This window comes from Capricornis sumatraensis, chromosome 8, assembly GCF_032405125.1.
Source record: "Capricornis sumatraensis isolate serow.1 chromosome 8, serow.2, whole genome shotgun sequence".
Classification (NCBI taxonomy): domain Eukaryota; kingdom Metazoa; phylum Chordata; class Mammalia; order Artiodactyla; family Bovidae; genus Capricornis; species Capricornis sumatraensis.
In genome coordinates this window covers 53,054,559-53,198,737 of record NC_091076.1, presented here as the reverse complement: position 1 = coordinate 53,198,737, position 144,179 = coordinate 53,054,559, and positions in this window count along the sequence as shown.

Sequence of the window (144,179 nt, the reverse complement as noted above, 5' to 3'; positions counted from 1 at the left end):
AATTTTACTGTTTCAAAAAATGTTTGAATCTTCAGATTGTTTGATGACATTTTTATCCTTAAGTTTCATAATTATGTCATATTTTGAAAGGAAATGAAAAGATAGATGGATAAGCTGATGAAGATAAATGTAATGCGAAAGAAAATAAAGAGCAATAGAGAGAAGAAATTATTTTTCTTCATATTCTAATATTAGCCCTTTTGGTTTATTTTAGAACTCATCTAGATCACTATTAAGAGCTTGAATTTGGTCACTTCTTGCAGTTCAGTCCTGACTGTTCCCATGAGAGTAAACTGAATTTCAGTTAACTTGAATTTCTCTTCAAACTGTGATTACAGTTCATTTTTAAAATATCTCTGAACTGGAATCCCATTTCTATGGTGATTAGATTGGAACGTGTAACCAGGAGTAATAAGCAAAAATGCTAAAGTCCTTTTTTTTTTTTTATTTCAAGGATTATTATAAGGCATTTTCTTCTACTTGCTATGAAGTGGTATTTCAGGAAGTTTCAAGTTTATTGTGTTAAGCCTAATACTTTGAGAAAAAATACTTTAAAAATAGTTTATTTGATTCCCTGTCTTCATTAATTCCTCAGTAATTAAAAACTGATATCATTTTTTCTCCTTGAGGGTTTTTTTTTTATTTTGTCCCTTTAAAAATGTATCACTTTTTCTATATTAATGAAATATTTTGGGAATTACTAGTTAATGATTTGTGCAAATCCAGGCAAAAAGCCAAATGAGAATATGAGAAATAGTCCAGAACAATTGTTAACAATACTTTTTTTTTTTTTTTTTCCCAAGCACCACCAACCAAGTTTTATTGGCACCACTGCTGCAGTAGGGTGGAGTGAGAACAAAGAACAGGATTCCTTGCTTACTGGCTTCCTGAGTGGGGACAAGTTTGCTCCTTATATGAGGTGTCTTGGGGGATGCCTGGGGGTTGGGACAAAGGGGTGGCTTAACTGTTTTGCCCACCTGTTAGGTGGTCCCTTGTGTAGGGGAACACATTGTAGCTTGCCTTTGCTCTTGAACCCCTGGTTTTACTACAGTTTCTTCAAAACTGGCACTTGAGAATTTTGTCTGTTTGTATCTTTTTGTCTAGAATTTTTCTCAAATGTGCACACATGCAGCTATTTTTAGTCCCATCTAGCTTCTTTGCATTTTGTTATCTAAAAGAAGCAGTCCTGGTGCAAGTGTTGCAGCACTGCAGGAAAAGGTCCCAGGTCCCAGCCTGTCTCATTCCTCACTGGGAGAATACACCCTTGTTCTTTTTTTTTTTTTTTTTTTTTTCCTTTTTTTTTTTATTAAATTTTAAAATCTTTAATTCTTACATGTGTTCCCAAACATGAAACCCCCTCCCACCTCCCTCCCCATAACATCTCTGTGGGTGATCCCCATGCACCAGCCCCAAGCATGCTGTATCCTGCGTCAGACATAGACTGGCGATTCAATTCTTACATGATAGTATACATGATAGAATGCCATTCTCCCAAATCATCCCGCCCTCTCCCTCTCTCTCTGAGTCCAAAAGTCCGTTATACACAGCTGTGTCTTTTTTCCTGTCTTGCATACAGGGTCGTCATTGCCATCTTTCTAAATTCCATATATATGTGTTAGTATACTGTATTGGTGTTTTTCTTTCTGGCTTACTTCACTCTGTATAATCGGCTCCAGTTTCATCCATCTCATCAGAACTGATTCAAATGAATTCTTTTTAACGGCTGAGTAATACTCCATTGTGTACATGTACCAAAGCTTTCTTATCCATTCATCTGCTGATGGACATCTAGGTTGTTTCCATGTCCTGGCTATTATAAACAGTGCTGCGATGAACATTGGGGTACATGTGTCTCTTTCAATTCTGGTTTCCTCGGTGTGTATACCCAGCAGTGGGATTGCTGGGTCATAAGGTAGTTCTATTTGCAATTTTTTAAGGAATCTCCACACTGTTCTCCATAGTGGCTGTACTAGTTTGCATTCCCACCAACAGTGTAGGAGGGTTCCCTTTTCTCCACACCCTCTCCAGCATTTATTGCTTGCAGATTTTTGGATCGCAGCCATTCTGACTGGTGTGAAGTGGTACCTCATTGTGGTTTTGATTTGCATTTCTCTGATAATGAGTGATGTTGAGCATCTTTTCATGTGTTTGTTAGCCATCCGTATGTCTTCTTTGGAGAAATGTCTATTTAGTTCTTTGGCCCATTTTTTGATTGGGTCGTTTATTTTTCTGGAATTGAGCTGCATAAGTTGCTTGTATATTTTTGAGATTAGTTGTTTGTCAGTTGCTTCATTTGCTATTATTTTCTCCCATTCAGAAGGCTGTCTTTTCACCTTGCATATATTTTCCTTTGTTGTGCAGAAGCTTTTAATTTTAATTAGATCCCATTTGTTTATTTTTGCTTTTATTTCCAGAATTCTGGGAGGTGGATCATAGAGGATCCTGCTGTGATTTATGTCTGAGAGTGTTTTGCCTATATTCTCCTCTAGGAGTTTTATAGTTTCTGGTCTTACATTTAGATCTTTAATCCATTTTGAGTTTATTTTTGTGTGTGGTGTTAGAAAGTGATCTAGTTTCATTCTTTTACAAGTGGTTGACCAGTTTTCCCAGCACCACTTGTTAAAGAGATTGTCTTTACTCCATTGTATATTCTTGCCTCCTTTGTCAAAGATAAGGTGTCCATATGTGTGTGGATTTATCTCTGGGCTTTCTATTTTGTTCCATTGATCTATATGTCTGTCTTTGTGCCAGTACCATACTGTTTTGATGACTGTGGCTTTGTAGTAGAGCCTGAAGTCAGGCAAGTTGATTCCTCCAGTTCCATTCTTATTTCTCAAGATTGCTTTGGCTATTCGAGGTTTTTTGTATTTCCATACAAATCTTGAAATTATTTGTTCTAGTTCTGTGAAAAATATGGCTGGTAGCTTGATAGGGATTGTGTTGAATTTGTAAATTGCTTTGGGTAGTATACTCATTTTCACTATATTGATTCTTCCAACCCATGAACATGGTATATTTCTCCATCTATTAGTGTCCTCTTTGATTTCTTTCATCAGTGTTTTATAGTTTTCTATATATAGGTCTTTAGTTTCTTTGGGTAGATATATTCCTAAGTATTTTATTCTTTTTGTTGCAATGGTGAATGGAATTGTTTCCTTAATTTCTTTTTCTACTTTCTCATTATTAGTGTATAGGAATGCAAGGGATTTCTGTGTGTTGATTTTATATCCTGCAACTTTACTATATTCATTGATGAGCTCTAGTAACCCTTGTTCTTAAGAGGTAAGGGGCTGAAGGTCTCTTGCTCTGAAACTTCTTACTGCTCAACAGGGGAAACAGATGCTAACCTATCTTAGAGGTGTAGAAGTCCTTCACTGACAGGTCCAAGGAACTGTAGGGACCTGGGATCACTATCTGCAGAAATGGGTTGAATTCCTTGAGCTATCATGAGCCTTGAATCACACTGTTGGAGTCTAAAAGACACAAACTTTACCAAAAGGTTAAACAAATACAGTTTAAAATGGAGAACAACAATAGACATTAAAAGGTCTAGTAAGGGAAGGAAATAGAGTTAACTTTGGCTTTCCTTAGTAGTCATGTATGGATGTGAGAGTTGGACTGTGAAGAAGGCTGAGCGATGAAGAATTGATGCATTTCAACTGTGGTGTTGGAGAAGACTCTTGAGAGTCCCTTGGACTGCAAGGAGATCCAACCAGTCCATTCTTAAGGAGATCAGCCCTGGGATTTCTTTGGAAGGAATGATGCTAAAGCTGAAACTCCAGTACTTTGGCCACCTCATGTGAATAGTTGATTCATTGGAAAAGACTCTGATGCAGGGAGGGATTGGGGGCAGGAGGAGAAGGGGGCAACTGAGGGTGAGATGGCTGATGGCATTACTGACTTGATGGACGTGAGTCTGAGTGAACTCTGGGAGCTGGTGATGAACAGGGAGGCTTGGCGTGCTGCTATTCATGGGATCACAAAGAGTCAGACACGACTGAGCGACTGAACTGAACTGAACTGAACTGAATGGTTGACCAGACAGGGAGGCAATATCACTTCTGTCAAATGTGTGAAATCACTGTAGCTTGTTCTGGCAGGAGACAATCAAGAGCCAGACAATTTTCAAGAACCATATCAGCCAAGAAAACAAGAGAGGTCCCAAGTCCTCTTAAGGTTTCATATTTGAGCCAACCTACTATATCATTTTATTTACCTGTTTATGGTGTTTTGAATAAATATGTCAGATCTTCTACTGGCTTACAGATGTATTTTTCTTCTGTTGTGATCTGCACCTTACCTGCCTCCTAAGAAATCTGAATGCACGTCAAGAAACAACAGTTAGAACTGGACATCCAACAACAGACTGGTTCCAAATTGGGAAAGGAGTATGTCAAGGTTGTATATTGTCACCCTGCTTATTTAACTTATATACAGAGTACATCATGAGAAATGTCAGGCTGGATGAAGCACAAGGTGGAATCAAGATTGCTGGGAGAAATAACAAGATCCTCAGACATGTAGATGACATCACCCTTATGGCAGAAAGTAAAGAAGAACTAAAGAGCCTCTTGATGAAAGTGAAAGAGGGGAGAGAAAAAGCTGGCTTAAAACTCAACATTCAGAAACCTAAGGTCATGGCATCCAGTCCCATCACTTCATGGTAAATAAATTGGGAAACAATAGAAACAGTGAAAGACTATTTTTCTGGGCCTCAAAATCACTTCAGATGGTGATTGCAGCCATGAAATTAAAGATGCTTGCTCCTTGGAAGAAAACCTATGAGCATATTAAACAGCATATTAAAAAGCAAAGACATTACTTTGCAAACAAATGTTCATCTTGTCAAAGCTATGGTTTTCCCAGTAGTCATGTTATGAATGTGAGAGTTGGACTACAAATAAAGCTAAGCACTGAAGAATTGGAGCTTTTGAACTGTGGTGTTGAAGACTCTTGTTAGTCCCTTGGACTACAAGGAGATCAAACCAGTCAATCCTAAGGGAAATCAGTCCTGAATATTCATTGGAAAGACTGATGCTGAAGCTGAAACTCCAATACTTTGGCCACCTGATACGAATAACTGATTTATTGGAAAATATCCTGATACTGGGCAAGATTGAATGCAGGAGGAGAAGGAGATGACAGAGGATGGATGGATGGATGGCATCACAGACTTGGGCATGAGGTTAAGCAATCTCTGGGAGTTCATGATGGACAGGGAAGCATGGTGTGCTGCAGTCCATGTGGTCACCAAGAGTCGGACATGACTCAGTGACAGAGAAGATTTGCCATGAAATGATGGGACTGGATGCCATGATCTTCATTTTTTGAATGTTGCATTTTAAGGCAGCTATTTCACTCTCCCCTTCACCCTAATCAAGAGACTCTTTAGTTCCTCTTCACTTTCTGTCATTAAAGTGGTATAATTTGATATTTGAGGTTGTTGATATTTCTCCAGCAATCTTGATTCCAGCTTGTGATTCATCCAGCTTATATTTTGAACAATGTACTCTGCATATAATTTAATTAAGCAGAGTGACAATACACAGCCTTGAAGTAGTCCTTCCCAATTTTGAACCAATTCATTTTCTGTTACTTCTTGACCTGCATACAGGCTTCTTAGGAGACAAGTAAAGTGGTCTGGTACTCCCATTTCTTTAAGAAATATTCACAATTTTTAATTCACACAGTCAAATGCTTTAGCACAGACATTGAAGCAGAAGTAGTTTTGTTTGTTTGTTTCTGTTTTCTGGAATGACCTTATTTAAACTCTGATCTAACAGATATTGGCAATATGACATCTCAATCCCTACCTTTTCTAAATCCAGCTGGTGAATCTAGAATTTCCCAGTTCATATATGGCTGAAACCTAGTTTATAATCTCTCTTTGGAACAAATGGCCCTTAAAGCACCTCAAAATTAAGTGGAAATTAAGAGAATTTTAATTAGAATTTGATATTTCTAAACTCTGTCACTTAAAAAAAAAATACCCAGTCAGATAAAATCATACTTTTCTCTAAACAATACTCATTCCTTGAGCTAAGATTGGGATCAAAATCAAAAGTAAACATAAATTATTTAAAGCCACAGGAACTCACACAATCTTTTATCAAACGAAGCATTCCAAGACAACTTTGTTTTCTTATGAGAAAGAGAAACCAAATCTTGCCTTACTACAGCCTATCCTTAATAAAAATCCATTTACCTAATTAAATTTATCCACACTTAGAAAACTGTGGCCACATATGAAATGCTTTTCTCAATGTTCTCCTTCTGCAAACTTTCTACAAATTTTCTGGCTATACGTTCTCTCTTATTCTTTCTATTCAGAAATAACCAGCATTAGGACAAAATTACCCTTTTTCCTTTAGCAAAATATATTTCTATCCTTTATAACTTCTTTCCAGAAAACACATGTCTTATTTTCCTTAAGCAAGAATGAATTGCCTTCTGTATAAGCACTCTGCAGACTATTCCAAATGTTCTAAGAACATATCAAGGTGGTACCAAAGAACTCTAGTTTCTCTCTCAAAAAGGAAAAAAAAAAATGGTAAATTTAGGCCTGTTTAGACATGAAAGTTCCCAATATTTTATCTTATTTGAAATGACCTGGTATTCATTGGATTTCTATCACTTAATTTGAAATGTATCAGAATTTAGAGAGACTCTTTTAGATGGATTTTTCCAAAACAGAACTAACTTTGCAGAGTTTAATCAATAAGTTCTTATGCCTGCTATATTTACTTAAAAATTTAATCATACAAGATTGTCTTCCCTGTTGACCTATTTTATAACAAACAATATGCACTTATTGACTTCCAGTAACCCTAGGTACAGTAAAAGTACTATACTTAATGTTGATAACTCTAAAAACAGATCTCTATTAATTAAACCCACAAACTTAAGCTGTCTATATTACCAGATATTAATTAAATATTGATTATTTCCCAGATCACATGACCCTTTCGGGGGTATTCTGGTGAGCCTCTCCTATATTTCTGAAAATGTATATATTATTCAGTTCCCTTTAATCCAATTAATTACAGCTCATTTATAATTTAAATTTTACATAAAGGCAGAACAAGAGATCTCATCGTTTTTCTGCTTGAATTTAAAATACCTATCCCCTTCAGTTTTGGGGACTACAGATAAATCTGGTAGTTCCTGAGAGCTCGGAAAGAACAGTTACATTGCAAAGGCAAGGGCAAGATCCAAACTCCTTGAACTCAGGCAAGAATAGTTGCATTGCAAGAGCAAAGGAGAGGAAAAAAATGCAAGCTCTTGTCTTTTCCTTTTATTCTTTAAAATCCCACCAAGTACCCTAAGGCTGTTGGCTGTTGTATTTCAAAGTTTAAGTGCTTCACTGCACCTTCAGTTTTGCCAGAGACTTATAGAAGGAGTTGACAGACAAAACTGCAATACAAAGATACCAATCACGAAACTTAAAAATAAAAACAAGAAATTTTCAGGATAAAGGGAACAGGAGAGTATGGATTAGGACCAAAGGAGAGGGGAAGTGGGGAGGGACAGAAAAGAGAGAGAGATGGAGAGATATTTCCATTTCAACCAACCCCTTGTGGGTGTCTATTCAGGCACCAACCTGTGAACTTCAAGAAAGGCCAGTGAACAAGGGATCACACTGCCCACTGTCCCCCAGAGTGATCAATCCTGAAAACCAGCCAGTTGTACATTATTTGTGGAACTGCAGCCCATAGGTAGGACTCTCATCAATGCATATAACAGTATATAGAAATCAGCCACTTCATCCAGCCACTACACGATATGACGTTTGAACCTCTATCACTCTTATAAATCTCCACTCAGGGCTGGCCCACTGGCACAAGGTCTGCACAGTGGGAGGCAAGACTCTCTAACCTCTGCTTCTCACCCATCTAAGTGAGCCATCGCCAGCTACAGGGAGCATAGTGTCACAAGCTAAGAAGAGTGATTCTGTAGCTGCATGATGTCCTTGCTCTTGGAAGGATAGGACACACGTAAGAGAGGAAAGGGAGAGAAGCAGATTTCAAGAGAGGGAAAGGGACAAAGGGAAAAGGGAAAATGGTGACAGAAAAAAGAACAAATGGGAGGGGGAGGGCTTTTCCTGAATGAGGATACTGAGCCCCCTCTGCCTGCCAATGAAGGCACTGTCTTAGCACTACACACCAGCCTGCTGTCAGTGCATAAATTCACAAACGTGAATGAATTACAACAGAAAACATTGTTGCCACAATAGAATTAGCCATTTTGTGAAGGAAACTTTGGGAGATGTGTTTACAGTACTCTGACTAAAGTTGAGAAAAATTTGAACAAACAAGAGGAATTTGGTGCTTTGGAAACTGTGGAAGCTGCCAGTGAACTCTATTATTTTTGATCAGGAAAAGTAACTGAAATTAATGAAATTCTAGTTTTAAAAAAAATCTATAAATTTTCAACAAATCTTCAGAAGATGGTTGACTGATCAATATAACACAGCTATCTTTCAGAACTAGATGAACTGATGAGTGAAGAAGCATATTCAGTTCAGTTCAGTTCAGTTGCCCAGTCGTGTCCGACTATTTGCAACCGCATGAATCGCAGCACACCAAGCCTCCCTGTCCGTCATCAACTCACGGAGTTCACTCAGACTCGCGTTCATCCAGTCAGTGATGCCATCCAGCCATCTCATCCTCAGTCGTCTCCTTCTCCTCCTGCCCCCAATCCCTCCCAGAATCAGAGTCTTTTCCAATGAGTCAACTCTCCACATGAGGTGGCCAAAGTACTGGAGCTCCAGCTTTAGCATCATTCCTTCCAAAGAAATCCCAGGGCTGATTTCCTTCAGAATGGACTGGTTGGATCTCCTTGCAGTCCAAGGGACTCTCAAGGGTCTTCTCCAACACCACAGTTCAAAAGCATCAATTCTTCATCGCTCAGCCTTCTTCACAGTCCAAATCTCACATCCATATATGACTACTGGAAAAACCATAGCCTTGACTAGACGGACCTTAGTTGGCAAAGTAATGTCTCTGCTTTTCAATATGCTATCTAGGTTGGTCATAACTTTTCTTCTAAGGAGTAAGTGTCTTTTAATTTCATGGCTGCAGTCACCATCTAGTGATTATTATACTGAAAGAATAGACTCAAGTACACTCATGGCAGATTCAAGTCAATGTATGGCAACGCCAATACAATATTTGTAAAGTAAAATAAATAAATTAATTAAAACAATAAAAAATAAAGTTAAAAAAAGAGACAGAATCTTGCACATTTTCACAAAGTTCTGTTGTATTGCACTGCTCTTAGAATAAGACCTGCTACTTAGAACCTTAGAATGCTTAGAAAGTTAATTGTAACAGAAGAATGCAAATAATCCAAATTATTATCCCCTCACTTACTGAGAAGCCTGAATAAATTATTTAATTTCAGACAGACTTTCTTAAACCACTGAACGGAAATAGCAATTATTTTACATGGCAATTGGGGAAAATACTTTCTAAATTGCTATATAAACATTAGTTATGAGGTGATTCTAAAAGAAAATATTCCTGAAAAAGAACTTATGTGAGCATTTTATTATTAACAAGTCACAACTGTATCATATAAAGGAAAATAAAATTTAGTTGCTGGCTAAGAACAAAGTGTCTAAATTCATGAAACAGAAGAGAATTTGACGTTCTTCCTACTGTCATCCTAAAACTAACTATGACCATAAGGGTTGGGGATTCTAGGTTATGGATGCAGAATGTATGGATTCAGAAATCCCACTTACTGGCTGTGTAACCTTATTAAGCAACTTAAAACCTCTGATTTCATTGTCTTACCTATAAAATGAGAATAGAACTTTCCCACAAGCTGTACCTATGAGGATCAAGTTAGTTAATGCAGTTAAAAAGCTTTGAATACTGCTTGAAACATGGTAAGCATTAATATGGGTTAACCCGTTCATTATGGTAGATGTTGATATCAAGAATAAAGAACTCCTATAACCCAACAACAAAAACAATCTGGTTTGAAAATGGGCCAAAGGCTTGAATAGGGGTTCCTCCAAAATATACAAATGACCAGTAAGCACACCAGACATCACTTATCACATTACTAACCATTCAGTTCAGTTCAGTCACTCAGTCATGTCTGACTCTTTGCGATGCCGTGAATTGCAGCATGCCAGGCCTCCCTGTCCATCACCAACTCCTGGAGTTCACTCAGACTCACGTTCATCAAATCAGTGATGCCATCCAGCCATCTCATCCTCAGTCGTCCCCTTCTCCTCCTGCCCCCAATTCCTCCCAGCATCAGAGTCTTTTCCAATGAGTCAATTATTCGCATGAGATGGCCAAAGTACTGGAGTTTCAGCTTTAGCATCATTCCCTCCAAAGAAATTCCAGGGCTGATTTCCTCCAGAATGGACTGGTTGGATCTCCTTGCAGTCCAAGGGACTCTCAAGAGTCTTCTCCAACACCACAGTTCAAAAGCATCAATTCTTTGGTGCTCAGCCTTATTGACAGTCCAACTCTCACATCCATACATGACCACAGGAGAAACCATAGCCTTGACTAGATGGACCTTAGTCGGCAAAGTAATGTCTCTGCTTTTGAATATGCTATCTATGTTGGTCATAACTTTCTTCCAAGGAATAGCGTCTTTTAATTTTATGGCTGCAGTCACCATCTGCACTGATTTTGGAGCCCCCCAAAATAAAGTCTGACACTGTTTCCACTGTTTCCCCATCTATTTCTCTTAGGGAAATCCAAACCAAAACCATAACAATACCACTTCACATCATTAGAACACAATACACAGAAAACAACAAATGCTGAGAAAGATTTGAAGAAATTTGAACCCCTGTGCATTGCTGTTAGAAATAAAAAATGGTGCAGCCTCTTCGGAAAATAATTTAGCAGTTCCTCAATTAAAAGTAGCATTATCATATGATCAACAATTCCACTTCTGGGTATCTATCCAAAGGAATTGAAAGGAAAGATGCAAACAAATATTTATACTCCCATGTTCCAGCAGCATTATTTACAATAGTCAAAAGATGGAAAAATCCCAAGTGTCCATTAACAGATGAATGGATAAACAAAATGTGGTACATGTGCATATAATGGATTATTGCGTCTTAAAAAAACGGTATTCTGATTGACCCATAGTACAACATGTATGAACTGCAGACGTTCTGCTGAAAGAAATAAGTGAGTCACTAAAAGACAAATTGGCATGATTCCACTTATATGAGGTACCTAAAGTAGTTAAGTTCATAGAGACATGAGGACAGTGGTGATTTCCAAGGGTTAGGAGGAGCAAGGTATAGTTATGGTTTAATGGGAACAGAGTTTCAGTTTTACAAAATGAAATGAGCTCTGGAGGTGAGTGCTGGTAATGGCTGTATAGCAACATTCAGTTCAGTTCAGTTCAGTCACTCAGTTTTGCCCAACTCTTTGTGACCTCATGAATCGCAGCATGCCAGGCCTCCCTGTCCATCACCAATTCCTGGAGTTCACTCAGACTCACATCCATCGAGTCAGTGATCCAGCCATCTCATCCTCTGTCATCCCCTTCTCCTCCTGCCCCCAATCCCTCCAAGAATCAGAGTCTTTTCCAATGAGTCATCTCTTTTCATGAGGTGGCCAAAGTACTGGAATTTCAGATTCAGCATCATTCCTTCCAAAGAAATCCCAGGGCTGATCTCCTTCAGAATGGACTGGTTGAATCTCCTTGTAATCCAAGGGACTCTCAAGAGTCTTCTCTAACACCACAGTTCAAAAGCATCATCTCTTCAGCACTCAGCTTTCTTCATAGTCCAGCTCTCACATCCATACATGACCACTGGAAAAACCATAGCCTTGACTAGACAGACCTTTGTTGGCAAAGTAATGTCTCTGCTTTTCAATATACTATCTAGGTTGGTCATACCTTTCCTTCCAAGGAGTAAGTGTCTTTTAATTTCATGGCTGCAATCACCATTTGCAGTGATTTTGGAGCCCCCCAAAATATAATCTGACACTGTTTCCACTGTTTCCTCATTATTTTCCATGGAGTGATGGGACGGGATGCCATGATCTTCGTTTTCTGAATGTTGAGCTTTAAGCCAACTTTTTCACTCTCTACTTTCACTTTCATGAAGAGGCTTTTTAGTTCCTCTTCCCTTTCTGCCATAAGGGTGGTGTCATCTGCATATCTGAGGTTATTGATATTTCTCCCGGCAATCTTGATTCCAGCGTGTGCCTCTTCTAGCCCAGCATTTTTCATGATGTACTCTGCATATAAGTTAAATAAGCAGGATGACAATATACAGCCTTGACGTACTCCTTTTCCTATTTGGAACCAGTCTGTTTTTCCATGTCCAGTTCCAACTGTTGCTTCCTGACCTGCATACAGATTTTTCAATTGGCAGGTCAGGTGGTCTTGTATTTTCATCTCTCTCAGAATTTTCTACAGTTTGTTGTGATCCACACAGTCAAAGGCTTTGGCATAGTCAATAAAGCAGAAATAGATATTTTTCTGGAACTCTCTTGCTTTTTCCATGATCCAGCGGATGTTGGCAATTTGATCTCTGGTTCCTCTGCCTTTTCTAAAACTAGCTTGAATATCAGGAATTTCATGTTCACATATTGCTGAAGCCTGGCTTAGAGAATTTTAAGCATTACTTTATTAGCATGTGAGATGAGTACAATTGTGCAGTACTTTGAGCATTCTTTGGCATTGCCTGTCTTTGGGATTAGAATGAAAACTGACGTTTTCCAGTCCTGTGGCCAATGCTGAGTTTTCCAAATTTGCTGGCATATTGAGTGCAGCACTTTAACAGCCTCATCTTTCAGGATTTGAAACAGCTCCAGTGGAATTCGATCACCTCCACTAATTTTGTTTGTAGTGATGCTTTCTAAGGCCCACTTGACTTCCCATTCCAGGATGTCTGGCTTAGATGAGTGATCACACCATCATCATTATCCGGGTCATGAAGATCTTTTTTGTACAGTTCTTCTGTGTATTCTTGCCACCTCTTCTTAATATCTTCTGCTTCTGTTAGGTCCATACAATATTTGTCCTTTATCGAGCCCATCTTTGCGTGAAATGTTCCCTTGGTATCTCTAATTTTCTTGAAGAGATCTCTAGTCTTTCCCATTCTGTTCTTTTCCTCTATTTCTTTGCACTGATCACTCTTCTCTATTCTTTGGAACTCTGCTTTCAGATGCTTATATCTTTCCTTTTCTCCTTTGCTTTTCACTTCTCTTCTTTTCACAGCTATTTGTAAGGCCTCCCCAGACAGCCATTTTGCTTTTTGTTGACTTAAAGCTCAACATTCAGAAAACGAAGATCACGGCATCCGGTCCCATCACTTCATGGAAATAGATGGGGAAACAGTGGAAACAGTGTCAGACTTTATAACAACATAAATATATCTAAATTCCACATAACTATACACTAAAAAATAACTGAAATGCTGAATTTTATGTTATGTGTATTTTGCCACAAATTATTAATTACAACCAAAAAGTCTATTTTATTATAAACATATCTTATATCCTTGAAAATATCCTTCAAAATATTTAAGAAGTTTTTCAAAGAGTACAATATCAATAGATAAGAGGTACCCAGAGTAGTCAAATTCATAGAAAATATAGCAGTGATTGCCAGGTGCTTGGGAGAAGGGAAAATGGAGAGTTAATGGGTAGTGTTTCAATTTAAGAAGGTAAAACAACGTTCTGGAGATGGATGGTGGTGATAATTGCACAATGTGAGGATGCTCAAGGCCATGAATTATCCACTCAAAAATGGTTAAAATAGTAAATTTTATGTTTATTTTACCATAATGTAAAAGTTCCTCATTTCATAGATTGGGAGATTAGTACAAAGGGGTCCGTAGATTTTACTTCTCTATCTCATACAGTGGCTCAAAAGGCAGAAAAGACTTATATCTGTTAAACTGATACAAATTTATAATCTATTTTCTTCTCTAAACTTAAAACAACCTATTTGTGGGGGTGAAGACTTTAGCTAATATATCGACAACGTGTGGGTGTCCTCAGTCACTCAGTAGTGTCCAACTCTTTGCAACCCCACAGACTGTAGACTTCTCGGTTCATGGGATTTTCCAGGCAAGAATGCTGAAGTGGACTGCCATTTCCTACTCTAGGGGAATCTTCCCAACGCAGGGATTGACCAACACACAGATAGCTGTGTGTCTCTGTTTATGCTGATGTTTAGGAATGCTCTTCAAATGTGAAATTTTCTTTTTGTTTTTGCTTTTTGACTCATAAATTGTATTATTTCATCTGGAGTGGATAAGTACAACAGTGACAAGTACATGGAATAATAAAGAAGACTTTAAAATCTTAAAATCCAAGGAACTTGGCCAATTCTGGTGATACTCATAAGAAAACTTTAAAATAGAAGTATGAGTAGCTGACTGAAGTATCTCTATGTCAAGTAGCCATATGTTAAGTATCTTCAGAGAACTTGGATATTATTTCAGAGGATACAAAACAAAACAAAACTGGAAAACATAAAGATTACAGAGACAAACCCAACAGCTTCCTGTGCCATATGGTGAGCAAATCAAATGTTAATTTGTAAACTGTAATGAGTTAACTTTATCCTATGTTATTCTTTGGAAGCCTTTCAGTTTCTTGCAGAAAGATTCCTTGGCTTCAGTTTCCTGGTCAGTCTGAAAAGAAGTTAAGTAAATTGAAATGCAGAAAGAATTGTTAAGAACGTTTCAGATGAGACTGTTCACATTTGAAGTTTTTGTGCTTCTGAAGTAAGAGACAAATCCATTTGGTCAGTATGGTTTCATGGATTAATAGAAAGGTAGGAAAAAAAAGAAAAACTCAACAAATAGCCAATTTACTTCTTAAATATGAGTTTAGATTACATTCCGAATGAGTTTAGTATTCCAGTGTAGAATTAGATAGTTGTTTACACAAATTGCAGGGCTTGACTTTTAATCTGGTCTTTCATGAAGTAACTTGTTTTAAGGGATAAAAATTCCTAACTTTTTAATCCATTACAGAAATTTTTTGAAACAAATTTTGAAGTGGCTTTGTATTTCAGATTGTTCGTTAAGTTCCAAAAAGTTTCAAAAAGTCATTACTAGGAACAGAAACTGAAAGGAATTGAGAAGGTATACTAAGAAGTTTTACCTTAAAAAAAAAAAAAAAAAGTTTACATTTTCTGCCTCTAGAAGGTAATGCTGCCTTAAGTTTATAAACAAATCTTGGTTTAAAAAACAAAATTGTGAATATTAATTGCTGTTATAAAAATCGTTTGACAAAATAGTATCATATTTTAATTGTTTGTTTGAGGATTGACTGGTATTATAATTTGTTACTGAATTTAGTGTTTTTTTTTTTTTTTTTTTTAGTGAGTCATAGGCATTCAGGAGAAGTGTTTGTTTTCAAAAAATTGACTAAAATTTATTTTTGAAGCAGTTTATATTAACAGACGAATGTAACTGAAGTTAAGATATTTATTTTTTTCGCTTAACTATCTCTTTGAGATTAAAAAATACCATAATAGCTGCATACTTTGCCAAGATAGCCTAATAACTGGTGATCTTTTCTCATTTATTGTTTTGTTGTTGTTATGCTGTTGAATCCTGTTAGCTCCCTTAGAGCAGGAGAGGTAGGAGAGCCCAAAAGATTGTAGGTATCTAGACATAAGTGGTATTTTATTTTATGATGTAAAATTGAGATTAGAGTTAAATAAATCTGTCAGGAGAGAAAAAGATATTTGTTGTTTTCTCTGTCAGAGCTTTGTGTAGAACTTCTAGTTGAGTTTCCACCTTGATTTGTATAAACGTGTGATGAGAACAACCCCCTTTCTGCCCTTTTCTTTGCTTTGGAGAGCCTGTATTTTATGTATTCCTCAAACTTAGTGGATTTTCAAGTTACTTATTTAAGAACATACATTTTGAATGTAATTAAGAATTTGAACTGGAAGTGAATGACATATATATATATATATATATATATATATATATATATAGAGAGAGAGAGAGAGAGAGAGAGAGAGAGAGGGAGAAAAGAACCACATAAGATTTACTGTTTGTGATTATGTTTCTTTAAATGTCTCCTGTTGCTCCAAGCCGTAGTATCAGGATAAAGGTGACTCTAGTGACCAGGGTTTATAACAATTAACTTTAATCCTTGAATAGTCTAACATTTGCTTACAGTAGTTTAGTTGTTCAAGGGCAGCTTTATTTAACTTGAGTATTTTGATAAATATTTCATTATTTTTCTTGGCATTGAAATATACATAATGGCTGGGTTCTTTCCTCTGCCCCCCTCCCCCAAATACCTTTATCTTCCCTTCTCCCATTTTTCCCCCCACTTCTGTGCCTGAAAAATATATAGGTCTAAAATAACAATCACAATGATTAACATTTATAAATGATGATTGTGTCATACATAGTAGTATATCATAGAGAAAACTACTATTAGTTGTAAAGGTGAGAAATTAAAAATTTTAGGGAGATTGAGAGTGGTGTAGAAGTCTTGACTAAGTCTCCAAGTTGGACTAGAGAGACCCAAACTTAGTCACTAGCCATGTTTAATACTATCTTCATGTGGATTTTACTTTTATTAATTCATTTTGAATATTATCACTGATATTTTTGTTTTTCTTCTCATTTACTGCTTTTCTTTGGTTAATAACGATTACTAGTGGAGCTTGGAGACCAGCTAAAAGAAGAAAAAACACTGTTTTACTATTTGTTAGTAACTATTTGAGTACCTACTTTGGTTAGCTAAAAATTAAAGTATGGTTTCAGATTATGAAATGAACAGAAGAGAGAAGAAAATACAGTTCAACAAGGGAAGGGAATAAGGAGGGGACTGCTAATCTGAAAGTAAAATTACAAGTAAGTATAGAACCTAAACAGGCCAGATGATCTAATTGTCTTTGACTCGACCACATTTTTAAAAAAGGATTTAGATAACAATTTAGATCCAGCTAGGGGTAGTGATGTAGGATAAAGGGTAGTCTTGGGGAGTTAGAAAGGAGATTGTTGATCTAGGATTTGGAATATTAGAAAAGGGTCTTTGTGACCTTATATATTTACTCAAGGGCTTCCCAGGTGGTGCTACTGGTAGGGAAACTGCCTGTCAGTGCAGGAGACCTAAGAGATGGGGGTTTGATCCCTAGGCGGGAAAGATTCCCTGGAGGAGGGCATGACGATTCACTCCAGTGTTCTTGCCTGGAGAATCCCATGCACAGAGGAGCCTGGCGGGATATAGTCCTTTGGGTTGCAAAGTGTCAGAGATGACTGAAGCGACTTAGCATGCACACACGTATTTACTTAACCTCTTTTGGCTTTACTTTTTTTTCATTAAAATGATGGAAATAATGTATATGAAGGCTTTTTCTTTTTTCTTAATTGTGAGGTGTAATATATGTACGTGAAGTTTTATTGTATTTGTAACATTTTAAAATTTTGTTTGATATACTTTACATGTTAAACTAATATGGTCTCTGAAATTATTTATCTCTTGTTTCTGTTAATGGTAGTACCTGCATTCTAGTAGCACTTTCCTCCTCATTTCTAGTTTAATCTATCATCCCTGCTTAATCTTTGGCTAAGGAAATACCCTACTTTAGTTGATTTTTTGTGTGTGTGCTTGATTGCTTAGTTGTGTCCAGCTGTTTCCAACTTCATGGACTGTAGCCCACAAGGCTCCTTTGTCCATGGGGATTATCCAAGTGAGAATACTGGAGTAGGTTGCCATGCCCTCTTCCGGAGAGTCTTCCCAACCCAGGGTTCAAATCTAGGTCTCCCCCATTGCAGGCAGATTCTTTACCATCTGAGCCACCAAGGAGGTCCTTAGTTGAGTTCATGTCTCTACAGAGTATTCTTCTGTGGCCAGAAAAATCTGCCTAAATTACAGTTCTTGGTTTTGTTACTTTAGCACCCTTTCATGTCATGTCTTTGGAATATTTCGGAAAGAGCAAGTTGCAGAAATATATCCTATGCTCTCCCCTCTTTTAATGTTTCATGTGTGAGGGGTTCCTAATATGAATTATTTTTGGCTACATAGATGGGAGACTGAATTTAGAAGTCTCTGAAATAGATGTATTTGAAGGTGCTTTCATGTATTTTTTTTGGAGAGCAGGTTCAGCAGCAGGATCATGGAGACACAAAATGTTATAATTACTGATAAGACCTTTTAAGATTAGATCTCCTTTTCAATTTTACCTGCCTGCTTTTCCCCTTTTTGTTAGCTATCCTACGCAGCAGAATTCTTACAAGCGTTTGTGGTGTATCTCTTCAAGTAATTGCTGTTTTCTGCATCTTTTTATATAAGAGATCATGCTCAATTTCTTTTAAAAATTTTATTCATTTATTTTGGCTGTGCTGGTCTTAGTTGCTGTGTGAAATTTTTTTTCTGATTGTGTTGCTTGAACTCCAGACCACTGGCTCAGTAGCTGCACTCCTGCTGTGAGGCATGTGGGATCCTCCCAGGCCAGGGATCAATCCCATGTCCCGTGCATTGGCAGGTGAACTCCCAACCACTGAGCCACCAGGGAAGCCCCAGTTTATTTAGTCGTCTTTCTGTTCACAACTTGAGGAATGTATTGTTTTTATCTTCATTTCCTACCCACTAGTTCAGTTTCCAGTTTATGTATTTTTAAAACCGTATTTACAAGTTGTTCCACACTTAAGATTATTTTTAACAAGAATCTTAAAAATTCTGATTAAGTGGATTGTTTCTGTTGCACCTCACAGATACCATTAAAAATTTATTTAACTGAAAAATTGTCATTTTTTTGTCTACATCTGTATTATACTAATAAAAACAGGTTAGCTTTTGGCGAACATAAATAACACAGTTGACTCTTGAATGACATGAGGATTATGAGCACCTACATTTGAACTGGAAAATTTGCATATAGTAGGCCAGACGTCTATATCTGAGGTTTCTTGGTATCTGCAGTTTTGCATCCACAAATTCAACCAGTTTTGGATAGTGTAGTAGTCTAGTATAACAAAAATCCACATGTAAGTGGGCCTGCACAGTTCTAATGACTATGTTGTTTAAGGTTCAACTGTATGCTCTTTTTTTTTTTTCTTTCTAATGACAAAACATTTTTCTTTTTCTTAAAACTGTATATTCTTGAAACAGGGGAGTTCAAATAATACTATTGCACATGGATTTTTTTGTGGGTCAGAAATTTGGTAGCAGTTTAGCTGAGTGATTCTGGCTTCTTCCATGTCTCTCATAAAAATCTCAAGGGTTGCTGCCATTTGAAGTCTTGACTGGTGCTTAAAGGATATCCTTCTAAGAAGGTATTCCTCTTTGAGCTGGCAAATTGCTAGTGGTTGTTGTCTAGAGGACTCAATTTCCTTGGCATATGTAGATCTCCAGCTGTTTGCACGGCAGCTGCATTTCCAGAGGAAGTGATCTGAGAAGAAAGATAGGTAGAAGTGTGCAGTGCCTTTTATGACCTACTCTCAGAAGTCACTTCTGCCATATTATTTTCATTAGAAGCAAGCCATTAAGTCTACCCCACAGTCAAGGGGTGAGAAGTTAGGCTTCACCTTTTGTCAAAAGATTTTGTGGACATAGCTAAAAAAACTAGGGGGTAATTCTTCACAACTTGTTGTTATCAATATGGGGGCTTCCCAGGAAGCTCAGTCGTAAAGAATCTACCTGGTAAGGATCTCATTCAAAATTAATCTCATTTAAAATACATAAATAAATAAAAAGCTTTTCCAGTCAACAAAAGTTAAGATAATTCAGTATCATCAAACCAGCTTTACAAGAAATGTTAAAGGGACTTATACAGTTAAGAATTGCAAGAGAAGGAAAAAGATCTACAGAATTAACCCCAAACAAAATGGCAATAGGAACATATATATCAATAATTACTTTAAATTTAAATGGATTAAAAGTTCTAACTAGAAGACACAGACTGGCTGAATGAATACAGAAACAAGACCCATATATATGCAGTCTACAAGAAACCCACTTCTGGCCTAAAGAAACATATGGACTGAAAATGAGAGATTGGAAAATATATATTCCATGCAAATTGGAAGCTAAAGAAAGCTGGAGTAGCAATCCATATCAGACAAAACAGACCTTAAGATAAAGAAGATTACAGGAGATAAGAAAGGATGCTACATAATGATCAAGGGATCAATCCAAGAGGAAGACATGACAATTGTAAATATCTGTGCACCCAACATATGAGCATCTCAAAATATAAGAGAAACACTAGCAGACATAGAAAGATAAACTGACAGTAACATAATATTAGTAGGAGACTTTAACACTCGACTCACATCAATGGACAGATCATCAAAAGAGAAAATTCATGATGAAAAACAAGTCTTAAATGATACTAGAGAGATGATATTATTGATATCTTCAGGACATTCCATCCAAATGCAGAAGAAAACACCTTCTCAAGTGCACATGGAACATTCTCCAGGATAGACCATATCTTGGGTCACAAATCAAACTTCAGTAAACTTAAGAAAACTGAAATTGTATCAAGCATCTTTTCTGCCCACAACACTAGGAGATTAGATATCAATTACAAGAAGAAAACTGTAAGAAACAAAAATACATGGAGATTAAACAATATGTTTCTAAATAACCACCAGGTTACTGGAGAAGTCAAAAGTGAAATTTAAAAAAAAGAAATTCTAGAAACAAATAACAATGGAAACAGGACAACTCAAAACCTATGGGATGCAGCAAAAATAGTTCTAAGAGGGAGGTTAACAGTAGTACAATCCTACTTTAGGCAAAAAGAAAAACATCAAATAGACAACCTAACTTTGCACCTAAGTAACTGGAAAAAGAAGAAAAACAACAACTACAAAAAAGTAAAAATTAGCAGAAGGAAAGAAATCATAAAAATCTGAGCAAAAATAAATGAAAAAGAAATGAAAGGAATAATAGTAAAGATTAATAAAATTAAAAGCTGTTTTTTTGAGAAGGTAAACAAAATCAACAAAATTTCACCAGGCTCTTCAAGAAAAAAAGAGAGAAGAATCAAATCAACAAAATTAGAAATGAAAAAGGAGAGTTTACAACAGAAAATTCAGAAATACAAAGTATTAAGGAAAAAAAAGACTATTATGAACAACTATATGGCAATAAAATAGACAATCTGAAGGACATAGACAGGTTCTTATAAAAGTTAAATCTTCCAAGACTGAACCAGGAAGAAATAGAAATGATGAACAACCCAATTAAAAGCACTGTAATTGAAGCTGTGATAAAAAATCTCCCCAAAATCAAAAGCCCAGGACCAGATGGCCTCAGGATAATTTTATCAAACATTTAGAGAAGAGCTAATGTCTATCCTTCTAAAACTCTTTCAAAAATTTGCAGAGGAAAGAACACTTTTGAACTCATCCTATGAGGCCATGGTCACCATGATAGCAAAAAACTGACAAAGACAACACACAAAAAGGAAAATTACAGGCCAATATCACTGAGGAACATGGATGCAAAATTTGCAAACAATTTTAGCAAAAAGAATTCAGCAACACATCAAAAAGTTCATACATCATAATCAACTTGGGTGTATATATCATCATTATACATAAATCAAACAATGTGATTCACCATATTAACAAGTTGAAAAATAAAAACCATATCATAATATCAATAGATGCAGAAAAACCTTTGAGAAAATTCAGCATGTATTTATGATTAAAACTCTTCAAAAAATGGGCATAGAAGGAACGTATCACAACATGCTGCTGCTGCTGCTAAGTCGCTTCAGTCGTGTCCGACTCTGTGCGTCCCCAGAGACGGCAGCTTACCAGGCTCCCCCATCCATGGGATTCTCCAGGCAAGAACACTGGAGTGGGTTGTCATTGCCTTCTCCAATGCATGTATGCAAGGCAGGAAAAAAGACACAGCTGTGTATAATGGACTTTTGGACTCAGAGGGAGAGGGAGAGGGTGGGATGTTTTTGGAGAATGGCATTCTATCATGTATACTATCATGTAAGAATTGAATCGCCAGTCCATGTCTGACGAGGGATACAGCATGCTTGGGGTTGGTGCATGGGGATGACCCACTGAGATGTTATGGGGAGGGAGGGGAGGGGGGTTCATGTTTGGGAACACATGTAAGAATTAAAGATTTTAAAATTTAAAAAATAAAAAAAAAAAAAGAAAAGTGAAAGCGAAGTCACTCAGTCGTGTCCTACTCTTAGCGACCCCATGGACTGCAGCCTACCAGGCTCCTCCGTCCATGGGATTTTCCAGGCAAGAGTACTGGAGTGGGGTGCCATTGCCTTCTCCGAAACATAGTGAAGACCATATATGATAACCTTACAACAAACATTATTCTCAGTGGTGAAAAAGTGAAAGCATTCCCCCCAAGATCAAGAACAAGGCAAGGGTGCCTTCTTTCCCCACTATTATTCAGCATAGTTCTGGAAGCCCTAGCTACAGCAATCAGAGAAGTAAAAGAAATAAAAAATCCAGATTGGAAAAGAAGAAGTAAAGCTTTCACTGTTTGCAGATGACATGATACTGTACATAGAAACCCTAAAGATAATATCAGAAAATTACTAGAGCTAATCAGTAAATATAATAAAGTTGAAGAATACAAAAATCAATATATAGAAATCACTATAATTTCTATACACTAACAAAGAAAAATTAGAGAGAGAGATTAAGGAATCAACCCCATTCACCATTGCAACAACAAAAACGAAATCTAGGAATAAACTTACCTAAGGAGACAAAAGAATTGTACACAGAAAATTATAAGACACTGATGAAAGAAATCAGAGATGATGCAAACAGATAGAGAGATATTCCATGTCCCTGAGTAGGAAGAATCAATACTGTGAAAATTACTGTATTGCCAAATGAATTCTCAGATTCAATGCGATCCCTATCAAATTACTAATGAAATTTTTCACAGAACTAGAAAAAAAAATCAAAATTCATATGGAAACACCAAAGACTCCAAAGAGCCAAAACAGTCTTGAGAAAGAAGAATGGAGCTGGAAGAATCTATCTTCTTGACTTCACATTATACTACAAAGCTTCAGTCATCAAGAGAGTATGGTATTGACAGAAAAACAAAAATATAGGCCAGTGGAACAAGACAGAAAGCCCCCAAATAAATCCATACACCTATGGGTACCTTATATATGACAAAGGAAGCAAGAATATATGATGGGGCAAAGACAGCCTCTTCAATAAATTGTGCTTGGAAAACTGAACAGATGCATGTAAAAAAATGAAATTAGAACACTCATTAACACCATACACAAACATAAACTTAAAATGGATTAAAGACCTAAATGTAACACCAGAAACTATAAAACTCTTAGAGGAAAACATAGGCAGAACATTTGATGACACAAATCAAAGCAAAATCCTATAAAACCACCACCTAGAATACTGGAAATAAAAACAAAAGTAAACGAGTGTGACCTATTTAAAAGTAAAGCTTTTGCACAGCAAGGGAAACTATAAGCAAGGTGAACAGAAAACCCTCAGAATTGGAGAAAATAATAGCAAATGAAACAACTGACAAAGGATTAACTTTCAAAACATACAAGGAGCTCATGCAACTCAATACCAGAAAAACAAACAACCCAATCAAAAAGTGGGAAAAATACCTAAACAGACATTTCTCCAAAGAAGACGTACAGATGGCTAACAAACACTTGAAAAGATGCTCAACATTGCTCATGATTAAAGAAACAAAAATAAAAACTACAATGAAATCACCTCACACCAGTCAGAATGGGCATCATCAAAATGTCTACAAATAATAAATGCTAGAGAGGGTTTGGGAATGTGAATTGATACAGTCACAATGGAAGAAGGTATAAAGATTTCTTTTAAAAAACTAAGAATGAAACCACCATATAAGCAAAGATATGAAGAAGAGGTGGCAAGAATACACAGAAGAACTGTATAAAAAAGATCAAGACCAAGATATTTAGGATCGTGTGATCACTCACCTAGAGCCAGACATCCTGGAATGTGAAGTCAAGTGGGCCTTATAAAGCCTCACTACAAACAAAGCTAGTGGAGGTGATGGAATTCCAGTTGAGGTATTTCAAATCCTGGAAGATGATGCTGTGAAAGTGCTGGCTCAATATGCCAGCAAATTTGGAAAAGTCAGCAGTGGCCACAGGACAGGAAAAGGTCAGTTTTCATTACAGTCCCAAAGAAAGGCAATGTCAAAGAATGCTCAAACTACCACACAATTGTGCTCATCTCACACGGTAGTAAAGTAATGCTCAAGATTCTCCCAGTCAGGCTTCAGTAATATGTAAACCATGAACTTCCAGATGTTCCAGCTGGTTTTAGAAAAGGCAGAGGAATCAGAGATCAAATTGCAAACATCTGCTGAATCATTGAAAAAGCAAGAGAGTTCCAGAAAAAAATCTATTTCTTCTTTATTGCCTTACCAAAGCCTTTGACTGTGAGGATCACAGTAAACTGTGGAATATTCTGAGAGTGATAGGAATACCAGACCACCTGACCTGCCTCTTGAGAAACCTATTTGCAGGTCAGGAAGCAACAGTTAGAACTGAACATGGAACAACACACTGGTTCCAAATAGGAAAAGGAGTACATCAAGGCTGTATATTGTCACCCTGCTCATTTAATTTCTATGCAGATTACATCATGAAAAACAGTGGGGTGGACGAAGCACAAGCTAGAATCAAGATTGCCGGGAGAAATATCAATAACCTCAGATATGCACATGACAACACCCATATGGCAGAAAGTGAAGAGAACTAAAAAGCCTCTTGCAAAAAGTGAAAGAGGAGAGTGAAAAAGTTGGCTTAAAGCTCAACATTCAGAAATCGAAGATCATGGCACGTGGTCCCATCACTTCATGGGAAATAGATCGGGAAACAGTGGAAACAGTGTCAGACTTTATTTTTTGTGGGTGTCCAAAATCACTGCAGATGGTGTTTGCAGCCATGAAGTTAAAAGATGCTTACTCCTTGGAAGGAAAGTTATGATCAACCTAGATAGCATATTAAAAAGCAGAGACATTACTTTGCCAATAAAAGACCATCTAGTCAAGGCTATGGTTTTTCCAGTGGTCATGTATAGATATGAGAGTTGGACTGTGAAGAAAGCTGAGTACCAAAGAAATGATGCTTTTGAACTGTGGTGTTGGAGAAGACTCTTGAGAGTCCCATGAACTGCAAGAAGATTCAACCAGTCCATTCTAAAGGAGATCTGTCCTGGGTGTTCTTTCAAAGGACTGATGCTGAAGCTGAAACTCCAATACTTTGGCCACCTCATGTGAAGAGTTGAGTTGTTGGAAAAGACTCTGATGCTGGGAGGGATTGGGGGCAGGAGGAGAAGGAAATGACAGAGGATGAGATGACTGGATGGCATTACCAACTGGATGGACGTGAGTTTGAGTGGACTTCGGGAGTTGGTGATGGACAGGAGGCCTGGCATGCTATGATTCATGGGGTCGCAAAGAGTTGGACACGACTGAGCGACTGAACTGAACTCAACTGACCCAGCAATCCTACTCCTAGGCATTTATCCTGAAAAAAAAAATAAAAAATAAAAAAATAACACCACATGTATGCCATTTTTCACTGTAGCATTATTTACAATAGCTAGAACATGGAAGCAACCTAGTTGTCCGTCAAAAGATGAATAGATAAAAAAGTTGTGGTACATATACACAATGGAACATTACTCAGCCATTGAAAAGGGACACCTTTGAGTCAGTTCTAATGTGATGGATGAACGTAGAACCTATTATACAGAGTGAAGTAAGTCAAAAAGAGAAAGAGAAATATTGTATTCTAATGCATATATATGGAATCTATAAAAATAGTACTGACTGAAAAATGTACTTACAGGGCAGCAATGGAGAAACAGACATAGATAATATACTTATGGTCATGGGGAGAGGGGAGGAGAGGGTGAGATGTATGAAAAGAGTAATACAGAAATTAGATTACAATATGTAAACAGATAGCCAACAGGAATTTGCTATATGGCTAAGAAACTCAAACAGGGGCTCTATATCAACCTAGAGGTGTGGAATGGGGAGGGAGATGGGAGCAAAGTTCAAAGGAGAGGAGACATTTGTATACCTAAGGCTGATTCAGATTGAGGTTTGACTGAAAACAGCAAAATTATGCAAAACAATTATCCTTCAATTATCCTTTTAAAAATAGTTAAGAAAAAAGAAAAAAAAATAATTGGAAATATCAAGGGAACATTTAACCCAAAGATGGACACAATAAAGAACAGAAATAATAGAGATATAGTATATGTTGAAGAGATCTAGAAGAAATGGAAAGAAAAAAAAAAAAAAACATAAAACTGTACCAAGGAGGGAAAAAAAAAAAAAAAAAGTTCTTAAAGAACTGGATTAGTATGATGGTGTGGTCAGTCACCTAGGGCCAGACATTCTGGAGTGTGAAGTTAAGTGGACCTCAGGAAGCACTGCTGCTTTTAAAGCTAGTGGATGTGATGGAATTTCAGCAGAACTATTCAAAACTCTAAAGGATGATGCCACAACGTGTTGCAGTCATTATGTCAGCAAATCTGGAGACTCAGCAGTGGCCACAGGGCAGGAAAAGGTCAATCCTCATTCCAACTTCCAAGAAGGGCAGTACTAAAGAATGTTCATACTATTGGACAATTGTACTCATCTCCCATGCTGGGCATGTCATTTTTAATATTTTGCATGCTAAGCTTCACCATTATGCCAGCCAAGAACTTCTAGGTGTCCAAGTTGGGTTTAGAAAAAGCAGAGGAACCAGAGATCAAATTGCCAACATTTGTTGCATCATAGAGAAAGCAAGGGAATTTCAAAAACAGCTCCCTCTATTTCATTGACTACACAAAGCCTTTGACTGTGTGGATCATAACAAACTGTGGAAAACTCTTCAAGAGGTAGGAATACCAGACCATCTTACCTGTCTCCTGAGAAATATGTATGCGGGTCAAGAAGCAACAATTAGAACCCTATATGGAACAATTGACTGGTTCAGGATTGAGAAAGGAGTATGAAAGGATTGTCTACTGTCACTCTGCTTGTTTGACCTGTATGCTGAACACATCATGATAAATGCTGGGGTAGATGAGTAACAAGTTGGAATAAACTTTAGTTGGAGAAACATCAGCAACCTCAGATTTGCAGATGATACCACTCTAATGCCAGAAAGTGAAGGGGAACTAAGGAGCTTCTTGATGAGGGAAAAGGAGAGTGGAAGAGCCAACTTAAATCTAAATATTAAAATAAATAAATAAATACATACATACAAATTAAAAAACTAAGATCATGCCATCCAGCCCCATCATTTCATGGCAAATAGAAGGGAAAGAGGTGAAAGTAGTGAGAGAGCTCCTCTTCATGGGCTCCAAAATCAGTGCAGATGGTACCTTTAGCCATGAAATCAGAAGATGATTGATTCTTGGCAGGAAAGCTATGACAAACCTGGACAATGTGTTGAAAAGGAGAGGCATTACTCTGCCAATAAACGTCCATATTGTCAAAGCTGCAGTTTTCCCAGTGGTTACATACAGTTTTGAGAGCTGGACTTTAATGAAAACAGAGCACCAAATAATTGATAGCTTTGAACTATGGTGCTGGAGAAAACACCTAAAAGTCCCTTAGACAGTAAGGAGATGAAATTAGTCAATCTTAAGGGACATCAACTCTGAATATTCACTGGGAGGATGATGCTGAAGATGAAGCTCCAGTATTTTGGTCATCTGACTCGAACAGCCTACTCACTGGAAAAGACCCTGATGCTGGGAAAGATTGAGGGCAGGAGAAGAGGGCATCAGATGACAAGATGGCTGCATGGCATCACTGATGCAATGGACGTGGAGTTGACAAACTCTGGGAAATGGTGAAGGACAGGGATGCCTGGCGTGTTGCAGTCCATTGAATCACAAAGAACTGGACACAACTGGGTGACTGAACACACACACACACACACACATACACAGACACACACACACACATTGTTATAGAGGTAGAATTATATTTGTCGTTTATAGGTATAAGCGCAAATACATAGTTTCAGACAAGATAATTTGACTTTCATTTAATAGTAAAAAAACAATAATTATAAAGTCACTTGCTATTTCATAAAATTAGTAGAAGGACTTTTTTTTATACATATATATTCAGGCATACATTTATTCCCATATGTATATTTGTATGAAAAATAAGGCATGTTCGCCCTATCTTTAGAAAATTTTACAACCTCTCTCCCCTACAACTATCAGAGGTTTATTGCCAGCATCTCTGAGTGATAAATATGTTGTGGTCTATGAGTATTTAGTTGCATATGTACAGATATACACTAGGTAAAATTACAAGATGGCAGGTGAAACAGCGGAAAAAATTCACCTACTAATGCAGGAGATGCAAGAGATGCATGTTCAATCCCTGGTCATGAAGATCCTCTGGAAAAGGAAATGGAAACCCACTAAAGTATTGTTGTTTGGGAAAGACAAAAAGTTGGACATGACTGAACATACACTGCATAATATAAAAGTAGGCAGAAGAATTAAACAGAAATTGCACAAAGGAATATATACAAAGAGCAAAAAGTATCTGAAAAGATGATCAGTGTTAGTCATCACATAAATCCACATTACAATCCCAGTGAAATTATATTACACATCCATTACAAGAGTTAAAATCATGAGCTTCCATTTATTGCTATCCATTTGTGGAGAAAATATTTATTATTTCATTGAATTTCATTGGCTCTTTTGCTGAAAACGAATTGTTCGCATACAAGTGAAACTATTTCTCAATTCCCAGTTCTGTTACATTGAAAATCTCCACTTTCACTAAATACCTTTTTTGCTGTAACTTTTGTGGCATAATATTAAAATCAAGTAGTTTCTCCTCTAATATTATTCTATTTCAAAATTATTTTTACCATTCTTAATGTTTTTGCACTTCATTTGCTTTTGCTGTTGTTGTTTAGTCACTAAGTCATGTCCAACTCTTTGGGGCCCCATAGACTGTCCGTCACCAACTTTCAGGTCTACTCATACTCAAGCCCATTGCACTGGTCATGCCATCCATCCAACTATTTCATCCTCTTTTGGCCCCTTCTCCTCCTGCCTTCAATCTTTCCCAGCATCAAGATCTTTTCCAGCTTGTCAGTACATCACATCAGATGGCTTTGTTATTGGAGGTTCAGCTTCAGCATCAGTACTTTCAATGAATATTCATGACTGATTTCCTTTAAGATTGGATCACCTTGCAGTCCAAGGGACTCTCAAGAGTCTTCTCCAACACCACAGTTCAAGAGCACAATTTCTTTAGCACTCAGCTTTCTTTATAGTCCAACTCTCACATCCATACATGACTACTGTATACTTAGACTAGATGGACCTTTTCTGGTAAAGTAATGTATCTGCTTTTGAATATGCTGTCTACATTGGTCATAGCTTTTCTTCCAAGGGGCAAGTGTCTTTTAATTTTATGGCTGCAGTGACAATCTGCAGTGATTTTGGAGACCCCCAAAATAAAATATCTCACTGTTTGCTCAAATTCATGTCCATTGAGTTGGTGATGCTATCCTAATGCTAGGTGATGCTCCTCTAATGTTATTCTATTTCAAATTTGCTTTGGACATTTTTAGTCATTTGGGATTTCAAATAAATTTTATAAATATATTTTTATTTTCTTAAAACAAAACCTGCTCTGCTGAAATTTTGGATGAAAATGTATCTGATCTAATCATATCATTTAGAGATAATAGATACATAATTTGGTAATATAGTATCATGTGTACATGCTCAGTCATTACTGAATCTTTGTGAACCCACGGACTGTAGCCTGCCAGTCTCCTCTGTCCATGAAATTTCCAGGCAATAATTCTAGAATGGATTGACATTTCCTACTCCAGGGGATGTTCCCCATCTAGGGACTGAGCTCACATCTCTTGCATCTCTTTCATCTCCTCATTGGCATGAAGATTTTTTACTATGAGTGCCCTTGAAGTGAAGTGAAAGCCGCTCAGTCATGTCTGACTCTTTGCGACCCCATGAACTATACAGTCCATGGAATTCTTTAGGCCAGAATATTGGAGTAAGTAGCCTTTCTCTTCTCCAGGGGATCTTCCCAACTCAGGTATCAAGCCAAGGTTTCCTGCATTGTAGGCAGATACTTTACCACTGAGCCACAAGGGAAGCCCCAAAAGGGGAGCAGCCACCACAAGAGACAGACAAGAGTGCCATGACTCGGATATAGTATACTGAAATTCAAATGAACAAGCTACTGATAGAACAGGGATGAGTCCTACAAGCATGTTTTTGAGTACAAGAACCCAACTTCAAGCTTTTTAGGTATCAGTGTCAGAGAAACTAGTTAAAATGCAGTTGTCTCTAGAAGATCTCTGAATAGTGAGAATGTCAGTGAGAAATACTGATACTATGCTTGGAATTAGAGGAGTTGTATCTAAATCATAGCTTGCCTACACATTGTCTAGGTACTAGGTTTAGCAAATTCTTACATTCTAAAAGTCTTAGTTGTTGATCTAGTAAGCAGACGTAAAGGTAGGATTTGTGTTAGGTTTTTTTTTTTTTTTTTCTAATAGCATATGTGAAAGCCCCTGAAAGAGCACCTGACATATGGTTATAGCCCAATAAATGTTACCTGACTCCAAATCACAAAATAACATTAAATCAGCATTTTGGTCACAGTGACCTTTCAACACCCTCAAAAAATTATGCCAGATGGCAGCTGAAACCTTCTGGTCATAAATAGGACTGGTCATAAATAGAGAGTGTGTTACTCATGCCCTGTCTGACTTCACCACCTGCTGTCACTTGGCATAAATGTACACTTGAGAAATGGGAATATTCTCTTTTTGATATAATTTACACTGACACCAACTTTCTCACCAAGTTCTGGATTTGAAGGGAATATCGCCTCACCAAAACTATGATGTTGGAAAATGCTGACTAACTGAACACTTAAGTTTTCAGTTACTATTAAATTCTAATGAACATAAAATCCACATTAACATCTAATTAAGCCATTATGATTAGTGCTGCACAATGCATAGTTAATGATCTTGCATACCTTAACATACTTTTATCTTTGAGGAAACTGAACTCATTAAATATTGCTATTTTCTGAACAGATCATAAGAACTTTATGATGCAGAATGACTAACATCATTAACCTCTTTATAATGTTTTCCAAAAACTTAATACTCTACCAGTGGGGGATTACTCTAGATAAATACTGCTTTTGAAAAAAAATAAATAAATAAAGTTCTTTACCTAGGTACACATTTTGAGTTTACTTATGCCTAGTTTGGTCTTCCCTTGTGGCTCAGCTAGTAAAAATTCATCTGCAATGTGAGAGACCTGAGTTCAGTCTCTGGGTTGAAAAGATTCCCTGGAGAAGGGAAAGGCTACCCACTCCAGTATTCTGGCCTAGAGAATTCTGTGAACTGTATAGGCCATGGGGTCACAAAGAGTTGGACACCACTAAGCAAATTTCACTTCACTTCACTCATGTCCAGATCAATATGCAATAAGGAATTCACCTCAAAGGTGCAATCCCTAGACATCCTAAGTTACTGAAAAAGCTACTTGTTCAAATGGGAGTGCATATCAGTGTTTAGAATAAAGCCTTACTTTTCATCTGGATCATTGGTGCAGTATTGATATTGACATCATTAAACCAATATTTTTATTGTCCAGATACAATGTATCCATTACACAACTGATGGAAACGTATGGGCAGATAAATTTTCACTTTCTTTGAATATAAACTTTGGACCTCTGCTTCAATCTCAACTTGTAATTTTGTAGGATATGGAATTTTGAATTTGTGACTTAGACTCTGAACTTCAATGTCATTATCTATGAAATGCAATGGACATGCATGTTGCACAAACCAGAAATTTACAAATGTTTAAAATATAAATATACATACTTATACATAGTATAAATTTATAAATAGTTAAATAATTAAGTACATACAGTGTATATACTACCCATTAAATCACAGCTTTAGTAATTGTTTGTTTGTAGTATTGTAATATTAATATTGATAATTAGTTAAATATAATCTGAAATTTTTATTGTTATAATTGTGTTTCCCTTTGTACTAATTTCTTTCTTATGTTTCTTTTTATCACCTGAAATTTTACAATTGATTTGCAAGTTAACAGATAGATTTCACCACCAGGGAAGTAGAAAAGAGGTGATATATTAGGTTATTTTCTGTTAGTGTTTCCTGATGCTGAGTAATGAAGTGTTGGTATTAAGACAGAACATCATTTTAGGACGCAAGCCAGTCTTGGGTGGAATGCTGCAAGGATTAATTTGAATATGCTTAAAAAGCCACAGATTATAGAAAAGAGGAAGGTGAAAGTGTATTTGCGATGATTAATCACTAGAATTCTTTTATTCAAAGTTATTTATTTTCAAAATCATATTCTTCCTTTGTCCGCGTCTGAAGACCTCTGCCTATCATCCCTTGCATCAAAAGGCCTCACCTGCCCTCACCTTGGGCAGAGCCTCACATGGTCAGACAGGAAAAGTTGTGCTAGATCTAGGCTGTTTAGTTATAACTTGACAATTAGAAACTCAACAGGTTTCTACATTTATCCAACTTTTGATGTTGCCTCAGGACTTGATTAAGTGAAATTCTAGGATGCTTGGAATTTTATTTTATTTTATTCCTATATCTGTGTAGTCTAAAGGAATATTAAGGTGGTATTGTTATTTTTATGTTTTCTTATTTGTAATTCCCTTGTATCAACATCAGGTTAACACCTGAATTTATATTCTCTTCAAATGTGGCCAGGAAAATAACTTCAAGCTCACTTTTCCAAGTTTTATTTCCTGTATATAATGGAACAGGAATCCCTCTAGGTACAGTTGCTTTTGACCTGCTTTCTGAGAAACCTGTATGCAGATCAGGAAGTAACAATTAGAACTGGACATGGAACAGCAGACTATTTCCAAATTGGGAAAGTGGTATGTCAAAGCTGTATATTGTCACCCTGCTTATTTGATTTATGTGCAGATTACACCTTGCAAAATGCCAGACTGGATGAAACACAAGCTGAAGTCAAGTGTGCTGGGAGAAATATCAGTAACCTTAGATATGTAAATGACACGACCCTAATGGCAGAAAGTGAAGAACTAAAGAGCCTCCTGATGAAAGTGAAAGAGGAGAGTAAAACTGTAGGTCTGAAACTCAACATTTAGAAATTTAAGATCATGGCGTCTGGTCCCATCACTTCAAGGCAAATAGATGGGAAAACAAGGGAAACTGTGAAAGACTTTATTTTTAGGGGGCTCCAAAATCAATACAGATGGTGACTGAAGCTATTAAATTAAAAGACACTTGTTCCTTGGAAGAAAAGCTATGACCAACCTAGACAGCATATTAAAAAGTAGAGACATTACTTTGCCAACAAAGGTCCATCGAGTCAAAGCTATGGTTTTTCCAGTGGTCATGTATAGATGTGAGAGTTGGACTTTATATAAAGAAAGCTGAGCTCCAAAGAACTGATGGTTCTGAAATGTGGTGTTGGAGAAGACCCTTAAGAATTCTTTGGATAGCAAGGAGATCCAACCAGTCCATCCTAAAGGAAATCAACCCTGAATATTCATTGGAAGCACTGATGCTGAAATTGAAACTCCAATACTCTAGCTACCTGATGTGATAGACTTACTCATTGGAAAAGACCCTGATACTGGGAAAGACTGAAGGCAGGAGGAGAAGGGGATGACAGAAGATGAGGTGGTTGGATGACATCACTGACTCTAAGGACATGAGTTTGAGTATGCTCTGGCAGTTGGTGATGGACAGGGAAGCCTGGCATGCTTCTGTCCACAGGGTCATAAAGAATCTAACACGACTGAGGGACTGAACTGAACTGAGCAGTTTTTTTTTAATTATTTCCATTTAGCATTTTAAGAAACTGAAAATAGAAAATAGTCTCTTGTTTCTTTGAATAAATATTGTGCAATGACACTAAATTTTGTTTAATTTATATAATATTTACTTAGTCCCCATTTTCTGCCTACACAATATTCTAGTGAACAAGATGGGGGAAAAAAATACATACATACATATACATATATATACATATATATACATATATATATACATATATATATACATACATACATATATATATATATATATATATATATATATGGTTCATAAACCAGCAAGGGAAAGCATTTTTACATATAGAAGAGTATTAAAAACTGCAATATTATAAATTAAAATTTGTATAATGTAATAAATAAAATCTCAGGAAGCTGCTTTGATTAGATAAGAAAAGGAATATATAATATTTAGCTAAAATTTTCTGTGAAAGGAGAGAGATGAAGAATGTTGGGGTAAATAGAAGATAGCCAGAAATGGTTTTGCTGTCAGAGACTGAACATCTTGACAGAGTTGTTTGTTTTGGATCCTGGGAAGGATGAGTTGGACAACCAAAGTTAAACACGTATGCTCACGATGAAGGTCAAAGTATTAGTTTATTATTATGAAAGATTAAAATAAAGGGATGGGATAAGAGAGGAGAGGCTGAATTCTCATCACAAGGATAATGTTGTCTTATTTTTAACTGTATAAGATGATGGATGTAAACTAAATCTATTATGATAATTATTTCACAATATAGGTAAATCAAACCATCATGCTGTACACCTTAAACTTATATGATGTATGTCAATTACTTCACACACACACACACACACAAACACACACATGAACACATGCACTGGGGGAAAAGGAAGGGAGCTGAAATGTTAGACAGAGTTCTCAAGGTAGACAAAGTCAAGGTAGCAAGGGTCAGGAGAAAACTGCTCTTTTAAGGTAAACTATTTTTGTTTCTCTTTTGCTGGAATCATAATGGACAGAGTGGACATTCAACACATATTTCTTTATTAAAGTAAAGATGTCTGTGCCCTGCTAACAATTTGTAAAAAGTAAGTCATTTTTTGATTTTCAAGAAATACCATATAGGACATGGTAAAAAGTAACTGTACATAGTGTGATTAGGAGGCAAAAACATGTCATGTAAAAGAGAAATGCAAATTACAATGCTACTGGGCTTTTTCTAGGCACACTGACTATGAGACCAATGACTGAAAGGCTATTTTCAGACATCAACAAATAATGGAGCTCAGGCTGGATTTTTTTTTTTTTAATTTTTATTTTTACTTTATTTTACTTTACAATACTGTATTGGTTTTGCCATACATTGACATGAATCCACCATGGGTGTACATGCGTTCCCAAACTTGAACCCCCCTCCCACCTCCCTCCCCATAACATCTCTCTGGGTCATCACCGTGCACCAGCCCCAAGCATGCTGTATCCTGCGTCAGACATAGACTGGCGATTCAATTCTTACATGATAGTATACCTGTTACAATGCCATTCTTCCAAATCATCCCACCCTCTCCCTCTCCCTCTGAGTCCAAAAGTCCGTTATACACATCTGTGTCTCCTTTGCTGTCCTGCATACAGGGTCGTCATTGCCATCTTTCTAAATTCCATATATATGTGTTAGTATACTGTACTGGTGTTTTTCTTTCTGGCTTACTTCACTGTCTATAATCGGCTCCAGTTTCATCCATCTCATCAGAACTGATTCAAATGAATTCTTTTTAACGGCTGCGTAATACTCCATTGTGTATATGTACCACAGCTTTCTTATCCATTCATCTGCTGATGGACATCTAGGTTGTTTCCATGTCCTGGCTATTATAAACAGTGCTGCGATGAACATTGGTTGTTTTATTTTATGCTTGAGTCAGGAACACCTCAGAAACTGATCGAATCTGGGCAATCAGTAGAAGGTGTTAATGACTTTTCCTAAAAAAAAAAAAAAAAAAAAAAAAAAAGCTTCATATTAAGGGTTAGATAGGATCTATTAGACAATACAGCAAGTTACTAATATAATGGAAATCCTTCAGAATAGTGGAGGTAATTCACATAGAATGATATCCATATATGGCACAAAATGAAAAACTTCAAACTATTGTGCCACAGACAAAAAGACAGACTAATAATTGGACCTTCGTAATCAAAGAAAATTAGTATGTAAAACATCAGAAAAGCCAAGCAAATCCAAGAATGATGCATTTCTATATTTCCTTAAACCTTGTAAATCAAGAGATATAAAGCAATAAGATGTTATTTCTGAAACTCTGCACTTATAAATTGTTAAATAAAGAAAAGAGTTGCATAGGTACAGGAAAAAAATAATACTTTTACTGGCACACAATTTAAATATAGTCTTGATGAGTCATAAAATTCATTGTTTATACCATTGTAAACATCATTTCAATTAAGATATAAAAGAATACAGTCTATCTGACTAATTCCCTTGTGTCAATTTAAACAAGGCTCCTCCCACTCTAAACATTATCAAGATTCTAGTTTGTAGCACTAGAGTTTAATTTTACTTGTTCTTAAATTCTATCTATATGGAATGAGAGAATATATCCTTCATATCTGGTTTCTTTCCCTCAATATATGCAGAGATTCATTAGTTATGCATGTTTTACTTGGTAAATTGATTTGTCGCAGTGTAGTAATCCATATTCGATTATGTCCATAATAGTTAATCCATTTTCTGGTTAAATGGACAATTTTTCATTGTGGAGATGGACAGTTTCACTGTGAAGTCATATCAAAGAATTTACAATAATAGTTCTGTCCTTTTATAGATGTATATTTAAACTTTTTCTTCAATAAACACCTTAGAGTGGAATTTCTGTGTCATAGACTACATATATGTTTAAATACTAAGACAGGTAAATCGTTTTTATAAAATTATCCTAAAACTTTATATTTCCAAAGAAATCAATAGCAACACAGAAACAGAAATATACCTCAATGGAACAAGATAGAAAGTTCAGAAATTATTGCATGCACTTGTGGTCACCTAATCTATGACAAAGGAGGCAAGAATACATAATGGAGAAAAAAGCAATCTCTTTAACAAGTGCTGCTTGGAAAACTGAATGTAAAAGAATGAAACCCCAACACCATACATAAAATGAATTCAAAATGGATTAAAAACCTAAATATAAGGCCAAATAATATAAAACTTTTAGAGAAAAACATATGGAGGACACTCTCTGACATAAACTGCAGTGATATCTTTATCCATCCCCTTCCTAGAGTAATGAAAATAAAAACAAATATAAACAAATGAGACAATCAAATACAGAAGTTTTTGCGTAGCAAAGAAAATTATACATAAAGCCAAACTAAAGCCATCAAGATGGGAGAAAATGTAAATGGAGTGACTAATAAAGGGTTAATTTCTAGAATATGCAAATAACTCATGTAACTCAATATCCAAAAAGGAAACAATTGAACCACAAAATGGGAAGATCTAAATAGACATTTACCCAAGAAAGCATTCAGATAAACAACAAACACATGAAAAGATGCTCAGTGTACTAATTGTTAAAGAAATGGAAATAACATCTACCAGGAGGCTCCACCTCACACAAAGCTGAATACCCATTATCAAAAAAATCTACAGACAATAAATACTGGAGGGGTGTGGAGAACAGGGAATAATCAGCTGGCAATGCAAACTGGTCCAGCCCCTATAGAGATCAGTATGAACATTCTTTAAACAACTAAAAATATGATCCAGTAATCCCAATTCTAGGGATATATCTGGAGAAAATCATTATTTGAAAATATATATGTACTGCAAAATTCATTGCAGCTCAATTCACAATAGGCAGAATATGGAAGCAACCTAAATGTTCGTCAAAAAGGGAATAGATAAAATGATGTTGTACGTGAATACAATGAAATATTATGTAACCACAATAAAGAACAAAATAGCAGCATTTGGAGCAATAAGGATAACTTACAAATTTTCCTACTGAGTGAGGTAAGTCATATAGAGGAGAAAAACAGAATGTGTGTGCTAAGTTGCTTCAGTCGTGTGTGACTTTTTGTGAACCCATGGACTATAGCCTTCCAAGCTCCTCTCTCAATGGGATTCTCCAGGCAAGAACATTGCAGTGGGTTGCCATTTTCTTCTCTGGGTGATCTTCCCAACCCAGAGATCAAACCCGAGTCTCTTACATCTTCTTCATTAGCAAGTAGGTTCTTTACTACTAGAACCACATCAGTTCGGTTCAATTCAGTTGCTAAGTCTTGTCTGACTCATTGTGACCCCATGGACTGCAGCACATCAGGCCTCCTTGTCCATCACTAACTCCTGAAGTTTACTCAAACTTATGTCCATTAAATTGGTGATGCCATCCAACCATCTCATCCTCTGTCATCCCCTTCTCCTCCCACCTTATCTTTCTCAGCATCAGGGTCTTTTCAAATGAGTCAGTTCTTCGCATCAGGTGGCAAAAGTATTGGAGTTTCAGCTTCAATTTCAGTCCTTCCAATGAATATTCAGATTTGATCTCATTTAGGATGGACTGGTTGAATCTCCTTGTGTTCAAGGCACTCTCAAGGGTCTTCTCCAACATCACAGTTCTAAAGCATCAATTCTTTGGTGCTCATCTTTCTTTATAGTCCAACTCCCACATCCATACATGACTACTGGAAAAGCAATAGCTTTGACCAGATGAACCTGTCTTGGCTGCTTTTTAACATGCTGTTTAGGTTGGTCATAACTTTTCTTCTAATGAGTAAACATCTTTTAATTTCATGGCTGCAGTCACCATCTGTAGTGATTTTGGAGCACCCGGAAAATAAAGTCTCTGACTGTTTCCCCATTTATTTGCCATGAAGGGATGAGACCAGATGCCATGATCTTCGTTTTCTGAATGTTGAGCTTTAAGCCAACTTTTTCACTCTCCTCTTTCACTTTCATCAAGAGGCTCCTCAGTTCCTCTTCGCTTTTTGCCATAAGGGTGGTGTCATCTGCATATCTGAGGTTATTGATAATTCTCCCGGCAACCTTGATTTCAGCTTGTGCTTCATCCAGCCCAGCATTTCTCATGATGTACTCTGCATAGAAGTTAAATAAGCAGTGTTACAATATACAGCCTTGACGTACTCCTTGCCCAATTTGGAAGCTATCTGTTGTTGCATGTCCAATTCTAACTGTTGCTTGTTGACCTGCATAGTATTTCTAAAGAGGCAGGTCAGGTGGCCTGGTATTCCCATCTCTTTCAAAATTGTCCACAATTTGTGGTGATCCACACAGTCAAAGGCTTTGGCATAGTCATTAAGTGGGACTAGACGTTTTTCTGGAACTCTCTTGCTTTTTCAATAATCCAACAGATATTGGCAATTTGATCTCTGGTTCCTCTACCTTTTCTAAAACTAGCTTGAACATCTAAAATGTCATGGTTCACATGTTGTTTAAGCCTGGCTTTGATAATTTTGAGCATTACTTTTCTAGAGTGTGAGATGAAAGCAGTTGTGCAGTAATTTGAGCCTTCTTTGTCATTGTCTTTCTTTGGGAATGGCAAACCACTTCAGTATTCTTGCCTTGTGAACCTCATGAACAGTCTGAAAGTGCAAACAGATAGGACACTGAAAGATGAACTCTCTAGGTTGGTAGGTGCCCAATATACTACTGGAGATTAGTTGAGAAATAACTCCAGAAAGAATGAAGAGACAAAGACAAAGCAAAAACAACAACCTATTGTGGTAAAGAGCAATATTGCATAGGAACCTGGAATCAAGGCAAATTGGAACGTTGCCATTTTAGGAATCAGCAAACTAAAATGGACTGGAATGATGAATTTAACTCATATGACCATTATATCTACTATTGTGTGCAAGAATCCCTTAGAAGAAATGGAGTAGCCATCATAGCAAGCAAAAGAGTCTGAAATACAGTACTTGGGTGCAATATCAAAAATGACAAAGTGATCTCTGTTCATTTCCAAGGCAAACTATTCAATATCATGGTAATCCAAGTTTCAATCCTGACCAGTAATGCGGAAGAAGCTGAAGTTGAATGGTTCTATGAAGACCTACAAGACCTTCTAGAACTAACAGGGGATTGGAATGCAAAAGTAGGAAGGCAAGAAACACCTGGAGGAACAGGCATACTTGACCTTGGAGTACAGAATGAAGCAGGGCAAAGGATAATAAAGATTTGCCAAGAGAATACACTGGTCATAGCAAACACCCTCTTCCAACAACAAAAGAAAAGACTCTACACATGGATTTCACCAGATGGTCAACATCGAAATCAGATTGATATCCTTTTCACCCAAAGGTGGAGAAGCACCATACAGTCAGCAAAAACAAGACCAGAAACTGACTGCGGCTCAAATCATGAACTCCTTATTGTCAAATTCTGACTTAAATTGAAGAAAGTAGGGAAAACTACTAGACCATAAAGGTATAACCTAATTCAAATCCCTTACATTTATACAGTGCAAGTGAGAAATAGATTTAAGGGACTAGACCTGATAGAGTGCCTGGTGAACTAGGGATGCAGGTTCATGACATTGTACAGGAGACAGGGACCAAGACCATTGTGGCAAAAAATAAAATAAAAAAAAAAAGCAAAATGGCTATCTGAGGAGGCCTTACAAATAGATGTGAAAAGGAGAGACATGAAGGGCAAAGGAGAAAAGGAAAGATATACTCCTTTGTATGCAGAGCTCCAAAGAGTAACAAGGAGAGATCAGAAAGCCTTCTTCAGTGATCAGTGCAAAGAAATAGAGGAAAACAATAGAATGCGAAACAAAATTATAGATACCAATGGAACATTTCATGCAAAGATGTGCACAGTAAATGACAGGAATGGTATGGACCTAATAGAAGCTGACTATATTAAGAAGAGGTGACAAGAATATACAGAAGAACTGTACAAAAAAGATCTTATGGACCCAGATAATTGCGATGGTGTGATCACTCACCTATAGCCAGACATCCTGAAATGTGAAGTCAAGTGGGCCTTAGGAAGCATCACTAAGAACACAGCTAATGGAGGTGATGGAATTTCAATTGAGCTATTTCAAATCCTAAAAGATGATGCTGTAAAAGTACTGCACTCAGTGTGCCAGCAAATTTGGAAAACTCAGCAGTGGATACAGGACTGGAAAATGTCAGTCTTGAGGCAACACCTAGGAAGACCCCCAAAATGCTGTACTAACCCTTATACACGAAATGTAAAAATAAATGACACAAGTGAACGTACTCTAAAAGAGAAAGAGACTTACAAAAGGAACTTATGGTTACCAGGGGGAAGGTTAGAGAGAAGGGGTAGTTCGGGAATTTCTGGTAGACAACTACACGCTGTTATATTTACAATAGATAACCAACAAGAACTTACTGTATAGTATAGAGAAATCTACTCAATGTTATGTGGAAGCCTGGATGAGATGGGATTTAGAGTATCATGGGTATATGTATATCCATGGCTATGTCCCTTTGCTGCCCACCTGAAACTATAAAAATGTTAATCAGACATATTCCAATACAAAAAAGAAATTTAAAGTTAATTCTTAGATAAAAATTTTAAAAAGTAAATGTTATAAATGAACTAAGTTATGAAACCAAAATAGAACTACAGATGCAGAAAATAAACATAATTAGGGGCTAAAAAAGGGAGAAAGGAAAATTAAAATATTGGAGTTGACATGTATGCAATACTATATATAAAATAGAAAAACATTTCTTCTGTATAGCACAAAGAACTCTACTCATTACTCTAAAATAGTCTATATGGGAAAAATTTAATAAAGAGTGGATATATATGTATATTTGTATAACAGTCATTATACTGTACAACTGAAATTAATAAAATATTGTAGATCAATTATACCACAATAATTAAAAACAAAAACCAAAAACTGTGCATCCTAATAGGAATATATCTATATTATTATCATCAACATTTGGCATCATCAGTGTTTGTAAATTTTATTTATTTTTATATAAATTTATTTATTTTAACTGGAGGCTAATTACTTTGCAATATTGTATTGGTTTTGCCATACATCAACATGAATCCACCACAAGTATGCACGTGTTCCCCATCCTGAAACCCCCTCCCTCCCCATACCATCCCTCTGGGTCGTCTCAGTGCACCAGACCCAAGCATCCTGTATCATGCATCGAACCAGGACTGGCGATTCATTTCTTATATGATATTATACATGTTTCAATGCCATTCTCCCAAATTATCCCACCCTCTCCCTCTCCCACAGAGTCCAGAAGACTGTTGTATACATCTGTGTCTCTTTTTGTGTCTCACATACAGGGTTATTGTTACCATCTTCCTAAATTCCATACATATGTGTTAGTATACTGTACTGGTGTTTTTCTTTCTGGCTTACTTCACTCTGTATAATCAGCTCCAGTTTCATCCACCTCATTAGAACTGATTCAAATGCATTCTTTTTAATGGCTGAGTAATACTCCATTGTGTATATGTACCATTGCTTTCTTATCCATTCGCCTACTGATGGACATCTAGGTTGCTTCCATGTCCTGGCTATTATAAACAGTGCTGCGATGAATATTGGGGTACATGAGTCTCTTTCAATTCTGGTATCCTCAGTGTGTATGTCAAGCAGTGGGATTGCTGGGTCATAAGGCAGTTATCTTTCCAGTTTTTTAGGAATCTCCACACTGTTCTCCATAGTGGCTTTACTAGTTTGCATTCCCACCAACAGTGTAAGAGGGTTCCCTTTTCTCCACACCCTCTCCAGCATTTATTGCTTGCAGACTTTTGGATCGCAGCCATTCTGACTGGTGTGAAATGGTACTTGATTGTGGTTTTGATTTGTATTTCTCTGATGAGTGATGTTGAGCATCTTTTCATGTGTTTATTAGCCATCTGTATGTCTTCTTTGGAGAAATGACTATTTAGTTCTTTGGCCCAATTTTTTATTGGGTCATTTATTTTTCTGGAATAGAGCTGCAGAAGTTGCTTGTATATTTTTGAGATTAGTTGTTTGTCAGTTGCTTCATTTGCTATTATTTTCTCCCATTCAGAATGCTGTCTTTTCATCTTGCTTATAGTTTCCTTTGTTTTTCAGAAGCTAAGTTTCAGTAGGTCCCATTTGTTTAGTTTTTCTTTTATTTCCAGTATTCAGGGAGGTGGGTCATAGAGGATCTGGCTGTGATGTACGTCGGAGAGTGTTTTGCCTATGTTCTCCTCCAGGAATTTTATAGTTTCTGATCATACATTTAGATCTTTAATCCATTTTGAGTTTATTTTTGTGTATGGTGTTAGAAAGTGTTCTAGTTTCATTCTTTTAAAAGTGGTTAACCAGTTTTCCCAGCACCACTTGTTAAAGATATTATCTTTAATCCATTGTATATTCTTGATTCCTTTGTCAAAGATAAGATGTCCATCAGTTCAGTTCAGTTCAGTTCATTTGCTCAGTCGTGTCCAACTCTTTGCGACCCCGTGAATTGCAGCACGCCAAGCCTCCCTGTCCATCACCAACTCCCAGAGTTCACTCAGACTCACGTTCATCCAGTCAGTGATGCCATCCAGCCATCTCATCCTTGGTCGTCCCTTCTTCTCCTGCCCCCAATCCTTCCCAACATCAAAGTCTTTTCCAATGAGTCAACTCTTCGCATGAGGTGGCCAAAGTACTGGAGCTTCAGCTTTAGCATCATTCCTTCCAAAGAAATCCCAGGGTTGATCTCCTTCAGAATGGACTGGTTGGATCTTCTTGCAGTCCAAGGGACTCTCAAGAGTCTTTTCCAACACCACAGTTCAAACACATCAATTCTTCGGCGCTCAGCCTTCTTCACAGTCCAACTCTCAGATCCATACATGACTACTGGAAAAACCATAGCCTTATCTCTGGGCTTTCTATTTTGTCCCATTGATCTATATTTCTGTCTTTGTGCCAGTACCACAATGGCTTGATGATTGTGGCTTTGTAGTAGAGCCTGAAGTCAGGCAAGTCGATTCCTCCAGTTCCATTCTTCTTTCTCAAGATTCCTTTGGCTATTCAAGGTTTCTGTACTTCCATAAAAATTGTGAAATTATTTATTCTAGTTCTGTGAAAAATGTTGTTGATAGCTTGATAAGGATTGCCTTGAATCTATAAATTGCTTTGGGTAGTATACTCATATTCACTATATTGATTCTGCCGATCCATGAACATGGTATATTTCTCCATCTATTAGTGTCCTTTTTGATTTTTTTCACCAGTGTTTTATAGTTTTCTATATATAGGTCTTTAGTTTCTTTAGGTAGATATATTCCTAAATATTTTATTCTTTTCGTTGCAATGGTGAATGGAATTGTTTCCTATTTCTTTTTCTATTTTCTCATTATTAGTGTAGAGGAATGCAAGGGATTTCTGTGTGTTGACTTTATATCCTTCAACTTTACTATATTCATTGATTAGCTCTAGCAATTTTCTGGTGGAGTCTTGAGGGTTTTCTATGTAGAAGATCATGTCATCTGCAAACGGTAAGAGCTTTACCTCTTCTTTTCCAATTTGGATTCCGTTTATTTCTTTTTCTGCTCTTATTGCTGTGGCCAAAACTTCCAGAGCTATGTTGAATAGTAGTGGTGAAAGTGGGCACCCTTGTCTTGTGCCTGACTTTAGGGGAAATGCTTTCAATTTTTCCTCCCAATTGAGGATAATGTTTGCTGTGGGCTTCTCATATATAGCTTTTATTATGTTGAGGTATGTTCCTTCTATGCCTGCTTTCTGGAGGTTTTTTTTTTTTTTAATCATAAATGGATTTTGAATTTTATCAAAGGCTTTCTCTGCATCTATTGAGATAATCATATGGCTTTTATTTTTCAATTTGTTAATGTGTATTACATTGATTGATTTGCAGATATTGAAGAATCCGTGCATCCCTGGGATAAAGCCCTCTTGGTCATGATGTATGATGTTTTTAATGTGTTGTTGGATTCTGATTGCTAGAATTTTGTTAAGGATTTTTGCATCTATGTTCATCAGTGATATTGGCCTGTTCAGTTCAGTTCAGTTCAGTCGCTCAGTCGTGTCTGACTCTTTGCGACCCCATGAATTGCACCACGTCAGACCTCCCTGTCCATCACCATCTCCCAGAGTTCACTCAGACTCACGTCCATCGAGTCCGTGATGCCATCCAGCCATCTCATCCTTGGCCGTCCCCTTCTCCTCCTGCCCCCAATACCTCGAGCATCAGAGTCTTGTCCAATGAGTCAACTCTTCGCATGAGGTGGCCAAAGTACTGGAGCTTCAGCTTTAGCATCATTCCTTCCAAAGAAATCCCAGGGTTGATCTCCTTCAGAATGGACTGGTTGGATCTTCTTGCAGTCCAAGGGACTCTCAAGAGTCTTCTCCAACACCACAGTTCGAAAGTATCAATTCATCGGTGCTCAGCCTTCTTCACAGTCCAACTCTCACATCCATACATGACCACAGGAAAAACCATATCCTTGACTAGACAGATTTTCTTTTTCTTTTCTTTTCTTTTTTTTTTTTTTGTGGCACCTTTGTCAGGTTTTGGTATTAGGGTGATGGTGGCCTCATAGAATGAGTTTGGAAGTTTACCTTCCTCTGCAATTTTCTGGAAGAGTTTGAGTAGGATAAGGTTTTAACTCGTCTCTAAATTTTTGGTAGAATTAGGCTGTGAAGCCGTCTGGACCTGGGCTTTTGTTTGCTGAAAGATTTCTGATTTCAGTTTCAATTTTCATGCTTGTGATGGGTCTGTTAAGATTTTCTATTTCTTCCTGGTTCAGTTTTGGAAAGTTATGTTTTTCTAAGAATTTGTCAATTTCTTCCACATTGTCCATTTTATTGGCATATAATTGTTGATAGTAGTCTCTTATGATCCTTTGTATTTCTCTGTTGTCTGTTGTGATCTCTCAATTTTCATTTCTAATTTTGTTTATTTGATTTTCTCCCTTTGTTTATTGATGAGTCTGGCTAATGGTTTGTCAATTTTATTTATCCTTTCAAAGAATCAGCTTTTGGCATTGTTGATTTTTGCGATGGTCTCTTTTGTTTCTTTTGCATTGATTTCTGTCCTTAGTTTTAAGATTTCTTTCCTTCTACTTACCCTGGGGTTCTTCATTTCTTCCTTTTCTAGTTGCTTTAGGTGTAGAGTTAGGTTATTTATTTGATTTTTTTCTTGTTTCTTGAGGTATGCCTGTATTGCTATGAACTTTCCTCTTAGCAGTGGTTTTACAGTGTCCCACAGACTTTGGGTTATTGTGTTTTCATTTTCATTCATTTATGTGCATATTTTGATTTCTTCTGTGATTTGTTGATTATTCAACAGCGTATTGTCCAGCCTCCATATGTTGGAATTTTTAATAGTTTTTATCCTGTAATTGAGATCTAATCTTACTGCATTGTGGTCAGAAAAGAAGCTTAGAATGATTTCAATTTTTTTGAAATTGCCAAGGCTAGATTTATGGCCCAGGATATGATCTATCCTGGAGAAGGTTCCGTGTGCGCTTGAGAAAAAGGTGAAAATCATTGTTTTGGAGTGAAATGTTCTGTGAATATCAATTAGGTCTAGCTGTTCTATTGTATCATTTAAAGTTTGTGTTTCCTTGTTAATTTTCTGTTTAGTTGATCTATCCATAGGTGTGAGTGGGTTATTAAAGTCTCCCACTATTATTGTGTCATTGTTAATTTCCCCTTTCATACTTGTTAGCATTTGTCTTACATATGGTGGTGCTCCTATGTTGGGTGCATATATATTCATAATTGTTACATCTTCTTGGATTGATCCTTTGATCATTATGTAGTGGACTTCTTTGTCTCTTTTCACAGCCTTTGTTTTAAAGTCTATTTTATCTGATATGAGTATTGCTACTCCTGCTTTCTTTTGGCCTCTATTTGCATGGAAAATCTTTTTCCAGCCCTTCACTTTCAGTCAGTATGTGTCCCCTGTTTTGAGGTGGATCTCTTGTAAATAACATATATAGGGATCTTGTTTCTGTATCCATTCAGCCAGTCTTTGTCTTTTGGTTGGTCATTCAACCCATTTACTTTTAAGGTAATTATTGACAAGTATGATCCCATTGCCATTTATTTTATTGTTTTAGGTTTGAGTTTATACACCCTTTTTGTGTTTCCTGTCTAGAGAAGAACCTTTAGCATTTGTTGGAGAGCTGGTTTGGTGGTGCTGAATTTTCTTACCTTTTCTTTGTCTGTAAAGCTTTTGATTTCTCCTTCATATTTAAATGAGATCCTCCCTGGGTACAGTTATCTGGGCTGTAGGTTATTTTCTTTCATCACTTTATTTATGTCTTCCCATTCCCTGCTGACTTGAATAGTTTCTATTGAAAGATCAGCTGTTATCCTTATGGGAATCCCCTTGTGTATTATTTGTTGTTTTTCCCTTGCTGCTTTTAATATTTGTTCTTTGTGTTTGATCTTTGTTAGTTTGATTACTATGTGTCTCGGGCTGTTTTGCCTTGTGTTTATCCTGTTTGGGACTCTCTGTGTTTCTTGGACTTGGGTGATTATTTTCTTCCCCATTTGAGGGAAGTTTTCAACTATTATCTCCTCAAGTATTTTCTCATGGTCTTTCCTTTTGTCTTCTTCTTCTGGGACTCCTATGATTCGAATGTTGGGGTGTTTAAAAGTGTCCTGGAGGTCTCTGAGATTGTTCTCATTTCTTTTCATTCGTTTTTCTTTTTTCCTCTCTGATTCATTTATTTCTACCATTCTATCTTCTAATTCACTAATCCTATCTTCTGCCTCTGTATTTTTCTATTTGTTGCCTCCAGAGTGTTTTTGATCTCATTTATTGCATTATTCATAATATATTGACTCTTTTTTATTTCTTCTAGGTCCTCGTTAAACCGTTCTTGCATCTTCTCAACCCTTGTCTCCAGGCTATTTATCTGTGATTCCATTTTGATTTCAAGATTTTGGATCATTTTCACTATCATTATTCCGAATTCTTTATCAGGTAGATTCTCTATCTCTTCATCTTTTGTTTGGTTTGGTGGGCATTTCTCCTGTTCCTTTACCTGCTGGGTATTCCTCTGTCTCTTCATCTTGTTTATATTGATGAGTTTGGGGTGTCCTTTCTGTATTCTGGTAGTTTGTTGAGTTCTCTTTATTGTGGAGTTTCCTCACTGTGGATGCAGTTGTACAGGTGCCTTGTCAAGGTTTCCTGATTAGGGAAGCTCTGTCATTGTTCTGGTGGGTGGAGCTGGATTTCTTCTCTATGGAGTGCAGTGAAGTGTCCAGTAATGAGTTATGAGATGTCAGTGGTTTTGGAGTAGCTTTGGGCAGCCTGTATATTGGAGCTCAGGACTGTGTTCCTGTGTTGCTGGAGAATTAGCATGGTATGTCTTGCTCTGGAACTTGTTGGCCCTTGGGTGGTGCTTTGTTTCAGTGTAGGTATGGAGGCGTTTGATGAGCTCCTGTCAGTTAATGTTTCCTGGAGTCAGGAGTTCTCTGGTGTTCTCAGGATTTGGACTCAAGCCTCCTGCTTCTGGTTTTCAGTCCTACTTTTACAGTAGTCTCAAGACTTCTCCTTCGATACAGCACTGTTGATAAAACATCTAGGTTAAAGATGAAAAGTTTCTCCACAGTGAGGGACACCCAGAGATGTTCACAGAGTTTCATGACATGGAGAAGAAGGAGGAGGGAGTTAGAGGTGACCCGAATGAGATGAGGTGGAATCAGTAGAAGAGAGAGCAAGCTAGCCAGTAATCACTTCCTTATGTTCACTCCACAACTGGACCACTCAGAGATGTTCACGGAGTTATACAGAGAAGAGAAGAGGGAGGAAGGAGACTGAGGTGGCCAGGAGGATAAAAGGGGGAATCAAACAGAGAGAGACAGATCCAGCCAGTAATCAGTTCCCTAAGTGTTCTCCACTGTCTGGAACACACAGAAATTCAGAGTTGGGTAGAGAAGAGAGGGGGTAGGGAGGAGACACAGGCGACCTGGTGGAGAAAAAGGAGACTCCAAAGGGGGAGAGAGCAGTCAAGCCAGTAATCTCTCTCCCAAGTAAAAATGGGTATTAAAGATTGGGTTCTTAAAGGTACAAAATTGATAACAAATACCAAAAAGCAAAGATTAAAAATCTAGAGTTTGGAATTTCAAAAATACAATATTAAAGAAAAGAAGAAAAAAGAAAAGTGGGAAAAAAAAAGTCACAAAAATTATATATATGTAAAGTTTGCTTTTAAAAAATAGGATCTTTTTTTTTGCAAAGCAATAGTAGGTTATAAAAGTGAAAATTAAAGGAGTAATAGAGGACTTAAAATTAAAAAAAATTAAAAAAGAATGATCATAAAAATAGTAAAAATATATCTAGGACTTTTTCTGGTGTTGTCATGGGTATTGTGGCATCAGTTCATTTTCAGATAGTTCCATGGTCCAGCTTATATTTCTCAAGATCTATAGGCCCCTTCCTATGTAGTCAACATCATTTTAATCTATGCTAATGACAGGGTTTTAATCTATTGCACCTGCCACTTCCAAGGCAGTTTCCTCTGTTTTAGCTTCTTCTGTTTGCTGGTCTCTTCAGTGTCTGATTTCCACCCTGAAATGGTGGACACTTTTTTTAGGCTCACTTGTTCAGTCGTGCTGTGGGGAGGGAGGGATGCTGCAAACAAATAACACTGGCATGTGCTCGCAGTGCCTCAGCCACACTGGGCCTGCCCCTGCTCACGGTGCATGTACTCTCCCTGCCCACACTGCTCAGACTCTAGGTTACTCCACCATGAAACATCCGAGGCTGGTCCTGTGCTGCATACACCTACCAGGTCTAAGCCGCTCAGGTTCAGGTATTCAGGTAGTCCTCAGAGGTGCAGACTTGGTTGGGCCTGGGTTTTGTGCCCTTCTCAGGTCCGAGCAGCTCAATTGATGAGGTGTTTGGCTAGCGGGGTCACTGAGACTTATCGCCTCCCCCATCCCTGCTGCTCGGTTTTCTGGGTGTAAAACTGGCGCACCTTCTCAGGCAGATGTTGACTGTCCAGAACCCCAAGAAGTCTTAGTTAGCAAAGAAGCCCGCTTGCAGTTTTGTAGATAATGTCTCTCTGGGGCTGCGATTGCCTCCTTCCGGCTCTGGTTGCCGGTCACTGAAAGGGGATGGTCTGCAGCCGGCTGTCTCTGTTCAGTCCTTTGTTCTGTGCATGGGCCTGGCTATGTCTTAGGTTAGGGCTGGCTTTTTGCGTGGTAGTTATCCCACAGTCTGGTTTGCTAGCCCAGTTTAGTTGGCTCAGTTTGCCCTCGGGGCATTCAGGCCAGATCCTTACACTAAGCAATGCAGCCCGCAACTTCCCTCCCAGCCCCTGTTTGCTAGTGGCGAATGCAGGCGTCTGTCCTGCTTTTCTGCTTGGGGAGTTACCGCTGGGCTCATAATCTATGGGTTTTTATTATTTATTTATTTTTCCTCCCTGTTATGTTGCTCTCTGTGCTTCCAAGTCTCGCCACAGACTCAGCAGTGAGAGTGTTTCCTGGTGTTTGGAAACTTCTCTCTTTTTTAGACTCCCTTCCTGGGACAGAGCTCCACCCCTACCTCTTTTGTCTCTTTTTTTTATCTTTTATATTTTTTCCTACCTCCTTTTGAAGACAATGGGCTGCTTTTCTGGGTGCCCGATGTCCTCTGCTGGCATTCAGAAGTTGTTTTGTGGAATTTACTCAGCGTTAAATGTTCTTTTGATGAATTTGTGGGGGAGAAAGTAGTCTGAGTCCTATTACTCCGCCATCTTAGGACTGCCTCCCTCATTTTTTTTTTTTTTTGACTTACATTTATCCTATGACTAGGGATGTTAAACAACTTTTCATATGCTTATTGGCTCTTTGCATATATTCATTTTTGAACTGCATGTTCAAGTCTTTTGTCATTTATTATTGTATTATTTGTCATCCTGTTTTATTGTTTTGGAAGAGTTATTTGCATATTTTAGCTAAAAATCCGTGTTTTGTTATTATTTTCTAGTTGGTTGGTGCTGATAATTTATTTAATAATGAGGTCGTTAGATATGCATATGTGTTAATTTTAATCAAGTATTTTTGCATCATGGCTAATAAATTTTTGCCTAACTAGAGGCAATATTTTCTCTAAAATGTTATTCTTTTACATTATCATAATTACTTGCATTATTTTTATAATTATATTGTATTACATAGAACTATTTTATATTATATATTATTACAATTATTTTATGTTTTTATAAAGCCTAATTTACATGGTAAAGTTTTTCTTAATTTGCCTTTTGGATATTAAATAAAAATAAATATATAAATAAAAATTTACCTTCATATTTACTGCTTCTTATGGGCTTCAGACATACGCTAGACATTCTGAAGTGTAAAGCCAAATGGGCCTTAGGAAGCACTCTTGTCAGTAACGATGGTGAATAAATGGAATTCCACTGTTGCTCTTCAGTCACCCAGTCCTGTCTGACTCTTTTTGACCCCATGGACTGCAGCATGCCAGGCTTCCCTGTCCCTCACCATCTCCCGAGATTTGCCCAACTTCAAGTTCATTCCACCAGTGATGCCATCCTGCCATCTTATCCTTTGATGCCCTCTTCTCCTTCAGCCCTCAAACTTTCCCAGCATCAGGGACTTTTCCAATAAGTTGGCTCTTTATATCCAGTGACCAAAATATTGGAGCTTCAGTATCAATCCTTCCAGTGAGCATTCAGTCTTGATTTCCCTTAAGATTGACTGGTTTGATCTCTTTGCTGTCCAAGGAACACTCAAGAGCCTTCTCCAGGAAACACAGCTTGAAGGCATCAATTCTTTGGTACTCTGCCTTCTTTACAGTCCAGCTCTCACAAGCATACACGACCACTGGAAAAACCACATCTTTGACTATATGGACCTTTGTCAGCTCAGTGATGTTTCTGCTTTTCAGCACACTGTCTATGTTTGTCATAGCTTTCCTGCCAAGAAGCATTGTCTTATGATTTCATAGCTGGAGTCACCTTCCACAGTGACTTTAGAGCTCAAGTAGAGGAAATCTATGACTGCTTCCACATTTTCCCCTTCTCTTTGAAATGAAGTAATGGGGTCAGATGCCATGATCTTAGCTTTATATATATATATAACTATATATATATATAGTTTTAAGCCCTCTCTTTCACTCTCTTCATTCACCATCATAAAAGGTTCTTTAGTTCCTCTTCACTTTCTGTCATTAGCATGGTATCATCCACATGTCTGAGGATTTTGATGTTTCTCCCATCTATCTTGAATCCAGCTTGTAATTTCTCATGATGTACAGAGTATAAGATAAACAGAATGAAAAGAGATAGCCCTGTCGTACTTCTTGCTCAATCTTGAATGAATTAATTTTTCCATATGGCTTCTGTTGCTGTGGCCCTTATATAGGTTTCTCAGGTGACAGGTAAGATGGTCTGGTATTCCCATCTCCTTAAGAGTTTTCCACAGTTTGTTATGATCCACACAGTCAAGGACTTTAGTGTAGCTGATGAAACAGAGGTAGATGCTTTTCTGGAATTCCATTGCTTTCTCCTTGATACAGTGAATGTTAGCAATTGGATCTCTGATTCCTCTGCCCTTTCTAAACCCAATTTGGACATCAGGAAGTTCTTGGTTGGCATAATGGTGAAGCCTAGCATACAAAATTTTAAGTCTGACCTTACTAGCGTGGCAAATAAGTACAATTGTCCAGTGGTTTGAACATTCTTTAGTATTGCCCTTCTTGGAAATTGGAATGAGGATTGACATTTTCCTGTTCTGTGGCCACTTCTGGGTCTTTCAGGTTTTCTAATATATTAAATGCAACATTTTGATAGCATCATCTTTAAGGATTTAAATAGTTCTAGTGGAATTCTATTGTTACCTTCTTTGAGAGTAGTACTTCCTAAGACCCACCTGATTTCACACTCCAGGATGTTTGGCTCTGGGAAACTGACCACACCATTGCGATTACACAGGTCATCAAGATATTTTTTACAGTATTCTTCTGTGTATTATTTCCATCTCTTCTTGATCTCTTCAGCTTCTTCTAGGTCTCTGCCATTTCTGTCCTTTATTGTCCCATCTTTGGGCAAAATGTTCCCTTAATATTTCCAATTTTCCTTAAAAGATCTCTAGTCTTTCCCAATCTTTTGTCTTTCTCTATTTTTAGGCATTGCTCACTGAAGAAGGCCTTCTTGACTTTCCTTGTTAGTCTTTGGAACTTTGTGTGTTTCACTAGATATACCTTTCTTTTCTTTTGTTTTTCCCTTGTTTCTTCAGATATTTGTAAAGCCTCCTCAGATAACCACTTTGCCTTCTTTCTTTTCTTTTTCTTAGCTAAGGTTTTTTTCACTGCCTCCTGTACAGTATTATGGACCTCCATCCATAGGTCTTTAGGCATATTGTTTTACTAAATTTAATTCCTTGAATCTACTGATCACCTCCAATGCATATTCATAGAGGATTTGATTTAAGTCATACCTGGATGATCTAGTGGTTTTCCCCACTTTCTTAAAGCCAGAATTTTGCTATGAGAAGTTGATGATCTGAGCCACAGTCAGCTAAAAGTATTTTGCTGATTAGGCACAGCTTCTCCTTCTTTGACTGCAAAGAATGTAATCAATTTGATTTTGATATTGATCATTTAGTGATGTCCATGTGTAAAGTCATCTCTTGTGTTGTTGGAAAAGGATGCTTTATACGACTAGTGTAGAGTGTATTATCTTGGCAGAATTCAGTTAGTGTTTTTTTCTGCTTCATTTTGCACTCCAGAGCCAAACTTTCCTGTTACTCCAGATGTCTCTTGATTTCATACTTTTACATTCCAATCCCCAATGATGGATAGAACATCTTTTTTTTTTTTTTTTTTGGTCTTATTTCTAGGAATTATTCTACAACTTCAAAGGAAGTTCTAGGAAGTTTTCATAGAACTAATCAACTTCAGCTTCTTCAGCATCAGTGGTAGGGGTATAGACTTGAATTACTTCCGGTCATGCTGAGTGGTTTGCCTTGGAAATGAACTGAGATCATTCTGTCGTTTTTGTGGTTGAGCCTAAGTACTTCATTTGAACCTTTTGTAAGTATGAACGTTACTCCATTTCTTCTATGGGTTCCTGGCACAGAGTAGTAGATATAATGGTCATCTGAATTAAATTCATCTACTGAAATTCCGGTAGACCTACTTAAAACTCTAAAAGATAATGCTATTAAAGCATTTCACTCAATATGTCAACAAATCTGGAAGACCCGGCAGTGGCCACAGGATGGAAATGGTCAATTACTATCCCAATTCCCAAGTAGGGAAGTATTAAAGAATGTTCAAGCCTCTGGACATTTGTACACACTTCCCCTGCCAGTCATTTCAGTTCAGTCGCTCAGTCGTGTCCGACTCTTTGCGACCCCATTAATCACAGCATGCCAGGCCTTGTCCATCACCAAATCCCGGAGTTCACACAAACTCATGTCCATCGAGTCAGTGATGCCAACCTACCATCTCATCCTCTGTCAGCCTCCTTCTGCTCCCAATCCCTCCCAGCATCAGAGTCTTTTCCAGTGAGTCAACTCTTCAAATGAGGTGGCCAAAGTATTGGAGTTTCAGCTTCAGCATCAGTCCTTCCAAAGAACACCCAGGACTGATCTCCTTTAGGATGGACTTGTTGGATCTCTTTGCAGTCCAAGGAACTCTCAAGAATCTTCTCCAACACCACAATTCAAAAGCATCAATTCTTCAGTGCTCAGTTTTCTTCACAGTCAAACTCTCACATCCATACATGACCACAAGAAAAACCATAGCCTTGACTAGACAGACCTTTGATGGCAGGGTAATGTGTCTGCTTTTCAATATGCTATCTAGGTTGGTCATAATGTTCCTCACGAGAAGTAAGCATCTTTTAATTTCATGGCTGCAGTCACCATCAGTGGTGATTTTTGAGCCCAAGCAAATAAAATCTAACACTGTTTCCAGCCCAGCATTTCACATGATGTACTCTGAATAGAGGTTAAATAAGCAGGGTGACAATATACAGCCTTGACACACTCCTTTTCCTATTTGGAACCAGTCTGTCACTCCATGCCCAGTTCTAACTGTTGTTTCCTGACCTGCGTATAGGTTTCTCAAGAGGCAGGCCAGGTGGTCTGGTATTCTCATCTCTTTCAGAATTTTCCACAATTTATTGTGATCCACACAGTCAAACGCTTTGACATAGTCAATAATGCAGAAATAGATGTTTTTCTGGAACTCTCTTGCTCTTTTGATGATCCAGTGGATGTTGACAATTTGATATATGGTTTCTCTGCCTTTTCTAAAACCAGCTTGAACATCAGGAATTTCATGGTTCACGTACTGCTGAAGCCTGGCTTGGAGAATCTTGAGCATTACTTTACTACCGTGTGAGATGAGTGCAATTGTGTGGCAGTTTGAGCATTCTTTGGCATTGCCTTTCTTTGGGATTGGAATGAAAACTGACCATTTCCACTCCTGTGGCCACTGCTGAGTTTTCCAAATTTGCTGGCATATTGAGTCAGCACTTTCACAACATCATCTTCCAGGAATTGAAACAGCTGAACTGAAATTCCATCACCTCCATTAGCTTTGTTCATAGTGATGCTTTTATAAGGCCCACTTGACTTCACATTCCAGGATGTCTATCTCTAAGTGAGTGACCACACCATCATGATTATCTTGGTGGTGAAGCTCTTTTTTGCACAGTTCTTCTGTGTAAACTGTGGAAAATTCGGAAAAAGATGGGAATACCAGACTACCTAACCTTCCTCTTGAGAAATCTGTATGCAGGTCAGGAAGCAACAGTTAGAACTGGACATGGAACAACAGACTGGTTCCAAATAGGAAAAGGAGTACGTCAAGGCTGTATATTGTCACCCCGCTTATTTAATTTCTATGCAGAGTACATCATGAGAAACGCTGGACTGGAAGAAACAAAATCTGGAATCAAGAATCCTGGGAGAAATATCAATAACCTCAGATATGCAGATGAAATCACCCTTATGGCAGAAAGTGAAGAGGAGCTTAAAAGCCTCTTGGTGAAAGTGAAGGAGGAGAGCAAAAAAGTTGGCTTAAAGCTCAAGATTCAGAAAACGAAGATCATGGCATCTGGTCCCATCACTTTATGGGAAATAGATGGGGAAACAGTGGAAACAGTGTCAGACTTCATTTTTGGGGGCTCCAAAATCACTGCAGATGGTGACTGCAGCCATGAAATTCAAAGACGCTTACTCCTTGGAAGAAAAGTAATGACCAATTAGTCCATTCTGAAGGAGATCAATCCTGGGATTCCTTTGGAAGGAATGTTGCTAAAGCTGAAACTCCAATACTTTGACCACCTCATAAGAAGTGTTAACTCATTGGAGAAGACCCTGATGCTGGGAAGTATTGGGGGCAGGAGGAGAAGAGGACGACAGAGGATGAGATGGCTGGATAGCATCATGGACTCAATGGACGTGAGTCTGAGTGGATTCCGGGAGTTGGTAAAGAACAGGGAGGCCTGGCGTGCTGCAATTCATGGGGTCGCAGAGTTGGACACGACTGAGCAACTGAACTGAAGTGAACTCTGTGTATACTTGCCATCTCTTCTTAATATCTCCTGCTTCTGTTAGGTCCATGCCATTCCTGTCCTTTATTGAGCCCATCTTTGCATGAAATATTCCCTTGGTACCTCTAATTTTCTTAAAGAGATCTCTAGTCTTTCCCATTCTGTTGTTTTCCTCTAATTTTTTTTTTTTTTTGCATTGATCGCTGAGGAAGGTTTTCTTAATGCAGTAGCCATGGCTCAGATCATGAACTCCTTATTGCCAAATTCAGACTTAAACTGAAGAAAGTGGGGAAAACCACTATATCATTCAGGTATGACCTAAATCAAATCCCTTATGATTTTACAGTGGGAGTGAGCAATATTTTTAAGGGACTAGATCTGATAGACAGAACACCTGATGAACTATGGGTGGAGGTTCATGACATTGTACAGGAGACAGGGATCAAAACCATCCCCATGGAAAAAGAATACAGAAAAGCAAGATGGCTGTTAGGAGACCTTACAAATAGCTGTGAAAAGAGAAGAAGCAAAAAGCAAAGGAGAAAAGGAAAGATACAAGCATCTGAATGCAGAGTTCTCCTGCAAGTAAGGTCATGCTGAAATTATTGCATTCTAGGTTTACTACACCAGCCAAGAACTTTCAGATGTCTAATCTAGGTTTAGAAAAGTCAGAGGAAACAGAGATCAAATTGCCAACTTTTGCTGTATCATAGAGCAAGAGAGGGGATTTCAGGAAAGCATATACCTCTGTTTCACTGACTACTCTAAATCTTTTGACTGTGTGCATTATAAACAAACTGTGGAAAGCAATTCAAGAGAAGAGAATACTAGACTATTTTACCTGTCTCCTGAGAAACCAGTATAGAGATCAAGAAACAACAGTTAGAACCCTGTATTGAACAACAGACTTGTTCAGGATTGATAAAGGAGAATGACAAGGCTGTTTGTTGTAACCCTATTAATTTAAAATTTATACACAGAGAGTATTATGAGTAATGCCAGACTGATTGAGTTACAAGCCAGAATCAATCTTTTCTGATCACAGTGTTGTAAGAGTAGATATCAACTACAGGGGGGAAAAAAGGTAAAACACACACACACACACACAAACGTGAGGGTTAAACAACACACTTCTGAATAACCAGCAGATCACTGGAAAAAGCAAAAGAGAAATAAAAATATGCATAGCAAAAAATGATAATGAAAACAAGACAACTCAAAAATTATGGGATTCAGTAAAAGCTGAACTTCCCACTTCAGTAAGTGGGAAGTTCATAGCAATACCAGCCTATGTCAAGAAACAAGCAAACATCTAATTAACAACCTAACTTTACACCTAAAACAACCAGAAAAAGAACAACATAAGACCCCAAGTTAGTAGAAAGCAAAAAATAATGAATTCAGAACAGAATTTTAAATAAATAAATAAATGAAGACTATTGTGAAGATTAATAAAATTACACAGGTAAACTACCAAGCTCATTCTGATAGATCAGTTCAGTTCAGTCGCTCAGTTGATTCCAACTCTTTGCAACCCCATGAATCACAGCATGCCAGGCCTCCCTGTCCATTACCAACTCCCGGAGTTTACTCAGACTCACGTCCATCGAGTCAGTGATGCCATCCAGCCATCTCATCCTCAGTCGTCCCCTTCTCCCCCTGCCACCAATCCCTCCCAGCATCAGAGTCTCTTCCAATGAGTCAACTCTTCGCATGAGATGGCCAAAGTACTGGAGTTTCAGCTTTAGCATCATTCCTTCCAAAAAAATCTCAGGGCTAATCTCCTTTAGAATTGACTGGTTGGATCTCCTTGCAGTCCAAGGGACTCTCAAGAGTCTACTCCCAACACCACAGTTCAAAAGCATCAATTTTTTGGCACTCAGCTTTCTTCACAGTCCAACACTCACAAGCATACATGACCACTGGAAAAACCATAGCCTTGACTAGACGGACACTTGTTGGCAAAGCAGTCTCTGCTTTTCAATATACTATCTAGGTTGGTCATAACTTTTCTTCCAAGGAGCAAGAGTCTTTTATTTTCATGGCTGCAGCCACCATCTGCAGTGAATGTGGAGCCCCCCAAAAAATAAAGACTGACACTGTTTCCATTGTTTCTCCATCTATTTCCCATGAAGTGATGGAACCAGATACCATGATCTTCGTTTTCTAAATGTTGAGCTTTAAGCTAACTTTTTGACTCTCCACTTTCACTTTCATCAAGAGACATTTTAGTTCTTCACTTTCTGCCATAAGGGTTGTGTCATCTGCATTTTTGAGGTTATTGATATTTCTCTCGGTAATCTTGATTCCAGCTTGTGCTTCTTCCAGTCCAGTGTGTCTCATGATGTATTCTGGATATATGTTACATAAGCAAGGTGACAATATACAGCCTTGACATACTCCTTTTCCTATTTGAAACCAGGCTATTGTTTCATGTCCAGTTCTAACTATTGCTTCCTGACCTGCATACAGGTTTCTCAAGGGGCAGGGCAGGTGGTCTGGTATTCCCATCTCTTTCAGAATTTTCCACAGTTTATTGTTATCCACACAGTCAAAGGCTTTGGCATAGTCAATAAAGCAGAAATAGACGTTTTTGTGGAACTCTCTTGCTTTCTTGATGATCCAGCAGATGTTGGCAATTTGATGTCTGGTTCCTCTGCCTTTTCTAAAACCAGCTTAAACATCTGGAAGTTCACGGTTCACGTATTGCTGAAACCTGGCTTGGAGAATTTTGAGCATTACTTTACTAGCGTATGAGAAGAGTGCAATTGTGCGGTAGTTTATGCATTCATTGGGAATTCTCCCTTCCTTGCGACTGGAAAGAAATTTGATCTTTTCCAGTTCTGTGGCCACTGCTGAGTTTTCCAAAGTTGCTAGCATATTGAGTGCAGCACTTTCACAGCATCATCTTTCAGGAATTGAAGTAGCTCTACTGGAATTCCATCACCTCCACTAGCTTCGTTCATAGTGATGGTTTCTAAGGCCCACTTGATTTCCCATTCTAGGATGTCTGGCTCTAGGTGAGTGATCACACCATCGTGATTATCTTGGTCATGAAGATCTTTTTTGTATAGTTCTTCTGTGTATTCTTGCCACCTCTTCTTAATATGTTCTACTTCTGTTAAGTTAAGTTCAGTTGCTCAGTCATGTCCGACTTTTTGCGACCCCATGAATTGCAGTATGCTAGACCTCCCTGTCCATCACCAACTCCTGGAGTTCACTCAGACTCACGCCCATCGAGTAGGTGATATCATCCAACCATCTCATCCTCTGTTGTCCCCTTCTCCTCCAGCCCACAATCCCTCCCAGCATCAGGCTTTTCCAATGACTCTTCACATGAGGTGGCCAAAGTACTGGAGTTTCAGATTTAGCATCATTCCTTCCAAAGTAATCCCAGGGTTGATATCCTTCATAATGAACTGGTTGGAAATCCTTGCAGTCCAAGGGACTCTCACGAGTCTTCTCCAACACCACGGTTCAAAAGCATCAATTCTTTGGTGCTCTGCCTTCATCAGAGTCCAACTCTCACATGCATACAACTCTCACATCCATACATGACCACTGGAAAAACCATAGCCTTGACTAGACGGACCTTAGTTGGCAAAGTAATGTCTCTGTTTTTGAATATGCTATCTAGGTTGGTCACAACTTTCCTCACAAGAAGTAAGTGTCTTTTAATTTCATGGCTGCAGTCACCATCTGCAGAGATTTTGGAGCCCCCACAAAATAAAGTCTGACACTGTTTCCACCGTTTCCGCATCTATTTCCCATGAAGTGATGGGACCAGATGCCATGATCTTCGTTTTCTGAATGTTGAGCTTTAAGCCAAATTTTTCACTTCTGTTAGGTCCATACAATTTCTGTCCTTTATTGAGCCCATCTTTGCATGAAATGTTCCCTTTGTCTCTCTAATTTTCTTGAAGAAATCTCTAGTGTTTCCTATTCTGTTCTTTTCCTCTATTTCTTTGCATTGATCGCTGAAGAAGCTTTCCTATATCTTCTTGCTATTCTTTGGAACTCTGCATTCAGATGCTTATATCCTTCCTTTTCTCCTTTGCTTTCCCCTTCTCTTCTTTTCACAGCTATTTGTAAGGCCTCCCCAGACAGTCATTTTGCTTTTTTGCATTTCTTTTCTATGGGGATGGTCTTCATCTCTGTCTCCTATACAATGTCACAAACGTCGATCCATAGTTCATCAGTCACTCTATATATCAGATCTAGGCCCTTAAATCTATTTCTTACTTCCACTGTATAATCATAAGGGATTTGATTTAGGTCATACCTGAATGGTGTAGTGGTTTTCCTACTGTCTTCAATTTAAGTCTGAATTTGGTAATAAGGAGTTCATGATTTGAGCCGCAGTCAGCTCCTGGCCTTGTTTTTGTTGAGTGTATAGAGCTTCTCTATCTTTGGCAGCAAAGAATATAATCTATCTAATTTCGGTGTTGACCATCTGGTGATGTCCATGTGTAGAGTCTTCTCTTGTGTTGTTGGAAGAGGGTGTTTGCTATGACCAGTGCATTTTCTTGGCAAAACTCTATTATTCTTTGCCCTGCTTCATTCCGCATTCCTAGGCAAAATTTTCCTGTTACTCCAGGTGTTTCTTGACTTTCTACTTTTTCATTGTAGTCCCCTATAATAAAAATGACATCTTTTTTGGGAGTTAGTTTTAAAAGGCCTTGTAGGTCTTCGTAGAATCATTCATCACCACTATCCTAATACCAAAACCAGATAAAGATGCCACTGAAAAAGAATAATATAGGCCGATATCACTAATGAACATAGAGGCAAAAATACTGGATAGAATTCTAGCAAACAAAATCCAACAAAATATTAAAAAAATATTTTTCATCATGACCAAGTAGGCTTTATCCCAGGGATGCAAGGATTCTTCAATATTCACAAATCAATCTATCTCATATACCATATTAATAATTGAAACATAAAAAAAAAATCTGATTATCTCAAGAGATGCAGGAAAGCTTTTCACAAAATTCAACACCATTTTACAATAAAAACTCTCCAGAAAGCAAGAACAGAAGGAACATACCTCAACATAATAAAAGCCATATAGGATCAATCCACAGAAAAATTAATCTCAATGGCAAAAACATGAAAGCATTTCCTCTAAAACCATGAACACAACAAGGGTGCCCTGTGTTACCACTACTATTCAACATAGTTTTGGAAGTCCTTGCCACAGCAATCAGAGAAGAAAAAAAAATAAAATAAAATAAATCCAGATTGGAGAAGAAGTAAAACTTTCATTTGTTGTATATTACCTGACTCGGTACATAGAAAACGTTAAAGATACAACTGGAAAAATCCTAGAGCTAATCAATGAATATAGTTAAGTTGCAGGATATAAAACTAATACCCAGAAATTCCTTGAATTCTTACACAATAACAGTGAAAAATCAGAAAAAAAAATTAAGGAAACAATTACATTCACCATTACAATGAAAAGAATAAAATATATAGGAATAAAATTACCTTAAAAAAAAAAAAAGACCTATATACAGAAAACTTCAAAACACTGATAAAATGAATCAAAGATGACAGAAATAGATGGATAAATATATCATGCTCTTGAATTGGAAGAATAAATATAGTGAAAATATGCATATTACACAAAACATTGCAGATCGGAGCATTGACTTGGATTACTGCGATATTGAATGTTTTGCCTTGGAAAGAACAGAGATCATTCTGTCGTTTTTGAGATAGCATCCAAGTGCTGCATTTAAGATTCTTTAATTGACTATGATGGCTACTCCATTTCTTCTAAGGGACTCTTGCACACAGCAGTAGATATAATAGTCTTCTGAGTTAAATTCACACCCATTTCAGTCCATTTTAGTTCACTGATTCCTAAAATGTTGGTCTTTACACTTGCCATCTCCTGTTTAAACACTTCCAATTTGCTTTGATTCATGGACCTAACATTCCAGGTTCCTATGCAATATTGCTCTATACAACATTGGACTTTACTCCCATCACGGCTCACATCCACAAATGGGTGTTGTTTTTGCTTTGGCTCCATCTCTTCTTTCTTTCTGGAGTTAGTTCTCCACTGATCTCCAGTAGCATATTGGGCACCTACTGACTTGGTGAGTTCATCTTTCACTCTCCTATCTTTTTGCCTTTTTGTACTGTTCATGGGTTTCTCACAGCAAGAATACTGAGGTGGTTTGCCATTCCTTTCTACAGCGGATCACATTTTCTCAGAACTCTCCACCATTACCCTCTTGGGTGGCCCTACACAACATGGTTCATAGTTTCATTGAGTTAGACAAGGCTGTGGTCCATGTGACCAGATTGGTTAGTTTTCTGTGATTGTGCTTTTCAGTCTGTCTGCCCTCTGATGAATGAGGATAAGAGGCTTATGGAAGCTTCCTGATGGGAAAGACTGACTGAGGGGGAAACTGAGTCTTGTTATCATGGATGAGACCATGCTCAGTAATTCTTAATACAATTTTCTATTGAAGGATGGGGATGTGTTTCATCCCTGTTACTTACATGGGGCCAAACTATAGTGGAAGTAATGGAGATAATGACGACCTCCTTCAAAAGGTCCCATGCATGCACTGTTACACTCAGTGCCCCCAACACTGAAGCAGGCCATGACTGACCCATGCCTTTGCTGGAGACTCATGGACTCTCATGGGAAAGTCTGGGTCAGTCTCTTGTGGGATCACTGCTCCTTTCTCCTGGATCCTAGTGCACACAAGGCTCTGTGTGTGTCCTCCAAGAGTCTGTTTACCCAGGCCTGTGTAAGTCCTGGTGGCTCTATGATGGGGTTAATGGCGACCTCCTCCAAGAGGTTTTATGCCATTACCAGGTCAGTTACACCCAGAGCACCTGCCCCTGTGGCAGTCAGTCCACTGATGACCCATAACTCCTCTTGAGACCAGAAATACCTGGACTAACAGGCAAATTTGTCCTTAGAGTACAGAATGAAGCAGGGAAAAGGCTAATAGAGTTTGCCAAGAGAACACACTGGTCATACAAACACCCTCTTCCAACAACACTAGAGACTCTGCACATGGATATCACCAGATGGTCAATACCAAAATCAAATTGATTATATTATTTGCAGCCAAAGATGGAGAAGCACTATACAGTCAGCAAAAACAAGACTGGATGCTGACTGTGGCTCAGATCATGAACTCCTTATTGCTAAATTCAGGCCTAAATTGAAGTAAATAGGGAAAACCACTAGACCATTCAGGTACAGGCTCTTGAGAAACCTATATACAGGTCAGGAAGCAACAGTTAGAATTGGACATGGAACAACAGACTGTTTCCAAAAAGGAAAAGGAGTACGTTAAGGCTGTGTATTGTCACCCTGCTTATTTAACTTATATGCAGATTACATCATGAGAAACGCTGGGCTGGAAGAAGCACAAGTTGGAATCAAGATTGCTGGGAGAAATATTAGTAACCTCAGATATCAAGACACCACCTTTATGGCAGAAAGGGAAGAGGAGCTAAAAAGCCTCTTGATGAAAGTGAAAGTGGAGAGTGAAAAATTTGGCTTAAAGGTCAACATTCAGAAAAGAAGATCATGGAATCTGGTCCCATCACTACATGGGAAATAGAAGGGGAAACAGAGGAAACAGTGTTAGACTTTATTTTGGGGGGGCTCCAAAATCACTGCAGATGGTGAATGCAGCCATGAAATTAAAAGACACTTACTCTTTGGAAGAAACGTTATGACCAACCTAGATAGCATGTTGAAAAGCAGAGACATTACTTTGCCAACAAAGATTCGTCTATTCAAGGCTATGGTTTTCCCAGTTGTCATGTATGGATGTCAGAGATGGACTGTGAAGAAGACTGAGAGCTGAAGAATTGATGCTTTTGAACTGTGGTGTTGGAGAAGACTCTTGAGAGTCCCTTGAACTGCAAGGAGATCCAACCAGTCCATTCTAAAGGAGATCAGCCCTGGGATTTCTTTGGAAGGAATGATGCTAAAGTTGAAACTCCAGTACTTTGGCCACCTCATGCGAAGAAATGACTCATTGGAAAAGACTCTGATGCTTGAAGGGATTGGGGACAGGAGGAGAAGGGGACGACAGAGGATGAGATGGCTGGATGGTATCACCGAGTGGATGGACATGAGTCTGAGTGAACTCTGGGAATTGATGATGGACAGGGAGGCCTGGCATGCTGAGATTCATGGGGTCGCAACTGAGTAACTGAACGAACTAACTAACATCCTAAATTGTGTCCTTTATGATTATACATTGGAAGTGAGAAATAGACTTAAGGGAGTAGATCTGATATACTGAGTGCCTGAAGAACTATGGATGGAGGTTTGTAACATTGTACAGGAGTCAAAGATCAAGTCCATCCCCAAGAAAAAGAAATGTAAGAAGGAAAAATGGGTATCTGAAGAGGCCTTACAGATAGCTGTGAAAAGAAGAGAAGCAAAAGGCAAAGGAACAAAGGGAAGAAAAACCCATTTGAATGGAGATTTCCAAAGAGTCGCAAGGAGAGATAATAAAGCCTTTTTTAGTGATCAAAGCAAAGAATAGAGGAAAACAATAGAATGGGAAAGACTAGAGATCTCTTCAAGAAAATTAGAGATATCAAGGAAACATTACATGCAAAGACGTGCACAATAAGGAAATAAATGCTATGGATCTAACAGAAGCTGAATATATTAAGAAGAAGTGTCAAGAACATACAGAAGAACTACACAAAGAAGTTCTTCAAGAGCTAGATATTCACATGGTGTGATCACTCACCTAGAGCCAGACATCCTGGTATGTGAAGTCAAGTGGGCCTTAGGAAGCATCACTATGAACAAAGCTAGTGGAGGTGATAGAATTCCAGTTGAGCTATTTCAAATACTAAAAGACGATGTTGTGAAAGTGCTACACTCAATATGCCAGCAAATTTGGAAAACTCAGCAGAGGCCAAAGGACTGGAAAATTCAAATTCCAGTCCCAAAGAAAGGCAATGCCAAGGAATGCTCAAACTACCTCACAATTACACTTATCTCACATAGTAGCAAAGTAATGATCAAAATTCCACAAGCCTGGCTTCAACAGTACATGAACTGTGAAATTCCAGATATTCATGCTGGCTCTAGAATAGGCAGAGGAACCAGAGATCAATTGCCAACATCCATTGGATCATCAAAAAAACAATAGAGTTCCAGAGAAACATCTACTTCTGCTTTATTGACCATTCCAAAGACTTTGTGTGAATCACAAGAAACTGTGGAAAATTCTGAAAGAGATAGGAATGCCAGATACCTGAGCTGCCTCTTGAGAAATCTGTATTCAGGTCAGGAAGGAGCAGTTAGAACTGGACATGGAACCACAGATTGGCTCTAAATCGAGAAGTACATCAAGCCTGTATATTGTCACCTTGGTCATTTAACTTATATGAAGAGTACATCAGGAAAAAAAAAAATTGGGTTGGATGAAACATAAGCTGAAATCAAGACTGCCAGGGAAAATATCAATAACATCAGATATGCAGATGGCACCACCCTTGATAAAGAAAGTGAAGAAAAACTGTAGCACCTCTTGATGAAAGTGAAAGAGGAGAGTGAAAAAGCTGGCTTAAAAATCAATATTCAAATAACTAAGATCATGACATTCATTCCCATCAAAACATGGCAGAAGGGACAAATGTAGAAAAAGTGACAAGTTTCATTTTCCTGGGTTTCAAAATCACTCAAGATGGTCACTGCCACCATGAAATTAAAATATACTTGTTCTTGGAAGAAAAGCTATGACAAATCTAGACATTGTATCAAAAAGCAGGACATTACTTTTCCAACAAAGGCACACATAAGCGAAGTTGTAGTAGTCATATATCAGTAGTATTTTCCAGTAGTCATATATCAATATGACAGCTGGACCATAAAGAAGGCTGAGCACTGAAGAACTGATGCTTTCAAACTTCCCTGTTAGAGAAGACACTTGAGAGTCCCTTGGAATGCAAGGAGACCAAACCAGTCAATCTTGAATGTAATCAATCTTAAATATTCATTGGAAGGACTAATGTTAAAGCTGATGTGCCAATATTTTGGCCACCTAATGTGAAGGGCCAACTCATTGGAAAAGTTTCTGATGCCAGGAAACGTAGAAGGCAAGAAAAGAAGGGGACAATTGAGGGCAAGATGGTTGGATGCCTTCGCTGACTCAATGGACATGAGTTTGAGCAATCTCCAGGAGATGGTGAAACACAGGGAAGCCTATTGTGCTGCAGGCCATGGAGTCACAAAGAGTTGGACGTGGCTGAGCAACTGAACAACAACATCAAATAACAGAAAATGAAGAGGAACCAAAGACCCTCTTCATAAGGGTGAAGGAGAAGAGTGAAAAAGCTGGCTTAAAACTAAATTTTTAAAAATAAACAAAAAAACAATAGCAACAACAAACTAAGATCATGTGTTCTGGCCCCATCACTTCTTGGCAAATATAGGGGGAAAAGGTGGAAGCTGTGACATATTTCCTCTTCTTGGGCACTAAAATCAGTGCCGATGGTGAGTACAGCCATGAAATCAGAAGACAATTGCTTCTTGGAAGGAATGTTATGACAAACCTAGACAGCATGTTGAAAGGCACATACTTTGCTGACAAATTTCTCTATATTGAAGGCTATGGTCTCTTCAGTGGTCACGTTTGGTTCCAATATTTTGGTCAGCTGGTGCAAACAGGTGACTCTTTGGGAAAGACCTTGATGATGGGAAAGATTAAGGGCAGAAGGAGAAGAAGACATCAGAGGATGAGATGTTTGGATGGCATTACTGATCCAATGGTCATGAAGTTGGGCTAACTTCAGAAGATGGTGCCAAACGGGGAGGCCTGGCCTGCTGCAGTTCATTGTTTCACAAAGAGTGGGACAAGACTGGCATGCTGCAGTTCATTGGATCACGAAGAGTCGGACATGACTGCATGGCTGAACAATTACAATGTTCTTCATTTCCATTTTTTCTTTGAGTTTTACTGAATATTATTTCCCTTTAGACTAAAAGACTTCCTTTTCTTTTCTTTCTTGTATTGCTGAGGTATTGACAAGAGTTTCTTTTTATTTTTTTCTGTTTTAATCTGAAAATATATTTTAAATTTTTAACTACCTTTTTTTTTTTAACAGAGTTCTATTTCTCAATTTAGATTCCTCATCTTCATTCATTTTATTTCATTTTGTAAACATATTGTGATATGTGGTTTGGAGTCATTGTCTCCAATATATTCAGCATTATTGGAGTTATTTTTATTGATTATTATTTGGCTTGATAATGAGTCATCCTTACCTATTTATATACATGTCTAATATGGTTTTGTCTAAAGTTTGAAAATGTCACTAATGTATTACAAGTATGCCCAAAACTTTTGTGGGTTCAATTCCAGACCCACAACACCAAAGCAAATATCACAAAAAACTGAACCATATAAATATTTCTGTTTTCCAGTACATATAAAAGTAATGTTTACATTATACTTTAGTCTAGTAAATATGTAGTGGCATAACATCTAAAAGACCAATGCATATACCTTAATTTAAAAATAACTTGATTGCTAAAAAGTGAAATTATCACTTGAGCTTTCAGTGAGTCAGTCTTTTTGCTGGCAGAATGACTTGCCTCAGTCTTGATGACTGCTGACTGATCAGACTAGTGCTTTCAAAAGGATGGACTGACTGTGTCAATTTATTATAATAAGACCTCAGTGAAATCTGTCACATTAATTGATTTCTTTCAGTAATGATCTGACCTCTCTCCAGTGTAGGAGACCTGGGTTTGATCTCCAGGGGATAGGGAAAGTCTACCCACTCCGGTATTCTGGCCTGGAGAATTCCATGGGGCTGCAAAGAGTCAGAAGCGACTGAGCGACTTTCACTTTATTGACTTCTCTCTAGTTATTAATATCTTGATGACATCTTCTTCCAAAAGAAGGTTGTTTTGTCTACACTTAAAATCATCTGTTTAAAGTAGCCACCTTCATTAATAATATTAGCTATATCCTCTGAATAACTTGCTACAGCTTCTACATCAGGATTTGCTACTTCACCTTAAACTTTGATGTTTTAGCAATGTCTTCCATCCTTAAACTTGATGAATCAACCGCTAGATTTAAACTTTTCTTTTACAACTGTCTCACCTCTGTGAGACTTCATACAATTAAAGAGAGCTAGGACTGTGTTTTGAATTAGGTTTTGACTAAAGGCAATGTTGAGGCTAGTTTGATATTCTATCTAGACCACTAAAACTTTCTCCATATGAACAAAAAGGCTGTTTCACTTTTTTATAATTCATGTGTTCACTGAAATGTACTTTTAATTTCCTTCAAAAACTTTTGTTTTTCCAACTCAGATAATGTACCAAGAGGCCTAACTTTCAGCCTATCTTGGTTTTTGACATGCCTTCCTCACTAAGTTTAATCCTTTATAGGTTTTCATTTCAAGTAAGAAATATTTGTGAATCAGGTTCACAGTTACTATGGACACATTTTGTGGTGCCATAAAACAACCAGGTGGGCTATATATAGTCCATGGGGTGGCAAAGAGTTAGACATGGTTTAGTGATTAAACAACAACAATAAACAATTACAATAGTAACATCAAAGATCACTGATCAGAGATCACCATAGAAACTACAAAATATTGTGAGAATTATCAAAATACGAAACAGGGACATGAAGTGAGCAAATGTTGGAAAAAAATGGCTCCAACAGATTTGCTTAACACAGCATTACCATAAACCTTTAATTTGTTAAAAACAAAATACCCATGAAACATCATAAACTGAAGCAAAATAAAATGAAGTATGTCTGTGCAGTGGTTATTGATTCTGTTATAGTCTCTGGATTTGGGGTTTTGTAATAGCAGAAAGTCAACATACCTGGTTCAAACTGCAAACCAACTTCCACTTGATATGACAGTGCTAATAATTTTATTTTATTCTTATTATTTTAAATCTTGACTCCCTGTGCATATTTGTAAGGAAAAAGCAAATTAGACAAGATGGCATGGTCAGGCTCTGTCACTTCATGGTGTCTCGCTCTTGCCCCACATTTTGTAAATAATGATTATGTAACAGTTGAGATCACTAATAGAACTGTGCGTGAATGTCACGAGCGACTTGCTTGGTCACAGGGTTGTGTCCTGTAAACATATGTGAGCTCCAGTAAACAAACAAACAAACAAAAAAAAAAAAACAGCAGCATTATTGCTGTATCACGACTGTGTCCATGGGGTCAGCCTTGGGAGGAGAGAATTGTAGTATGGCTACTATGCCAGCCAGGAGAGAATAAATGTGTCTGAAGTTCCTATGAATTCCCAAATTTCCTTCCAGTCTCTTAGCATGTGCCTTGCCTATTCTGGGTTCTGTCCACTGTGTGGGTAGTGGATACAGCAAGACAATTGGTGTCACAAACAGGATCAGTGATACAATATGCTTTGTGCCAAGGATTTAAGCAGAGACTAATTAATGCTTTCTGTGGTTTTCTTGCTTCTGGAGGTTCTTTCTAAATTTATAATTGCTTTGACACCTATGGGCTTTGTAATCTTATGCCAGTCTTTCTACGGTGTATACTGAGCATGGTAAGGGAATATATTCAGATAAGACTGCCATCAAACTGGCATATCTGGTTTCATATAATTTCTATCATGAGTAGATTTTTCTCTGGTTTCTGCTTGCTTTTCTGTGATGCTTCTTCCTCTTCTATTAATATATGTTATTTTAAACTGTCAGTCAGGAATTTGGGCAGTTTGTGCTCAAATTTAGGTCTTGCTTATAGTATAATTGTGCTGTCAGTATTTTCCCTTTACACTTTCAGCTGTTTCCTGGCTCTGAACATTTTAATTCAGTTATTTCTACTCAAACAGGCTGTGAATTTTTCATTCCATAGCTTTTCACAACTATGGCCCATAGAGGCTGGACAAATTGACATTTCTTAACCCCTTGTGGCTGCAGTCTTTTGATACCAAATCCTCAGTTTTGTCAGCAGTTGGATGGATTCCTATTGTATCTTTAAATAATTAAAAATTATTTAGTATTTTTTTTTACCTGCTATCTCCGAGGAGTTTGTGGAAGAATACACTTTCCTTTCCTTCTCTTTCATTATAAGAAAAAATCCTATCATAAATTTTAGGGTTCATTTTTCTATCAATGACTAAATAAATGTACTAAATTTAATTTTTTCTTTTCAATTTCATCAGACTTTGCTTTACTTATTCATAAGTTATTTTTTAGGTGTTTAAAATCTACAAACTGCTATATAAAATCAGTGAAAATGTAGTAAATTTTAACTTTCTTCCAGCCAAAGCCAATATATGTTCAAATACTACGATTTACTTCCAGTATTCCAATAAGTATGCAATAATTTTGAAATTTATATAATTCCAATAATTATTGCTATCATTGATTTATGATTAATAGTTCCATTTTACTAGATTGTACCCTTTTGAAAGTGTTAATGTTAGGCAAAGACTTGACATACAAATCCATGTACAGTACTAGCTCAAGATGTCTTAATTAACATAAAGACTTTAATTTTGTTCTTGTTGCTTTAAATTAACTTTTAATTCTTAGCCTTTGCCCATACTATATAATTTACAAAAATAAACAAAATTGTATATAAAGCATTTTCTGAAATTATCAAATATCTTGTAGAAATCTTCTTTATGCTCCACCTTCTATCCCTCTTCATCAGCAGGAAATATTCTGTAGTATATTTAATGTTATTTTATCTGTGTTTCCACACCTTCCCTTCAAGTAGGTTCAACAATGTCATTTTTCTAGATTGTAAATATATGTGTTAATATACGATATTTGTTTTTTACTTTCTAATTTAATTCACCCTGTATAACAGACTCTAGGTTCATCCACCTCACTAGAACTGACTCACATTCATTTTTTTTTTATGGCTGAGTAATATTCCATTGCATATATGTATCACATCTTCTTTATCCATTCATCTGTCAATGGACATCTAGTTTGCTTCCATATCCTAACTATTATTAATAATTCTGCTATGAAATTTGGGGTACATGTGTTTTGTTTTGTTTTGTTTTTTTCAATCATGCTTTGATCAGAATATATCCCCAACAGTGGGATTGATGGATTATATGGTAGTTTTATTCCTACGTTTTTAAAGAAAAGACCTATGGGCACAGTGGGAGAAGAGAGTGGTATGAATGGAGATGGTAGCATCAACATATATACACTATCATGTTTAAAATAATTAATGGAAAGATTATATCTAATACAGGAAGCCCAGACAGATACTCTGTGATGATCTAGAAAGGCGAGTTGGGGGAAAGGGAGGGATGTTCAAGGGGAAATTACAGCAGATTTGCTTTGTTGTACAGTAGAAACCATCACAAGATTGTAAATAGATTATCCTGCATTTAAAAACTAAATTTTAAAAAAGTGAAAATAAAAATATGAATCTAAAATACTTTAATGTCAGTGTACTCTATATGAAAACTTTGTCATTCTCTGCAAAGACCTCTAATAATTTATATAGTCCTGAAGTACCTCAGATATGTACATGACACTACCCGTATGGCAAAAAGTGAAGAGGAACTAAAAAGCCTCTTCGTGAAAGTGAAAGTGGAGAGTGAAAAATTTGGCTTAAAGCTCAACATTAAGAAAACGAAGTTCATGGCTTCTGGTCCCATCACTTCATGGGAAATAGATGGGGAAACAGTGGAAACAGTGTCAGACTTTATTTTGGGAGGCTCCAAAATCACTGCAGATAGTGACTGCAGCCATGAAATTAAAAGATGCTTACTCCTTGGAAGAAAAGTTATGGCCAACCTAGATAGCATGTTGAAAAACAGACATTACTTTGCCAACAAAGGTCCATCTAGTCAAGGCTATGGTGTTCCCAGTGGTCATGTATGGATGTGAGAGTTGGACTGTGAAGAAGGCTGAGCACCAAAGAATTGATGCTTTTGAACTGTGGTGTTGGAGAAGACTCTTGAAAGTCCCTTGGACTGCAAGGAGATCCAACCAGTCCATTTTGAAGGAGATCAGCCCTGGGGTTTCTTTGGAAGTAATAATGCTAAAGCTGAAGCTCAGGTACTTTGGCCACCTCATGCGAAGAGTTGACTCATTGCATAAGACTCTGATGCTGGGAGGGATTGTGTGCAGGAGGAGAAGGGGATGACAGAGAATGAAATGGCTGGATGGCATCACTGACTCGATGGACATGAGTCTGAGTGAACTCTGGGAGATGGTGATGGGCAGGGAGGCCTGGCGTGCTGCGATTCATGGGGTCGCAAAGGGTCGGACAAGACTTAGTGACTGAACTGAACTGAATGTATTTAGATGAATTTTTAAAACATTCCAATATTGAATAATTTTATTATTTAAATAATTTGAAACGTTTTCTTATTAGTAGAATTGATTAATTAAAATGAATTCCATGACAAGCATTTATGCATCTTTCTGTCAGTGTCTATGACATCTTTATGCCAAGTGTTTGTTGAGCCTGCATTATTTATTTAGTAATATAGGTTAACTCTAATTTGTAATTGCCTTATTTTCAGTGAAACTGATTAATTCAATGCTATTTAACAGTTAATTTTAGCTAATTTTGTTATTTTTAAGTTTCATGCAACTCAATATATTTTATTGATCATGTGAAAAACAAGTCTGACTGGTAGAATTATTTTTTATTAACCTATCCTTTATATGAAAAGTGTTTTTCTATCTTTCACAAAAGCCAGCCTATCCTTGTTATGAACATTGCTTATCTCTCTTTCACAAAAGTCAAAGTTTATTGTTGTTATTCAGTCACTCAGTAATGTCTTATTATTTGGGACCCCATAGATGGCAGCACCCCAGGCTTTCCTGTCCTTCACTATCTCCTGGAGTTGTTTAAATTCATGAGCACTGAGTAGATGATGACATTAAACCATCTCATCTTCTGTTGCCCTCTTCTCCTCCTGCTCTTAATCTTTCCCAGTATCAAGGTCGTTTCCAATTAGACGACCCTTCACATCATGTGACTAGTGTATTGGAACTTCAGATTCAGCATCAGTCTCTCTGATGAATATTCAGGACTGATTTCCTTTACAATTGACTGGTTTGATCTCTTTACTGTCCAATAGACTCTGAAGATCTTCTCCAACACCACAGTTCAAAAGTATCAGTTCTTCAGTGCTCAGCTTTCCTTATGATCCAACTGTCATATCCATACATGACTACTGAAAAATTATAGCTTTGACTATATGGACCTTTGCTGGCCAAGTAATGCCTCTGCTTTTTAATATACTTTTCTTTTTAATTATGCTTTCCTTTAATATACTTTTAATATGCCACCATTTCTTTCCAGGAACAAATAGCTTTTCATTTCTTGGCTGCAATCACCATCTGCAGTGACTCTAGAACCTAAGAAAATGAAATCTGTCACTTTTTCCACTGTTTCCCCATCCATGTGCCATGAAGTGATGGGCTCAGATGCCAAAAGGTTAGTTTTTTGAATGTTGAATGCTAAACCAGCTTTTTCACTCTTTTCTTTCACTTTCATTCAGGGATTCTTTAGTCCTTTTTCACTTTCGGCTGTAAAGGTGGTATCATCTGCATATCTGAGGTTATTGATATTTCTCCCTGCAAACTTAATTCCAGCTTGTGTTTCATCCATCCAGGCATTTCACATGATGTACTCTGCATATAAGTTAAATAAGCAGGGTCACAATATACAGTTTTGAGGTACTCTTTTCTCAGTTTTGACCAAGTCCATTTTTCTGTGTTCAGTTCTAACTGTTGTTTCTTGAGCTGCATACAGATTTCTCAAAAGGCAGGCAAGGTGTTCCAGTACTTATATCTCTCTAATAATTTTCCGCAGTTTGTTGTGATCCACACAAAGGCTTTAGTGTAGTCAATGAAGCAGGAATATATATATATATATATATATTTTTTTTTTTTTCCTGGAATTCCCTTGCTTTTTCTATGATCCAATGGATGTTGGCAGTTTGATCGCTGGTTCCTCTGACTTTTCTAAATCCAGCTTGAACATCTGGAATTTCTCAGTTAATGTACTCTTCAAGCCTAGCTTGGAGAATTTTGATTATAATTGTGTTAGCATCTGAAATGAGTGCAATTGTGTGGTAGTTTGAACACTCTTTGGCATTGATTTTCATTGGGATTGGAAATAAAACTGACATTTTCCAGTCCTGTGGCCCCTGCTGAGTTTTCCAAATTTGCTGGCAGATTGAGTCAGGCAGTTTCAAAGCACCATCTCTTAGGATTTTAAGTAGCTCAGCTGGAACCATCACCTCCACTAGCTTTTTTCATAGTGATGCTTCCTAAGGTCCACTTGACTTCACACTCCAGCATCATTTGGCTCTAGGAGATCAATCACAGCGTCGTGGTTATCTGGGATATTAAAAAATTCTTTTCTTTTCTTTCTTTCTTTCTTTCTTTTTTTTTTTTTTTAATAGCTCTTCTGTGTATTCTTCCCACCTCTTCTTTTTCTCTTATGCTTCTATTAGGACCATACTGTTTCTCTCCTTTGTTATGTCCATCTTTGCATGAAATGCTCCCTTGTTATCTCTAACTTTCTTGAAGAGATCTAGTTTTCCCCCTTCTATTTCTTTGCACTGACCACTTAGGAAGAGGTTTCTTATCTCTTCTTGCTATGCTTTGGAACTCTGCATTCAGATGTATATATCTTTCCTTTTTTCTCCTTTGCCTTTAGCTTCTCTTCTTTGCTCAGCTAGTTGTAAGTCCTTCCTAGACAATAATTTTGTCTGTTTCATTTTCTTTTTCTTGGGGATCATTTTTATCATGGTTTCCTGTACAATGGTATGAAATTATTTTTCCAGTTCTTCAAGTACTCTATCAATCAGGTCTTATCCCTTGAATCTATTTGTCATTTCCACTGTATAATTACAAGGGATTTGATTTAGGTCATACCTGAATGGTCTAATGATTTTCTCCACTTTCTTCAATTTTAAGTCTGAATTTTAAAATAACAAGTTCACGATCTGAGCCACAACTCACCGTGGCTCAGATCATGAACTCATTATTGCAAATTCATGGCCTCAGACTATATCACAAAGCTACAGATATTATGATAGAATGCTACTCATAGAGAAGCAGAAATATAGATCACTGGAACAAGATGGAAAGTCCAGAGATAAACTCATGCACCTATAGGTACCATATCTTCAACAAAGGAAGCAAGAATATAAAATGGAGAAAAGACATTCTCTTCACTAAGTGGTGCTGGGAGAACTGGAGAACAACACATAAAAGAAGTAAGATAGAATACCTTCTAACACCATACACAACAAACTCAAAATGGATTAGAGATCTAAAAGGTAAGGCCAGAAATTATAATGTACTTAGAGGAAAACATAGGCAGAACATTCTTTGACATAAATCACAGAAAAATCCTCTTTGATCCACCTCCTAAATTAATGAAAATAAAAACAAAAATAAATAAATGAGACCTAATTAATTGCAAACAAGGCAACTGTCAAAGGATCAATCTCCAAACTATACAAGCAGCTTATGTAGGTCAATATCAGAAAATACACACACACACAAAATTAATAAATGAACAGAGGATCTAAATAGACAGTTCTCCATAAAGATATACAAATGGCCAATAGACATATGAAAATATGCTCAACATTCCTCATTATTGAAGAATTGCAAATCATAGAGACAATTAGGTATCACTTTACACTGGTCAGAATGGTCATCATCAAGAATCTGCAAACAATAAATTCTGGAGAGGATGTACAGGAATGAGAACCCTCTTGCACTATTGATGGGAATGCAAATTAATACAAGTACTATTGAGATCAGTGTGGAGATTCCTTTAAAAAATAAGGAATAAAACTAAAATAGAACACAGAAATCCCCCTACTTGGCCTATACCTTGAGAGTACCATAATTGGAAAAGAAATAGGCACCCCAATGTTCATTATAGTGCCATTTACGATAGCCAGGATTTGGAAGCAATCTAGATGTCATCAACAGATGAATGTATAAAGAAGCTCTGGTGTATGTATGTATGTATATATATACACATACACATATATATGCATACACACATACACAAGGGAATATTACTCATCCATAAAAATGAGTGGATGTGAGTTTGTTGAACTGAGTTGATAAACCAATAGCCTGTTATACAAGTTGAAATATGTCAGAAAGATAAATACGAGTATCTTATATTAAAGCAGGTACTGATAAAAGTGTTTATAGGGCATGAATAGATATGCAAACATGGAGATTAGATTTGTGAATACAGTGGAGGAAGGAGAGGGTAGGATGAATTCAGAAAACAGCAATGAAACATATACATTATCCTATGTAAAACTGATAGCTGTCGGGAAGTTGCATAACACAGGGAGTTCAAGCCAGTGCTTTATGACAGCCTAGAGGGGTGGGATTCAGGGTGTGGTTGATGAAGGTTTGAGAGGGTGGGAATATATGTATACTTGTGGCTGATTCATATTGTTGTACAGCACAAACCAATACAACATTGTAAATCAATTATCACCCAATTAAAATAAATAATAAAAAATGAATAATTGTCCATTCTAAATATTTCAAGCTCTACAAAGACCATTTGAGGGAAAAATATTTGAATTGCCCGTAAACACAGAAGGAAATATGTGAAAGTATTTTCTGCTCCACTCTTCATAAAAAATTTCTATGTTTAAGAAAGTTCTGGAACATTACCAAAGCTTTGAGTTGTACCTCTTCGGGTATGGGTTTGAGAATTTTAATCCCCATTATTCCATTAATAACTTAATATTGCATCATTATCAACTAAGAATTGCTGATGGCAAATCATAGTAAAGGTAAACATATGTTGAACAAATACTTAAAAGAATCATAATCCTAAAGTAATAATGTAAAATCAGAGAAAGGCACACTAAATGATTTAGGTGGCATTAATTCAAAGCTAAATTTATGCTAAAAATGCTTCTGAGTGTGTGTGTGTAAGCTAAATAAAGGATTTTGTGAATTTTTGGAATTTATTTTAAACTTTTTGCATGTAGATTTTAGTAGAGTTCTCTGGAGACTTGAGCTCTAATTAATATTTTTTCAGCTGAAAGCTCATCTTTCCTAGACTAACTTGAAAAATAGGAGCAAAAAGGTTTAGGCTTACTTAAAACCTTTCCAAATCTCTGCTAAACCATATACATATGTCAGCCATGTGATTTAAGAATGTCCTCGTTTCCAAAAAAACAAGTTCTGATTTCTCTCATCCAATAATTTTGTCATCCCCTTGTAATAAAGTCCACTTTAAGCTGTTTCAAGGTACTCTACATGTTCTCTCAGACTTTTCTTGTTTGTTTTTATTTTTTCCTGTGATTATGGTAAATCAGCCTTGGATTACAGCAGAGCCTTTCAGTTTTCCACAAAGCATTTACTCAATTCTGATTCTTTATCCAAACAAGGATTATTATAAAACTGCGTTTTTGTAGAGGAAAAGTTTAAAGGCAGGTATATATGGTAAGAAATATAATAAAAACAATAGTGAATGACAAAACAAAGTAACATACTCAAATAACTCTTTAGTTTTTCTTATGATAAATAAAACTGTAAAAATAACAACTTATTTACCATCAAAATTGTGCCATAGCCAACAAGGTGTGGTGTAATCTAGAGACTTAAATGAAAATCCTTATTTTTGGTAGTACTTCAAGAACAGCTGTTCAAACTATAACACAATCTTTAATAGTTTGATCAATACTAATTTGAACAAAAATAAAAATAGCTGCACAAAATGTCAATCTGGTACACAAAAGAATCAATTCAGAGTCTTATAAACAATTTTTCCTACAATCAAAATGTTTCACTCTGTCACTACTAGAGAGATCAATGAGCAGACAATGACATCTCTTTTGCTGAAGCTTCAGCTAGAAGAAAATTCAGCTAGAAGAAAATACACCTAGTATGAGATTTAACCAAGATGAAATTCAACAATTACAGCCACTAGAAAGGATTAGTCACTGGAAAAAATATTGATTACATGCCTCTTGTGAACAGGTGCTTGACTAAAGAAATTTGGAAATATAAATGGACTGAAAAACAGAGAAACTGACTTTGGAGAGTACATAATAGAGTATTCATGATATATGGAATTGCTGGGCCAGAAAGTTTAGTGAATGTAAAAATCACATAGATAAATTTAAGGAAAAAAAAAAAATTAGAATGAATCCTGCCCATTGAGTCTATCATTATTAAATCTTGTATAATTTCAATGTTTCTGAAATAGTTGAACTGGGTTTTACATTTCATAAAATAAATAAATAAATGAATAAAAAATAAAATTGTAGAAAATAATAATTCACATAGACCTGAATTTATTACTGCTTGTTCATATTTAATTACACTAAATGTTAAAGAGAAATTATTCATGACACATCAAAGAATAAGAAGATATACTTTATTTAAACTGTTGCAATAAGGTAGGAAATACTACACTGTGGTTTTGCAGTAGAGGAGACTGGGGTCAACTCCAAATATGACAGTATTCTTGCTGAAAATAATTTCTTCATAAATTACATGAAGGCTGTAGGAGGATGAGAAGTCCAATCAAACGTTGAGGGTGATTAGCAATGGAGACTTAAACATTCTAACCAAATTGACTTAGTCAGATTCCTGCTAAAATTGAAAAATGCCAAGTTGAAAATAGAAGCTCAAAAGTCATGGTCTAGTTAAAAAGCAATTTCACAGGAACCTGAGGAGAGTTTGACCAGGAAAAGAATCTCTGTTATAAGCAGCAAATAGTTGCAAGTAAAATAAAATTTTAAAAAAATTGTTCTGTCTGTCGAAATTGTTGTAGAGCCTCAAACTAGTTTAAGTTACTTCCCTACTATAGGAATGAATCATATTTGCTTATGGTCTGTGCAAATAATTTTTATACTCTCATTTTTCAGGAAGATTTATGTAACATAGGAGAATAGAAAGGAATTGATATAACACAGTTGGTGTCAGATTTTTAAAGTAATGGTAGTAGTCATTATAAGTTTAAGGATAAACTGTAAATGAGCCAATTGACCTCAAATATGGTTAAATATTTAAATCACCTGGAGAGCTTAAACTATAAATTGATACCTAACTTGCAGCCCTAAAGATTATAATTTAATTGGTATTGGGTGTAACTTGCATGTCACATTTTTTGATGCCCCAGGTTATCCTAACACATAGACAAATTTGAGACTACTTGAAACCAACTCCTTACCCAAACAAAACAAAATTACCAACAATATTCAGTGATATTATTTTTTCAATGAATAATCACAATTGGTTTAAACTGTTAACTACTTTCTCAGTTCAGTTCAGTTCAGTCGCTCAGTCATATCTGACTCTTTGCAACCCCATGAATCGTAGCATGCCAGGCCTCCCTGCCCATCACCAACTCCCGGAGTTCACTCAGACTCACGTCCATCGAGTCAGTGATGCCATCCAGCCATCTCATCTTCTGTCATCCCCTTCTCCTCCTGTCCCCAATCCCTCCCAGCATCAGAGTCTTTTCCAATGAGTCAACTTGTCACATGAGGTGGCCAAAGTACTAAAGGATTACAAATACATACTTTTTGTTTGTTTTATTTTAATTAGAATTATCACATTGTTACTCAACTCAGTGAATAATTGGTTTTGTTTTTATTTTATGTATCTGACTTCCAGTAAAAATGAAATAAGGTTGACCAAAGAATTATATGCATATCTTTTTGTTCTTTTATAACAAAAGGGTAAGACTAGCCTGGATGAAGGAATGAGAAATAGAATATAGACTCTTGTATAGACAAGTAATTGTCAATTTTTGAATTCCTAAATAGGATAATTTTGAATAGACTTAATGAAAATAACAGTACACTTTTTTGTTTCTTTCAGGTAGCCTAGTTTCCTAAACTTGATTGTATGGAGATAGACACACCTGTAGTATTAAAAAACTGTGGGTGACCGGTCCCAGGATGACAGAGGAATACACAAGGAGACCACTTTCTCCCCTACAAATTCATCAAAAGATCATTTGGATGTGGAGGAACTTCCACAAAACAACTTCTGAACACTGGTGGAGGACAACAGATACACAGAAAGGCAGTCCATTCTCTTCTAAAGGAGAGAAAATATGAAAGATGAAAACAGAGAGAAAGCATTAGGGATGGAGACCCATCCTGGGGAGGAAGTCATGAAAGAGAAGTTTCCACACAATGGGAAGCTATTTCACAGGCGTGTCAGGGAGGAGCTTTGGAATCTCAGGGGGCAACATAATAAGAAAAAAGAAAACCCACAGAATAGGCACATAACCACAACTACCAGTGAAGAAGCAATTCAGATGCTTGTGTCTGCCCGCAGCAAGTAGGGGCTGGGCACGGAGGCATGTGCTGCATCATTAGTCCTTAGGATAAGGACCAAGCAAGAATACCCTGAGGACAATCTGAGGGGGCTAATGTGACTTAGCAATTCAAACTATGTGATTACCAGAGAGACAACAACAACAACAAAAGGGATCTTTCCCATGAAAGGTTCTAATGCTGCATGATGACCCCTGACACACAGAACAAAGGATTGCACACTAACACATACCAAAGGAGCACAAGCCGGCTGTTGTTTAGGGCTCTCTATCCCTTGAAGCAGAGAAGCAGGTGTGTGACAGCCAGAGCTTGAAGGCAAGGGGCCACTGGAATCTCAGCCCCAGAGACTACATCTTCTACCAAACTGTGAGAAGGCTGCCAGTTGCTAACTACATCTTCCTGGGATCCTGAACAGTTCACATTGGCTAGGAGTGTCACAGACTGAGATCAATTCCCCAGAGGAGACACACGGCACACTTATGACTGTGCCCTCTTAGGGAACCCAGGAAACCAAGCGACCGGGACCAGGAAGATGCGTAAGACACATGGCCCATCTGGGACAATGCATTCACCAAGAATCTGGTCGCCTGAGCAGCTAAGACCTGGGAAAGGCACAAAACACATAGCCCATTTGGGTTCGTGCCCTTGAAGAGCCCCTGAGAATCTGAGTGGCTTAGACCTGGAAAGTATATGAAATTCAGGGCCCACTTGGGACAGTGCCCCCATGGAGTATCCAGGAGCCTGGGCAGTGTGGACCTTGGAAGTACACACCAACCTGGGCTGTGGCAAACCCAGTGTGGTCCATCCTCTTCAAGCACTCCCCACACATGCCAGTGATATTTGTTTGCAGTGTGCCTCTTTTTCCACAGCACAAATGAAAAAGTGAGCCTGAATAAATAGCTGCCTTTGCCCCCTTGGATCAGGGCTGAAATGAGACAGTGAAGAAAAGTGCAAATATCAGAAGCCAGAATAGACAGAGGAGGAACAACCCTGGAAGTGGCAGGTGCAACAAATTAAAACTCTGCACTTAATGCTAATCCTGTGCATTTGAGGGAAAACTATAGACTTTGAGAAGAAGTATAAGCCAGAACAAGGGAGTATCTGACACTTTACTGACCCAACACTGCCCATAACAGCTCCAGAGCTATATTTTTAGTATTATCACTTTATAAATATATATATAATTTTAGTTCTTTATTATTCCTTTAACTTTCATTTTTATATCCTACTATCTTTCATTTTAAAAAGCTGTTTTTAAAAGAAAATTCCATATATATTAATTTTTGTGATCAATTTTGCTTTGCATAATTATATTGTATCTTTGAGATTCTAAACTCTATTCTAGTCTTTTAGTCTTTGCTTTATAATATTTGTTACCAATTTTGTACCTTTAAGAATCTAACCTTCAGTTTTCATTTTGACTTAAGGATTTGCTTACTGGCTTTATTGCTTTCTCTCCTTTTGACTCTCATTTCTCCCCAAGGTCACCTCTATCTCACCCCCCTCACCCTGCCCCTTCTCTTCTCTATCTAACTCTGGGTATCTCTCTGGGTGTTCCTGCTGTGTAGAATTTTTTCATCGTTAACCTAGGGATTTTATGTTCTGTGCTCTACAGATGAAAAAGTCCTGAGGCTAATGTAAGAAAGGGAACAAAACCCAGAGGCAGGAAGCTCAACTCCAGAACATCAGAAACTCCTGATCCCAGGGAACATTAATAGATAAGGGCCCACTCAAAAGTCTCCATGAAAGTGAAAATGAAGTCACTCAGTTGTGTCCGACTTTTTGCGACACCATGGACTGTAGCCCACCAGGCTCCTCCCTCCATGGGATTCTCCAGTCAAGAGTACTGCAGTGGGTTGTCATTTCCTTCTCCAAAAGTCTCCTTACCTATACTGAAATCAAGCTCCACTCCAGAGCCAGCAAGTTCCAGTGCAAGACACGCCAGGCTAATTCTCCAGCAAAACTGGAACACACCAGTGAACATTAAAAGACAGTTTTCCCAAAGCCATATCAAATTCATAGACACCCACAAAATCACTAATAGATACTGTATTGCACTCCACAGATAAAAGATCCAGCTCCACACACCAGAACACAGACACAAGTTCCCCCAACCAGCAAACCTTGACAAGCCAATGGTCCAACCCTACTCAAAAGGAGCAGACTCCACAATCAAAGGAACCATGAATTTCCAGGCTGCAGAAAGGGCACCCCAAACACAGGAATCTAAACATAATGAAAAGGCAGAGAAATATCCAGCAGGTGAAGGAACATGATAAAAATCCAAACTGAACAAAAGAGGAGGAGAAAGGGAGTCTACCTGAAAAATAATTCAGAATAATGATAGTAAAAATGATCCAAAATCTTGAAAACAAAATGAAAATACAGATATATAGACCAGAGACAAGGATTGAGAAGAACCAAGAAATGTTTAACAAGCACCTAGAAGAAACAAAAAAGAGTCAATCAATAATGAACAATACAATAACTGAGATTAAAAGCACTCTGGAGGAAACCAACAGTAGAATAGCTGAGGCAGAAGAGAGGATAAGTGAGGTGAAAGATAGAATGGTGAGAATACATGAAGCACAGAGGAAAAAATAAAAATTAAATTAAATTAAATTAAATTAAAAAAAACTAAAGAAATAAAGACAACCACAGAGACCTCTGGAAGAATGTTAAATGCCCCAACATTCGAATTGTAGGTGTTCCAGAAGAATAAGACAAACAGAAAGGGCATGAGAAAATACTTAAGGAGACAATAGTCAACACGTTCCCTAAAATGAGGAAGGAAATAGGCAGCCAAGTCCAAGAAACCAAGAGAGTCCCAAACAGGATAAACCAAAGGCATCCCCCCCCCCCCAAGACACTTCTTAATCAAACTAACAAAAAACTAAACACAATGAGCAACTATTCAAAGCAGCAAGGGAAAAGCAACAAATAACACACAGGGGATCCCCATAAGGATAACAATAGAAACTCTTCAGGCTAGAAGGAAATGGCAGGACATACTTAAAGAGATAAAAGAGAAAAACCTACAACCAAGATTACTCTACCCATCAAGGATCTCATTCAGATAGGAAGTAGAAACAAAAAGTTTTTCAGCCAACCAAAAGCAGAAAGAATTCATCACCACCAAACCAGATCTTCAACAATGCTAAAGGATCTTCTCTATACAGGAAACACAGAAACGATTTGTAACAATGAACCCAAAACAACAAAGTATATGTTAACAGGATACTACATATCAATAATAATAGTCCATGGAGTCACAAAGAGTTGGACATGACTGAGCGACTTTCACTTTCACTATGGACACCTTGTCTTTGACAAAAGAGGCAAAAATATACAATGAATAAAAGGCAGTCTCTTTAACAAGTGGTGCTGGGACAACTGGTCAATCACGTGTAAAGGAATAGCACTAGAATGTTTTCTAACACCTTACACAAAAATAAACTAAAAATAGATTAAAGATTAATTTTAAGATCAGAGACTATAAAACTCTTAGAAGAAAACATAGGCAGAACACTCTCTGACATAAATCACAAAATCCTCTATGACCCATCTCCCAGAGTAATGGAAATAAAAGCAAAAATCAACAAATGGAACCTAATTAAACTTAAAAGCTTTTGCACAGTGAAGGAAACAATATACAAGGTGAAAAGGCAGCCTTCAGAATGGGAGAAAATAATAATAAATAAAACAATTGACAAATAATTAATCTCCAAGATATATAAGCATCTCATGCTGTTCAATACCAGAAAAACAAACAGCCCAATCAAAACGTGGGTCAAAGAACTAAACAGACATTTCTCCAAAGAAGACATCCAAAGCCAGTAAGCACATGAAAACAATGCTCAGCATTACTTGTTATTAGAAAAATTCAAGTCAAAACCACAATGAGGTATCATCTCATGCCAGTCAGAATGGCTACCATCAAAAAGCCTACAAACAATAAATGGAGGGGAGGGTGAAGATAAAATGTGACCTTCTCACACTGTTGGTGGGAATGAAAACTGGTACAGCCACTATGGATAACAGTGTGGAGATTCCTCAAAAAAACTTGGAATAGAAATGCCATATGACCCATCAATCCCACTGCTGGACATACACAGTGAAGAAACCAGAATTGAAAGAGACACTTCTACCCTAATGTTCATTGCAGCACTGTTTACAATAGCTAGGATGTGGAAGCAACCTAGATGTCTATCAGCAGACAAATATATAAGGAAGTTGTGGTACATACACACAATGGAATATTACTTAAGTATAAAAACAAACACATTCAAGTCAGTTCTAATGAGGTGGATGAAACTGCAGCCTATTATACGGAGTGAAGTAAGTCAGAAAGAGAAACACCAATATAGAATATTAATGCATATATAAAGTATTTAGAAAGAAGGTAATGATGATCCTATATGCAAGGCAGCAAAAGAGACAATGATGTAAAGAACAGACTTTTGAACTCTGTAGGAGAAAGCGAGGGTGAGATGATTTAAGAGAATAGCTTTGAAACATATATCATACCATATGTAAAAGAGGTGAACAGTGTAAGTCAATGCCTGAAGCAGGGCACTCAAAGCTGGAGCTCTGGGACTACTCAGAGGGATGAGGAGGGGAGGGAGGTGGGGAGTGGGTTTAGAATGGGGGACACATACACCTGTGCCTGATTCATATCAATGTATGGCCAAAACCATCACAATATTATAAAGTTAATATCCTCCAATTTAAATGATTAATTAATTAAAAAAAAAAACCTCAGATGAGACTCAAGTTTTGCATGCAATAAACAAAATATGTTGCAGAAGGTACATTGTAAAAAAAAATCTGTCTATTTTTATTTACTTATTTGGATACACCAAGTCTTCATTGTAGCATGTTGGGTCTTTGGTTTTGGCATGAAACTTCTTCACTGTGGCATGTTTCATATGAATCCTCAACTAGGGGTCAAACCTGGGTCTTCTGCATTAGGAGTGTGGACCACCAGGGAAGTCCAAGGATGCAGTTTAAACAGAAAACTTCATTCAGGAATTTTGTGATTGAAAAGCAATAATTTTCAGCAAACTTAAATCTTTCTAAATTTTTTTCTGTTTATTTGGTCACAATCTCAATTACTGACAGTTTCATTCAACTTACGCATTTTTCAGAAATACATTCTTGGCACTAAGAATTACATGTGAATTTAGTATTAGTGGCATTTAATCTGTGAAAAGTTCTGCTTCTGATATTTTAAATATAATTATAAAGGCCAAATAATAAGTTTGTCTCCATAAATCCTCTATCACTTCAAAGTTTAAAAGTTAATCTCTTTGTGCTTCAGTTTCCTCAGCCACTAAATGAAGATAACTATGGGTTTGTACTGAGAACTAACTGAATTATATGGAAAGATATCTTGTGGCCTATTACCAATATTCTTGTGATCTATAGACCAGATAGATTTTAATAGCTATTAGAAAATAAACGTCTAGTATACATGTTACTGAACTCAGGTTCAGCTACATGACATTTTCTGTTGAGTGCAGATTGGGTGACTCTTCAGACATTACTTTGCCAAAATGATCTGCCCGCTGGAATGCTCAGTGGGCTTGATGAGGGAAGAAAGCAAGGTGTTGTTGTTGTTGATTTTTTCTTTTTTTTTTTCTGCTTGCTTCTCCATTTTTACTTCATTTTATCTAGAAAAAGAATAAGCAACTTAGATAAGGCATGATGAAAATTCAGTTCAGTTCAGTTCAGTTGTTCAGTCGTGTTCGACTCTTTGTGACCCCATGAATCGCAGTACACCAGGCTTCCCTGTCCATCACCAACTCCCGGACTTCACTCAGATTCACGTTCATCGAGTCAGTGATGCCATCCAGCCATCTCATCCTTTTTCATCCCCTTCTCCTTCTGCCCCCAATCCCTCCCAGCATCAGAGTATTTTCCAATGACTCAACTCTTCGCATGAGGTGGCCAAAGTATTGGAGTTTCAGCTTCAGCATCATTCCTTCCAAAGAAATCCCAGGGCTGATCTCCTTCAGAATGGACTGGTTGGATCTCCTTGCAGTCCAAGGAACTCTCAAGAGTCTTTTCCAACACCACAGTTCAAAAGCATCAATTTTTCAGCACTCATCTTTCTTCACAGTCCAACTCTCACATCCATACATGACCACTGGAAAAAACCATAGCCTTGACTGGACGGACCTTAGATGGCAAAGTAATGTCTCTGCTTTTGAATATACTATCTAGGTTGGTCATAACTTTTCTTCCAAGGAGTAAGCATCTTTTAATTTCATGGCTGTAGTCACTATCTGCAGTGATTTTGGAGCCCCCAAAATAAAGTCTGACACTGTTTCCACTGTTTCCCCATCTGTTTGCCATGAAGTGATAGGACCAGATGCCAGGATCTTCGTTTTCTGAATGTTGAGCTTTAAGCCAACTTTGTCACTCACCTCTTTCACTTTCATCAAGAGGATTTTTAGTTCCTCTTCCCTTTCTGCCATAAGGGTGGTGTCATCTGCATATCTGAGGTTTTTTATATTTCTCCAGGCAATCTTAATTTCAGCTTGTGTTTCTTCCAGTCCAGCGTTTCTCATGATGTACTCTGCATAGAAGTAAAATAAGCAGGGTGACAATATACAGCCTTGACGTACTCTTTTTCCTATTTGGAACCAGTCTGTTGTTCCATGTCCATTTCTAACCTTTGCTTCCTGACCTGCACACAGATTTCTCAAGAGCCAGATCAGGTGGTCTGCTATTCCCATCTCTTTCAGAATTTTCCACAGTTTATTGTGTTCCACACAGTCAAAGGCTTTGGCATAGTCAATAAAACAGAAATAGATGTTTTCCTGGAATATTATTGCTTTTTCCATGATCCAGTGGATGTTGGCAATTTGATCTCCAGATCCTCTGCCTTTGCTAAAACCAGCTTGAACAACAGGAAGTTCACAGTTCACATACTGCTGAAGCCTGCCTTGGAGAATTTTGAGCATTACTTTACTAGCATGTGAGATGAGTGCAATTGTGCAGTAGTTTGAACATTCTTTGGCATTGCCTTTCTTTGGGATTGGAATGAAAACGGACCTTTTCCAGTCCTGTGGCCACTGCTGAGTTTTCCGATTTTGTTGACATATTGAGTGCAGCCCTTTCACAGCATCATCTTTCAAGATTTGAAATAGCTCAACTGGAATTCCATAACTTCCACTAGCTTTGTTTGTAGTGATGCTTTCTAAGGACCCCTTGACTTCACATTCCAGGATGTCTGGCTCTAGATGCATGATCACACCATCATGATTATCTGGGTCATGAAGATCTTTTTGGTACCATTCTTCTGTGTATTCTTGCCAACTCTTATTATGGAAATTCAGGAGAGCCTGTATCAGGAGTTAGATTACATTGTCTAAAAATGTTGTTTCTACTAATTATGCTTGTTTTAAGTTTTAGGGGGAGGAAGATGGACAAACAAACAAGGGCAAAGGAGCTGCTTTCGTGTACAGATGATTCATTTAAAAAAAAAACAGGAGAAAAATAATGTATGCTTGGTTGTCTGAAAGACAGCAACAGTTGGCTACAGATAACTTAATATAGTGAGCCACCTCTAACTTGAAAAATACTTGCTCTTAGAAATATCTAATTAAGATTCCAATGAAGCTACAAGACTTCTACATGTAGGAAATTTAACAAGTAGTTTTTGGGTTTTCTTTCTTTCTTTCTTTCTTTCTTTTTTAACTCCCTAGGAAGAATTACTACTGCAGCCAGAATCTACTAATGCTTTCAACTTTTCATCTATTTTCTGCAGATGAAAAGTGCTACCAAAAGTGGAAAGTTCATTGGTTAAACTCATCCCATCAATCAAGATTATTGAACTCAGGGAAGGTCTTCTCATTCTGACATTTCCAGATTGTAACTTGCTTTAATGGGGCTTTCCTAGCATTAAGCTCTATTTAAAGAAATTAATACATTTCTAACTCTGGAAAATGAAATTTGTCTTTGAATCCAAGTGTGTTATTTAACCAAAAAAAAAATAGAAAATAACAATTTAATCAGTTTTTTTTAATGAACTTAATATACAGTTTTTAAGGATGTACAAAACAATGTGGACTTTGTTTTAATAGAATAAACCCAGAAACATACAAAAAAATTACTACAATTTGCTACAATTTCAAGGCTTATTAGTAAATGCAGAAGAGAGAGAAAGTATTTTGTATTTAGTAAGGAGAAATAATATCAATAATTAGTTTATTTGGTAGTATAATAGTTTGATGAAATTCCCTCTTAAAATTGAAAACAACTGGCAATGCTCGAAAGCAAGGCTACTGTAAAGACTGAGTCCTTGAGTGACTGTGCTAAGCAGAGCCTCCATGCTTGCTTATGATGGTCAGTTAACATAAGCGAGAAATTAACACTTTTAAACTACTAAGAATTTGAGGTTGTTTGTTACTGCAGTATTACCTAGCTCAATGCTTCTCAAAATTTTATGCGTATAAAACTCACCTGTGAACTTTGTAAAAATATAGAACTTGGGATAGTATATCTGAGTAGAAGGTCTGTAGTCACAAAGAAAACACTCTGGTGAGGTTGATACTACTGGTCCACAAATCACACCTACTATATCTGATTAAAACACTGATGGTAATGGAGGTTAAGCCCAGCATGTAAATTCTAAACTCAGGGCTTATTTCCCAGATGTTAACCAGTATATCCCACTGACTTTTGATCTACCAGTAACAATCTTCAACTGGATATGAAAATTAATATAGTACAGCTACAATAATGAATATAAAAGCAAAAATCAACAAATGAGACCTAATTGAACTTAAAATCTTTTGCACATCAAAGGAAACCATAAACAAAATGAAAATAAAACCTACAAAATGGGGAAAAAAAACACACATGTAAATTAATTGACTGACAAGATATTTATCTCCAAATTATAGAAGCATCTCAGTGTGTGTTCATACCAGGTTTCCCTGTCTTTCACTATCTTCCTGAGTTTGCTCAAATATGTGTCCATTAAGTTAGTGATACCATCCAACCATCTCATCCTCTGTAGCACTCTCATCCTCTTGTCCTCAATATTTCTCAGCATCAGGGTCTTCAATGAGTTAGCTTTTCACATCAGTTGGTCCAAATATTGGAATTTCAGCTTCAGCATCCACCCTTCCAATGAATATTGAGGGTTGATTTCCTTTAAGGTTGACTAGTCTGATTCCCTTGCTGTCCAAGGGATACTCAAGGGTCTTATCCAGCACCACATTATGAAAGCATCAGTTCTTCAGTTCTCACCCTTCTATATGGTCCAACTCTCACATCTATAAATTACTACTGAAAACAAAACAGAACATAGTTTTGACTGTATGGACCTTTGTCAGCAACGTGATGTCTCTGCCTTTAATAGTTCATCTGGGTCTGTAATCTCATAAAGCCTTACTTTAAAATAATAAAAAAAAATGCAGAAGATGTAAATAGACATATCTCCAAGAAGATATACAGCTGCCAAAAAGCACATACGAATTTACTCAATATCACTAATTATCAGAGAAACACAGATCAAAACACCAATGAGGTATGATGTCACATAGGTCAAAATAACAATTTTCAAAATGTCTACAAAAAATAAATATCTTGAGAAGAGGTATCAAAAAGGAAATCCTCCTACACTGCTGGTGGGATTGTTAATTGGGACAAACACTATGGAGAACAGAACAGAGGTTCCTTAAAAAACTAAAAATAAACTAACCTTTGGTCCAAAAATCTGACTCCTGTGCATATACCTGGAGAAAACCATAATCTGTAGGAAACATGCACAACAATGTTTATTGCAGCACTGTGCATAATCAGTCAGTCAGTTCAGTCACTTAGTCATGTCCGACTTTTTGTACTCTAAGTACTGCAGCACACCAGGGTTCCCTGTCCATCAACAACTCATGGAGCTTAATCAAACTCATGTCTATTGAGTTAGTGATGCCATCCAACAACCTCATGCTCTGTTGTCCCCTTCTCCTCCAGCAGTCAATCTTTTCCAGCATCAGGGTCTTTGCAAATGAGTCAGTTCTTCACACAAGGGGGCCAATGTATTGGAGTTTCAGCTTCAGCATCAATCCTTCCAATGAATATTCAAAGTTGAATTCCTTTAGGATTGATTGGTTTGATCTCCTTACATTCCAAGGGACTCTCAAGAGTCTTGTCTAACATCACAGTTAAAATTATCAGTTATTTGGCTCTCAGCTTTCTTTATAGTTCAACTCTCACATTCATACATGACTACTGGAAAAACCAGAGCTTTGACTAGATGGACCTTTGTTGGCAAAGCACTGTCTGCTTTTTAATATGCTGTCTAGGTTGGTGATAACTTTTCTTCCAGGGAGCAACCGTTGTTTAATTTCATGGCTGCAGTTACCACCTACAGTGATTTTGGAGCACAAGAAAATAAAGTCTGTCACTGTTTCCACTGTTTCCCCATATATTTGTCATGAAGTGATGGGTCCATATGCCGCGATCTTAGTTTTCTGAATGTTGAGGGTTCTTTTTTTTAATTTTAATTTTTACTTTACTTTACAATACTGTATTGGTTTTGCCATACATTGACATGAATCTGCCACGGGTGTACATGTGTTCCCAATCCTGAACCCCCCTCCCACCCCATATCATCTCTCTGGATCATCCCCATGCACCAGCCCCAACCATTCTGTATCCTGTATCAAACATAGACTGGCGATTCATTTCTTACATGATAGTATACATGTTTCAGTGACATTCTCCCAAATCATCCCACTCTCTCCCTCTCCCTCAGAGTCCAAAAGTCCATTCTATACATCTGTGTCTCTTTTGCTGTCTCGCATACAGGGTTATCATTACCATCTTTCTAAATTCCATATATATGTGTTAGTATACTGTATTGGTGTTTTTCTTTCTGTCCAGTTTCATCCATCTCATTAGAACTGATTCAAATATATTCTTTTTAACTGAGTAATACTCCATTGTGTATATGTACCACTGTTTTCTTATCCATTCATCTGCTGATGGACATCTAGGTTTTTTCCATGTCCTGGCTATTATAAACAGCACTGCAATGAACATTGGGGTACATGTGTCTCTCAATTCTGGTTTCCTTGGTGTGTATGCCCAGCAGTGGGATTGCTGGGTCATAAGGCAGTTCTATTTCCAGTTTTTTAAGGAATCTCCACACTGTTTTCCATAGTGGCTGTACTAGTTTGCATTCCCACCAACAGTGTAAGAGGGTTCCCTTTTTGCCACACCCTCTCCAGCATTTATTGCTTGCAGACTTTTGGATTATAACCATTCTGACTGGTGTGAAGTGGTACCTCAATGTGGTCTTGATTTGCATTTCTCTGATAATGAGTGATGTTGAGGATCTTTTCATGTGTTTGTTAGCCATCTATATGTCTTCTTTGGAGAAATGTCTATTTAGTTCTTTGGCTCATTTTTTGATTGGGTCATTTATTTTTCTGGAATTGAGCTGCATAAGTTGCTTGTATATTTTTGAGATTAGTAGTTTGTCAGTTGCTTCATTTGCTATTATTTTCTCCCATTCTGAATGCTGTCTTTTCACCTTGCTTATAGTTTCCTTTATTGTGCAGAAGCTTTTAATTTTGAGTTTTAAGCCAACATTTTTATATTCCTCTTTCACTTTCATCAAGAGGATCTTTAGTTTTTTTCTTTTCTTTCTGCCATAAGGGTGGTGTCACCTGCATGTCTGAGTTTATTGATATTTCTCCCTGTAATCTTGATTCCAGCTTGTGCTTCATCCAGCCCAGCATTTCTTATGATGTACTCCATATATAAGTTAAATAAGCAGAGTGACAATATACAGCCTTAATGAACTCCTTTCCCGATTTGACACCAGTCTGTTTTTCCATCTCCAGTTTTAACTGTGCTTCTTGATCTTTATATAGATTTCTCAGGAGGCAGATCAGGAGGTCTGATGTTCCTATGTGTTGAATAATTTTACGCAGTTTGTGGTGACCCACACAGTTTAAAAGACTTTGGCATGGTCAATAAAGCAGAAGTAGATGAATATTCTGGAATTCTCTGGCTTTTTTGATGATCTAACGGATGTTGGCATTTTGATCCCTGGTTCTTCTGCCTTTTCTAAATTCAGCTTGAACATCTGGAATTTAACAGTTCACATACTGTTGAAGCCTGGCTTGGAGAATTTTTAGCATTACTTGGCTACTGTGTGAGATGAGTGCAATTGTGTGGTAGTTTGAAAATTCTTTGGCATTGTCTTTCTTTGGGTTTGCAATGAAAAATGACCTTTTCCAATCCTGCGGCCACTGCTGACTTCTCCAGATCTGTTGGCATAATGAAGGCAGCACTTTCACAGTACCATATTTTAGAATTTATAATAGCTCAACTGGAATTCCATTACCTCTACTAGCTTTGTTCATAGTGATGCTTCCTAAGGCCCACTTGACTTCACATTCCAGGATGCCTGGCTCAAGGTGAGTGATTGTGATTGTCTGGGTTGTGAAGATCTTTTTTGTACAGTTCTTCTGTGTATTCTTGCCACCTCTTCTTAATATCTTCTGCTTCTGTCAGGCCCATACAATTTCCTTCTTTTATTGTGCCCATGTTTGCATGAAATGTCCCCTTGATATCTCTAATTTTCTTGAAGAGATCTCCAGCCTTTCCCATTCTATTGTTTTCCTCTATTTTTTTTTGCATTGATCACTGATTTATTTTCTTATCTCTCCCTGTTATTATTTTGAACTCTGCATTCAAATGGGTTTGTCTTTCCTTTTCTCCTTTGCCTTTTGCTTCTCTTATTTTCTCAGCTATTTGTAAGGCCTCCTCAGACAACCATTTTGTATTTCCGCCTTTCTTTTTCTTGGGGATGATCTTGATCTCTGTCTGCTGTACAATGTCACAAACCTCCATCCATAGTTCTTCAGGCCCTCTGTCAATCAGATCTAATCCCTCGGATCTATTTGTCATTTCCCCTGTATAATCATAATGGATATGATTTAAATCATACCTGAATTGTCTAGTGGTTTTCCCTATTTTTTTCAAGTTAAGCCTGAATTTGGCAATAAGGAGTTCATGATCTGAGCCACAGTCATTTCCTGGTCTTGTTTTTGCTGACTGTATAGAGTTTCTCCATCTTTGTCTGCAAAGAATATAATCAATCTGATTTTGGTTTTGACCATCTGGTGGTGTCCATATGTAGAGTCTTTCTTGTGTTGTTGGAAGAGGGTATTTGCTCTGACCAGTGCATTCTCTTGGCAAAACTCTGTTAGACTTTGACCTCCTTCATTTTGTACTCCAAGGCCAAATTTTCCCATTATTACAGCCCATTATAATGAAAAGGACATCTTTTTTGGGTGTTAATTCTGGGAATTCTTCTAGGTCTTCATAGAACCATTCAACTTCAGCTTCTCCAGCATTACTGGTCAGGGCATAGACTTGGATTACTGTAATATTAAATGGTTTGCCTTTGAAATGAAACAGATGTCATTCTGTCGTTTTTGAGATTGTATCCAAATACTGCATTTTGGACTCTTTTGTTGACTATAATGTCTATCCATTTCTTCTAAGGGACTCTTGCCCACAGTAGTAGAAATAATGGTCATCTGATTTAAATTCACCCATTCCAGTCCATTTTAGTTCACTGATTCCTAAAATGTCAATGTTCACTCTTTCCATCTCCTGTTTGACCTCTTCCAATGACTGAGCGACTGAATGGAACTGAAATGAACTGAACTGAACTGAATTTGCCCTGATTCATGGACCTATACCTACACCATATTTTGGTCTCAAGCCAAATTAGAGGGAAATAACACAGCCCATCCCATCAGCAGAAAATTGGATTAAAGATTACTGAAAAAGGCCTTGCCCACCAGAGCAAGACACAATTTTCCTCAAAATGAGTCCCTCTTATCAGGAAGTTTCCATGAGCCTCTTGTCTTCCTCCATCCGAGGACAAACAGAATGAAAACCAGAAACACAGAAAACTAACAAAACTGATCACATAGATCACAGGGTCGTCTACCTTAATGAAACTATGAGCCATGTCATGTAATCTTAAAAACAACAGAATGATTTTGGTTCATTTCAAATGCTAAACAACAATATTATAGTAATCCAAGTCTATGCTCCAACCACTAATGTCAAAGAAGCTGAAGCTGAATGGTTCTATGAAGACCTATAAGACCTTCTAGAACTAACACCAAAAAAGTATGTCCTTTTCATCATAGGGGTCTTGAATGCCAAAGCAGGAAGTCAAGAGATATCTGGAATAACAGGTAAGGTTGGCCTTGGAGTACAGAATGAAGCAAGGCAAAGGCTAATAGATGTTTTCCCAGAGAACACACTGGTCATAACAAACACCCTCTTCCAACAACACATGGTCTCTGCCCATGGGCATCACCAGATGATTAATACCAAAATCATATTGATTATATTCTTTGCAGTCAAAGATGTAGAATCTCTATACAGTCAGAAAAAACAAGATTGGCAGGTGCCTGTGGCTCAGATAATGAGCTCCTTACTGCAAAATAGAGAATTAAATAGAAGAAAATAGGAAAACAAACAAACAAAACAACAAAAAATAAATAAATAAAACAGAAAACTTGACCATTCAGGTCAGACCTAAATCAAATTCCTTACTATTATACAGTGGAAGTGACAAGTAGATTCAAGGGATTACATATCATAGGCGGAGTGTCTGAAGAACTATGCAAGGAGGTCATAACATTGTTCAGGAGGCAGTGATGAAAATCATCTGCAAGGAAAAGAAAGGCAAAATGATTGTCTGAGGAGGTCTTACAAATAGCTGAGAAAAGAAAAGAAGCAAAAAACAAAGGACAATAGAAAAGTATACCCATCTGAATGTAGAATTCCAAAGAATAGCACTGAGGGATAAGAAAGCCTTCCTAAGTGAACAATGTAGAAATAGAGAGAAACAGTAGAATGGAAAAGACTAAAGATCTCTTCAGGAACATTAGAGTTACAAAGGGAATATTTCATGCAAAGTTGGGCCCAATAAAGGACATAAGTGGTGTAGACCTAACTGAAACAGGAGATATTAAGAAGAGATGGCAAACAGGCACAGAAGAACTATATACAAAATTATCTTAACCCCCAAATAACCATGATGGTTTGATTACTTACCTAGAGCCAGGCATCCTGGATTGTGAATTCAAGTGAACCATAGGAAGCATCACTACATACAAAACTAGTGTAGGTAATGAAATACCAGCTGACCTATTGCAAATCCTAAAAGATGATGCTGTTGAAGTGTTGGATTAAATACACCAACACATTTGGAAAACTCAGCAGTGGTCACAAGACTTGAAAAAGTCAGTTTTAATTCTAATCTCAAAGAAGAGCAATGCTGAAACTACTGCGCAGTTGCACTCTTTTAACACGCTAGCAAGGTAATGCTCAAAATCCTCTAAGATAGACTTCAACTGTATGTGAACCGAGAATTTAAAGAAGTACAATATGGATTTAGAAAAGGCAGGGGAACCAGAGATCAAATTGCCAACATTCATTGGATGGTAAAGAAATAAAAAGAATTCTAGAAAAGCATTTACTTCTGCTTCACTGGTAATGCTAAATCCTTTGTCTGTGTGGATCACAACAAACTGTGGAAAAATTATTCAAGAGATAGTAATACCAGACTACCTTACCCATTTCGTTTGAAACCTGTCGCATGTCAAGAAGCAACAGGTAGAACCAGATATGGAATAACTGACTGGTTCCCAATAAGGACAGCAATATGAAAAGGCTGTATATTGTCACCCAGCTTATTTAACTCATATGCAGGTTACGTCATGCAAAATCCCAGGCTGGATAAATCACAAACTGAAATCAAGATTGGAAGGAGAAATATCAATAACCTTGGAGAAGTGGATGATACCACACTTAGGGCAGAATGTGAAGAGAAACTACAGAGGGTCTTGATGAGGGTGAAAGAGGAGACTGAAAAAGCTGCTTTACAATTCAGTATTCGAAAACTAAGATCATGGCATCTGGTCCCATCAGTTCATGGCAAATAGAAGGAGGAAAATTGGAAGCAGTGACAAATTTTATTTTCTTGGGCTAAAAAATCACTGCAAACAGTGACTGCAGCCATGAAATTAAGACACTTGCTCCTTGGAAGAAAAACTATGACAATCGCAGGCAGTGTATTAAAAAGCAGAGATATCACTTTGACAACAAAGGTAATCAAAGGTATGTTTTTTCGAGTAGTCATGTTCCAATATGAGAACATATATGAAAAAGGCTGAGTGCTGAAAAATTGATGCTTTCAAATTGTGGTAATGGAGAAAACTCTTAAGAGTCCCTTGGACAGCAGAAGTTCAAAACAGTCAATCCTAAAAGAAATCAATCCTGAATAGTCATTGGAAGGACTGATGATGAACCTTCAATATTTTTGCCCCTAATGTGAAGAGCCGACTCATTGGAAAAGATCCTGATGCAAAGAAAGTTTTAAGAGCAAAAGGATAAGGGGGTGACAGAGGCTGAGATCGGTGGATGGCATCACCATATCAGCAAACATGAGAAAAGCTGGGAAATAGTGAAGGACAGGGAAGCCTGGCATGTTGCAGTCCATCGGGTCACCAAGAGTCAGACATGACGTAGCACCTGAATAAAAATGACAACAAATAGTGAGAAAGGAAGTAACAATATATGCTATCACTCATATGTGAATATAATGATTTCATTATATATATTGACATATATATATATGGGATTCCCTGGTGGCTCAGAGGTTAAATCATCTGCCTGTAATGCAGGAGACCTGGGTTCGATCCCTGAGTCGGGAAAATCCTCTGGAGAAGGAAATGGCAACCCACTCCAGTATTCTTGCCTGGAGAATCCCATGTATGCAGAAGCCTGGTGAGCTACAGTTCACGGGATCATAAAGAGTCGGACACGAAGATTCATTACTATTACAAATTATTAATTATAGAGCCACTTGCTTATTTTAATCCCAAGCTCCTAATATATACCATACCCTTCTCTCCTTTGGTAGTAATAAGTTGCTTTCAGTCTGTGAATCTCTGTTTGTAAACCAGTTTTTAGATTCCACATATAAGCAATATCATATGATATTTGTCTTTCTCTGACTGACATGTCATTTATTATGATTATATCTATGTCCATCCATACTGCTGCAAATGGCATTATTTCATTCTTTTTATGGCTGAGTAATATTCTATTATATATGTATAAACATAGACCACGTCTTCTCTACTCATCCATTTGTGATGGGCATTTAGTTTACTCCCATGTCTTGACTATTGTAGAATAGTAGTGCATTGAACCTTGGGTTGCATGGATCCTTTAACCTCATGATTTATTTTTTCAGATATATACCTATAATTGGTTTGTGAAAGTTACTGTTATGTCCAACTATTTGTGACCCCATAGACTATGCAGTCCAAGGGATTCTCCAGGCCAGAATACTGGAGTGGGTAGCCTTTCCCTTTTCCAAGGGTTCTTCCTAACCCAGGGATCGAATCCAGGTCTCCCACATTGCAGGTGGATTCTTAACCAGCTAAGCCACAAGGAAAGCCCAAGAATACTGGAGTGGGTAGCCTATCCATTCTCCCGTGGATCTTCCCTACCCAGGAATTGAACTGGGGTCTTCTGTATTGCAGGAGGATTCTTTACATTGAGCCATCAGGAAAGCCCTTCAGGAGACCCAGGTTCAATACATGGATCAGGAAGATCCCCTGGAGAAGGAAATGGCAACCCACTCCACTATTCTTATCTGGAGAATCCCATGGACAGAGGATCCTGGCAGGCTACAGCCCATGAGGCTGCAAGAGTCTGACACAACTTAGCAACAAAACCACCACCACCTAGAACTGGTATTGCTTCATCATATAATAACTCTATTTGTAGTTTTTTTTTTTTTTTTTTTTTTTTTTAGGGGAGGAAGTTTCCTACTGTTTTCCATTGTGATCTCACCAATTTACATTTTTACCAACTTATAGGAGTGTTCCGTTTTCTCCACACACTATCCAGCATTTACTATTTGCAGACAATTAGATGATCGTCATTCAGATTGGTGTGAGATTATACCTCATTATAACTTCAATTTACATTTCTCTAATGATTGTTGATGTGGAGCATTTTCATTTTTTTCATGTTCCTGTTGATCATCTGTATGTCTTCGTTTGATAAATGTCTATTTAGATCATCTGCTTGTTTTTGTTTTTTTTTGTTGTTGTTGAGTTTTGTGAGTTTTTTTTTTTTTTTTTTTGGGGGGGAGGGGAAAGAACTCCTTTTCGGTCACAATCATTTGCAGTGATTTCTCTCATCCTGTTATTACTTATCTTTTCATTTGTTTATGGTTTCCTTTTTATTAATCAATTTTCTTATATGAACAGGTGAACACATTCTCTAACTTCTCTTGGAGTTAAGTATAACAGTGTAATTGGGATCTAGCCATTGCCTTATGCATGAGGTGCTTTAAGAGATTTTTATGCCTAAATAATCAAGATATCTCAACATCATCTTCAAGGCTCTTACTCTTTCCAGTTGGATGATGATACCTAGAGCAGTTTTGGAAAACATTTGCTAATGATAGCAGTCACCATAAATCTTTACAATTTAGAAACTCTTAGATCTTTAAATAGGAACCTAAAATAAACTGTTTGTTGGGGGCCTATATTTTATAGCTGTCACTACTCTATCTTATATTAATACAATTTGTATGAACATTTTAGAGGAACATTTGCAATGATATATCAAATAACTCCTCTTAGTGTTTGAAAATTTCCCATTGCTTTGGAATAAGAACTAAAGTACATATCCTGGATTACAATGGCCTCAGTGACCTGGCTTCTGTCTAGGGCTAAGACCTCAGTTTATGCTTCTTCCCAGCTTTGCTCACATGGGCTGCAGTAACATTAACAGACTGGCTACTCTTTAACATACTAAGAATGTTCCCTTTTCATGAATTTCACACATGGCATTTGCCTGCAAAACTATCCCTCCAGATAGTTGTGTGGCACACCATTGTACATCTATATGCTTTCTACTCAGAGTTTTCTCTTGTGCTTTAAATATTGGGCTAGAATACAGGCACTGCCAGGAAATCTAGCATAATCAGTGGACTGGGGAGCAACTTTCAATTTCCATGCATCTTTCAAGAATATAACTTTGGGAGGCATTTTATAGGTTTCTCAGAAATTCCCAGGAGGACCAATACCCTATTGTTCATAGTGGCATGCTCAGTCATACCATCTTGATCATTTTCTGCCCATACTTTCCTCACTACCTCACATATGCAATAATATCAGTGTAAGGGAGCAAAATTTGACACTCTAAAATCGTCTTTTTAGAATGAGGATCAACTTAGGCTGATTATTTTTAAGAAACAGAAGTCTCAGAATGTTTTTCTTCTTACCTCTCCTTTAACTACCTAAAATAATTAGATAAAGTGCCTCTTCCCAGGATAGAGCAAAATAGAGCTATCATTAGAGATATCTGCAGAGAATATGGGCTTAATGTGGTGCGAGTTACAGAACAGGGCCTAGAGATCATTGTTTCTAAGTGACCCAGCATATATTTGTTTACCAAACATTTGCTTTCTCTCTCTCTGTGAATTGCCTTCCTCCTTTTTGTAGACCAAAACTACTATTGCAACACCCTGTTTTGTATTTAGCTAAAGTGGTATTTTAGGTGAAGTCTTTGGCCATTTTGGTGAGCTATTTGGTTTTCTTGTGTCTCTGCCATGTATATATGGTATTAAAATTTTGTTTAATTTTCTCCTCTTAAGTTTTCTCATATCAACTTAATTTTTAAACCATCCAGATAAACCTAAAAGTGAAAGAAAAGTTTATTTTTCCCTGACTCCATCTGCATCTAAGTTATTTTTCAAGATCTGGTCTCAGGAGAATCCAAGCTAAGATTCTAACCACCACCTCCCTTTTCATCAGGCTCTAAGAACAATTTTTTGTATATATTGGGTCTTTATCTTTGATTCTGGAGATATGTCATTATATTATAATATATCTAGCAATCAAATATTTATTTATTTTTAAAACTGAAATCTACTAGGCTTCTTGAATCAGTATATCCAAATATATCATCAATTGTGAAAAATCAACAAATATCTCTTTAAATGTTATATCTTCTCTTTCTTTTCTTTGAAAGGCTGACAATAATTGCTAAATACTTTCATTTTATCATTCTTTATTATTTGTTCACCTTGTTTCTTTTAATTTATATTTTATTGAAAGACAATTGATTTATAGAATTTTTCTGTTTTACATCAAACCTCAACATGAATCAGTCATAGGTATACATATATCCCCTCCCTTTTGAAATTCCCTCCCATATCCCACCCCATCCCACCACTCTAGGTTGATACAGAGCCCCTCTTTGAGTTTCCTGAGCCATACAGCAAATTCTTGTTGGCTATCTATTTTACATACGGTGATGTAAGTTTCCATGTTACTCTTTCCATACATTCCACCCTCTCCTCCCCTCTCCCCATGTCCATAAGTCTATTCTCTATGTCTGTTTCTCCACTTTTGCCCTGTAAATGAATTCTTCAGTACCATTTTTCTATATTTTCTATATACGTGTTAGAATATGGTATTTCTCTTTCTCTTTCTGACTCATATCACTCTGTATAATAGGTTTTAGGTTCACCTACCTCATTAGAACTGACTCAAATATATTCCTATTTATGGCTGAGTAATAGCCCATTGTGTATATATACCACAACTTCTTTATCCATTCATCTGTTAATGGACATCTAGGTTGCTTCCATGTTCTAGCTATTGTAAATAGTGCTGCAATGAAAAGTGGGATATATGTGTCTCTTTCAATTTTGTTTTCCTCAAGGTATATGTCTAGGAGTGGGATTGCTGGGTCACATGGTGGTTTTATTCCTAGATTTTTAAGGTGTCTCCATACCATCTTCTATACTGGCTGTACCAATTTACATTCCCACCAACAGTGCAGGAGTCTTCCCTTTTCTCCACACCCTCTCCAGTATTTACTGTGTGTAGACTTTTTGATGATTGCCATTCTGACTGGTGTGAGGTGATATCTCATTGTAATTTTGATTTGCATTTCTCTCATGTGTGTGTTAGCCCTCTGTGTGTGTTCTTTGAAGAAGTATCTGTTTAGGTCTTTTTCCTACTTTTTGATTGGGTTGTTTGTTTTGAAAGTATTGAGTTGTAGGAGCTACTTGTTTATTTTGGAAATTAATCCTTTGTCAGTTGTTTCATTTGCCATTTATCCCATTCTGAGGGTTGTCTTTTCCCCTGGCTTATAGTTTCCTTTGCTGTGCAAAAGCTTTTACATTTAATCAGATGCCACTTGTTTATTTTTGGTTTTATTTCCATTACTCTAGGAGTTGGGTCATAGAGGATCTTGCTTTGATTATGTCATCGAGTGTTCTCCATATATTTTCCTCTAAGAATTTTATAGTTTCTGATCTTACGTTTAGGTCTTTAATCCATTTTGAGTATATTTTTCTGTATGGTGTTAGGAAGTGTTCTAATTTCATTCTTTTACATGTAGCTGTCCAGTTCTCCCAGCGCCATATATTGAAGAGACTGTCATTTTCCCATTGTATATTCTTGCCTCCTTTGCCAAAAATAAGGTACCTATAGGGGCATGAGTTTATTTCTGGGCTTTCTATATTGTTTCATTGGTCTATATTTCTGTTTGTGTGCCAGTACCATACTGTTCTGATGACTCTAGCTTTGTAATATAATGGGAAATCCGGAAAGTAGATTTCTTCAGCTCCATTCTTCTTTCTCAAGACTGCTTTGGCTATTTGGGGCCTTTTGTGTTTCCATATGAATTGTGAAAGTTTTTGTTCTAGTTCTGTGAACGATGCCATTGGCTATTTGATAGAGATTGCATTAAATCTGTAGATTGAATTGAGTTATATAGTCATTTTCATGATATTGATTCTTCCTATTCAGGAACATTGAATACCTCTCCATCTGTTTATGTCATCTTTGATTTATTTAATTATTGTCTTATAATTTTCTGTGTACAATTCTTTTTTCTCCTTAGGTAAGTTTATTCCTAGATATTTAATTATTTTTGTTGCAATGGTGGATGGGTTTGACTCCTTAATTGTTCTTCCGGATTTTTCATTGCTAGTATATGGGAATGCCAATGATTTCTGTGTATTGATTTTGTATCCTGCAACTTTGCTAAATTCACTGATTAGCTCTAGTAATTTTCTGACACTATCTTTAGGGTTTTCTATTTATAATATCACGTCATCTGAAGCAGTGAGAGCTTTACATCTTTTTTTTTTTTTTTTGTGATCTGGATGCCTTTTATTTCGTTTTCTTCTCTGATTGCTGTAGCTGGGACTTCCAGAATTATGTTGAATAATAGTAGTGAAAGTGGACACCCTTGTTTTGTTCCTGATCTTAGAAGAATGCTTCCAATTTTTCATCACTGAGAATAATGTTTGCTGTAGGCTTATTATATATAGGCTTTACAATGTTGAGGTAGGTTTTTTCAATATCAATTTTTTGAAGAGTTTCAATTGAAAATGCGTGCTGATTTTTGTCAAAGGCTTTTTACGCATCTATTGAGATGATCATATGGTTTTTATCTTTCAATTTGTTGATATGCTATATGTCATTGACTGATTTGCATATATTAAAGAATGCTTGCATCCCTGGAATAAACCCAAATTGATCATGGTGTATGAGATTTTTGATGTGTTGCTGAATTCTGTTTGCTAAAATTTGTTGAGTATTTTTGTATTTATCTTCATCAGTGATAATGGCCTATAGTTTTTTATTTTTATGTATTCTCTTTGGTTTTGCTATCAGGGTGATAGTGGCCTAGTAGAATGAGTTTGGAAGTGTTCCTTCCTCTGCAATTTTTTGAAAGAGTTTTATAAGGATAGGCACTAGCTCTTTAGCTCTTCTCTAAATGCTTGATAGAATTCTCCTGTGAAGCCATCTGGTGCTGGGCTTTTGTTTTATGGAAGATTTTTTTTATCACAGTTCAATTGCAGTACTTATAAATTTGTTGTTCATAATTTCTATTTCTTCCTGGTTCAGTCTTGGAAGATTGAAGTTTTCTAAGAATCTGTCCATTTCTTCCAGATTATCTATTTTATTGCCACTTAATTATTCATAATAGTCTTTTATCATCCTTTGTATTTTGCATTGTCTATTGTAATCTCTAATATGTTGATCTGATTTCTCTCTCTTTTTTTCTTGATGAGTCTGGCAAAGGTCTTATCAATTTTATCTTCTCTAAAAACCAGCTTTTAGTTTTATTAATTTTTACTATTGTTTCTTTCATTTCATTTTCATTTATTTCTCCTTGGATCTTTATGCTTTCTTTTCCTCTACTATTTTTTTTTTCCCTCTTCTTTTCCCAGTTGCTTTAGGTATAAAGTTAAGTTGTCTATTCAATGTTTTATCCTTGTTTCTTGAGGAAGGATTGCATCGCTATAAACTTCCCTCTTAGAACTGCTTTTGCTACATCCCATGGTTTATGTGTTGTCCTGTTTTTATTGTCATATGTTTCTAGAATTTTTTTTCCACTTTGATTTCTTCAGTAAGCTGTTGGTTATTTAGAAATGTATTGTTTAATCTCCATGTGTTTGTGTTTCTTACAGTTTCTTTTCTTTTTTTTTTTTCTTATAGTTGATATCTAGTCTCATAGCTATGTGGTCAGAGAAGATGCCTGATATAATTTCAATTTTCTTAAATTTACTGAGGTTTGATTTGCAGCCCAAGATGTGATCTATCCTTGAGAATATTCCATATGCACTTGAGAAGAAGGTGTATCTTCTGTATTTGAATGGAATGTCCTGAAGATAGCAAAGAGATCCATCTCATTTAATGTATCATTTAAGATTTGTATTTCCTTATTAATTTTCTGTTTTGATGATCTGTCTATTGGTGTGAGTGGGGTGTTAAAGATTCCTACTATTATTGTGGTACTGCCAATTACTCCTTTTTATGTCTGTTAGTGTTTGTCTTATGTGTTGAGATGTTCCTATGTTGGGTGCAGTAGTTCAGCTCAGTCTTTCAGTCATGTCTGACTTTTTGTGATTCCATGGACTGCAACAAACCAGGCCTCCCTGTCCATCACCAACTTCTGGAAATTATTCCAACTCATGTCCATTGGTCAGTGATACCATCCAACCATCTCATCCTCTATCATCTCCTTTTCTTCTCGCCTTCAATTTTTCCCAGCATCAGGGTCTTTTCAAATGAGTCAGTTCTACGCATCAGATGGCCAAAGTATTGGAGTTTCAGCTTCAACATCAGTCCTTCCAATGAATATTAAGGATTAATCTCCTTTAGGATTGACTGGCTGGATCTCCTTGCAGTCCAAGGGACTCTCAAGAATCTTCTCCAACACCATAGTTCAAAAGCATCAATTATTTGGTGCTCAGCTTTCTTTATAGTCCAACTCTCACATCCATACATGACTAGTGAAAAAGCCATAGCCTTGACTAGACGGATCTTTGTTGGCAAAGTAATGTCTCTCCTTTTTCATATGTCTAGGTTGATCATAACTTTTCTGCCAAGTGTCTTTTTATTTCATGGCTGCAGTCACTATATGCAGTGATTTTGGAGCCTTCAAAATATAAAGTCTGACAGTGTTTCCACTGTTTTCCCATCTATTTCCCATGAAGTGATGGGACCGGATGCCATGATCTTAGTTTTCTAAATATTGAGCTTTAAGCCAACTTTTTCACTCTACTCTTTCACTTTCATCAAGAGCCTTTTTAGTTCTTCTTCACTTCTTGCCAAAAGGGTGGTATCATCTGCATATTGAGGAGAAGGCAATGGCAACCCACTCCAGTACTCTTGCCTGAAAAATCCCATGAAAGGAGGAGCCTGGTAGGCTGTACTCCATGGGGTCGCTAGAAGTTGGACACAACTGAGCGACTTCACTTTCACTTTTCATTTTCATGCATTGGAGTAGGAAATGACAACCCATTCCAGCATTTTTGCCTGGAGAACCCCAGGGACGGGGGAGCCTGGTGGGCTGCCAGCTATGGGGTCGCATAGAGTCAGACACGACTGAAGTGACTTAGCAGCAGCAGCAGCAGCAACATCTGCATATCTGAGGTTATTGATATTTCTCCCTGCAAACTTGATTCTAGCTTGTGCTTCATCCTGCTCAGTGTTCCTCATGCTGTATTCTGCATATAATTTAAATAAGCACGGTGAAAATATACAGCTTTGATGTACTCCTTTTCCTATTTGGAACCAGTGTGTTGTTCCTTGTCCAGTTCCAACTGTTTCTTCCTGACAGGCATACAGATTTCCCAAGTGTGGATTTCTCAAGTGTTGGGTGCATAGATATTTACAATTGTTATGTCTTCATCTTGGATTGATCCCTTGATCATTATGTAGTGCCCTTCCTTATCTCTTGTAATCTTCTTTATTTTAAGGTCTATTTTGTCTTATATGGGGATTGCTACTCCCACTTTCTTTTTCTTCCCGTTTGCATAGAATATTTTTTTCCATCCGCTCACTTTCAGTCTATATGTGTTTAGAGGTCTGAAGTCGGTTTCTTGTAGACAGCACATATTTGGGTCTTGTTTTTGCATCCATTCAGCCAGTCTGTATCTTTTGTTTGCAACATTTAATCTATTTACACTTAAAGTTATTATATATATATGCTCCTATTGCTATTTTCTAATTGTTTGGGATTGATTTTGTAGACTTTTTTTTCTTCAATTGTATTTCTTGACTATATAAGTCCATTTAATATTTGCTGTAAAGCTGTTTTGATGGTATTGAATTCTCTTAATTTTTGCTGGTTTAAAATACTTTTTATTTCTGCATCAGTTTTGAATGAGACCCGTGATGGCTACAGTAATCTTTGTTGTAGATTTTTCCCTTTCAGTAATTTAAATATATCCTGCCATTCCCTTCTGGCCTGCAGAGTTTCTCCTGAAAGATCAGCTGTTAAGTATGTTGGGTTTCCCTTGTATGTTACTTTTTGCTTCTCCCTTGCTGCCTTCAATATTCCTTCTTTGTGTTTAGTCTCTGTTAGTTTGATTGATATGAGCCGTGGCATGTTTCTCCTATAAAGGAATGTTTATGCCTCTTGGATTTGATTGGCTATTTCGTTTTCCATACTGGGAACATTTTCAAATGTTATCTCTTCAAAAATTTTCTCATAATCTTACTTTTTCTCTTCTTCTTCTGGTACCCCTATAATCCTAATGTTGGTGCGTTTGATATGGCCCCAGAGGACTCTGAGACTGTCCTCATCTCTTCTCATTCTTTTTACTTTATTTAGCTCTTCAGAAGTTATTTTCATCATTTAATCTTCCAGCTGATTCATTCTTCTGCTTCAGATATTCTACTATTGATTCCTTCTTGAGTATTTTTAATTTCAGTAACTGTGTTGTTTGTCCCTGTATGCATATTCTTTAATTCTTCTAGGCCTTTGATAGTTGGTTCTTGCATTTTCTCCATTTTGTTTTCAAGACTTTTGATCATCCTTAATATCATTATTCTGGATTCTTTTTCAGGTAATTTCCCTATTTACTCATTTATTTGGACTTCTATGTTTCTAGTTTGTTCCTTCATTTCTGCAGTATTTCTCTGCCTTTTCATTTTTGTTTTTAAGCTATTGTGTTTAAGGTCTTCTTTGCCCAGACTTCAAGGAAAGTTGAATTCTTTCCTTGAAGAAGGTTGAATTCTTTCTCCCTTTTGCTTTCTGCCCTCCTAAGGTTGGTCCAGTGGTTTCTGTGAGTTTCATGTATGGTGAGATTTGTGCTGATTTTTTGTTTGTTTGTTTTTCTTCTGATGGGAAAGACTGAGTGAGGTAGTAGTCTTGTCCACTGATGACTTAGTTTTTATTTTTGTTTTGTTTGTTGTTTAGATGAGCTGTCCTGCACAGGGTGTTACTGGTGTTTGGGTGATGCCGGATCTTGTACTCAAGTGGTTTCCTTTCTGTGAGTTCTCACTATTTGATACTCCCTAGGGTTAATTCTCTGGTAGTTCAGGCTCTTGAAGTCAATGCTCCCACTTCAAATGCTCAGAGCTTGATCTCTGGTCAGGAACAAAGATTTCACAAGTGGTTTGTTATGGCATTAAGGGAGAGTAAAATACAAAATATCTTAAAACGAGAAGCCAAAGATGAACCCAGACAAGTGGCAGTCACGAATAAGGCAAATAATAATTAAAATAATGGAATATATACATATACATATGTATCCATATTGATCTGGTGAAGAAAGGAAATAAGAAATTATATTTACCAGTTAAGAACAAATCTAACTTAAGCGCAAAATGGAAAATAAAAATAAAGAAAGGTACCCAGTGGGGAATAAAGCAATGAAAACAAAACTAACAAATATATTTAGAAGAAAGGAAAGAAAGAAAGAAAAAAAAATAGATACACAAATTTAAATAGAGATAGGTAAAGAAGATTTATATAAAGATTAACTGCAAGGGGAAAAGAAGAGTAGGAAAGGTATATGAAGGAATAAATGTAGAAAAAAATAATACATTCAAAAAATTAAAAATATGAAAATGATAAAAGGGGGGGGAAATGGCAAAAGAAAGAAAAAAGGGGAAAAAGGAAAACTCCAGAGAACTACAAAAGCCCAATGTAGAGGTAGAGGTTTATAACAATACAAAGTGTGACCAAATATACACATATACATATACAACCATAAGCAAAATAAAAATAGTCCAACAAAAATTAAAAACAGTAGATTGACCCAATGAACAAAGGAAACACAAAAGTATATCTACCAGAACAAAAATAATTAAAGCACAAACTGGAAAACAAAAGTAAAACAAGATGCCAATTGGGGAATAAAGCAATGAAAATAAAACTAGCAAATATGTTGAGAGGAAAAGAGAGAAAGCAAAGAAAGAGAGAATAGATATGCAGAGTTAAACAGAGGTAGATAAGATTTATATACATTAAAGATTAACTGCAAGGGGAAAAGAACAGTAGGAAAAGCAAACAAAGGAATAACGAAGAAAAAATAATAGGTTTAAAAATTAAAATTAAAAAAATGAGAAAAGAACCAGAAGGAAAAAAAAAGAGAGAGAGAGAGAGGAAAACTCCATAGCACTACAAAAGCCCAAAGTAGAGGCAGAGGTTTATGACAACAATAAAAAATTTGACTGCTGGAAAAAATAAATAAATAAAAAAGCTCAAAAGTTTAATTGGATTTTTTAGTGCCAATAAAATCAACTACTACAACATGGGGGAAAGGGGAGGAAAAAAAAAAGAAAAAACATCCAAAAGAATCTATAGAACAAGTCAAAAAAAATAAGACTAATACATGTTATTCTCGAGTCACTGCCGTCAGACTCCTTTCCCGCACTGGGAATCACAGTCCAACTTACATCCTTAGGATGTCCTCCAACACTGTACTGATCCCTGGACCTGCTGTTGGGGACACTTCAGATTCTAATCTGGTCCAATTCCTGTGTGTTCTTGCCTCCAATGTCCACAGCTATCAGAGCTAGTGTGTTTTCTTTTGTGGGATCTCTCAATGGCCTTTTATATATTCCACAGGTACAGAGACTGCTTAGTTAATTGTGTGGGTTTAATCTGCAGCTGGTACAACTGGTGGGAAGGTTTTGAGTCTTTTTCCTTAGCCACACTGCCCCTGGGTTTCAATTGTTGTTTTATTTTCGCCTCTACATGTGGGTCATCATTCGGGGTTGGCTCCTGAGGCTACCATGGAGGGCTTGGTTTTGCCCCTGTGAGGGCCAGGTGTGGAAGCAGTGTAGCTGCTTGGGTCACAGGGGTTCTGGCAGGACCAGGTGCTCACGGGCTTGGGGGCTAGTACAGCAGGACATATAGTGCTCTAGAAGGGAATGGCGACCAGTATTGGACAATACACTCCAAAGCTCTTGCCTGGAGAACACCTCTCTGACAGAGAAGCCTGGCAGTCCACAGTCTACAGAGTCTCAAAGAGTCAGACAGAATCGGAGAGACACTGTGCACATGAACAAAATATTTTTTTTTTGTTTGTCTGTTTCCCTGTGGCAGCTCTGCCCCAGTGAGAGTTGGATGTGAAGGTGCCTCAGCTGCCTGGCTATTGGGGACCCTGGTGGCACCAGGTGTGCACAGACACAAACTGCCTCTGCCCCAGGAGTTAAGGCTCCATCAGAGTCGTTTTTCGAGCCTCTTGTAGCTGGTGATCAGAAGGCCTCTGTGGCCAGTCTTTCTCTGTAGCTCGGCCTGTTCATCACCTAGAGGGTTCCTTTGCCTGGGGTCCTTCTCTCTTGTTCCCCACATCAGGCACACAGAGGGGTCCCCCTTGCTGAGTTCCTACTCTGTAGTTTGGTGCATCAGGCACTTAAAGGGGCACCTTGGGTGGAGTCCTACTCTGTAGTTCAGTGTGTCAGACATTTGATGGGTCAGCCTCTCTATTCAGTTGCCAATGCTGACATGTGTGGTCAGAGAGGCTATGACATGGTGCCACCCACTATGTGTGACTCAGCGATATCACCTTGCTTCCACAGCTGCCTGGCTTTCCTCCACAGCCATTCCCCACACCAATCTCCCCCCTCACATCCCCTAGATCTGTCTCTCCCCAGTCAGCAGTACTCACCCTGGGATTGCTCCACAATCCCTAAACTCCAGCTCCCAGATACTATGCCTTCCAGGAGACCTGCATTTCTGCCCAGCATACATATGGCTCTGGCAAGGATTGTTTGATTATCTTTCCATTTATGCTGCCACAGATCAGCTGTTTTACTCTCAGCCTCAAATATTTTTACTCTGACTCAAACAATTGCCCTGCTAATGGGATTGGACCCCAGCTTCAGTTCCCCCACCCACCTGAGGGTGGGCCTAGTCCTACTAACACTCCCATTTACCCCCCTGGGTCCTTCATCCTACTGAGTTTTGCATGGTTCTATATATTCTTTTCCACTGATCAGGTCCTCCTCTCTCCTCTCAGCTGGTGTTCTGCATGTATTTAAGTGTCTGAAGTCGTATTCCTGATGTATCCATGGAGAGAGATGTACTCCACGTCCACCTACTTCTCTGCCCTCTTGTTCTCTCTTCTCTATTGTTTTTAATCTTATCTCTCCTTTATTCAGAATTAAATATTTGAACTTATTTAGAAGTTCACTAATTATGTCTTTGGCTTCAGCTTTCATGCTTTTTAATACATCTAGTGGGTTTTCAGTTTCTGTTATTATTTGCTCTTCATTTCTAGAAAGTTTATTTTTTTAATACTTCTTTTTTGTTTCTATAGATACCATTCATTTCATATCATGCTTATGGTATATCCTTTTATTTTGTTAAACATTTTAAACAGACACCTTTTATAATTTTAAAAATTATACACAAAATAGTGGTCACAACCTGAAAGCAGAGAGTTATTTTACTTGGTGGGAACGTTAAGGACTCTGAGTCCAGGAGGCAGCATCTCAGTAGCCCTGAAAAAACTATTCTAGGAGAGGAAAGGTCGCTGAGCCATGAAAGACACTGAGATTCTTGACCTTTGGAGGAGGGGAATTCAATCCAGGGCCAGTGACAAGGCTTGATCTCTCAGAGCTTTTGTGTAATAAAGTTTTATAAAGTATAAAGGAGGCAGAGAAAGCTTCTGACATAGGCATCAGAAGGAGGGGTAGAAAGAGTGTCCCCATACTATATACCTACTAGTAGTTATATACCTACCAGTATGCTGCTAATTAGAGGAAGAAAATGCTTCAAAACTCAGAGTGGCACCAGGCCCCTCACCCACAGCATTCATTTTGAGATAACATTGGCACAAGATGCGTCACCCCAGGCTATAAAATGATTGACATGAGTCTTGAAGGAAAGCAGATTTCCAAGTAAATACATAGTTTTTTTTTTTTTTTTTTAACATATATTAGGAGGACAATGTATGAGTAAAACATACAGGTTTTTCAATTCAGTTCTGAGTCTTGGGGGGAACCAACTTGAAGAAAGACAGACTATAGGGTAAATACATAGTTCGTTAACATAGCTTAAGAAAAACAATTTCCTAAGAAAAATGCATTGGTTTGCTCAAGGTTTGAGAAAAGTTAAGTTTAGGTGGAGCCAGGTGTCATCATGGCAACAAATAATTTCAAAAGAAATCTCTTAAATTTGTATAGAGAAGGGGGAAAATATCTGACACATAGTTTGTTTCTTCCTTCTGCTTAAGAGAGAAATAAAAACGTCTGCACTTGTAGCCTATTTCCTCTGTTTTGGGCCTCTAGCCTTTCTGCCTGTACTCTCTCAAAGATGGGAAAAGGAATTAGGCTATATGTGCTGTGCTAAGTCACCTCAGTTGTGTCAAACTCTTTGTGACCTTGTGGACTGTAGCCTGCCAGGCTCTTCTGTCCATAGGATTCTCTAGGCAAGAAATACTAGGGTGGCCTGCCAAGCAAACTTTCAGGTAATCTTCAACTCAGGGATCAAACTGGGGTTTCCTGTATGGAGGCAGATTCTTTACTCTCTGCACCACCAAGGAAGTCCCCGGGTATATACAATTTCACAAAAATGGGAGCAGGCAGTCTAAACATCAAAAATTATTGCAGTAAGGATAATCAGATATCAAATTAAGGTATTTAGTGTTCTACGTATGGAAAAATGCAAACCTCTTGACTCACTGAATTCATTTCTTTTATATGCACCTCAGGTACTATCTGGGGCCAAATCCTGTTTCCTGATTGTTTATCTCCATATCTCCGTGTTCACAGTTAGGAGTAGCAGATGTGGCCTCTGAGGGATGGCTGCTTCTTGCATTCCCCCAAGCTTCTCAGCAATCGCTGAGGGGGTGGTGGTATCTGCTTAATCGCAGACATTGTCTTACTTTTGGTAACACTCATTCATATTTGGAGGCCTGAAATCACTGATGGCGGTGATATTTTTTTGTTTATTTACATGACAGGAGATATTTCATTTCATATTACCTAATTATAATATACTAACTTTCTGCCTTTGTGCTTGATAATGGTACTGTTCAGGACCATGTGGGTTTCCTGGATGCAAGACATTTGTGACCCTATCTTTGATTATAGGAAAATGGCCTTCATTCATCCTCCATGATTTTTCCTCAGTTCTAATGGGCATATTCAAGCAATTATTAATTAGGGAGGAGGAGATGCAAGACCAGGGAGAAACAGTCAAGACCAACACTGGGGCAAGATCCTGTCTCCCCACCAACAGATACACACCACAACATCTTTGAGCTATTTTACAGATACTGAAACCCTCTCCAGGTGGGAGAAATTATGGTATTCTGTCCACAAGCATATACACCACAGACCAGTTAAAGCTGAAGGTTGATGGTATTGACTCCTACTTACCTCACCACCAATATATCAGCAGATTGTCCACTAGCCAATTTCACCCTCTTTTACTATAAAACTTGTCATTTTCTTCCACAAGTTGGAACACTTGTTTCTGAGGGCATAAGCCCACTGTGTACCCCTTTGCCTAGCAGAGCAATAAAGCTATCATTTTCTGCCTCACCCAAAAAATCTTACTTTGAGATTTGATTCAACACCACTGTATAGAGAAAGTAGATAAGCTGAGTTTTGGCATCAAAAATTCTCAGTCATGTTTCTACCTTCCTTGTGTGCTTTGTGTTTTGGGTATAGTAAGCTCAAATCCTATGGAACTTTATCTATGCAAGATATTTTTGTTCTAACTGTAATACATATTTATCCAGTGCATGTGTGCCTGCCAAGTCACGTCAGTCATGCCTGACTCTTTAAAACCACATGGACTGTAACCTGCCAAGCTCCTCTGTCCATGGGATGTTCCAGGCAAGAATATTGTGATTTCCTAATTCAGGGAATCATCTCAACCTAGGGCTCAAACCCACATCTCTTAAATCTCCTGCATTGGCAGGCATGTTCTTTACAACTAGTACCACCTAGAAAGCCCATTTGTTCAGGGAGCACTTCAATTGCTTTTGCCAAATGGTTGGGGGCTCCTAGATTTTAGGGTCATTTAACTTTAGTAAATTCTGACTCTAAATCCTGTGAATGAAAAATGTTGTCTGACATATCAGTAAACAAAGAATATTGCATCCATCAATGTGCTACAGCCAACCATCCCAGCAGTGAGGCCTCTAGAGAATTAAGGATGGAAAAAAAAAAAATCTGTTCACTGCAAACCCCTTAGCCACTACAGCTTCTCCCAGTGGTGCACCTCGAGGAAACTCAGGAATGGAGAGAACAGAATACTGGCCTTAGATGGCTGAGGTTCATATCAAAAGGATGATTTCAGTGAGTCCAGATTTTTGTAATTTCCCATACATGGTGGTACTTCCCTTGTGGCTCAGATGGTAAAGCGTCTGTCTACGATGCGGAAGACCCGGGTTTGATCCCTGGGTTGGGAAGGTCCCTTGGAGAAAGAAATGGCAATCCACTCCTGTACTATTGCCTGGAAAATCCCATGGACAGAGGAGTCTGGTAGGCTACAGTCCATGGGGACTCACAAAGAGTCGGACACGACTGAGCGACTTCACGTTCACGTTCATACCTGGTGTTGGTGGTTTAGTCTCTAAGTCATATCTGACTATTGTGACCCCATGGACTGTAGCCTGCCAGGCCCTTCTGTCCATGGGATTCTCCAGGCAAGAATACTGGAGTGAGTTGCCATTTCCTTCTCCAGGGGATCTTCCCAATCCAAGGATTGAACCCAGGTCTCCTGCATTGCAGGTAGATTCTTTACCTACTGAGCTATGAGGGAAGTCCTAATACAAAGATAAGTGCTAAATTCATTAACTTTAGATATCTGATATTCTTTAATTAGGGCTTCCCTGGTGGCTCAGAGGTTAAAGCGTCTGCCTGGAATGTGGGAGACCTGGGTTCGATCGCTGGGTTGGGAAGATCCCCTGGAGAAGGAAATGGCAAACCACTCCAGCACTCTTTCCTGGAGAATCCCATGGAGGGAGGAGCCTGGTAGGCTTCAGTCCATGGGATCACAAAGAGTTGGACACGGTAATTTTTGATATCCTTATATCCTAACTCCTTCCTTGCCTCTTCTGAGCAGTCCCTCACAGTTATCTGAGTCTGTCTCCCAGGCTTGAAGCCCTTAGAATGTACACTTAGTAAAGCATAACTCTCAACTCCTAGGTTGTCTTTTTTTTTTTTTTTTAATTGATGGTCCTATGAGGGCAGTAAAGAAACTTTTAAAAAAAGACATTCTGTACATATACCCAATGGAGTATTACTCAGCCATTAAAAAGAATACATGTGAATCAGTTCTGATGAGATGGATGAAACTGCAGCTGATTATACAGAATGAATTAAACCAGAAACAAAAACACCAATACAGTATACTAACACATATATATGGAATTTAGAAAGATGGCAATGATGACCCTGTATGCAAGACAGCAAAAAAGACACAGATATGTATAGTGGACTTTTGGACTCAGAGGGAGAGGGAGAGGGTGGGATGATTTGGGAGAATGGCCTTGAAACATGTATACTATCATGTAAGAACCAAATCGCCAGACTATGTCCGATGCAGGATACAGCATGCTTGGGGCTGGTGCACGGGGATGACCCAGAGAGATGTTATGGGGAGGGAGGTGGGAGGGGGGGGCTCATGTTTGAGAATGTAGGTACACCCGTGGTGGATTCATGTCAATGTATGGCAAAACCAATACAGTATTGTAAAGTAAAATAAAGTAAAAATAAAAATTTAATTAAAAAATAAAAATAAATTAAAAAAGACATTTTGCTATACTGATTTTTTTGTACCTCCAATCAGTAACAAGGGTGACAGGCAAAGCTATCATTGCAGGATATTTGGTTCATTTATTTATACTGACACAAGTGGTGGCACTTTTGGATATTTTTGAGTATCACAAGCTTTGCACTGGCATATTGGATATGAATTCATAATGTGTGAGGAGGACAGATTTTGTTTTTGTTCTCATGCCCTATGGTTTTGTTAATTAAAAAATACCCCAGACACATACAGTAGTTTGAGAAGAACTTACTCATGTCTCACAATGCTTCTTATTGTTTCTAATCTTACCCATTATTTCATTTGTTCATTTAAATTGTGATTTTAGCATTTTATTCATAATTGTAATGTGCCCTAAACTAGGAGGAATTAAAATTGTAAAGGCTGCTGATGTTAAAGTGCTTCACTCAATATGCCAGCAACTTTGGAAAACTCAGCAATGGCCACAGGATTAAAAAAAAAAAAAAAAAAGCATTTTCATTTCTATCCCAAAGAAAGCTAATGCCAAAAAATATTCAAACTATCACATAATTGCACTCATCTCACACACTTCAAAAGAAATATTCAATATTTTCTAAGCTAGGCTTCAGCAGTACTTGAACTGAGAACATCCAGATGTTCAAGCTGGATTTAGAAAAGGTGGAACCAGAGATCAAGTTGCTAGCATCCATTAGATCATAGAAAAAAAAAAATCAGAAAGAAAAAAAAACAAACATCAACTTCTGCATCACTGACTATGCTAAAGCCTTTCGCTGTGTATATCACAACAACTGTGGAAAATTCTTAAAGAGATGGGAACACCATTCCATTTTAACTGCCTCCTGAGAAAGCTGTATGCAGTTCAAGAAACAGCAGTTAGAACCAGACATGGAACAATGCACTGATTCCAAATGGGTAAAGGAAAACATCAAGGCTGTATTGCTAGGGTCCAGCCTCGGTGGATCCAGGGTAATTCAAAGCGGAGATGGAGTTGGCGTTTAGAGGAAAATTGTTTCATTAAAGATATGGAGAGAGATTAAAAAAGAATAGTGTAGTAGGAAAATTAGTGGAGAAAAGAGGCTGAATAACTTGGTTTACGTGGAAAACCAATAAAACCCTGAGACAAGGGGTTTGCACTGCCTACATAGGCCACAGGCGTCTTTCCGGTCTCCCGGAGGAGCGGAGACACAAAGTGCCTCCCCGTTCAGATCTTAGAAGCCTAGGCAAAATTAGTAATCCCAGTGAGCCTCCGTGCTCCAGACGGGAAATCAGCCAGAAAAGAAGAGAACGAGAAAGGATGACAGGAGGGAAATCAGTCTTCCCAGGAACTGGTACCGTTTCTTTATTTTCCAGGGCCACTTTTATACTTTTAAGTCATACATAGAGATAAATGGAAAATACAAAGTCACACAGGGTCAGCAGTCTTGACCCTTATTGAAACCATACTTTCTGCATTCCTTCCGATATACAAAGTTCTCAGGTGATTTACATCATTTTCTGGCCAAGAGGCCTGCTAAAACTTTATGAACCTTTCTGATGATGATTAGTCAACCAGAAACCTTATTTTCTCTAAAGGTGATTTTTCTTAAGTCAGGCACCACCCTCTGAAGGCATCAGATAATGTTGCATTCCTACAGGGCAGAGGTGCAGTGGGCTATAATCAAGAGAAGAATTTACTTAGCCTAAGGTCTAATGTGATTAATATCAAGGTTAATACTTATTTCTCCTATATGCTAGATATATCAATTAGTGTGTATAAGGGGCAAGGGATATGGAGGCTTAGCAGCAAATATTGGCTCAACAAAGAAACCCTCCACTGGTATAATTTCTAAATAACTTGCTAATACTATACTAATAATTTTCTAACTTCTCAAAATAATCTGTATTTAGAAAGTTTATGGCATCTCGTGCCTCTCATGGTTGGGAGGCTGTGAACAATCACATGTGGTCAGACAAACCTGTCAGGCAGGCTAGAGAGCCATCAGAGGAGCTTGAGGACTGAAACACTCTTGTTACGCCCAGGAGATTTATTAACTGGAGCTCTAAGTTAGCTCCTTTTCAGAGAGAGGTGGTGGGAGATAGTCCCCCGTAATGTCAGAAGTGTAGGTGAAAGCATAATGCGGTAAGGTAGGCAGACTCTGGTTTTGGAGGTAGATGCTCGAGAATGTCCAGGGGGACCCGTGAGGCCTGATTCTGCCTTAGCATATGTCAGGCCTCCTTCCTCATGACCTTTGCCACGGTCGGGATTCCTTACACTGGCTCCCTGCACAGTACATTATCACCCTGCTTATTTAACTTATATGCAGAGTACATCATGCAAATGCCAGACTGGATGAAGCCCAAGCTGGAATCAAGATTGCCAGGAGAAATATCAATATTGTATGTAGATGACACCACCCTTTTGGCAGAAAGTGAAGAAGAGCTAAAGAGCCTCTTGATAAAAGTGAAAGAGGAGAGTGGAAAAGCTGGAAAAAAGTTTAACATTTGGAAAACTAAGATCAGTGCATCTGGTCCCTTCATTTTGTCACAAATAGACGGACAAACAATGGATGCAGTAACAGGATTTATTTTCTTGGGTTCCCAAATTGCTACAGATGGTAACTGTAGCTAGCTATGAAATTAAAAGACATTTGTTCCTTAAAAGAAAAACTATGACCAATCTAGAAAGCATATTAAAAAGAAGAAACATTAATTTGCTGACAAAGATCTCTCTGGTTTTCCAGTGGTCATGCATGGATGTCCGAGTTAGATCATAAAGAAGGCTGAGTGCCATAGAATTGATACTTTTTAACTATGGTGTTGGAGAAGACTCTTGAGAGTGTCTTGGACAGTAAGGAGACCAAACCAGTCAATCCTAAAGAAGATCAGTCCTGAATATTCACTGGAAGGACTGATGATGAAGCTGAAACTCCAATATTTTGGGCACCTGATTCAAAGAACTGCCTCATTGGAAAAGACCCTGATCCTGGGAAAGACTGAAGGCAGGAGGAGAAGTAGATTATAGAGAGTGAGATGGTTGGATGACATCACAAATTCAAGGGATATGAATATGAGCAAGCTCCAGGAGTTGGTGATGGACAGGGAGGCCTGGTGTACTGCAGTCCATGGGGTCATGAAGGTTTGGACATAACTGAGAAACTGAACTGAACTGAACTGAACTGAACTGAACTGATGTATCTGTTGAGTCTATGGCCTTTCCAATAGTCATGTTCAGATATGAGAGTTAGACCATAAGAAGGAAGAGCACCAAATAATTGATGCTTTTGAACTGTCATGTTGGAGAAGATTCTTGAGAGTCTCTTGAACTGCGAGGAGATCCAACCAGTCAATAGAAGCAACTCCTGCAGAAAACTGTTTCAGAAAATTTTCAATTCTATCTTCTAAAGAGATTTATCAGTTGAATTTAGAGTTAGCGAAAACTGACTTCTGACTACAGTTAGTCCCTTGCTGCAGGTAGATTGCAATGAAGTATGAAATTTGAATTATATAGAACTGGGTTTAGGTGGTATCCTGTGATATACTAGCTGTGTGAAATTGGCAAGTAATTTGAACTTTTAGATACTGAGCTTCATTGTTGATAAATAGGATGATAATACTGATTAAAAAGTGTTATGGGAAGGATTCAAAGGAGACAATGCTGTGTGCTCAGTAGTGTCTGACTCTTTGAGACTCCATGGGCTACTGCCTGCGAGTCTTCTCTCCCGGAGTGGGTTGCCACTTCCTCCCTCAGGGGATCTTTTGCAGGCAGAGGTTGAACTTGCATATCCTTAGTCTCCAGTATTACAGGTGGATTTTATAACTCTCAGCCATCTGGGAAGTCCAAAGGAGACAGTACATGTAAAATAAGCAAAATGAAAAGACAGCCTTCAGAATGGGAAAAAACTAGCAAATGCAGCAACTGACAAACAACTAATCTCAAAAGTATACAAACAACTCCTGCAGTTTAATTCCAGAAAAATTAATGACCCAATAAAAAATGGGCCAAAGAACTAAATAGACATTTCTCCAAAGAAGACATACAGATGGCTAACAAACACATGAAAAGATGCTCAACATCACTCATTATCAGAGAAATGCAAATCAAGACCACAATGAGGTACCATTTCACACCAGTCAGAATAGCTGCAATCCAAAAGCCTACAAGCAATAAATGCTGGAGAGGATTTGGAGAAAAGGGAACCCTCTTACACTGTTGGTGGGAATGCAAACTAGTACAGCCTCTATGGAGAACAGTGTGGAGATTCCTTAAAAAACTGGAAATAGAACTGCCTTATGACCTAGCAATCCCACTGCTGGGCATACACACCGAGGAAACCAAAACTGAAAGAGACATGTGTACCCCAATGTTCATCGCAGCACTGTTTACAACAGCTAGGACATGGAAGCAACCTAGATGTCCATCAGCAGATGAATGGATAAGAAAGCTGTGGTACATATACACAGTGGAGTATTACTCAGCCATTAAAAATAATACATTTGAATCAGTTCTTTCCTTTTTTTTTTAAATTTTATTTTTACTATATTTACTTCACAACAGTGTATTGGTTTTGGCATACATTGACATGAATCCGCCATGGGTGTACATGAGTTCCCAATCCTGAACCCCCTCCCACCTTCCACCCCATATCATCTGTTTGAATCATCCCCGTGCACGAGCCTCAAGCATCCCCTATCCTGTATCCAACATAGACTGGCGATTCGTTTCTTACATGACAGTAAACATGTTTCAGTGCCATTCTCCCTAATCATCCCACCCTCTCCTTCTCGCTCAGAGTCCAAAAGTCCGTTTTATACATCTATGTCCTTTTTGCTGTCTCACATACACGGTTATCCTTACCATCTTTCTAAATTCCATATATATGTGTTAGTATACTGTATTGGTGTTTTTCTTTCTGGCTTACTTCACTCTGTATAATTGGCTCCAGTTTCATCCATCTCATTAGAACTGATTCATATGTACTCTTTTTAATGGCTGAGTAATACTCCATTGTGTATATGTACCACAGCTTTCTTATCCATTCATCTGCTGATGGACATCTAGGTTGTTTCCATGTCCTGGCTATTATAAACAATGCTACAATGAACATAGGGGTGCACGTGTCTCTTTCAATTCTGGCTTCCTCGATGTGTATGCGCAGCAGCGGGATTGCTGGGTCATAGTGAAGTGAAGTGAAGTGAAGTGAAGTCGCTCAGTCGTGTCTGAGTCTTTGTGACCCCATGGACTGTAGCCTACCAGGCTGCTCCCTCCATGGGATTCTCCAGGCAAGAGTACTGGAGTGGGTTGCCATTCCCTTCTCTAGGGGATCTTTCTAACCCAGGGATCAAACCAAGGTTGCTGGGTCATAAGGCAGTTATATTTCCAGTTTTTAAAGGAATCTCCAAAGTGTTCTCCAAAGTGGCTGTACTAGTTTCCATTCCCACCAACAGTGTTAGAGGGTTCCCCTTTCTCCACACCCTTTCCAGCATTTATTGCTTGTAGACTTCTGGATCGCACATTCTGACTGGCGTGACATGGTACCTCATTGTGGTTTTGATTTGTATTTCTCTGATAATGAGTGATGTTGAGCATCTTTTCATGTGTTTGTTAGCCATCCGTATGTCTTCTTTAGAGAAATGTCTATTTAGTTATTTGGCCCATTTTTTGATTGGGTCATTTATTTTTCTGGAATTGAGCTGCATAAGTTGCTTGAATATTTTAGAGATTAGTTGTTTGTCAGTTGCTTCATTTGCTATTGTTTTCTCCCATTCTGAAGGCTGTCTTTTCACCTTGCTTATAGATTCCTTTGTTGTGCAGAAGCTTTTAATTTTAATTAGACCCCATTTGTTTATTTTTGCTTTTATTTCCAGTATTTTGGGAGGTGGGTCATAGAGGATCCTGCTGTGATTTATGTCAGAGAGTGTTTTGCCTATGTTCTCCTCTGTGTGTTTTATAGTCTCTAGTTGTACGTTTAGATCTTTAATCCATTTTGAGTTTATTTTTGTGTGTGGTGTTAGAAAGTGATCTAGTTTCATTCTTTTACAAATGGTTGACCAGTTTTCCCAGCACCACTTGTTAAAGAGATTGTCTTTACTCCATTGTATATTCTTGCTTCCTTTGTCAAAGATAAGGTGTCCATAGGTGTCGGGATTTATCTCTGGGCTTTCTATTTTGTTCCCTTGATCCATATTTCTGTCATTGGGCTTTGTAGTAGAGCCTGAAGTCAGGCAAGTTGATTCCTCTAGTTCCCTTCTTCTTTCTCAAGATTGCTTTGGCTATTGGAGGTTTTTTGTGTTTCCACACAAATCTTGAAATTATTTGTTCTAGTTCTGTGAAAAATACCTTTGGTAGCTTGATAGGGATTGCATTGAATCTGTAAATTACTTTGGGTAGTATACTCATTTTCCCTAGGTTAATTCTTCCAATCCATGAACATGGTATATTCCTCCATCTATTAGGGTCCTCCTTGATTTCTTTGATCAGTGTTTTATACTTTTCTATTTATAGGTATTTAGTTTCTTTAAGTAGATATATTCCTAAGTATTTTATTCTTTTCATTGCAATGGTGAATGGAATTGTTTCCTTAATATCTTTTTCTACTTTCTCATTATTAGTGTATAGGAATGCAAGGGATTTCTGAGTGTTGATTTTATATCCTGCAACTTTACTATATTCATTGATTAGCTCTAGTAATTTTCTGGTGGAGTCTTTAGGGTTTTCTATGTAGAGGATCATGTCATCTGCACACAGTGAGAGTTTTACTTCGTTTCCAATTTTGATTATTTTTATTTCTTTTTCTGCACTGATTGCTATGGCCCAAACTTCCAGAACTATGTTGAATAATAGTGGTGAAAGTGCACAACTTTGTCTTGTTCCTGACTTTCAGGGAAATGCTTTCAATTTTCACCATTGAGGAAAATGTTTGCTGTGGGTTTGTCATATATAGCTTTTATTATGTTGAGGTATGTTCCTTCTATTCCTGCTTTCTGGAGAGTTTTTATCATAAATGGATGTTGAATTTTGTCAAAGGCTTTCTCTGCATCTATTGAGATAATCATATGGATTTTATATTTCAATTTGTCAATATGGTGAATTACATTGATTGATTTGCGGATATTGAAGAATCCTTGCATCCCTGGGATAAAGCCAACTTGGTCATGGTGTATGATCTTTTTAATGTATTGTTGGATTCTGATTTGTTGAATTTTGTTGAGGATTTTTGCATCTATGTTCATCAGTGATATTGGACTGTAGTTTTCTTTTTTTGTGGCATCTTTTTCAGGTTTTGGTATTAGGGTGATGGTGGCCTCATACAAGGAGTTTGGAAGTTTACCTTCCTCTGTAATTTTCTGGAAGAGTTTGAATAGGATAGGTGTTAGCTCTTCTCTAAATTTTTGGTAGAATTCAGCTGTGAAGCTGTCTGGACCTGGGCTTTTGTTTGCTGGAAGATTTCTGATTACAATTTCGTTTTCCATGCTTGTTATGGGCCTGTTAATATTTTCTATTTCTTCCTGGTTCAATTTTGGAAAGTTGTACTTTTCTAACAATTTTTCCATTTCTTCCACGTTGTCCATTTTATTGGCATATAATTGTTGACAGTATTCTCTTATGATCCTTTGTAGAGGAACTATCCCATATTGTAGGTCAGGAACAGCAGCAGTAAGGACATAACCCTTGTCCAAGGTAAGGAGCAGCGGCTGTGCTTTGCTGGAGCAGCCGTGAAGCGATACCCCACGTGCAAGGTAACAGAAACCCAAGTAAGATGGTAGGTGTTACAAGTGGGCATCAGAGGGCAGACACACTGAAACCATACTCAAAGAAAACTAGTCAATCTAACCACACTAGGACCACAGCCTTGTCTAACTCAATGAACCCAAGCCATGCCTGCAGCGCAACCCAAGACAGGCGGGTCATGGTGGAGAGGTCTGGCAGAATGTGGTCCACTGGAGAAGGGAATGACAAGCCACTTCAGTATTCTTGCCTTGAGAACCCCATGAACAATATGAAGAGGCAAAATGATAGGATACCAAAAGAGAAACTCCCCAGGTCATTAGGTGCCCAATATGCTACTGGAGATCAGTGGACAAATAACTCCAGAAAGAATGAAGAGATGGAACCAAAGCAAAAACAATACCCAGTAGTGGATGTGACTGGTGATAGAAGCAAGGTCCAATGCTGTAAAGAGCAATATTACATAGGAACCTGGAATGTCAGGTCCATGAATCAAGGCAAATTGAAAGTGGTCAAACAAGAGGTGGCAAGGGTGAACATCGACATTCTAGGAATCAGCAAACTAAAATGAACTGGAATGGGTGAATTTAACTCAGAGGACCATTATATCTACTACTGTAGGCAGGAATCCCTCAGAAGAAATGGAGTAGCCATCATGGTCAACAAAAGAGTCCGAAATGCAGTACTTGGATGCAATCTCAAAAATGACAGAATGATCTCTGTTCGTCTCCAAGGCATACCATTCAATATCACAGTTATCCAAGTCTATGCCCCAACAAATAACACTGAAGACTGCAGTTGAATGGTTTTATGAAGACCTACAAGATCTTTTAGAACTGACACCCAAAAAAGATGTCCTTTTCATAATAGGGGACTGGAATGCAAAAGTAGGAAGTCAAGAAACACCTGGAGTAACAGGCAAATTTAGCCTTGGAATGAGGAATGGCAAAGACTAATAGAGTATTGAAAAGAAAATGGACTGGTTATAGCAAACACCCTCTTCCAGCAACACAAGAGAAGACTCTACACATGGACATCACAAGATGGTTAACACCAACATCAGACTGATTATATTCTTTGCAGCCAAAGATGGAGAAGCTCTATACAGTCAACAAAAACAAGAACGGGAGCTGACTGTGGCTCAGATCATGAACTCCTTATTATCAAATTCAGACTGAAATTGAAGAAAGTAGGGAAAACCGTTAGACCATTCAGGTATGACCTAAATCAAATCCCTTATGATTATACAGTGGAAGTGAGAAATAGATTTAAGGGCCTAGATCTGATAGATAGAGTGCCTGATGAACTATGGAATGAGGTTTGTGACATTGTACAGGAGACAGGGATCAAGACCATCCCCATGGAAAAGAAATGCAAAAAAAGCTAAATGGCTGTCTGGGGAGGCCTTACACATAGCTATGAAAAGAAGAGAGATGAAAAGCAAAGGAGAAAAGGAAAGATATAACCATCTGAATGCAGAGTTCCAAAGAAGAGCAAGAAGAGATAAGAAAGCCTTCTTCAGTGATCAATGCAAAGAAATAGAGGGAAAAAAAAAAAAAAAAACAGAATGAGAAGGACTAGAGATCTCTTCAAGAAAATTGGAGATAACAAGGGAACATTTCATGCAAAGATGGGCTCGATAAAGGACAGAAATAGTATGGACCTAACAGAGCAGAAGATATTAAGAAGAGGTGGCAAGAATACACGGAAGAACTGCACAAAAAATATCTTCACGACCCATATAATCATGATGATGTGATGACTAATCTAGAACCAGACATTTTGGAATGTGAAGTCAAGTGGGCCTTAGAAAGCATCACTACGAACAAAGCTATTGGAGGTGATGGAGTTCCAGTTCAGCTGTTTCAAATCCTGAAAGATGATGCTGTGAAAGTGTTGCACTCAAGATGCCAGATAATTTGGAAAACTCAGCAGTGACCACAGGACTGGAAAAGGTCAGTTTTCATTCCAATCCCAAAGAAAGGCAATGCCAAAGATTGCTCAAACTACAGCACAATTACACTCATCTCACATGCTAGTAAAGTAATGCTCAAAATTATCCAAGCCAGGCTTCAGCAATACCTGAACTGTGAACTCCCTGATGTTCAAGCTGGTTTTAGAAAAGGCAGAGGAACCAGAGATCAAATTGCCAACATCCGCTGGATCATAGAAAAAGCAAGAAAGTTCCAGAAAAACATCTATTTCTGCTTTATTGACTATGCTAAAGCCTTTGACTGTGTGGATCACAATAAACTGGAAAATTCCGAAATAGATAGGAATACCAGACCGTCTAACCAGCCTCTTGAGAAATCTGTATGCAGGTCAGGAAGCAACAGTTAGAACTGGACATGGAACAACAGACTGGTTCCAAATAGGAAAACGAGTACGTCAAGGCTGTATATTGTCACCTTGCTTATTTAACTTCTATGCAGAGTACATCATGAGAAACGCTGGACTGGAAGAAACACAAGCTGGAATCAAGATTTCCGGGAGAAATATCAGTAACCTCAGATATGCAGATGACACCTCCCTTATGGCAGAAAGTGAAGAGGAGATAAAAAGCCTCTTGATGAAAGTGAAAGATGAGAGATAAAAAGTTGGCTTAAAGCTCAACATTCAGAAAATGAAGATTATGGCATCCGGTTCCATCACTTCATGGTAAATAGATGGGGAAAGAGTAGAAACAGTGTCAGACTTTATTTTTGGGGGCTCCAAAATCACTGCAGATGGTGATTGCAGCCCTGAAATGAAAAGATGCTTACTCCTTGGAAGAAAAGTTATGACCAACCTAGATAGTATATTCAAAAGCAGAGAGATTACTTTGCCGACTGCAGTCCATCTAGTCAAGGGTATGGTTTTTCCTGTGGTCATGTATGAATGTAAGATTTGGACTGAGAAGAAGGCTCAGTCCAAAGAATTTATGCTTTTGAACTGTGGTGTTGGAGAAGACTCTTGACAGTCCCTTGGCCTGCAAGGAGATCCAACCAATCCATTCTGAAGGACATCAGCCCTGGGATTTCTTTGGAAGGAATGATGCTAAAGCTGAAGTTCCAGTTCTTTGGCCACCTCATCAGAAGTGTTGACTCATTTTAAAAGACTCTGATGATGGAAGGGATTGGGGACAGGAGGAGAAGGGGACAACAGAGGATGAGATGGCTGGATGGCATCACTGACTCGGTGGACGTGAGTCTGAGTGAACTCCGGTAGTTGGTGACGGACAGGGAGGCCTGGAGTGCTGCGACTCATGGGGTCTTAAAGTTTGGACACGACTGAGCGACTGAACTGAACTGAACTCCTTAAAGCATAGTATTTCTGACCAATCAATTTAAAGCCAAGATACTTAACTAACATCTTTCTGGTTTCTCTTGATATTTGGATTAAGTTACCACTTTTTTTCATGCCTCCTGACCATTTTACCACAGACCAGATATATGGGCTTAAGATTAATGATTCATTTTTCCCTCAGTCATATGGAACAGAAGTTAATTACTGCCCTTCCTTGGTCTGAGTGCTGACAGTTTATTAGACTAAAGACACATTTCAGGAATTCAGGACAATGGAGGGAGGTGTTCACTGAAAACAAGACCCACATCCCATAGTTCTACAATAACTACCTAGTAATTTCTATCTCACTAATATTGTTTAGTAGGGCTTCCTAGGTAGCTCTACTGGTAAAGAACCTGCTGCCAATGCAGGAGATATAAGACACTTGAGTTCAGTCCCTGAGTCAGGAAGATCCCCTGGAGGAGAGCACAGCAACCAAATCCAGTATTCTTATCTGGAAATTCCCATGGACAGAGAAACCTGGTGCGCTACAATCCATTAGGTTCCCACAGATTTGGACAGGCCTGAAGTGACTAAGCAAACACACACATTGTGTGATAGACAGTTCTTTTTGAAAACATTTTCCTTGTGAATTCAGAAAAATATTTTTCTACTGCTTTCCAGCATTTGATACTTATTTATTTTTTAAATTTCATTATAGGTAATTTGAGTTTTATTTCATCCATGAATATATTTTAGATGTCTTTAATGTTAATATCTTGAGACATTAACTATTCATTGAAGGATATTCATTGAAAGATTAATGCTGAAGCTGAAGCTCCAATACTTTGGCCACCTGATGCGAAGAACTGACTCATTGGAAAAGACCCTGATGCTGGGAAAGATCAAAGGCAGGAGGAGAAGGGGACCACAGTGGATGAGATGGTTAGATGCCATCACTGACTCAATGGAATTGAGTTTGAGCAGGCTCCATTTGTTGGTGATGGACAGGGAAGCCTGGTGTGCTGCAGTCCATGGGGTCAAAAAGAGTTGGACATGATTGAGTGACTGAACTGAACTGAATGTTAATATATGAAATTTCATCATGATTAAGTTATATAGATGTTTAATTTTTTTGTATACTTTTTGTTGTTGTTGCTGCTGCTTTTTGTTTCCATGACCACATTGTTGCCTATTTCAGTATGTATATTCATGTATTTCTTCAGCTGTGAGTAGCACTTTATCATATATTTGATTGTTCTTTACATCAGATGGTAGAGGATACAGTCTCTCAACTTTTCCCCATATATATCATTGGTTAGATATTTTATACTTCATTTTTAGTCTTGGTTTGATTTTTTAAATAATATGCTTTTCAATTATGTCTCTTATGGTACTCAGTTTTGAGTTTTGATTTTTATTTTTCTTATTGACATTAATGTAGTCATTCTTGCTTAAAATACTTGGCTTTTATATTTAGCTTCCATGTCATCTAATTTAATCTTTCTCGTGTTATTTATGCATTTTCTAATGTCTTCAATTTTATGAATTATGTTTTCTTCAGTACTATTTTACTAAGTATTTAATCATTTTAAAGATATTGCCTTCATGTATTTGCTATTTCCACATTTTCTGACATTTATTTTATTTATTTATTTAAATGAATTCTGCTTGTTTCCATGTTCATTCTTGTTATTGACCACAAGTAAGCTAATATAAGCCAAAATGTTTGAATTTGGAGATAAAGTTTTATTGCAGAGCCAAGCAAGAACAGGTGACTTATGCTAAAAGACCTCAAAGTCTCCAAGAGCTTTCAGGGAAAAGTTTTTATAGTCAAATTTTGGAGTGGCAGCAGAATGGATGTATGGCTTTCTTCTGATTGGTTGGTGGTGAGGTGACAAGGGTGTGATATTGTTGTGTATATACCTTGAAGAGGAACCAGGACACTGCCCCTAGACTACGCTATTGTTTCCTGATTGCTACTCCTTTTTCTCTGTATCCTTTCCTTACCTGATTGGTAACTGTTTTAATATGCCATTTGGAACTCTGGGAGGATCAAGGAGGTGCCATGAAGCCTATTTTCTACAAGTGAGAAACAGGGGACACAGAAAAGATTTGCACCTGGGAGCCTCAGAATGTCCTGCTCCATTTCCTTCTCACAGAAGCATACTTCTGATGATTTTAAGAGGAAAATTGATTTAGTTTTTCTATATTGCTGACCCTGGTTTTCTTTTGTTTAAAAACTTGTTAATATTTTAGACCCATTGATGCACTATTCCTATTTATGGTTGCATTTTTGTTTTCCACTGTTAACTCAATAATTTTTAGGGATAAGGAAATATACATAGAGAGCATTACTTTATTACATCAATTTACTTATCCCCGAAATGTACATTTCAGTGATAATATACCTGCAGAACTGCATAAATCACAGGCAAAAAATCACAATAAATATTCATAGAATGAAAACAACTATATCAGCAAAAGTCGGGTTAAAACAGAATCTAATCACTATTCCAGAAGTCTTTCTGTGCACTTTCTCTTTGACTACCCTCCTGCAAGTTAGTAGTAACTTTTAACATAACAGATTAGTTTCACTAATTTTTGTTTTATGTAAATTACAGTTTTATGAAAATGATTCATCTTCTACAAAATATTTTATTTTCTTGGCTTCTTGTGATAGATATTATATGTGAGATTTTTTGTTTTATATAAATATGGTAGCCACTATTGTAAGGATTTATCTTATCCTGAATCCAAAGTAGCAACTCTAATTATTTTTAAATTTATTTTTCCTTGAAAAGTAATATCACTGATAATATTTCACATTTATTGTCTTTGGATATTATCTTTTGTAAAGTGTCAAACAACAATATTTTCCTTTCTTTTCTATTGAGTCATATTTTTAGATAATAAATTGAAGTTGTTATTTATGCATTCTATATAGCTCATTTTACACATTATGCAAATTTTCACTCACTCTGTGGGCTGCATATCTCTTCTCTTAATGTGTCTTTTGATACACAGAAGTTCTAATATTAACATAGTATTATTTATCAGGTATTGTCTGTTTTATAGATAGTGCTTTTCATGTTGTAGGATATAAAGATGCTTTCCTAAGCTTTCTTCTAGAATATCAATGTGCATGTGTGTTTAATGTTTTACACTGATCCCGTTCCTTCATTGAAAATATGACTCATAAACCACCACAACAGAGATTCATCTTTGTTGTCAACTGAGGTAACTATTTGCTAATTAAAATTGAAATCTCTGTTAGAGAAAAATAGCTAACAAAATATTAATTTTATTGCAAAGAAACTGTATAAAATGCATTGCTGTTTGATTCATTTGAAGTTTTCAAAGTTTAGTTTATAAAATTCAAGTGACCACATGAGACAATCCATATTTAGCAATTTACTAGCTCATTTCATCAATCAAGTAAAGATAAAAAGAGGCAACTCCAAAGGAACACTATTGAAAAAAATCTTGTCCTAAATGTTGTCAAAACTGTCCTGGATGCAATGTATGTAGTTTATTAAATTGTAGTCCAAAATAAAGGCTTTCTTTGATCAGAAAAAAAAAATACAGTATTGTTGAGTAAAATTAAAAAAATAAATAAATAAAAATTTAAAAAATAAATAATAAATAATTCTTAAACATGCTTATAAATATTTTGTTTAACAAAGAAGTAAAGCTTAAAGTGTGATTTATAAATAATGTTTTCCTGACTTGAATTTTGTGCAGAAATATTTGCTAACCAATGTCATAAAGTAAATAGGACTTTCACATAAGGGTTTCTTTGAGTATTGAATAACAATTTAATAAAGTATACTTTATTTTTTTCTAATTGTGTTTAACTTTTGTTACAAAGATAGTGTTTAAGGTTATAGCCTGAAAAAATAAAAAAAAAATTGCAAAGAAATTACTCATAAATTGTGCGTGAGATGGTGGAATAAAAGTATATTTGCTCATTTTCTGTAAGAATATAAAATTTGCAACTACCTGCTGAACAACCATCAACAGGAGGATGTTGGAACACAACAACAACAACAAAGATACATCACATCTGAGGACAAAGCAGAAACCACAATGAGATGGTAGGAGCGGTGCTATCACATTAAAACCAAATTCCAAACCCACTAGGTGGGCAAACTGCAGACTACAGAACAATAATACCAAACTTGTCCTTGCACTGTTGTGAAAGTTATAGGCATCACATCCAAATTCCCAACCTGAGGATCTAGCAAAAGGACAGGGAAGCTCCAAGTAATCTAACTTTGAAGGCTACTAGGAACTAATTACAAAACTTCCACAAGACTAAGGGAAACAGAGGCTCTTCAGGGGCACAAACAAAACTCTGCATGCATCAAGACCCAGGGGAAAGGAGCAGTGACCCCACAAGAGACTGAGCCAGACCTGCTTGTGAGTGTATGAGGGTCTCTTGTCGAGTCTTGGGTCAGCAGTGGCCCACAGCAGGGACAGAGGCACTGGGAAGAGCTATCCTCAGAGGCATGTGTTAGCATAAGTCATTTTGGAGGTCACCTTTACTTCTACCATAGAGTCTGTATACTCCAGGTCAGGGTAGCCTTAAGCCAAGGAACTAACAGGGAGGGAGCACAGCCCCACCCAACAGCAGAAAATTACATTAAAGTTTTACTGAGCATGGCTCTGCTCACCAGAGCAAGACCAAGTTTTCCCCACAACCAGTACCTCCTATCAGGAAACTTGCACAAGCCTATATTCTCATCTATCAAAAGGCAGACAGAGGAAGCAAGAACTACAATTCCACAGACTCCATAAGGGAAATACAATTAAAGAAAACTAACCAAAAATGATCACATGGATCACAGTCTTGTGCAAATCAATGAAGCTAGGAGTCAGGCTGTGCAGGGCCAATGAGGATGGACAGGACATGTTAGAGAATTGATAGCTTACAGTGTACGATGTCAGATTTGTGGTATTCAAAGAGGAATATGTAGTTTCAGGATCAGGGACCAGGCTTGATTATTCAGAGCTTTCGTGTGGCAGAAGTTTTATTACAGTGAAAAAGGACAGAGAAAACTTCTGAAAAAAACATCAGAAGGGGGTTGGGGAGTGGCCCCCTCACTAGTCTTAAGAAGTCCTTATATACCTTTACCAGACTCACTTCCACAACATACATCTTAAATTAATAAAATTAGAACAATAAAAAGTTCTTACTAGACACACTCCCACACATTTGTCTTAAGATAACAAGATTAGTCAGAATGTTCCTGTTAAGCAGGAAAAACATGTCTGTGAGCAAGATACACTGTTGTTATATAATCATTAGTAGAGAGCTTAAGGAAAAAACATACAGTTGAGCCATGAGCCTTGGGCTTAAAGAAAAAAATACATTTTATGTGGCTAAGATGAAGAAATGTAGGAAAAAAAAAAAAGTTTGTCCTTTTCTCCTCTGTGAGAACCCTGGATCCTTCCTCCTTGATGACCTTGCACTCCTTATCAACATACCTAATATTTAACTCGCTCAGAGTTATGACAAAACATAGTCCACAAGAGAAGGGAAAGGCAAACCACTTCAGTACCCTGCCCCCATAAAAATTCAAAAAGATATAACACTGGTAGATAAGTCCATCATGTCAGTAGGCTTTCATTATGCTGCTGGGGAAGAACAGAGCTATAACTTCACAAAGAATGAAGAGATTAAGCCCAAGTAGAAATTAAGCCGAGTTGTGAATGTCCTTGGTGGTGAAAGTTAGTCCAATGCTATAAAGAAAAATATTGCATAGGAACCTGAAGTGTTAGGCATATGAATCAAGGTAAATTGAACATGGTCAAGCAAAATGAGGCAAGAGTAAATGTTGACATTTTAAGAATCAGTGAACTAAAGATAGATGGGAATTTGTGAATTTAATTCAGATGACCATAATATCTACTACTGGGGAAAATGATTCCTTAGAAGAAATGAAGCAGCCCTCATAGTCAACAAAAGAGTCTGAAATTCAGTACTTCAGTGCAGTTTCAAAGATGACAGAAAGATCTTGGTTGATTTCCAAGGTAAATCATTCAACATCACACTAATCCAAGTTTATACCCCAAACTCTAAACTCTGATGCTGAAGAAGTTGAAGTCAAATAGTTCTATGAAGACCTAAAATACCTTTTAGAAGTAATACCTGTATATATCAGTTCAGTTCAGTTCATTTCAGTCGATCAGTCGTGTCCGATTCTTTGCGATCCCATGAATCACAGCACGCCAGGCCTCCCTGTCCCTCATCATCTCCCGGAGTTCACACAGACTCACGTCCATCGAGTCTGTGATGCCATACAGCCATCCCATCCTCGGTCGTCCCCTTCTCCTACTGCTCCCAATCCCTCCCAGCATCAGAGTATTTTCCAGTGACTCAACTCTTCGCATGAGGTGGCCAAGGTACTGGAGCTTCAGCTTCAGCATCATTCCTTCCAAAGAAATCCCAAGGTTGATCTCCTTCAGGATGGACTGGTTGGATCTCCTTGCAGGCCAAGGGACTCTCAAGAGTCTTCTCCAACACCACAGTTCAAAAGCATCAATTATTCAGCACTCAGCCTTCTTCACAGTCCAAATCTCACATCCATACATGACCGCTGGGAAAACCATAGCATTTTCTAGATGGACCATAGTCAGCAAAGTAATGTCTCTGCTTTTGAATGTACTATTTAGGTTGGTCATAACTTTTCTTCAAAGGAGTAAGCGTCTTTTAATTTCATGGCTGCAGTCACTATCTGCAGTGATTTTGGAGCCCCCCCCAAAATAAAATCTGACACTGTTTCCACTGTTTCCCCATCAATTTCCCATGAAGCGATGGGACCAGATGCCATGATCGTTTTCTGAATGTTGAGCTTTAAGCCAACTTTTTCGCTCTCCTCTTTCACTTTCATCAGGAGGCTTTTTAGGTCCTCTTCACTTTCTGCCATAAGAGTGGTGTCATCTGCATATCTGAGGTTATTGATATTTCTCCTGGCAATCTGGATTCCAGCTTGTGTTTCTTCCAGTCCAGCGTTTCTCATGATGTACTCTGCATAGAAATTAAATAAGCAGGGTGACAATATACAGCCTTGACATACTCCTTTTCCTATTTGGAACCAGTCTGTTGTTCCATGTCCAGTTCTAATTGTTGCTTTCTGACCTGCATACAGATTTCTCAAGAGGCAGGTAAGGCGGTCTGGTATTCCCATCTCTTTCAGAATTTTCCACAGTTTATTGTGATCCACACAGCCAAAGGCTTTAGCATAGTCAATAAAGCAGAAATATATGTTTTTCTGGAACTCTCTTGCTTTTTCCATGATCCAGCAGATGTTGGCAATTTGATCTCTGGCTCCTCTGCCTTTGCTAAAACCAGCTTGAACATCAGGGAGTTCACAGTTCAGGTATTGCTGAAGCCTGGCTTGGAGAATTTTGAGCATTATTTTACTAGCATGTGAGATGAGTGTAGTTGTGCTGTAGTTTGAGCAATCTTTGGCATTGCCTTTCTTTGGGATTAGAATGAAAGCTGACCTTTTCCAGTCCATTGGCCACTAATGACTTTTCCAAATTTGCTGGCATATTGAGTGCAGCACGTTCACAGCATCATCTTTCAGGATTTGAAGGAGCTCAACTGGAACTCCATCACCTCCACTAGCTTTGTTCATAGTGATGCTTTCTAAGGCCCACTTGACTTCACATTCCAAGATATCTGACTCTGATTAGTGATCACATCATCATGATTATCTGGATCGTGAAGATGTTTTTCGTACAGTTCTTCCATGTATTCTCGCCACCTCTTCTTAATATGTTCTGCTTCTTTTAGGGCCATACCATTTCTGTCCTTATTGATTTTATCTTTTAATGAAAGTTTCCCTTGTTATCTCCAATTTTCTTGAAGAGATCTCTAGGCCTTCCTATTCTGTTGTTTTCCTCTATTTCTTTGCATTGATCACTGAAGAAGGCTTTCTTATCTCTTCTTGCTATTCTTTGGAACTCTGGATTCAGATGCTTACATCTTTCCTTTTCTCCTTTGCTTTTTGTCTCTCTTCTTTTCACAGCTATTTGTAAGACCTCCCCAGACAGCCATTTTGCTTTTTTTACATTTCTTTTCCATGGGGATGGTCTTGATCCCTGTCTCCTGTACAATGTCACGAACCTCATTCCATATTTCATCAGGCACTCTATCTATCAGATCTAGGCCCTTAAATCTATTTCTCACTTCCACTGTATAATCATAAGGGATTAGATTTAGGTCATACCTGAATGGTCTAGCGGTTTTCCCTACTTTCTTCAATTTCAGTCTGAATTTGGTAATAAGGAGTTCATGATCTGAGCCACAGTCATCTCCTGGCCTTGTTTTTGTTGTCTGTATAGAGCTTCTCCATCTTTGGCTTCAAAGATTATAATCAATCTGATTTCAGTGTTAACCATCTTGTGATGTCCACGTGTAGAGTCTTCTCTTGTGTTGTTGGAAGAGGGTGTTTGCTATGACCAGTCCATTTTCTTGGCAAAACTCTATTATTCTTTGCCCTGCTTCATTCCTCATTCCAAGGCCAAATTTACCTATTACTCCAGGTGTTTCTTGACTTCCTACTTTTGCACTCCAGTCCCCTATAATGAAAAGGACATCTTTTTTGGGTGTTAGTTCTAAAAGGTCTTGTAGGTCTTCATAAAACCGTTCAACTTCAGGTTGTTCAGCATTACTGGTTTGGGCATAGACTTGGATAACTGTGAAATTGAATCGTATACCTTGGAGACGAATACAGATCATTCTGTCATTTTTGAGATTGCATCCAAGTACTGCATTTCGGACTCTTTTGTTGACCATGATGACTACTCCATTTCTTCTGAGGGATTCCTGCCTGCAGTAGTAGATATAATGGTCCTCTGAGTTAAATTCACCCATTCCAGTCCATTTTAGTTCGGTGATTCCTAGAATGTCAACGTTCACCCTTGCCATCTCTTGTTTGACCTCTTCCAATTTGCCTTGATTCATGAACCTGACATTCTAGGTTCCTATGTAATATTGCTCTTTACAGCATCGGATCTTACTTTTCTCACCAGTCACATCCACAGCTGGGTATTGTTTTTGATTTGACTCCATCCCTTCATTCTTTCTGGAGTTATTTGTCCACTGATCTCCAGTAGCATATTGGACACCTAATGACCTGGGGAGTTCCTCTTTTGGTATCCTATCATTTTGCCTTTTCATACTGTTCATGGGATTCTCAAGGCAAGAATACTGAAGTGGCTTGCCATTCCCTTCTCCAGGGTGTATATTTATCTATCTATCCATCTATCTATCTATCTATCTATCTATCTATCTATCTATCTATCTATATATATCTATATCTGTATATATATTTATAACACCTTTTAGAACTTTTAGAACATATATATATATATATATATATATAATAATGGGGTATTAGAATTCCAAATAGGAAGTCAAGAGATACCTGGAGTAACAGAAAAGTTTTTGGCCTTGGAATAAAAAAATGAAGCAGGATAAACACTAACATAGTTCTACAGAATAACACACTGATCATAGCAAATGCTCTCTTTCAGCAACATGAGACAATTCTACACATGGATACCACCAGATGGCCAATACTGAAATCAGATTGATTATATTCTTTACAGCCAAAGACAGTGAAGCTCTATACAGTTAACAAATACAAGAGTTGGAACTGACCAGCTTCAGATCATTAGCACTTTATTGCAAAATTCAGGCTTGAATTGAAGAAAATAGGGGAAATCACTAGACCTTTCAGGTATGATCTAAATCAAATTCATTATGAAAATATAGCGGAGATAACAAGTAGAGTGAAGGAATTAGATCTGAAGTGAGAGTGCCTGAAGAACTATGGTCAACTGTTTGTAACTTTATACAGAAGCTAGTGATTCAAAACCATCCAAAAGAAAATGAATGCAAGAAAACATTTATTGCATTTATTCCTGTTGTCTCAGGAGGCAACAAATAGTTGAGAAAAGAAGTGAAAGCAAAGGAGATAGGGCAGGATTTATTCAACCTGATGTAGTGTTCCAGAGGATAGCAAGGAGAGATGAAAAGCTTTCTAAAATGAGTAATACAAATAAAGTGAGGGAGAAAAAGCAGGATGAGAAAGATAAGAGGTCTCTTTAAGAAAATTGGAGTTACCAAGGAACAGTTCCTGTAATGATGGGTACAATAAAGGGCACAAATGGCAAGGACCTAACAGAAGTAGAAGATAATAAGAAAAGGTGACAAGTATACACAGAAGAACTGTACAGAAAAGATCTTAATGACCTGGACAACCATGATGATATGGTCACTCACCTAGAGCCAGACAGTCTTTACACTCTTGGAGTGTAAAGTCAAATGGGTCTTAAGAAGCATTACTACAAACAAAATTAATGGAGGTGATGGAATTCCAGCTGAGCTATTTAAAATACTAAGAGTTGATGCTGTTGAAGTGCTGTGCTAATATGTCAGCAAATTTGGAAAACTCAGCAATGGTCACAGGACGAGAAAAATCCAGTTTTCCCAAAGAAAAGCCATGCAAAAGAGAGTTTAAACTGCTGTAAAATTATTTTCATTTCAAGTGCTAGAAAGGTAATTTTCAAAGCCCTTCAAGCAGTTTCTACAATAAGGAACTGAGAATTTCCAGATATACAAGTTGGATTTAAGAGATAGCAGAGGAAACAGATCAAGTAACCAACATTCGTTAGATCATAGAGAAAGCAAGGGAATTCCAGATTATATGGAAACCTTTGACTGTGAGGATCATCTTAATGTGTGAAAATTCTAAAAGATACAGAAATAAGAGACCATCATCCCTGCTTCCTGAGAAACGTTTATGGATGTCAAGGAGCAACAGTGAAACCTGGACTGGGAACAACAGGCTGGTTCAAAATTGGGAAAGGAGTACATCAAGGCTGTATATTGTCACCCTGCTTATTCAATTTATACTCAGAGTACATCATGCAAAAAGCAGGACTGGACAGATCATAATCTGGTATCAGGATTGCCAGGAGAAATATCAGCAACCATAGAGATGCAGATGATATCATTCTAATGACAGAAAGTGAAGAGAAGTTAAAAAATCTTGTGATGAAAATGAAAGAGGAGAATAAAAAAGCTGGCTTAAAACTCAACATTCAGAAAACTGAGATCATAGTGTTTGGTCCCATCACTTTATGGCAAATATATGGGAAAAAGTGAAAACAGTGACAGATTTTATTTTCTTTGGCTTGAAAACCACTGTGGACAGTGACTGAAGCCATAAAATCGAAAGACACTTGGTCCTTGAAAGAAACGTTTTCATAAACCTAAATAAAGCAGAGACATCGCTTTTCTGACAAGGGTGAGTATAATCAGAGCTATGGTTTTCCAGTAGTCATGTACAGATATGAGAGTTGGACCATAAAGGCTGTAACACCATAGAACTGATGCTCTCAAATTGTAGAGGTTGAGAAGACTCTTCAGAGTCTGTTGGACAGCAAGGAGATCAAACCAGTCAATCTTAAAGGAAATCAACCCAGAATATTCACTGGAAAGACTGATGCTGAAGCTGAAGCTCTAATACTTTGGCGACCTGAGGAGAAGAGTAGACTCATTTGAAAAGATGCTGATTCTGGGAAAGATTGAGGACAGGAGGAGAAGAGGTTGACAGAGAATGAGATGATTGGACACTGACTTAAAGGACATGAGCTTGAGCATACTCTGGGAGATGGTGAAGGACAGGGAAACCTGGTGTACTGTAGTCCATGGGGTCACAAAGAGTCAGACATGACTTCATGACTGAACATTATTCTGTGATGGGTAAGAATGTTATTTTCCATTATAAACCCATATTGTACTGTGGGTGTAATAAATTTGTGCAAGTTTTCATTCTTTTTGGTTCCCTGAAATGTTATTTTGGTACCTAAATTCTTTATATTAATGCTAAAAATAAGTAATTTCTAATAATAGTTTCAAGAGAGTAATTTCTCATAAATAACCAGTCTTCAATCTAAATTTTCAGCTCAGTTTATCTTGGTCTACTTAGAGTAACAATGTTGTTCAATTCATCACTTTTCTCTTTTAATAAACCACACACACACACAAATAGCAGATTCCTTAAATGGATGAATGAGGATCTTAGCATCTCAGATAATAGCAGCTTGGAAAGTAAGAGAGCTTTTGTTTTTCCTTAAAAGATGATTTTGACCCTCATTAGTGAGAAAACAATTTTTAAAATTGAAATATAGTTGATTAATAATGTTGTGTTAGTTTCTGCTATACAGCAAAATGAATCATTTACATATAAACAGATATTCACTCTTTTTTAGGATTATTTTCCCACATAGTTTATTACAGACTATTGTTATTGAGTTGCCTGTGCTATAGAGTAGGTTCTTATTAGTTATTTATTTTATTTATACTAGTGTCTATAGGCTAACCCCAATGTCCTATTTTATTCCTTTTTCTTCTCCACAATCCAGCTTTCTACATCTTTGACTCTGTTTCAGTTTTTAAATAAGTTCATTTTTTATCTTTTGTTTTTCAACTTGTATCATATGATATTTGTCTTTCTGGGTGATTTTTTTTACTAAGCATAATAGTTTCTAGGTCCATCCATGTTGTTGCACCTAGCATCCTTTCATTATTTTCATGACTGAATAATATTCTACTGTATATAAATAACATATTTTTATCCATTAATATGTTAATAGTCATTTATATTACTTTGATGTCTTGGCTATTGTAAGTGGAACTGCAGTGGATATTGGGGAACAAGCATCTTTTTGAATTATGGTTTTCTCTGAATATATACCCAGTACTGGGATTGCTGTGTCATAAAATAGTTCTATTTTTAATTTTTCATGGAACCTCCATTCTGTTCTCTGCAGTGGTTATATAAATTTTTATTCCCACCATCAGTGTTATAGGGTTCCCTTTTCTAAACACCCTGTCCTGCACTTACTGTTTGTAGACTTTTTGATGATGACTATTCTGACCTCTCTGAGTTTATACCTCACTGGAAATTTGATTTTTGTATTACTCTGATAATTATTGATGTAGAGCATTTTCTCATGTTCTTTTTGACCATCTGTATGTCTTTAGAGAACTGTCTAGAACCTCTGCTTGTTTATTTATTCATTTATTTTATTTTATTTTATTTTATTTACATAGCATTAATGGTGTTGCCAAGTCCACACTCACTCTACTCACTGCATGACAGGCTAATGAATCCAAGAAATGAGGTGCTGAGACAAGGACTATAACTTTATTTGGAAAGCCAGCTGACTGAGAAAATTGAAGACTAATGTCTGAAGGTAACTATCTTATTAGGATCTGGATGCCAAGTTGTCTTATAGAGACAGAAAGAAGCAATAAGGAAGTAAATTCAAAAGGCAAAATAGAGGAGAGACAGTGGGGAAGTAGAATGAAAAGGCCCTCAGTCTTGCAAAACATTGCCAGGCCAGCCTCAAGGAAGAGATGTTTTAGTTTCCTCTTTTCACAGGTGGACAGGGTCAGATTATCTCTCTGTCAGCTAAACAAATGTGTTTTAGTGCAACAGTCAGGCTGGGCGTCAGGGTCCTCTGAGGCAGGTCATTATATATCGTTGTAATAGCAAAAGCAACACAAAGCAAGTCAAAGAAACAGTTCCAAATGGACTCACATTTAGCTTCTCCTTGCAATAATTCCCACTGTCAAAGTCCATCCCAAAATCTTTTGAAAAAAAAGGGATGATGACTGCTTCATCAGAAGGATTTTTCAGGAAGTGACCACCACTGGGGCTAGTGTTTCAAGTATTGTTTGTCTTCATTTTGCTCCTCCTTTAAAAAGTGTCTATTTTACATCTATAGACTTATAAATATAGGACTTTAAACACAGGAAGCTACATTTCATGTTAAGGAATTTAGTGTTTATCTCTCTAGGGTTCACTTCAGTTTAGTTCAGTCGCTCAGTGGTGTCCTACTATTTGCAACCCCATGAATTGCAACACACTAGGTCTCCCTGCCCATCCAGCCACCTCATCCTCAGTCGTCCCCTTCTCCTCCTCCCCCAATCCCTCTCAGCATCAGAGTCTTTTCCAATGACTCAACTCTTCGGATGAGGTGGCCAAAGTACTGGAGCTTCAGCTTCAGCATCATTCCTTCCAAATAAATCCTAGGGTTGATCTCCTTCAGAATGGACTGGTTGGATCTCCTTGCAGGCCAAGGAACTCTCAAGAGTCTTCTCCAACACCACAGTTCAAAAGCATCAATTCTTCAGTGCTAACCTTCTTCACAGTCCAACTCTCACATCCATACATGACCACTGGTAAAACCAGAGCCTTGACTAGACAGACCTTAGTCGGCAAAGTAATGTCTCTGCTTTTGAATATACTATCTAGGTTAGTCATAACTTTTCTTCCAAGGAGTAAGTGTCTTTTAATTTCATGGCTCTATTCACCATCTGCAGTGATTTTGGAGCCCCGGAAAATAAAGTCTGACTGTACCCACTGTTTCCCCATCTATTTCCCATGAAAGGATGGGACAGGATGCCATGATCTTTATTTTCTGAATGTTGAGCTTTAAGCCAAATTTTTCACTCTCCTCTTTCACTTTCATCAAGAGGCTTTTTAGCTCCTCTTCACTTTCTGCCATAAGCATGGTGTCATTTGCATCTCTGAGATTATTGATGTTTCTCCCAGCAATCTTGATTCCAGCTGTGTTTCTTCCAGTCCAGAGTTTCTCATGATGTACTCTGCATAGAAGTTAAATAAACAGGGTGACAATATACAGCCTTGATGTACTCCTTTTCCTATTTGGAACCAGTCTGTTGTTCCATGTCCAGTTCTAACTGTTGCTTCCTGACCTGCATACAGATTTCTCAAGAGGTAGCTTAGGTGGTCTGGTATTCCCATCTCTTTCAGACTTTTCCACAGTTTATTGTGAACCACACAGTCAAAGGCTTTGGCATAGTCAATAAAGCAGAAATAGATGTTTTTCTGGAACTTTCTTGCTCTATCTAGGGTAAGATACAAAAGTCAGGGTTCATTAAGATCACATCCTTGGTATATACCTCTGCTATCTGGGGGCTGTGTTTCTGTATTCTAAGAGTATCCTCAGGGTTCACTATAGAGAATGGTTTAGATAGCAGGTATTCTCCTTCCTTTGGATTCACCAGCTCACGTTGGAGAGTTGCAATTGCTGATTCCATTTATCAGGTCTTCCCTTCTTGAGCAGAAATTTGACCAATATTTGTAAGACATTTCATGATCAACTTTTGTCCCATGGTACTGAGAGTCTCATCCCAATTTAGGCAAAAATTATTGATATGCCACTCCAGCTGTTAAATTTTGGACCAAGACCCATCAATAATTAAAATTCTCTGAATTTTTTCTAACTATAATCCAGGAGACCTTTACCCTTTCTTGTTCCTTCTTCCCATACCTGGAATCACACTATTACAGTGGTGGCGTGGTGGTTTAGTCGCTAAGTCATGTCAAACTCTTGAAGTCTCATGGACTGTAGCCTGCCAGGTTCCTCTGGCCATAGGATTCTCCAGGCAAGCATACTAGAGTGGGTTGCCATTTCCTTCAGCAGGGGATCTTCCAGACCCAGGTATTGAACCTGGGTCTTCTGCACTGCAGGCAAATTCTTTACCCACTGAGATACGAGGGAAGCCCACTGATTTTCTCAAAATATTTAGCCATATAGTTTTTGTTGGAGGCCAGTTACACATTGTTTACTGCAAGGAAAAATAATCTTATAAATTAGACAGTATTTAAGTTGCAATATTGGTAATGATGTATTTCAGAAGGAAGACACAAAACACAATTTGAAAATAAATAACAAATTTAAACAATGATTATTATAACTAGTTTCAATCCAACTGCAATAATCAAGCAATCAAAGGAGCCATTACTTATTTATTGAGATAAATAAGTTTCACTGAAGTTTCATATACTGGTGATGCATGGCTTAGGTATGGCTTAATATTTGAGACAAGCATACATTACTGAGAGGATCAGCAAGGTAGAGAGAAATAGATAAATGCTTCAATGTTGCTCAGAAAAGACATAATTTACCAAGTTACTGTAAGTCATAATTAGTTTCAGTTCAGTTCAGTTTCTCAGTCTTGTCTGACATTTTGTGTCCACATGTACTACAGCACACCAGGCTTCCCTGTCTATCACCGACTCCCAGAACTCTCTCAAACTCATATCCATTGAGTTGGTGATGCCATCCAACCATCTCCTCTTCCATAGTTAGTTTAAGAAGTTTTCTCTTATACATGGAAAACAAAGATTTTAAAGCAATGATTCTTTTAGAAAGAAATCACAATAATTATAACCATTTTTACCAGTACACTCAGTTATATGTAACTAATTTTTTTTTTTGTTAATAGCTTTATGAAGCCATCAGGTTTCCCATTAGAAATCTTTAATTTTTTACTCATTTCAGCATTATTACCAGAAAGTCAGAAACTTGTATTTATCTAAATTCCTTTTATAAATATTTTTGAAGAGGCATTTTTGCAAAGACATCAGAGTAAAACCATAACTGTATATACTGACAAAAGACTTATGAAGACAGATTTAGATCTGATTTCAATACAATTCACAAAGCAACCTGGTTACTGCTGTGACATACAACACTTTCAGATAATAACTAGAATTATGACTAATAATATTCTGCCAAGACATATATTTTTAGGAACTCCATATAATCTCTAGAATATCTGTATCATTTGCCATATAACTTAAAATTCATCAGTCATTTGACAACACCTCCCATGTAGTTTAACATACTAAGTGGACCTAATTTGTTTAATATTTTCCATTTAGTGTTTGGGGGGTCCTTTAACATATCCCAAAGTTATCCAGAATTAATTTGATTTGAGAAGGTTTGTTAGAAGAACCTTATTTTTTATTCTTTTTTCTAAAACACAAAGTAGCATAGGCTTTGTGAAGCAATAATTATTTACTTCTCCAAAGTGACAGTAAAAAGATTGCAAAGTCAAATACAGAACAGATCGGTTAAGACAGAAACTTAAACTTTGATATCAAAGGCAGTTTGGCATCTTCAGAAAACTTGTCTGCTTTAAAAGAGAGAAAAAACAAATTTGAATTTTTCAACAGCTTAATTTAAAGGTTCATTTAGCCAATTAAACTTGTTTTAAAATTAGTCAATCCTGAATGATCATATACAACTCTTTTTGAGATCCATTTTCAAGAAATCTTTAATAACTTAACTTGCTTTAGCACAATGTTAACTTTCAAGTTGTAGAATATCTGGAGAAATCCTAAAACAGTTATTTCTAGAAGTTCATTCAAAACCCTTTCTCATTTTTTGTTTCCTTCCTCAAAAGTTTTTTTCACATTGAGTTGCTTTCCTTGTTAATAAATGTGTAACAGATATAAGATCTTATTTAGCTTATGTTAAACCTAGGGACAATGAAAACATTATACTTAGATCACCAAACTTGAAATATTAATACAGGATACTAATTTAATATTAAACATTTCCTAGTTCATGTCAATCTGAAACTCCTTTAACTAATTTCTCTTGTATTTAGAATTATTTGGTTTATTTAAACCAAATTGAACTTTTAAAATTGAACTCTTTACAAATCATCCATGGCAATGTTATCCAAAGACAAAGATATATGCAAAAACATCAACAGAGAGGCTTCAGTCCTTATTTCAAGATTTCAGTCCTGAGTCAAGTACAACAATGTAAAATCCATCATTATACAAAAAGGTTGAATTAAAATTAGGTTTCAGACAGATGGAGATAGTCAACATCACTTGACTTAGTTCAGTTCAGTTCAGTCGCTCAGTCGTGTCCGACTCTTCGCGACCCCATGAATCACAGCACGCCATGCCTCCCTGTCCATCACCAACTCCCAGAGTTCACTCAGACTCACGTCCATCTAGTCAGTAAGGCCATCCAGCCGTCTCATTCTCGGTCTTCCCCTTCTCCTCCTGCCTCCAATCCCTACAACCATCAGAGTATTTTCTAATGTGTCACC